The sequence below is a fragment of the Ipomoea nil genome, unplaced genomic scaffold (genome assembly GCF_001879475.1).
Source record: "Ipomoea nil cultivar Tokyo-kokei standard unplaced genomic scaffold, Asagao_1.1 scaffold2480, whole genome shotgun sequence".
NCBI classification, from domain to species: domain Eukaryota; kingdom Viridiplantae; phylum Streptophyta; class Magnoliopsida; order Solanales; family Convolvulaceae; genus Ipomoea; species Ipomoea nil.
The window spans coordinates 2,988,889-3,132,186 of NW_017618908.1; the positions used below are offsets into that span (position 1 = coordinate 2,988,889).

Genomic DNA, 143,298 nt, shown 5'->3' on the forward strand with positions numbered 1-143,298 from the left:
TGTTAAAATGTTGAAGACGATATAATTTTGAATAAAAATGTAACGTATTTCAATTATTATTTACTATAATTTTGATCATAAAAAATATAATGTGTTAAATTTTGAGAGTGGTAAATAAATATAACAAATATAATGATGAGTATTTAAAAATAAAATTTCAAAGTATCTCAAGATTAATGGAACTGAAAGTAAAAAATGATTTTATATAAATAGAAAAAGTGAAATTTGTGGGACCTCTTCCTCGAAAATCTGTTTTCTCTATAATGAAAAAATAAAAGTAATGATAATTAACAAAAGAGTTAATACCTAATTTTTTTTAGAAAAAGTTAATACCTAATTTACTTATCAACTATAATAATTTTTCTCAATTTGATTCTAAATGATTTTTTTTGTTTAATTAGATTCTCGACTTCAATTATATTACCCAGCAATAAAATAACCTTTTAATGGTCAAATGCTTGGTAGGATAATTAAAAAAATAAAATTAAAATTAAAATATACACATGCCATCCTAATTAGCAAAAATTTGTTAATAACCTACTAAAAATCTTAATTACACTTTTTTTTTCAAGTTCATGAAACAATTTAAAGTTTATTCAAGTTCGATGGCTTAATTGTTATCCCCAAATAGTTCAATGATCTATTTGGATCTTTTCCCAACAAAAAATAATAAGATTATAAGTGGTGGTTACCCGACTAGCCGTAGTAGACACCCACATCCGGTGGGGGTGGGGGTGTGTTTTGAAAAAGTCCACCCGATGTGGGTTAGGGGCGGGGGTTGGTGGAGAAAATATAAGGTGGGTCGGGTGATAGGTGTAGCCCTACCCGACCCACCGCCGACCCATTGTCATCCCTAAATGTGAATCAAAATCATAGTTAGTGTTTGGTTAATAGCTTTTTAATGAATTTGATTACTCTTTCAATTAAAGCCCACATTCCCTAATTTAAAAATGTATTATTTCATCTTATTGGTAATATGATTTTTAAGTTTGGATTAGTGCTTTTAAATTTTTGTTTTGATTTTTATTTTTTTGTTAATATTGATACTTTGGATGTCATTATATTATGATCAATTGCTGGTTTTTTTTTTTTTTTTTAATAGTTTTAAAACTTCCGTTATTGGGTCATACATAACCAAACATCAACATTGGTAATCATTCAAATTCTACCCTACCACCAAACATGCAAAATACTTTCACAAAAACTCATACCATTACTAAGTATTTGATTCTCATTCCGATTCTGATTCATATATGCGAACCAAACACACACATTCTGATTCCGATTCAGATAATAACAACATCAACATTAATTATGAACTACAAAATTAAAACACAAAATAAATTTTAATCAATAATATTAATATATCAGGATTGACTCTTAAAAAGATTTCATACGAAATTAAGAGTTAATTCCACCATAGATTCTTTATCTTTGGTGACAATTACAAATTTAGTCCCAAAATTTAGTTTTTACCATTTAACATCCCATACTATTATTTTTTTGGATACTTTTAGTCATTCTCATGATTTTTCTATTTTTAGTAATGACATTTTGATATTTTTCATATTTTTCTTTTGTTATTTTTTCGGTTTTAACCGGTTTAATTGGTTTAAGACTTTAGGTAATATTTGATTGTTTGTAATCATATTTTTCAACTGATATTTAGTCAAGTACTAAACCAATTAAACCGGAAACCGAAAAAATAAGATGTGATTTTAAAGACATTTTGACGAAAGATGAACAATATGACAATCTAGACTGGGGTTTCTCAAATTCACCCTTCGTGACTTTATCACGAGGATTACGTATATATATATATATTAACATGTCTATTAATTTAAACATAATAAATTAATTATAATAAGTATCATATACAAAAATTTAATAAAAATAATATTAAAATATTATCAAATATGACGCATGGAATATCTTAATTTAAATATTAAAAGATTCAATGAAAATTTTAATGATAGTAATAGTTATAGTGTCAATTAATTTATTATGTAGATTTGTAGATCAAACCAACTGCATGAAATATGACGTATGGAATATCTTATAATGATATCGACATAACAACGACAATATAACAATACGGTTAATATTGTTGCTAATCGAACATAAAGTATTCCTATTTAAAAATAAAATTGAAGAATATTTATATTTAAAAATTAATTTGAAGGTATCATAATTTAATGAAAAGAACAAGATTTTTTTTTTTATTTACGAGAAGTTCGTTGTAGCTATTAAAATGCATGTTCTAAGTGAAAACTTATTTTGTAATTTTAGTTGGTAAAAAATATAAGAAGATAATTTAACTTAAGTTATATATAATTAATTAATTAAAATAAAAAATGTGAACTTAAAATATTGTAATTATTCAGTTAATTGTCAAAATAATTTGAAAAAAAAAAAAAAAAAAAAAAAAAAAACTTGGTCATATAGCTGTCGTGGAATGAACATGAATTGATGACATAGTACTATGAGTCGTACGAAGGAAAGCGAAATCAGTTACAGCTGGTGCGTTAGGATTGCTATCATGTGGGCCCACTTTTGGATTCTGCTCGCCAGCCCAAATGAATTGTGACCCGTGATTTCTTTTTCATTTTCTACCCCCCACCCAAAAAAACAAAAAACAAAAAACATTAATGTATTTTTGGGTTTTTTGCAGTACCAAATATAATTATATATGACAATTGTATAATACAATAGCTGGTATAACAAAAAAGTTAATATAAATAATTACTTGGCACTATCGATAGGGATGCCAAACTATGGCTTGACAACAAAAAATAAATAAAAATTTTAACTTTTGGCTGGACAATACCATAAGGAAAATACTTTTCATGCTTATATTTATCATTCTGGAATTAAAAATAATTTTGGAAAGAATGATAAGGAATCGAGTCTCACCAGCGGTAGTGTAGGAGCAACCTCTCAAAGTGAGGGGGTTCCTTGTGCGCAGTAAGCAAAGGTCTTGTCTCTATGATTAATGTTCAGTTGAGTTACCATGATTTACATCCTCCCACATGCTTTGTCGGACTGGGGCCGGGGGAGGGGGCCTTGGGTTGGGATTGAACCTTTTGGAAAGAAAATAATTTATTTTCATGAATTATTGATGAATTGTCTACAAGCCTGTTATATAAAGGGGGGAAAATTTTCCAATCGGACGGAAATTGAGCTGGAAGGATCATTTGTGCTAAAAATAATACGGAGTAATAATAATAATCGTGGATCAAGTTTGCAAGGTCTGAAAATCGTGAACCAATCTTGTTAGTACCATAATACTCGTAGAATCAAAAGTGCAAAAAACTCTAACTCATATCAATTGGTAACAAGCTAAGTGAGTCGCGGTTACGAAAGCTATTCATTAGGGATACTTAACCAACCAAGTTGCTAATTGTGTTTAATTTTCAACAAAGCCTATGATTTATGTTGGGATCATATCTACAATTTTAATAAGAGCCAATAATGTTAGTCCCTTAACTGGAATAAAAAAAATGTCGGTCCTAATTGTTTCTTAAAACGAATGGTTCATATTATTTTAATTTTAGTATTTCTTAATGATTTTCCTTATTTACCCTTTATTATATTATTTTCTTCCCTTAAATAACTTTAAATTCCGTTAGTATAAACTTTCTTAACGGAATATTCAGTTAACTATTTATTATTCTTAACTTACTCATTAATTTCTATAAGAAATTAAAGGTCTTAGGGTTGAACCACATCCCAATTAGAGTTGGCATAATTGTTAAACACATACTACAAATATGTTACAAAGTATTAAAAATATAATATAAAATTTAATATAAACTTTTGTCAAATAATTAGCTCATCTAAATACATAACATTCAATGATTATAAACCAGGAACTTTGAAAATCATTTGATTTTCTTTCATTTAAAAAAAATAAATTTAAGTTAAGTTCTTTTTTTTCCGTTTAATTAATCTTATTTTGATTATTGAGAACAAAACTTAATATTTTAATTATGCTTTTATCAATGCATGAAAACTTCTAAAAAATTGAAATTTATAAGTTAATTTTTACTATATTATTATAACAATATATATTGTAACTTTATATTTTGAATTATTTATTATCATCATCCTCTATTGATAGTAGTTGTCATTGACAAACTCTCCAAACAATTTGTGTCAACAACAAGTGGAAATAAAAAAATCAATGATTTCATTATTGTGGATGAAAAGTATGTAGGCCACTTTATTGCTCTTATTAAATTAAAAAATAAATTAGTAGCTACAACAAAAAATAATACATATGCATTTAATTAATTTAGAATTAGATGTCTATAATGCTTTTATTTAAAATGAATTATTCGTATAAAAAAATTAAAAAGAAATATAATTTCATTACTTATATTATCTTTATTTTATACAATTCAAAGATTCTTTACTTTCAAATTTATTAATTTATTATATTCACTATATTATCTATTTTCTTCTGTTTACATTATCTTGTAATTAAATATCAAGTTATAATACAAAATATGTTATATATATTATATATATATATATATATATATATATATATATATATATATATATATGTATGTATATATATATATATATATATATGTATATGTATGTATGTATGTATGTATGTATATATTTATTTATTTATTTATTTATTTATTTATTTACCAAGTATTTTATACAAATATAATAAATATTAATATTTTGTTCACTGAGCACTCTAAAAACGCGCAATTAAGCCACTGAATACTCTAAATGTATGCAATTTCACCGGATAGCATGTTACCATCAATTTTACAGGTTACCTACTTACGTGACAACTGAGTTGACATTTTAAATAATTTTTATTAATAATTTTTTTAAAAAAATTGAAAAATTTTAAATAAAAAAAAAAATAGACGGGGTAGCCGACGTTCACCCGTCGTTTTTTTTTTTTTTTTTTTGTTTATTTGTTTTAATTTTTTAAAAATTTATTATTAAAGTTTATTAAAAATTATTAAAAATGCCAACTCAGCTGCCACGTAAGCAATTAACCTGCTAAAATTGATGATAACCTGCTATTAGGTGAAATTGCATACATTTGGAGTGTTCGGTGGCCTAATTACACTTTTTTTTTATTTTCGTTCAGTGATCTAATTGTATTTTCAGATTACGTTTAGTGGCCAATTTAAACATTATTCCATTTATTTTTGTGACAGTTACTACGTATATATAATCAATTTCTCATATATTATCTTGCATTTATATACTTTAAATTACTGATTTAAATAAACAAATTCAATATTTATTTACCTATGCATGAACATCTTCTATATAATATTGCATTGATATACTTTGAAATACTTATATTTAAAAAGAATCATTGGGCATTATCCCATTCGCGCAAAGCGCGTAGAAAAACTAGTAAGTTAAATAAGCACCAACCATAGCTAATTCGACCTATCGGTCTATCACATATCGCTTATATAAACAAACAAATAAGTAACAAATTGTATAATGAACTGAACGTGCCCAAATGTTCAAAGTTAAGCAGGCATTCATTTCAACATGTCAAATTTAAGTAGTTAAAGGATTTTTGTTTTGGTTTATACAATAAACACCGGACCCACATCAATCCGATTTTACATACCCAAACCAAGTCTTATTTGATCACACTCGATAGATTAATATACTACAAGTTCATTTTAAATTTTTGGTGCTTAACATATAAAATGTTAAACTGAAGATGACCAAATCGCGAGTAGGTACTACTCGAGTAAAGTAAACGTAGTGAGATCAGACCCTCCACCACTATGCAGATGGCTATGATGATGATGATGGCCGTGATGGTGGTCTGGTTGCAGGCGCAACGCGAGTATGCGAGGGCCTCCATTTGGAAATCCAAGAACAGAATTGTAATCACCTTCATGATCAACCAAGCCATATGGATCTTCCTGCCTTGCCTCCTGACAATTGCCAAAACATTTATTAGCCCTAATGAAATTTGGTTCTCGTCTCTCCATTTGAATAAATTTAGTGACTCAATTGTCCAAAGTGTCATGAATTCGATCCATGTACCTCAAACTCTTGTTAGTAGTCAGGTTTATATCAAGAACAAATCTGGGCACCTATGACCTATGTACTAACAAGACTTGATAATACTATACTATGAAATACTGAATTAACAACACCTTAACTAAATAACTAGAAACTAATAAATTTGTTCAAATTGAGAGATCAAAAGTCTATTATACCCTTAAAAATAACATTTGTGCTCCACTTATGAGATCAATTAGTATGTACTCTAAATAAATTCTAGGAAACTTATCAAAATTCATAGTTAAAGTCTTAAGAGCATGTTTGCTTGAACTTTAGTGTTCTTATATATCACACTGAAATTTAGTGCAGTAGAAATTAAACAGTGACTCACACATTCCAGTAGCAGATTTCTGTGGATTTCTTCCACATTCCTCACCTACAACAATACATCCATCACATTTATCAGCACAATTAGAGTTCCATATTTTGCAAAAAAAAAAAAAAAAAAAAAAAAAAAAAAAAAAGTGTAATGAGAAATTCAATATGTATATATATGGTTAGGTGAGAATTTTTAGCCCGTGAGAACTAATTTCATCCCGTTCATCCAGAATGATAAACAGGATTGAAAATTAAATACAAAAAATGAGTTGGCATCTCCTTAATTATAACCGTGCATTTGAAAACACTTGATAATGTATCTGCAGTTAACGAACTAACAATGCACTTCAAATTTATAATAGTGCACTCACGTGTATGCACTATTAATTATCCGTTTAGGCACTACCAAATTTTTTCAAATACATAATCGTTATTGCATAAATGTTACCATATTTTTTCTCATTTTTGTTTAGTAATTCAGGCACGACTACTAGCTAGTTCTTGTTCAAACGTGATTATATGTATGTATGTATGTATGTAGCACTTAAGATCATACCTTCTTCTTGTGAGTCTCAATCTGATTACCAATCACCTTATACTGTTTCATTTAATATTGAAAAAAAAAAAAAAAAACAAACAAACAAACACAAAAAATAGGTTAGATCAAAAGACCACAAACAAACTCATGAAGAAAATCGATTATCATACAAATTAGTCAGAAACTCATCAAATTATTCACATATATGCATGCACTCTATATGTATATATATGGACAGGTCTTTTTAGTATAACATACGAAACATCTAATTTATCTCATTGTTAGAAGCATAAGAGTTGAAAGTATGATATACTAAGGGTGTGTTTGAAACTAGGAAAATGACTTCTGACAAATATTTTGTGAAAAATGAATCATTTTCTAGAAAACATTTTCATTTCTAGTGTTTGGTTGCATTCCAAAAAACTGTCTTGGTGTACTTGGTTCATTTTCTGAAAAATGAACAAAATTGTATAATTAAACATTTTAATTGTTTTGTTTAGAATATAATAATAATAATAATAATAATAATAATAATAATAATAATAATAATAATAATAATAATAATAATAATAATAATAATAATAATAATAATGGTAATAGTGGTGGTGGTGGTGATGGTAGTAGTGGTGTGGTGTTGTGGAAATTAGTAAATGATGGTATTTTCCGTTGACCAAACACTCATTTCCTTTGACTAATAATTTTCACTCTTTGTCAAACACTAGAAACCCGGAAAATAATTTTCAAAAACCGTATTCCAGTTTCTAAGCACACCCTAAGTAGAAGACACAATACTACACGCAGGTATAGTAGAATTTCAATCTAAGCTTGCCAAAAAAAAAGGAGAATGTGCTCCTTTGTAGCATTTGTTATATATTTTTATTTACCGGAAATTTTGTAGTCGTTACTTGAAGGTGGGTTCTGGGTAAAGTCCACTTTGTAACATTAGTTGATGACAAAGGATTAAAAGAAGATATACAACCTTTTTTTTTTTTTGAATGCTATTGGCTCTATTACAATGTAGTATCTGTTAATATACTTTCTCAACCTACTAAAACACAAAGAACCAATAACACCTCCACTGAGACTCAAACTCACAAGTCACAACCTTTCAAATGGAAGTCCAACCTGGATACCATTAGACCACATATATAGTTGATCAACTTATAAACTATGACGGGAAGTTAACTTGGAATCTTATAGTTACTAAGCTAACTGCCTAACTAACTTGGTTGGTCTATTAATACTGGAATCAGCACTAATCGTATTTTCGTAGTAAATATATGTTGTTTTTTAAGGATTTGAGAGGCCACGAACAACATTAGATGATCAAATCTATACAATTTATAAACACAAAAAGGGATTCTTTTAAACAAAATCATAATTATTGTTTAATTAGCCAAAAAGAAAAAGAAAAAGAAAATTTGTATATAACCCTAGATTTTTTTTGAAACCCTAGATTATTTGCACAGATATATTATAAGCAGCTTAACCTTTCTTTCACGAATGAGCTTGATAGAATTGTCCACGTCTTCTATGAGCTCTGTCAGTTGTTCAAAGCTCAAATCGTTCAGACCCTCACCCATTCTCTGTCTGTCAATCATTTTAGTCATTAAAAAAACAATAAATCTTTTAATTTAAAATAATATATATTTCCTGTCATAAATGAAAAAAAAAAAAAAAAAAAAAAGATAACAATAAATAAGCAGAAGGAAACCCTAGCTAGTAAACCTGATCTCCCTTCGTAGAGCCCTATTAACATCTCTCAGTTTCTTCAGCTGCTCCTGCATTTTCTGCACAAAGTACAATTTTTGCAAAAAGGAAAAAACATAAATATATTTCATATTTTTATTACCAAAAAAATTAAAATAAGAATAGATACATCTAAGTTGTGGATCTACTCATCTACACCTTTACTAATCGTGTAAATGAGTCATTTTTCTAGGGTATCAAGTATCAACCATGTACATTTATTATCGGGTGAAATGAGTTTTTTTTTTTTTTTTAATACAAATTTAAAAAATTGGAGAAATAAAAAACTGAATTCAAACTTGTTTACTAAAACCGTTTTGATTTTCTAGAATTTGAAAAATCCGTTTCACTAATTCTCAAAAATTGAAGAAATGGAGAAAGACCCGATGAACAATAGATCCACACTTCCATTAAATGTAACAATATTTCTAACCTTTTTTTTTTTATCAGGGAAATAAAAACAAAGATATGAAGTAAACGACTATAGCCGATCTAGAATTTTCTTAGTTATATGTAATAAAATGAAGAGATCGAAGGAAAACCTCAAAGTGGGAGTTCCATAGATCGACCCCGACAGTCTTCTGGTACTGATCGAACAACTGCTTTGTTCTACACATGAATATAAAGATGATGAATCTATCTATATATAGACATATATATATATGTAACTACAAACAACAAAAGTGTGAAGAGAGAGAGAGAGAGTACGAGGTAGAGGGGCTGATGTATTCATGGAGTTTGCCAGAAGTGGAGATCATGATGATGGAAACCTTGGCGTCGCAGAGGACAGTGAGCTCATGAGCTTTCTTGAACAGCCCATTTCTTCTCTTGGAGTAGGTGACTTGCCTGTTTGTTTGGTTTTCGATTCTCTTGATCTGGATCTTCCCTCGAGCCATTATTCGATCTATCTTCTTCAATTCACTGCTCTCTCTTTCTCTCTCTTTCTATCTTCTTTATCTCTCTCTAATGGAGATGTATGTATGTGGTGATATATGGTGGTAGGTTTTTGTTAATCGTGTAGGGAAGCTTTAATGCGATGGAGACGTAGACAGATCATCATTTTTTACTATGTTTTGGTGTTGTTTAGGATTGCACGCATAGTTTTTGTTTTCTTAATTTGCCTTGTTCTTTTTGCTTAATAGTATGTGGGATTAGGGCTTTTATGCTAACTTGACTTTGCCTTGGTTCATCGTACTCATAAAAAGATAAATTTGTGTAGATTGAATAACAACTCGTCATGATACTGATGGTTATTGGACCTGTAGTGTACCATATTGTTGGCCAGATTGATTATTTTTCCTTACGAGAGAGAGGGTTAAACTCTCGATCTCTCTTAAGGGATGAGAGTACACGACCACTCACACCAACACAACTGGTTAAGGAGGAAGAGTATTTAGACATAATAATTATCACCAAAAACATGGTTATTAGTATTACTCATTGTGTGGATGAAGTAATACTACATATGGGGCTACCCAGCTAAGTTTAGACGATTAAAATGGTAATTATAAGCTTCCAAATTTGTGGTTCTTTGTCTATTAGGATCACAATACGAACTTTATCCAGAGTGCACATCCAAGTTCATTGTCTTTTGCCTACTAAAGTCACAATGTGGACTTTACCAAAACGCACATTCAAATAGCAACTTGCAGACTTTCCTGTGAATTGAATCAAATTAAAGTAATACTACACATCTAATGCAACACATTATAGTTATGTGGCTCTTCAACAAAAGAAAGATAAAATATAGTTTGACAACCAACTAATAATAATACATCATATCTCGTGATATTTTTACCAGCAACAATAACTCTATGCCTCAAATGACCTACAAACCCTCCTCGATCAAATGCACCAACAATTATAGACCCCTAAATGCCCACCACAACAAGGCTTTTTTTGGTTATTAGTATGACTCAATTGAACCTTGCATTTGTAACTACTAACAAAGCAAAACATATGAAACTATTTTTTATTACTTGATCAAACTATTTTTTGTTAATTGATCGATCAGTTGAGCTGTGACGGACTAACTGCGTAAAAAATAAAATTATAAAAAGCATTGTTCATAAAGAATTGAGTTACATATATATTATTGCATTAAAACTAGAAGAGAAATAATAATGGAGGGGTATGTGCTTAGGACAAGTGGGTTACCATAAATGGAAAGTGTTACCAAATGCGTGAAAGGTGATGCAGAAGTTGATAAAGTTGAAAGAATCACTCTCTTCTAATTCCTCAGTTATCAATCACCATCGCCGGCAACAAAAGACCATTACTATTTATTCGGGCTGGGCCGAGCCCGCCCATTCTCAACCAAGTTTTCAGTCCTTTTGCCCTCTTCCAATGAATATGATGTCTTGTCCATCAGATGATGCTTCACTTCACATAGTATTTTGTTCTGTACATTTGATGCTTTCATAGCTTGGGTTTCACAAGTTTCTCTGCTGCCCACATTTCCTTTTGTTTTATTTTACCCTTTTTATTTGTAAACTGGGCATCCTCAATACTGAGGTTTTGGTATAGTTTTTGAAAAGTTTTTATAAGTGTGATTAAGAAAGAGAAAATGAGGTGTGAACCAAAAAATAAAAAGTAAAAAGTTATAATATAAATTAAAATATTTTTTCCAATTCAAGGTCCAATCCAAATTGGAGCTAGGAGTAGTCAAAGCGTATCTGGTGGTGAGATTCTGACGAAAGAGGTTGAATGGAAATGACCAATGGGTTAAGGGAGATCGTCTTAGGTTGTTAGGTACTACGTTAATTGCTTCTCTCATCTGCGCTATCAATAGGGAACTATTTTCCGGCCTATGGAATAATAATAAGATGGGATTTGGTCAGGAGAACACAAAAGGAACAACAATGTAACTTTGATTTTTCCACTGTGCAAATGAAATTATCAAACTAAGATTTGTCCTTCACTTTTTTTTTTTTTTTTTTTTTTTTTTTTTTATAGGAAAGATTATTTGTCCTTCACTTATTTACCATTTACCCATATATGGTAATGGTCTTATATCATGGTTGAAAAATGAGGATTTATGGACGGAAACGATCTTTCTAATTATTTTTGGAATCTGAAAAAGCATGTGTCGATAATACTGATAGGAATTTTAAGAAAAATGTCCTAGGGTACGGTAGAACAATATAATGTTGATTATTTAGAACCTGTGTTGTGTACGAAATATCATAAAAGAGATTTTCGGAGACCTAGAATACAAAATTACCTGATGATTATTTTTAAAAAAATTTTAGGGGGTCAACCTAGAGTACAAAATTATTTTCCATATTTAGAAAGGTTGTCTTGAGTTTATAAAAGTATTTTTAAATTTTTTTCAGGAGGTCAATTTATTTAGTATTTTTTTTCACGGGGACAATTTAGTATATGAAATTATTTTCAATATTTAGAAAGTTTGTCTAGAGTTTAAATTTTATTTTTGAAATTTTTTCAAGGGGTCAATTTGGTATATGAAATTATTTTCCATATTTAGAAAGTTTATCTGGAGTTTATAATATTATTTTAAAAATTTTTTGGGGGGTCAATTTAGTATATGAAATTATTTTCTATATTTAGAATGGTTGTCTGGAGTTTTTAAAATTATTTTTGAAATTGTTGTAATGGGTCAATTTAGTATATGAAATTATTTTTCATATTAGAAAGGTTATCTAGAGTTTATAAAATTATTTTTAAAATTTTTTAAGGGGGTCAACCTAGAATACAACATTATTTTCCATATTTAGAAAGGTTGTCTTGAGTTTATAAAATTATTTTTAATTTTTTTTTCAGGAGGTCAATTTATTTAGTATATGAAATTTTTTTTTCATATTTAGAAATGTTTTCTAAAGTTTATAAAATTATTTTTAAAATTTTTTAGGGGGTCAATCTAGTATATAAAATTATTTTTCATATTTAGAAAGGTTGTCTAGAGCTTATAAAATTATTTTTAAAATTTTTTACACGGGGTCAATTTAGTATATGAAATTATTTTCCATATTTAGAAAGTTTGTCTAGAGTTTGTAAAATTATTTTTAAATTTTTTACGGGGTCAATTTAGTATATGAAATTATTTTTCATATTTAGAAAGTTTGTCTAGAGTTTAAAAATTTATATTTGAAATTTTTTCAAGGGGTCAATTTAGTATATGAAATTATTTTCCATATTTAGAAAGGTTGTGTGGAGTTTATAAAATTATTTTTAAATTTTTTTTAAGGGGTCAATCTAGTATATAAAATTATTTTTCATATATATAAAGGTTGTCTGAAGTTTATAAAATTATTTTTAAAATTGTTTTCACGAGATCAATTTAGTATATGAAATTATTTTCCATATTTAGAAAGTATGTCTAGAGTTTAAAAATTTATTTTTGAAATTTTTTCAAGGGGTCAATTTGGTATATGATATTATTTTCCATATTTAGAAAGTTTATCTGGAGTTTATAATATTATTTTTAAATTTTTTTATTGGGTCAATTTAGTATATGAAATTATTTTCTATATTTAGAAAGGTTGTCGAAGTTTTTAAAATTATTTTTGAAATTTTTGTAATGGGTCAATTTAGTATATGAAATTATTTTCCATATTTGGAGAGGTTATCTAGAGTTTATAAAATTATTTTTTAAATTTTTTTAGGGGGTCTACCTAGAATACAAAATTATTTTTCATATTTAGAAAGGTTGTCTTGAGTTTATAAAATTATTTTTAATTTTTTTCATTAGGTCAATTTATTTAGTATATGAAATTATTTTCCATATTTAGAAAGGATGTCTAGAGTTTATAAAATTATTTTTAAAATTTTTTAGGGGGTCAGTCTAGTATATTAAATTATTTTCCATATTTAGAAAGGTTGTCTAGAGTTTATAAAATTATTTTAATTTTTTTTTTCAGGGGTCAATTTATTATATGAAATTATTTTTCATATTTAAAAAGGTTGTCTGGAGTTTATAAAATTATTTTTAAAATTTTTTCAAGGGGTCAATTTAGTATATGAAATTATTTTTCATATTTAGTAAGGTTGTCTGAAGTTTATAAAATTATTTTTGAAATTTTTTCAAGGGCCCAATTTAGTATATGAAATTATTTTTCATAATTAGAAAGGTTATTTGGAGTTTATAAAATTATTTTTAAATTTTTTTACGGGGTCAATTTAGTATATAAAATTATTTTTCATATTTAGAAAGGTAGTCTAGAGTTTATAAAATTATTTTTAATTTTTTTTACATGGGGTCAATTTAGTATATGAAATTATTTTAAATATTTAGAAATGTTGTCTGTAGTTTATAAATTATTTTTAAAATTTTTTAGGTGGTCAATCTTGTATATAAAATTATTTTCCATATTTATAAATGTTGTCTAGAGTTTATAAAATTATTTTTAAGTTTTTTTACAGGGGTCAATTTAGTATATGAAATTATTTTCCATATTTAGAAAGGTTGTCTAGAGTTTATAAAATTATTTTTGAAATTTTTTCAACGGGTCAATTTAGTATATGAAATTATTTTTCATATTTAGAAATTTTATCTATAGTTTATAAAATTATTTTTTAATTTTTTTCACGGGGTCAATTTGGTATATGAAATTATTTTTCTTATTTAGAAAGTTTGTCTAGAGTTTAAAAATTTATTTTTGAAAATTTTTCAAGGGGTCAATTTGGTATATGAAATTATTTTCCATTTTTAGAAAGTTTATCTGGAGTTTATGATATTATTTTTAAATTTTTTAGGGGGTCAATTTAGTATATGAAATTATTTTCAATATTTAGAAAGGTTGTCGGAGTTTTTAAAATTATTTTTGAAATTTTTTAATGGGTCAATTTAGTATATGAAATTATTTTTCATAATTAGAAAGGTTATCTAGAGTTTATAAAATTATTTTTTAAATGTTTTTAGGGGGTCTACCTAGAATACAAAATCATTTTCTATATTTAAAAAGGTTGTCTTGAGTTTATAGAATTATTTTTAAATTTTTTTCAGGAGGTCAAGTTATTTAGTATATGAAATTATTTTCCATATTTAGAAAGGTTGTCTAGAGTTTATAAAATTATTTTTAAATTTTTTAGGGGGTCAATCTAGTATATTAAATTATTTTTCATATTTAGAAAGGTTTTCTAGAGTTTATAAAATTATTTTTAATTTTTATTTCAGGGGGTCAATTTACTATATGAAATTATTTTTCATATTTTAAAAGGTTGTCTGGAGTTTATAAAATTATTTTTGAAATTTTTTCAAGAGGTCAAGTTAGTATATGAAATTATTTTCCATAATTTGAATGGTTATCTGGAGTTTATAAAATTATTTTTAAATTTTTTTACGGGGTCAATTTAGTATATAAAATTATTTTTCCATATTTAGAAAGGTTGTGTGGAGTTTATAAAATTAATTTTAAAAGTTATTAGAGGGTCAATCTTGTATATGAAATTATTTTTCATATTTAGATAGGTTGTCTGAGTTTATAAAATTATTTTTAAAATTTTTTACACGAGGTCAATTTAGTATATGAAATTATTTTTTATATTTAGAAAAGTTGTCTATAGTTTATAAAATTATTTTTAAAATTTTTTAGGTGGTCAATCTTGTATATGAAATTATTTTCCATATTTAGAAAGGCTGTCTGGAGTTTATAAAATTATTTTTAAATTTTTTTACACGGGGCCAATTTAGTATATGAAATTATTTTCAATATTTAGAAAGGTTGTCTATAGTTTATAAAATTATTTTTGAAATTTTTTCAAGGGGTCAATTTAGTATATGAAATTATTTTTCATATTTAGAAAGTTTATCTATAGTGTATAAAATTATTTTTAAATTTTTTTCACGGGGTCAGTTTGGTATATGAAATTATTTTCAATATTTAGAAAGATTGTCTGGAGTTTATAAAATTATTTTTAAATTTTTTTAGGTGGTCAATCTAGTATATGAAATTATTTTCCATATGCAGAAAGGTTGTCTAGAGTTTATAAAATTATTTTTTAAATTTTTTTCAGGGGGTCAATTTAGTATATGAAATTATTTTTCATATTTAGAAATGTTGTCTAGAGTTTATAAAATTATTTTTTAAATTTTCTTTAGGGGGTCAATCTTGTTTATGAAATTATTTTCCATATTTAGAAAGGTTATTTGGAGTTTATCAAATTAATTTTTAAATTTTTTAGGGGGTCAATCTTGTATATGAAATTATTTTCCATATTTAGAAATATTGTCTCGAGTTTATAAAATTATTTTTAATTTTTTTTTTCACAGGGTCAATTTAGTATATGAAATTATTTTCTATATTTAGAAAGATTGTCTAGAGTTTATAAAATTATTTCTGAATTTTTTTCATGGGGTCAATTTAGTATATGAAATTATTTTACATATTTAGAAAGTTTATCTGGAGTTTACAAAATTATTTTTTTAATTTTTTTAGGGGTCAATCTAGTATATGAAATTATTTTCATATATAGAATGGTTTTTGGAGTTTATAATATTATTTTTGAAATTTTTTCAAGGGGTCAATTTAGTATATGAAATTATTTTTCATATTTAGAAAGTTTATGTAGAGTTTATAAAATAATTTTTAAATTTTTTTCACGGGGTTAATTTAGTATATGAAATTATTTTCCATATTTAGAAATGTTGTCTAGCGTTTATAAAATTATTTCAGAAATTTTTTCAAGGGGTAAATTTAGTATATGAAATTATTTTACATATTTACAAAGTTTATCTGTAGTTTAATAAATTATTTTTTTAATTTTTTTAGGGGGTCAATTTAGTATATGAAATTTTTTTTCTATATTTAATTGTTTTTTTGCACATATTGGTGCTTTGGAGGTCATTAACTCATTATATTAACATAGCTGAAGCTCTGTCTCTCTCTCTCTCTTTTTTTTTTTTTAAATAATTAATTTTAAAAAATATTTTAAATTTGGGTGACCTATTAGAAACCTGAAAAATCTGCAAATTAGACTAATTGCATGAAATTTGTTAGTTTAAAGATTAAATTGTTATAATTTTAAGTTCGGTGGCCTAATTACATTATCGTGTGTAGTTCTGATGACCTATTTAATCTTTATTTCAAATTTAACTAATGGCACAAACACACACACACACACACACACACACACACACACACACACACACACACACACACACACACACACACACACACACACACACACACACACACACACACATATATATATATATATATATATAATAGAGTTTCAGTGAGAACATGTCATTAGGTAAGAACGTGAGAACACATCATGTGCATCTATTTAATATTTTTTAATGGTCTAGATTAGATTAAGTGTGTGCGAACGTGCATTAAATGTGTGCAAATGCGATTTAGTGTGTTTGCACACATTTAATGCGTGTTCGCACACATATTAGATGGATGCACACGATGTGTTCTCATGTTCTCATCTAAACACATGTCTTAACTCTCCCTCTCTCTCTCTCTCTATATATATATATACTAGTTTTTTTACGCGCATTGCGCGATTGAGATAATGCCCAATATTTTTTTTTATATATAAATAAGTACTATAAAATATATCAATGCAAGATTATATTAGAATTGTTCATGCATAGATAATTAAATGTTAAATTTGCGCATTTAAATAGGTAATTCTAAGTTTACAAATGCAAGATAATATAGTCAAGATTAATTATAATTGGGAGAAGATTAATTATAATTGTCAATAAAATAAATGTATGCGTATGGTTGAAACCAAATACAGGAAATAAGGGAGAGCAAATAAAAATTAGGGCATAAAATATTAAATATATACTAATATTGAAGGGTTAACTGCTGATTGCTAAACAAGGACATTGCGAGATAGTTTTTCACTTCAATTTGTTGTGTGATTTGAATACTCTTTTTATCAATAAATCCCCCAAGTAGTTAATATGATTGGCTTAATTATATATATATATTTTAATTTTTTTAATAAAAATTATTATTATTATTATTATTATTATTATTATTATTATTATTATTATTATTATTATTATTATTATTAGTATATGTATACCTTTAGGTCATTTTACATGTTAATCTAAACGGCTAATTTTTTCAAATATCTTTTTACCAACCGTTGATATAATTCGCTGGTCAAATTCGCTAACGTTAACCGTTAACTGATTATCAAACAAGGACATTGCGATGTAGTTCTCACATCAATTTGTTGTGTGATTTGAATACTCTCTTTGTCAACAAATCTCTCAAATAGTTAATATGATTGGCTTTATTAATTATGTTTTTTTTTTTTAATTTTTAATTTTTTCATGGTATTAATAAAATACTTGGTAAATAAATATATAGCATTATTTTGTATTATAACTTTGATATTTAATTAAAAAATAGTGCACAAAAAAGATAATAGACAATGTAGTGAATATAATTAATTGATTAATTTGACTGTAAAGAATTTTACATTAGAAAAAAAAGACAATATAACTAATTAAATTATTTATCTTATTTAATTTATTGATAATGAATAATTTTTTTTTTTTTGTATGAAGACATAGTACACACATAATTCTAAATTAAAGAATTTGTTGTAGCTACTAAATTATTAATTTTAATTTAATAAGAGTAAAATAGAGTACTAATTTGCCAGCTTTAATTTGATTGGGATGAGGTTCGAACCTGAGACCTTTCTTATTAAAATCAATGAGTAAGTTAACGGTGAACTAACAGAAACTAACGGAAAAGAGAATATTTAACGGAAAAGTTAACGGATAATCATATTCATTAAGGATAAATTAGGAAATCTCAAGGAAAAATTAAAATCTGATCAATCTGAACCATTTATTTGATTAAAAAACTTGACCGCCATTTTTTATACCCATTATAGACCTAACTCTCTTGGGCTCTTATTAGTATATATATATATATATATATATATATATATATATATATATAGTACAGTAGTACTACTGACCCTGTTATAATGTAATATCTATTAATAAAAGAGTTAATACTCTCTTTATTAAGATCCAAACTCATGGTTTTCATTTGAGACGCATCTCATATCACTAGATCACAAGCAAAAATGAATAAACGACGTGGAGAATAGGCGAAATGAGTATTCCATCCTGGAAAGGGGAGCGCGCGATGGATCTAGCGGAGGTGACAGACAACCCGATTCGGATGATCCACTTTTAGCCCGTACTATAAAAGAGTAAAGTTACCGGGTAGATCCGACAGCGTTCACTCATATCTCCGCTTATTTTATCAGAGAGACTCGCTACGGTTTTCCTTGGGTCTTCTTCATATCAAATGCACCGCCCGTCTCAGATCTGACTCCGATTCGATCTCGCCGGCCAGCTAGGGTTTCAGATTTGTGAAGCCGTGGGGAAAGGAAAGGGAGAAGATGCTGACGAAGTTCGAGACGAAGAGTAATCGAGTCAAGGGGCTGAGTTTCCACAGCAAGCGGCCATGGATCCTCGCCAGTCTCCACAGCGGCGTGATCCAGCTCTGGGACTACCGGATGGGCACCCTCATTGATCGCTTCGACGAGCATGATGGCCCCGTCAGGGGCGTCCACTTCCACAAGTCGCAGCCGCTCTTCGTGTCTGGAGGTCTGCTCTTTGCTTGCTTTCTCTCTGTTTCTGTTTGTTAGCTTTCGGTGTTGCGGTGCAGTTAGTTAGACTTCCGTTCAGTGTGGATCTACTGATGTTTTTTATTTTTTAATTTTTATTTTTGAATTATGATTGTTATAGGCGTAATCTGGAAATTGATGTTGTTTGTTAGTTTCGTTCAATTAGTGAAATTTTAACCGTGATTGATGTGTTTATGTGCTGCGGCAGTGCTAGTATATCTGATATGTTAAACAATCTGCTCTTTCGTTTCTACGGATCATATTAGACTACTGTTGTTAATTGTGTGTGTTGTATATCTGTTGCTCATTGCTCAACTAATGGAAGCAAAGTACATTTGAGAATGATTTTTTTTTTTTAATTGAATATTTGAAATGAATTTAGTGATATATTCTTTTTGTGTAAAGGATCAGTCAATAATAGATGAATCAGGTCAGATGCTTCATTATATGTGCTGATCATCGTTGAGTGTTTTCCTTCAGTTTGCATTTGCCATACCTTGAACATTGTTTTTTTTTTTTTTTTTTTTTTTTTTTTTTGTTTTTGTTTTTTTTTTAATATTGTTTTAAAGGTGTATTTGGATTTGTTATATTCCAGGTGATGATTATAAAATTAAGGTATGGAATTACAAGCAGCATAGGTGTCTGTTTACCCTCCTTGGTCATCTTGATTACATTCGGACTGTTCAATTTCATCACGAATACCCCTGGATTGTTAGTTCAAGTGATGACCAGACAATCAGGATATGGAATTGGCAGTCTCGTACATGTATTTCTGTCTTGACTGGTCACAACCATTATGTGATGTGTGCCTCATTTCATCCCAAAGAAGATTTGGTTGTCTCAGCATCTTTGGATCAGACAATTCGGGTTTGGGATATTGGTGCCCTGAGAAAGAAAACAGTTTCCCCTGCTGATGACATCCTGCGGTTAAGTCAGATGAATGCAGATTTCTTTGGTGGGGTTGATGCTGTGGTGAAGTATGTCTTAGAAGGCCATGATAGAGGTGTTAATTGGGCCTCTTTCCATCCAACACTACCCCTAATTGTTTCTGGTGCTGATGATCGCCAAGTGAAAATTTGGCGAATGAATGGTATGCCCTGTGCACAGTTTGTCTTCTGTTTGGTATCAACATTTATGTGTGCATGGCTTTTCCTTACCATTTTCTTTTTAAATTATTTAATTTTTATCAACAGCAGTTTTTTGGTTCCATGCTTTGGAATACTATGTAATTTAAATTTGGTTGCCACTCATGCAACAGTTTCAATTATTCATTAAGCTAGTAGAACTATAGAACTACTCTCCTGCTCATTCATGAAATTTATGATATTGATCAGGAGTTATTTTGGAAAATGATGTGATGTGGAAGTTTAGAATGTGGTTTGGTAAGGGTTTGATGAGCAAAGATGAAAAGAGACAGATCGATTTATGAAAACATTATTAAAAGGTGAAGTAGTGGAGGGGGGCCAAGATGTATAAGTTAAAGTCTATAGAGTTGTAGAGTTTTGTTAAAATAAAAAATGTCTCTTTTTGAGTTTTTTCATAGAAGTTCACATTTGTACAGCTAAGGAAATTTGCTTTGTTTGTGAATATTTTAAATTTATATTTTCTACTACTATTTAGAATTTCAATTTTTTTGTTGGTGTTTTGACTAAATTGTGTATAAGCTATTCTTCTGTTAATTGTTATGAAATGGCTTCCTGTAGGACATGTGGAATTTCTTTTACGTCTTAAATTTTAATTTAGCATGTGTATAGGGGACTGGTTTGTCATTCATACAACTTATTGGAAAACCAACAGATCTTAGTGTTCGTTGTCAACAATTAGAAATTTAGAATTGTTGACGATGTAGTTGTCAATATCCTCTGTTGGCCTTTATTCGAATAGTATTGTACTGCTATATATTTCTAGACTTCAATTGTTTTGTGATTGCAGAATATATTTCTAGACTTCAATTGTTTTGTGATTGCTGTATTCTGCATTCGTAGATACGAAAGCTTGGGAGGTGGACACATTGAGGGGGCACATGAACAATGTTTCATGTGTTTTATTTCATGCAAGACAAGATATTATTGTCTCAAATTCAGAGGATAAGAGCATTCGTGTATGGGATGCTACAAAAAGGACTGGTCTTCAGACTTTTCGTAGGGAGCATGACAGGTATTGGATCCTTGCATCTCATCCAGAGATGAATCTTTTAGCAGCAGGTCACGACAGTGGGATGATAGTCTTCAAGTTGGAGAGAGAACGCCCTGCTTTTTCCGTTAGTGGTGATTCTCTCTTTTATGTCAAAGACCGGTTCCTCCGAGTCTATGAGTATTCAACTCAGAAAGATACACAGCTGGTACCTATTCGTAGGCCTGGTTCAAACGGCTTGAATCAAAGTCCACGAACCCTTTCCTACAGTCCTAGTGAAAATGCTGTCTTAATATGTTCAGATGTGGATGGGGGTTCTTATGAACTGTATATTGTGCCCAAAGATAGCTTTGGGAGGGGTGACACAGTGCAAGATGCTAAAAGAGGAGTTGGAGGATCAGCAATTTTTGTTGCTCGAAATAGGTTTGCAGTTCTTGAGAAAAGCACCAATCAGGTTCTTGTAAAAAATTTGAAAAATGAAATTGTTAAGAAAAGTGTTCTTCCTATGGCCACTGATGCAATATTTTATGCTGGTACTGGAAACTTACTGTGTAGAGCAGAGGACAGGGTGATGATTTTTGATCTTCAACAGAGAATTGTTCTTGGAGATCTTCAAACTCCTTTTATTAGGTACATTGTGTGGTCACAAGACATGGAGAGTGTTGCTTTGCTTAGCAAGCATTCTATTGTCATAGCTGATAAGAAGCTGGTGCAGCGCTGCACCCTTCATGAGACTATTCGTGTCAAGAGTGGAACCTGGGATGACAATGGGGTTTTCATATATGCAACGCTGACCCACATTAAGTATTGCCTTCCCAATGGGGATAATGGAATTATTAAGACCTTAGATGTACCAGTGTATATAACAAAAATTTATGGGAACACAATCTTTTGTTTGGACAGAGATGGAAAGAACCGCCCAATTATCATTGATTCGACTGAGTACATTTTTAAGCTCTCTTTGATGAAGAAGAGATATGACCAAGTTATGAGCATGATAAGGAACTCAGAACTCTGTGGGCAAGCCATGATTGCATATTTGCAGCAGAAGGGATTTCCAGAAGTTGCCCTCCATTTTGTGAAAGATGAGCGAACCCGCTTCAACTTAGCACTTGAAAGTGGGAATATTGAGATTGCACTTGAATCTGCTAAAAAAATAGATGAGAAAGATCACTGGTATAGGTTGGGGGTGGAGGCCCTTCGGCAGGGTAATGCTGGCATTGTTGAATATGCATACCAGAAAACAAAGAACTTTGAGAGGCTGTCATTCCTCTATCTGATAACTGGGAATCTGGAGAAGTTATCTAAGATGATGAAAATTGCTGAGGTGAAAAATGAAGTGATGGGTCAGTTCCACAATGCTTTGTACCTTGGAGACATTCGTGAGCGCATCAAGATTTTGGAGAATGCTGGTCATCTTCCCCTTGCTTACATCACTGCATCAGTCCATGGGCTCAGTGATATTGCTGAGCGTCTTGCATCTGAACTTGGTGATAATGTCCCATCTTTGCCAAAGCAGAAGACAGCTTCTCTTTTGATGCCTGCTAGTCCTATTTCGGGTGGCGGAGATTGGCCTCTGTTAATGGTGTCAAAAGGCATATTTGAAGGTGCACTAAACATTAGAGATAGGGATGCCAGGGAGGACGATGAAGAAGCTGTGGATGGTGATTGGGGTGAGACATTGGATGTTGGTGAAGAGGATAATCTGCAGAATGGTGATGTCAGTATGGTGGTGGAAGATGAGGAAGCTCATGAGGAAGGAGATGAAGGAGGATGGGACCTTGAGGATCTGGAGCTGCCACCTGAAAGTGAAACACCAAAGAATGTTCCTAATGCACGTTCGGTATTTGTCACCCCAACCCCTGGCATGCCTGTGAGCCAGATTTGGGTGCAAAAATCATCTCTTGCTGCTGAGCATGTGGCTGCTGGCAATTTTGACACTGCAATGCGGTTGCTGAACCGACAACTAGGAATTAGGAACTTTACTCCTCTAAGGCAATTGTTTATTGATCTTCATGTTGGCAGCCATACATACTTGCTTGCCCTCTCAACAACACCAGTGATTTCAGTGGCTCTCGAGAGAGGTTGGAGTGAATCTGCAAGCCCTAATGTGCGGCGTCCACCTTCTCTAGTCTTCAATTTTTCACTGTTGGAAGAGAAACTTAAAGCCGGTTACAAATTGACAACGCAAGGGAAATTCGCTGAGGCTCTTCGAACTTTCCAGGGCATCCTCCATACCATTCCCCTGATTGTTGTTGAATCACGACGAGAGGTGGATGAAGTCAAGGAACTGGTAATAATTGTGAAGGAGTATGTTGTGGGTTTGCAAATGGAAATCAAGAGAAAGGAAATGAAGGACAACCCTACTCGTCAGCAGGAATTGGCAGCCTACTTCACCCACTGTAACCTTCAGACTCCCCACTTGAGACTCGCATTGCAAAATGCCATGACTGTGTGCTACAAGGCTGGTAACATGATCACAGCTGCCAACTTTGCTAGGCGACTCTTGGAGACCAACCCAACCGTCGAAAGCCAGGCCAAGTTAGCACGGCAAGTTCTCCAGGCTGCAGAGAAAAATATGCGCGATACTGCACAGCTGAATTATGACTTCAGAAATCCTTTCGTCACTTGTGGCGCAACCTATGTCCCTATCTACCGTGGTCAAAAAGACGTCACTTGCCCTTACTGCTGTACTCATTTTGTTCCATCCCAAGAGGGGCAGCTTTGTACCGTTTGTGACCTTGCAGTGGTCGGAGCAGATGCATCAGGTTTACTTTGTTCTCCAGCCCAGACCAGATAAGTGCAGCTTTTACTCAATTGTATTGCTTATACAAATCATTCAGCTGTTTCCTACTCTACAATTAGAATCTAGGAGAACATGAAAGGATGAGTTTTTTCTTTCTTTTTTCTTTTTCCCCCCGGATTGTATTGCTGGTTTATATTATATCTGTTGTGATTTTTTTTTTTTTTTTTTTTTTTTTTTCAGTCAGTTTTACAAACCTTTAATTCCTCTTAGCTTTTATTTACTACAATTTTCTCTGTAATAAATCATGTAATTTGTCTTTTCAACCAATTTTACAGTGTGTGGGTAGTGCATTAGGGGGAGGAACTCTTGGCGATCTTTAATGTCATCATTTGTGATTTTGGTTGGGTAGCGTATTATCAGACCAAACCCATGAGCCACTTTAATTTTCAAAAGAAATTGGTCAATTAATTTTGTTCGTTTTGTGTTTTAAAGTATAGAACACATGATATACGAGTTCTGAACCAAGTGTTTTTTTTTTTTTTTCCCTAAAAGTAAGAATTAAAACAACTTAGGTTGAATTTGGTTTAAATGTAAATCAAGTTGAATTCGGTTTTATGGGGTGAGAATACCTCTATGAGACTATTATGGGATGACGGCTTTTGGTAAGTTGGAAATAAAAATATGGTACTCTACATTGTGTTTTGGGGGTGCCTTTATCATTTCTCTTTTTTTAGGGTGAGTTCTTCACAATTTTAAGTTATATTTAATCGCTCATTGAAATTTGGTAAAGCAAATACATTAAAGAAAAGTAGTTATATTATAGTAGGAAAACGTCATTTATCCCTCCTAAATTTTTCCTAATCTTTTTCCTCCATGATATGATTTATATTCATTGGGTGTCATCGTGCCATGAATTGACTGACCATACATATTTTTAATTAAATGTTAAATAATCTAATTAAATTGTGTCACATCAGGAATAAAAAATTAAGAGAGAAGTTTTTAGGAAAGATACATAACATTACTCATTATAATATTATACATACATTTTTGCCATTCTTGGGACCAACTATAGGTATTTAAGGGTGGTTTATTATTATTATTATTATTATTATTTTTCTTTCATTTTTGAGAAAGTTTGTAGTCCCTACTTGAAGGGGCGTTTTGGGTGAAATTCATCTTGTAATCATAGTCAGCATAAGACTACAATGAGGTTATAAATTAGACTAAGTTGTCTATTGCTAATCGACTCAAATCAAGAAGGTCAATAGATAGCTCTCATAAGGAGTTACTAAGCTAACTGCCCAACCAATTTAATTGGAGTTGTTTTATAAATATTATAACTTTTAACTTTTAGGACAATGTATTTATGGTGAAGTATCTTGTTACATGGACCACATCAAATAGTGAAAATTTTGGTCTCTGTAATAATATCTTATGAAAAAATGGTACAAATTTATAATTTTACAATAGATGGTTATAGTTTGATATCTAAGAAACAAGTCCCAAATTAAACGCAAAAATGAGTAAACTCGATGTTGAAAAATGCAGGCAGGTGTGCTACCTGTTTCCACCTACCTTAAAACAAGCTAATAAAAGATTGTCGGCGGCAGCAGGAGCAGCACAAGAGATAAACCGATCAACATAACAAAGTTAACTGCACACTGTTTCTAAAAAGTAGAACAAAATTAATTAAGATGCCTCAAAGATAAAACACTAACTACGTGTATCATTACAGCTTACCAGTACGTCAAAAATAATAGCTAATAACGAAGACACAGTTTTATTTTTTTATTTTTATACTTGTATAACAGTATGTCAACGCAATGGTTCGGTAACAGAATAAATAGAGATTATATGTTTTGGTAAAGTAAGGATTAAAATATCTTGTTAGATTGTAAGCTAGAGTCATGATTTCAATCCTTTATTAAGGTTATTTCTACTTTGAATTAATTACCGATTTGGTCCTTCGACTATGAAGATTTCACCAATCTGGTCCCCGACTTTCAAAATTCTTCAATTTAGTCTCTGACTATGTTTTTTTTTTAATACCCGAAATGGTTCGAACCGTTAGACATCCGTTAACTCGGAACTAAATTGGTAATTTCGCTATAGTCAAGGGACCATTTTAGTAATTAACTTTCGGAGAAAATGGTGCATGTGATGACCTAAATAGTCCCTTGACTATAGAAAAATTACCAATTTGGTCCCGAGTTAATAGATGTCTAACGGTTATGATCATTTCGGGTAAAAAAGGCATAGTCGGGGACTAAATTGAGAAAATTTTGAAAGTCAAGGACCAGATTGGAGAAATCCTCATAGTCGAGGGACCAAATCAGTAATTAACTCTTTCTACTTTTTATTAAAGATTTTTTTTTGGGGGTATTTTTTTTTTTTTACAGGTTGTTGGTAGGTGAAATTTATTGGTTATTGATTTAGTGGATGAAATGTCTCATTTAAAACTTGTTTCTAGTAGTATGGTAGAATTCAAATTCCTGTCATGAACATTGAAGATTTGGATTGGACTCTTTGTATGCGAAAGTATACAATTTCGTATTGAGTCTAGAAGTTAAATTGACTCGATTTATCGTCTTATAAATTATGGGACATATTCATAGGATTCATGATATAGTCCAGTAAAACTGATAAATTTTTATTCACTTGGTTCTTTTTGTGGATTGTAAGATGAATTATTACTTTTCGAAAGTAACTGGTAGCGTAATGTAATTGCTTTTTACTATTGTGAAGAAGTCTACTTTTGCCACCAATAAACCCTACAACTTATAGCTAGACGGCTAACATATATACATACACACCCTAAAACCATGCTACTCTACACTATAGTTTCCATTAAAACTAACTCATTTATGCTTCATTTGGTCTTTAATTTGGGTAGATTTGAAACACACTTTATGAGCTATTTGATCTAATCTTTTGGTTTGAAGAAGCTATTTTGGTTTTGCTACCCATTTGAGTTTTTGCTTTGAGTTAAGAGCATCCTATTGGTTTTTTTTTTTTTTTTTTTTTTTTTTTTTTTTTTTTTTTTTTTTGCAGTTTTAGGTTGAGGTGGAGGAAAAAGGAGAGAAGATAGAGGTAGATATGATTATTCTGCAAGGTTTGAATTTTTTCTTAGTGAAACAGAAAGAAGCGTGCAAGTGATTTGCGTGCTTAGCGGGCACATTTGGATGGTGCTCGCGGCCTTGTAATTTGTTTTTCTCCATCTTTCTCTTTGTTGGCTTCACAAAACTAACGAAAAATTCAAATCTTGATCAACGACTCAAATCAATGAAAATTAAAAAAAAAAAAAAGAAAAAGAAAGCATTGTTCAAGATATGCTATTGACCACTCATAAGCAATTCTACTCCCCTTGATCTCTATTATGATTGCTGCAACATGATTGAAAAAGGATAATGGTTGCATGTGTTTTGGGATTGCAAAAAAAAAAAAAAAAAAGTGTATCCTCAATTAAAGAAACAAACTGTAAAAAATGGTGCACCTTAAGAATGAAAACAACGCATCTTAAGAAAGAAAGTCACGCACCTAAAGCTTTAGATCTACGCACCTTAAGAAGGAAAACCACGCACCTAAAGCTCAAGGCGGATGCACCTTAAGTTTCAACAACTGACACACCTTAAAAAGGAAAATCACGCACCTAAAGCTTTAGACCGACATACTTAAGTTTCAACAACTGACGCACCTTAAGCACACAACACAGAAATCACGCACCTTAAGCACAAAAACCACGCATCTTAAATTTGACCTAGATGGAAAAAAGATTAAATTGTCACCGCGTTTTTTATAATCCTGGTTAATTATAGACGTTAATTTTGACAAGATCAATGACTCTCATCTCACCCCACGTTTGCACTTGAGCACACCATCTGCATTTGATCCGTATTATATATATATATATATATATATATATATATATATATCACGTTATGGATTTGGATTGAATTAGTTCTTATTTTTAAAATTCGAGAATCTTATTTGGAACACTTAAAAAAATATTTTATGATAGAGTAGATACATGCATACACTTGTATGTAGCATGAACAAAATGTTGCATACATGCAAAAAATATCACTTAACTACATATATAGTATTTCTCACCTCATCATCAAATCAGTGTATAATAATGTAATCCACAGTACATTTTTTTTTTTTAATTTGAAATATAATCCACAGTACATGTTTGCGATAAATTATTATAAACACGTGGGGCCCCTTTCCGGGCCCACCATGTGATGACTAGGATAGGGTGGGGGCCACCTGTTCTTCCTCATCTCAGCTAGACCCAAACTAGTTGCGAACAAGTAAACAGAAGTTGTGATGGAGACTTGTGAATGGGATGGGTTTTAATTTCCTTATGGAGATAACAATTGAAAATCCCATATTAAACACACAACCTATGTGAAACCCTAGACTTTCCTAGTGCTGCCCACATTAAAGACTACAAATGTTTCATCGTGCAAAATTATCCTTTCTTTTAAATTCATAGGATTATATATATGGTTTGCACTCATCACTTTTCTAATTTACATTATCATAAACTCCCCCCACCATCTTCCACCCTCAACTTGAGCTGGATTCTTTGTCTCTCTTCAAGTTGAAGCTACCATTCTTTTAATCAGATGACGAGATAATTGGATAATTGTCTAGCTAGGTTTCGAGTCTAACTCGAAACTTTATGTAATGGGTAGAAAGAGTCAGAATAAACAAACAATGACAATAGTCAGAGCCGGGAGTTAATCCAAGCATTATTTATTAGTACGAGAGTGTTGCATTTAATGTGGGAGTCACTACATTTAATGTAGAACACATTTTGTTTGTAGTTAATCCAAGCAGTGGGAACACCCTAAATTTGTACGGAATATTACCATCAATACAATCATCTAAATTCACTATCAATTCTCTTCGTAACTTTCCAGTGTTGAAACCATTAACGTTGTCATAAATTTTTAAAAATGAAAAATAAAAAATTTATGTAAGCACTATGCACATATCAGTACATCAAAAGTTATATATAACTTATAGGGAATGTGCAAATTTATTTTCTTATACTTGCTTTGCGAACAATTACATGAATATCGTAGTTACGTATCAATTAAAGCTTTACTACTTCTTTTCCTTTTTGGGTGACGATGGATACCAGTAGCCAACCAGCCACTACCCGAGAGTATGCACTGAGAAAAATCTCGTATTGTGACTCTAACCGACAAAGGACTAAAAGGAGGTGAATCAGTCTAAGTTGCTCATAGCTGACCGACTCAAACTAAGAAGATCAATAGACCGTTCCCACTGGACCAAGAGTCAAACTTGGAACCTATTTAAAGCTTTACTTCTTTCATTTTTTTTTATTGATATAATAAACAAATACAACGATACATACTATTTAAATTGATAACAGATTGCTGGGACAACCCTAGCCAAATTGATCGATCATGTTGTTCACTTGGTAATCTAAATGTTATAAGTTCGACTTACAACGAGAGCGACTTATTAGATTTCTTGGGTTCAACTGCGGGTTAGATTCCCTTGCATCATTACATTTTCTACCAGGATAAGTTTAGGGGAATGATTAATTAGACTGTTTCAACCCCAATAATTCATTTAAAAGCATACTTATTCAATATCAACTAACCAGAAGACAAATAGTGACAGGTGTTTGGCAATAGTTATTAATAGTAGCATAGTGAATGGTAACAATCACTAGTAGCCTAACAAAACATGCTATCATTAATAAGTAGCAACTAAAAGTTTCAAAAGCCCTTAAAGCTAAAGTTATGCTATTTGCAGTATGTAGTATATATTGATTGTAGCTAGCATTCTATGAACAGACAGTTTATTCAATTCAATGCCCTCATCTGATCTGATCTCCCATTAATGCAAACCAAATAAAAGTTGTTTTTGAGCTGCCTGCAGCCAACACAAATTAATTAACTTATGCACTGTCATTAAATACCATAAGTTAATAATACTCCCCAAATTCACAGGGTTGGTTTGGTTAGTTGGGGATGGATTTGAGTATATCTTATGCCACTATGCCAGACTCACTAATGGGAGCAAACTCTGCTCTGGGTGAAATTTGTTTTGCGATTTTAGCCAACAAGGACCTTATGTTTTCATAACTGATTGGCTCAAACTGAGATGGTTAATAAGCAAACTCCCACCCAGTATTGAACTTGAAACTTTGTAATTATCAAGCTAAATGCCAAACCAAATCAGTTGTATATACAAGAACTTCTCATGCAACTATAGACAAAAAGATGAAGGATCATGCTCGAATAGGTAAAATATGACCCGACTTAACATTACTCTACAATCTAGGATATATATACTTATCACGCTATTACATATTAGAGTAAAATTTATCCAGTACATCGGACTCTTGAAGTTAATTCCGTCTTCATTTGAACCATTCGGTTTGATCAATATGTAATACTGTAATATTAACAAATAAAGTGATGATGAAATAGAAATATGTAACAAAATACCCAACCAAATTAAACATTTATGGGGTGTTTGGTTGGTTGTAATAATTGAAATGCAATTACAAAACAATTCTTTGAGACTCAAATTACAGTGTTGGGTTGTAATTCCATCCATTTGTTGAATTGGAATTCATGTCTCCTCGCATATGAATTTCAATTCAACATAGCATAGAGAGAAAAAAGATATGAAAACAACATTTTTTTCTTTTATTATTATTATTATTATTATTATTATTATTATTATTATTATTTTGGTGTACTCAGGATTTTCACCGTCGAACACACTGACTAATCTCATCGCTGAATTGTAGACACTTCTTTTCGGTGAGATGATTATTATTATTATTACAAGATGAAATTTTAATTTATATATCACATATACTCTTTACATCCTTAATAATTTAATTTCTCCTTACCAAACAATATAATTTAAATTTTTACATTATTCTCACATTATTTTTTTCTAATAAATTATACTAAGTAATTTTTTTCTTCTCTAATTTTATCTTCCCAACCAAACACTCTCTTAACCCTATTAAGTGATGATGAAATTAATGATAATTTTGGTGGGATAAAGAAGAGACATGGCCAACAACAGCAACACATTCATTCCATCTGACGGAATAAAAGTGCGAGAGGGAGAGAGAGTCAACGGATGGGAGATGAGAGAGGAATGGCACATGGCTCGAGACATATAGATATATATATATGACACAATTATATATACATATTATTGGGACTCTCAAAAAACATCCTATTCATTCACTTCTCTCTTTTATGTACTGTTTTCAATTTCCCATTATTTACTTCAGAATTTTTTAAAAACTTTTTGGGTTGTCTCTCTCACTTTATTTCCTCTCAGCATACTTTAAGGCCCTCCACATATTTTACTTTCCTCAATTATCTTCTTAGGGTATCTTATCTTTGCAATTCACTATCATTTTTAGAAGAGACTCTAATGTTATAGCGCAAATTATGCTGTGCAACCGAATGCACCATGCGCATGGTGCATTCGATGTAAAACGACGTCGTTTTGGTTAAAAAACGCACGTTCCACTTAAAGAAGAAATCATGTTTGATTTTCGATAATAACATTTTTATATATTCATAAATTCATAACTATATATCCACAGTGAATGAATGAAGTAAAAATCCATAATGAATGAACCAAATATCCACAATGAATGAACTAAATATTCACAATGATTGAACTAAATATCCACAATGAATGAACTAAATATCCATAAATTCATAACTATATATCCATAAATTCATAACTATATATCTACAGTGAATGAATGAAGTAAATATCTACAATGAATGAACTAAATATCCACAATGAATGAACTAAATATCCAGAAATTCATAACTATATATCCAGAAATTCATAACTATATATCCACAATGACGTAGTTTTGCATCGTATGCACCATGTGCATGGTGCATTCGGTTGCACAACATAACTATTGATGTTATAGAGTTGTTATACCGGATCAGGGTTCACCTGTAAAGTGGATTCTGGCTCTAAACGATGTATAAATTGTATATTTTTAGTATTGGAATTATGAACTTCTAGAATATAAATTGTGTTTTTAAGTTAAAACACAAGAAATTAGTGAATACAATACATGGTCATCAAATCTTAATATTTTAATATTGTGTGACTGCAGTATTTGAAAGGAACTCATGAATACAAAACAAGATAATCAATTACATGTATGTTAACATTGTATATTTGTGTGTTCGTGGTATACGAATTGTGAAATTTTAAAAGTTAAATTGTGAACAATTGGACATGGGTCCACCTTGCAATGTGGACCTGAGTCCACAGAATAATTTGTCATTGTTATATTAACATATTTGAAATCAGTCTCAAATGGAGTAATTAAGTGGGTGAAAAATAATTGTTGTTCTAGAATGTCACAAATTCTATTCTTGCCAATGCTCTCTTGGTTGAGTTCGTTGCACATAGTTTTCCTAGTACGATTTATTTATCATGTGTGGTTTATAGGTTCCCCATATGAGAAGTTGTAAGTTCGAGACTCAGACACTAGTTGCTCTCGCTCTCTCATATTGGAGGTTTCCTATATGGTAGGTTGTGGATTTGAGTCTTAGTGAATGCGATATTTACTCTTTGTGCTTCAATATGTTGAGAAGGTTTAGCACCCTTGGGTTTATTTCTTTAATTGAGTACTTATTATGTTTATTTGAGTATTTAATCGTATCATCTCTAGACTGAAAATCCAACGATGAATAATTGATATTATAAATACTATTCTTATTATATTTGAAATTAATGAGAATTTAATTAAAAACTCCAATCAAATATGTAGAGAGTATATCTCTTAACAAGACTAAAACTCCATTTAATTAGTTCAAGAACTATCAAAGTCCAAGTCCATAAACAAATAGAGGCTTGGGTTGGCATAGGATGCCAAATCTTTCCATAACTCTATTTGTAAATCTCATTTGGTTTATGTATATTGGTCTAGCTAACTAGTCTAAAACTAATTATTCTTAAATAAATCAATATAATTGCCATCACAGCTCTCTCAGTTGAGCTCATGGTACATTACATCTTTTAATACGGTTACATTTCTTGTGTGGTTTGCATATTATTATACTGAAACAAAATTTATCCAATGCACACTCTTTAATACTAACAACAAATTTATGTCGTTATCAGTGTTGCAAAAATCTCGTCTAGGCACCGATTAATCGGCGACTAGGCACTAGACGCTGGCCAACCGCCTAGCATATCACCATAATCGGTGGTCTATGAGGCAAATTAGACGCCTAAGCGCCGCCTAGGCCTACTAGGCATTGATTGGTCTAGGGCGCCTAGACACTGACTAGGTCACGGGCGATTAGTTATTGTTCCCTTCTTTTTTAAATGTGTTATTTCACTCAAAATGCACCTAGACACTGACTAGGTCACGAGCGATTAGTTATTGTTCCCTTATTTTTTAAATGTGTTATTTCACTCAAAATGACATCGTTTTGAGTGAAAATAACCCTAAATTGTTCAAACTCTATTTTTAGGTAAATATTTAATATTTTAATAATATTATTAAATTATTAAATAGTTTATAATTATCAAATCATAAAAAAATTTTAAAATTTAAACAAAATTTTTAAAAATAAAAAATACACTACAGATGCCTAAGTGCCGATTAATCACCGCCTAGACGTTCCAAACGCCTGAAGAGCGCCTAACGATTTTTTCAACCATGGTCGTTATTAAAAAATAAGTAAATATAAAAGAATAATTAATTAAGGATTGTGAAATTCAGCAACTCAAACCTTACCTACCCTTGAAGAAATGAGAGTAGATTTAGGTCGGATATGATCATGGTTTTGAGTTTTGAGAAAGTAGTAAAGGTAAATTTGGCTTTTAGCAGATTTCATGGAGAAATGGACATCAAACAATTGGTGATGGAATATAAATTTTTATCAGACATTTTGTCGAACAGAACATGTGCATATGCACAAAAAGTATATATATAAAAAATATGGAAATGCAATCTTAATTGGGATGAAGGTCTCAAGGTAGGAGAAAAGGGGTCAAATACTAATAAATACATCCTCGGGCCCCTAAAAACCAAATTTTGAAAACTATTTTTTAATTCCCATCAGGTTATTGCCTTTCATGTTTGGGCACTAATTAGCCGCACATGTATGAATTATGATTAATATATATATAATAATTCATATGAATAATTCTTCCAGCATTTGTTGGATGGAGGTTTGAAAAGTTAAATCTGACATTTTATTATAAAAATACGACACTGACTCGTATACGATTATAAGAAAATAGAGATGTTCATTTCCCATTAATTATAACTTTGGACGTAACGAAAGTCGTTGATCTTGATAATAATTAGTAACAAAGCAAGTCACATGTTGAAAGTGACAGGTGCTAGGAAAGATTATTATGTAGAAGATTGGAGGACTAAGTTTAACATTCTGTTGTCGGATCGGAATGTCACGTGATACTGGCTACTACTAGTTATAACTTTTAGCGTAGTGGTAAGTGTTATGCAAGGACATGGATAATCGGGTCTAACATCTTGCCGTCGAAATGCGGTGCTAACTGCTACCCAAATATGAGAAAATAAGTTTCAATTGTTTTCAATATCAAGTATAAATTTTGATTTAGTAGTAAAATTTTGATCATGACAATTGATATTATAGCATGTCACGAATTTAAATCCTATTGTTAAGGACATGTATATTTTGATAATTGAAAATAGTGGAATTAAAGTCTTTCCAAAATTGGGCATTAGAAAATTATATATGAGTTATAACTTATAATCGGATATTTTAAAAAGACCAAAATAATGATTAATGAGATAAATAATAAAATTGATTAATTGTACTATGTTGACTACAATTTTTTAGTATAATGTGGACGGTTCGAGTTTGAACCTTAATGATGTTTTTAATAATGGTTGAAACTATTTTGTGGAAAAAGAGGTACAATGATTTGTATTAAATGACTAAATAATTACTGATTTTTTATTATCATAATTCCAGTAATTATGATTAATTATGGCCACTAATTAGAGTACATCAGGTGATTCGATTAAGTTGATTTTCTAATAATAGATGAAACCACGCCAAATAGGTGTATAAAATTTCATAAAAATAATTATTTATAGAAGATTTTATAAGTTTCTCATAATAAATACTCCTTTAAGCTAAGAAATACTAGCACTATCTCATTGAAAGCACCAGAAAGAGTTTAATTGAACTTCTATTGGGTGGAGGCCGGCCTGGTGTGGTCAACACTTAGGGATTATTCTTCAAAAAGGCTGAACCCCAACCCTAAGGGCTCCCCACACCCCGGCCCGACAGAGCATTTGGGAGGATGTAAATCATTGTGACTCAACTGAACATGAACCATAGAAGCTAGATCGGTGCTTACTACGCACAAGGAGCCCCCTCACTTTGAGAGGTTGAACCATAGAAGCTAGACCGGTGCTCACTGCGCACAAGGAGCCCCCCTCACTTTGAAAGGTTGCTCCCACACTGCCGCTGGTGAGACTCGATCCCTGGTCATTCTTCTAAAGTTTCACCTCTATGACGAGTTGAGCTACCTATGCGGGCCTAAATTATCGATTATGGTGATACGCTAAGCTGTCGATAAGCGCCAATTAATCAGTGTCAAGGTGCAATTTTTACAACAATGGTTATATATATATATATATATATATATATATATATATATATATATATATATATATATATATATATATATATATATATATACACACACGTACAAAGTGTTAAATATTTAAATAGTTTAGTTGATTTTTTTCAATTCCTAGCCTATTCTATATGAGACGTTTGTGTTACCATCTCCTGTAGGTATCTTTTATTGTAACAGCTTGTGATTATTGAATTCAGTTTTGATCGACTAACTCTCATCGATTTGAACTCTAAACTTGACATAAAATATCGCGTGTCACCTTTAATCTAGCTTATCTCCTTTCATAAATATTTTTTTTATAGTATTTTAAAATGTTAGTCTATCATAAATATTGTATGGTAATTTATAATGCAATTTGTATTTAAATCTTATTATGGGTGTTTGGTATTTTGTCATTGACATTTCTAAAGTCATTTGAAATTCACCCCACTCAAATAATTTTCTAGATCTGTCCCTGACTGTAATCAATAATTTTACCCACTAGAATATAATTTTAAACACATTTAAATATATATACAAGAACATTACCCTATAGTATCATATAAATTATTAGCACAATTGTGACTATAACATGCATATGGTATGATGACAAATTAAAGTTGTTTAGACCACAATTCCTAATAGAAAGATATTTGGAGTTTGGATGGATGTGGTTGAGTTAATGTCTTATCAAAGAGCTCCTTACCCTACATTGTTCTTATACTGTTCTACTAAAACATCAATTGATTTTGACCAAAAGGTATGATTACTAGTATTTGTTTGAACAATTATTGATCACTATCACTCTTAATAGATGGTACTTTATGTTCCATAATAATAATAATAATAATAATAATAATAATAATAATAATAATTGTAAATATGACTTTAATTGTTCAATATTTTCTTTGTTTTATTTTATGTGTATAATTCATTGAGTGTTAATTCAGTTATTTATCAAATTTTTTAATAATGCTAATGAATAAAAATTGTATATTTGAAATTAAATTAAAATCTATCAAATAAAAAAAGAGAATATAGAAAATAAGTAATAGAAATTAATTTGATTATTAAATAATAAATATCAATATGATCGATAAAATGGGACAGGTAGAATCTAAACCTAAACACTAAACTCTCTTGTTATTTACTTTTGAGTCAAGCTTAGCTTCTCCATAATATGAATCCAACTCCGCAAGCACGTCTTAAATTGATTCAAAATTATATTTACAATGGTAAGAATATATCGAATATTATCTTAACTATAATAAAGTTATAAGGTTTGGGAAGTAATTAATGTTACAATTAATGCCACAACATTATTTATTATAATAAAAAAAAAGTACAACATTTGAAAAATAAATAGCTATATATTATATAATCATAGAAAAAATATACTTTTGAAAAATAAAATAGCTATATATTATATAATCATATAAAAAATGTGTTCAATTAGAGTTTAAATTTACTCATACAAAATTTGAAATTTGCTTTCCAAATGTAATTATCTTAGTTATTATTCGTATTGTGAAAATTATAATATAGATGAAATACAATTAAGAATAAATAAATGTAATTATGTAAATTCTCTCTATAAGTTTATTTGAATATGCACATAATTAGAGATTATATTAACCATTACAAAATTTTAATTTTAATTTTAATTTTAATTTTAATTGTAATTTTGTATTCTATAAAAATAATAAATACTTGACCAATGGAAGCTCAAAAATATTATTATATTAAATAATTTAAAATATTTTAGTTTTTTTATTTTTTATTTATATTTATAATAACATAATTTTTTTTCGTGTATCGTGCGGGTGAATTACTAGTAGGTAAAATACCAAAATATTGATATTTGTCTTCAATACTATATTGTCAAGGTAAATGTATAGTAACTCAGTAAATTAATGAAAAAGTAAACTAATCATTTGGCTAGCATCCCTTCACCGGCCAAGCCTTCATAATTAACAACAGTTCAAGAATCTTTGACTTAATTATTTAAGAAATTAAACTCTATAGTGTTTTTTTTCTTTTTTGATAAATCTGGTTTTTAGGTTTTGTTGAACTATATATTGTAATTTTTTGTGTACAAGGAGTTCATCGATCAACTCCAATTTCATACTAAATTGGTGGAGCACACCTCGATATTGTTTGTGGACGCTGGTATAGTTTGAACATAATTATTTTGAGTGCAACTGCTCATTCACTAAACTATTGTTCTGGGGACAAGTTCTATGTAGTCAATTGCCTCGATCTATTATTGATCATACTGAGTATTATTATTAAGAGTGATATTAATACTCTGTAATATTCAGTACAATAAAATATATCATATATAATTATGTTAAATATAATTGACATTGCCAATCACTAGTCTAGTGATACGAAGTTGCTCGATCTCTCGTGGAAGTGATATTGACTCTTTGTGTTTTAGTAAGTTGAGATTACTACAATTGTAACCGAGTTGTACTAAAAAATGGTAGTAGTATTTTGGTAATTAAATAGAATAATATTGAGTCTATTTATAATACTAGGCACCATATCTTTTTGTTATTGTAGAAAATTTCTTAAATAAACGTTGGGAAATGCTTGAAGATTTAAGTCCAGCATCTTATCATATAACTTTGGAATTGATTGCTACACATGTATAAGCAAATAAAGTTATGTTTTCACTAGTAGTTATATTTTTAATTTTGACGTAATGATAAACACTTAATCTTGACAATTGATAGGCGTTGGTGGCTATGCAAATATACAAAAATAAAATAATTATTATTTTAGAGCATTCACACTGCACCAACTAAAAATTAAAGTGAGATTTTTGTGCAACCCAAAGCTATATATGTAAGCAGAAAGAATAATAAATAAATAACAAAAAAGTGTGAGCGGTCACCAATTGGTGATCACTCACACACCCCTAGAAGGCACATGAAGATCACACTGCACGCAAACTCGGCTCATAAGAGCATGCAAAACACTCTTCTTCTTCTTTTTTTTTTCTCCAGTCCAAAAATCTCATCAGCATAGAAACTCTAGTACTCGCTCTCTTTTATATAAACTAAAAACTCCAAAAAAGTCTTCATCGAGATTTCTTTTACTAATTGCAACTAACTTTTAATATCGTTATAGATGCTTGATTTTGGTAATAAATAATAAATATTAAGTAATAATGGGTGAAGGCATGCTATGAAATTTATTCATATATGGTTGCATTTTCATATTCCATATGATGTTGAGTGCCTATGACTATAACATAGCAATTATTATATAATTTTATTGCTAACAACAACAACAACAACAACCAGGGACGGAGGGAGAGAGGGGGGGGGGCAGTGGGGGCGGCCGCCCCCTCTCACCCCACCCCACCCCGTATATAGTATTTATATGTATATATGTATATATAGTACATGTTTTAGTATTAGTATAAAAAAACTATAAAATATTAATAAGAAGTGAGTTAGAGTAGGTGGTAGTGCACAACTTTGGTAATAATGAAGTTAAGGGTTCTAATCTTAGCATCAACATAGTTTGTGTAATTTATAATGTGTTTTCTATTCAAATTATTTTATTAATTATGTGTCATATTTTGTTATGAATATTTTTATAAAGTTTCGATGTGTTTTATTTTTCGTCCATATCCAACAATATTTACAATTATATTTCTTAGGTAGTTTATTTATTTATTTTTAAATTATCTCTTTTGTTTTAATGTTTCGCCCTTTCTAGAAAAATTTTCTGAATCCGTCTGTACTGTTTCGCCCCCCCTCAACCGAATTTCTGGCTCCGTCCCTGACAACAACAACAACAACAACAACAACAACAACAACAACAACAATAATAATAATAATAATAATAATAATAATAATAATAATAATAATAATAATAATAATAATAATAATAATAATAATAATAATAATAATAATAATTTATCTTGTTACCCCTCAGACCTTTTTTGTGCATGTCCCATTCACCTTAGACAACTGACAGACCGTTCTTATACTCGTAGGTAGCTAAGGATATATTAATTGATGATGAATAACGTATAAGGTTTTGATTGCCTAATGCATTATACTTTATTGTATGCACATGTATATAGATATAATAATTAATTGATGATCCCCCCCCCCCCCCCACTACCCCTGTCTGTCTTCCCATGGTCGTTACATCACTCCTGTTGCTATCGGAGGGGTTGACCTATATCTGCCATCTATTGTGTGTGTATATAACTATATATACACATATATTATACATTCATATATGAATAAATTTATGGTCTTGACTAGTACTGCTGTCTATTGCATTCGAAATTGTAATGTATATATTGATATATGATTTTATCGGGTACAACTAGAAATCGTTACTAGTATAATACTATAATCTGGTACAATGTATATGTACATAGTATCGAGTGCAAAAGACTATTCTTGTATGTGTATATCATGTTAAGTATAGTTTTACATAAATGTTCTGTTTGGTAACATAGTTAGCTTATTAGTTAATTTTGATTTATTTGATCATTATTAGCTGTTTAACTATTTGATTTGGTTAAACAATCAATGTGAGTGTTTGATTAATTAACTTTTTGTAACAACTTATTGTTTTAAAATGGTAAAATTCAAAAGGATGTTTAAAATAGTTTTTCCGATCAGCTTTTTGATAAAGTCATTTTGCATGTAATCAGCTATCAGCTAATTTAGCAAACATTTTTTTTTTACAATAAGCTAATGATATCAACTATTAAAATCCACTAACCCAAATCAGCTAATTTTTTTTGGGTATACCCAGGATTTCCACCGTCGGACACAGTGACTAATCACCTCGTTGGATTGTAGGCACCTCTTTTAGGTGGGACAGCTAGCCTGGAGATTTAAGGCTGCTCAATTCCCAAAGCCAAGGATCGAACCTTTAACAGAAATCAGCTAATAACTATTATTTACCAAACACTCCCAAAGTATTCCTCTCAGTAAACTCGAACTCTATTATCCCAAATTAATTATACTATGTGATAGTAATCTACCTTGTGGTCCAATGGCACCAAATTATAACTCCCTTAAGTGGGAAATTGTGGGATCGCCTCTCAGGCTTTTTTTGCTTCAATTGATTGAGATAGTACGTAGTTATGCAGCGGAGGCGCTATTAGCTCTTTGTGCTTGAATTGATTGTGAACTAAAAGTTAAATATAATTGGGGATAAAATAATAAGTGGATTTCGCTAGATTACAAGATCTCCAAGGAATCCCATCAATTAGTGTTTCCTAATTTGATATATGCATCACATATTGGCTTCATTAAACAAGAAAGGGAAGGGAAAATAGAGATGAGGAGAATAATAATGTTTGGGGAGTTTGCCATTAATTATAGGAGCGTGTTTTACGGTGCAAGGACGGATACGCAAAAGCAGATTAAGTGCAAGCCACGTGGACAGTTCTGAGCCGTCCGTTCCATCATGCAAGGGCCAAGATTCACCCATCCTTTTAAATTTTTATTTTTTTTTGGTTGCAGCAGACTGCCACAGAAACTGCACCACCGTAGAAGAATGGCAACATCCCACTGTCTGCTCAAAAAACCACAGTCCTCTGTTTGCAGCCCAAAACTATTGCATATATAGAGAGAGAAAACCCCCCAAAACATTACTCCTAAATCCTACCCCCCATAGGTTTAGATACAGAGATACATAGATATAGAGAGAGAAAGGGAGAGAGAGAGAGATAGTGTCCTAATTGAGCTTCTTTGCCAGTGATCATGGCGGCGTTTGCAGGGCAGTGAATTCAATGCCCTCATAAACTTCAATATACCCTAAAATTTCCTCACCCTTTTCCCATCATTTCTCGCTCAAGAATCAACTGAGTTACCCGTAAAATTTCTTGAAGCCGTTCTTGAACCCACCCAGATTTTTATTTTTTTTGGGTGTCAGAATCTTGATGGTTTTAGACTTTTAGTGGTGAGTACTGAGGAACAGCTGGCTGCTAGGATTCAAAGTTTTCTTTTGTCAAACCCTATATGTTGAGATTAGCTTTTTGGGGGTGAAAATAATCAAAATATGATGGGTAATGGTAGGAGTAGAGTATTAGGGTAGGTTATGGATATGGTGACAAAATTGAGGGTAGAGAGAATAGGTGATTGTAGGAGTAGAAAATGTCCGGTTTTTTCAGCTTAGGTGGCGGAGGCTGCGGCGGAGGAGGCGGCGGAGGGGGAGGGGGAGGGGGGTCTGGGAAAGATCAAGATCATCACCACCCAGAATTGGGAGGTGGCAATAGTAATAGTAATTTGTTTTTGTTCAAGAATGAGGAGATCTACAACAAGGGTTTTGAGCTATGGCAGCAGTACTATCATATGCATCATCATCATCAACAGCGTGGGGTGCAGCAGCACCAGCTGGTGGATTTCTCCGTAGGAGTGGGGCCCAGCAGAAACGCCGGGCACGGCGGAGGAGGAGGCGGAGGGAGCAGTAGCAGTAGCGGTGGGAATTTGGTGGGGAGTGATGACCAGAATCCGGGGCCGAGTTTTAGGGTTCTGAGGCAGGGAGGAGGAGGAGGTGGTGGTGGGGGGAGTAGTAGCGGCGGAGTGAATTGCCAGGACTGTGGGAACCAGGCCAAGAAAGACTGCACTCATCTCCGGTGCCGGACTTGCTGTAAGAGCAGAGGGTTTCAGTGCCAGACGCACGTGAAGAGCACCTGGGTCTCCGCCGCCAAACGCCGTGAACGGCAGCAGCAGCAGCAGCTCTTCTCCCTCCAGCAACACCAAACTCAGCCGCTTAGCTTCCGTGCCGAAAACCCCAAACGCCAACGTGACAGCTCTTCCCCCCTCGCCTGCACTCGCATCACCACCACTTCTTCTGGTAATAATTTTCTTCAATTCTTTGTATCTTTTTACAAGAAAATCTGCAATCACTACTCGAGAGTATATGATCTGATGGGCAAAGGTCCCTAAAGAACCAAGCCTAACACTCAGAAAGATTGTTGGGCAGAGACCGGTTTGACACAAAATTGTGATGACTAATTCTGAAAATAAAATTGTGTCTTCGTTACTAATTATAACTTAGGTAACAAAGAATCACAAGAAATTAAGTCAGTTAGTCTGTTCAAACCAAAAAAGTTAATAGATGGCTTTTATGAAAAATTGAACTTAAAATCTTGTAGTTATTGTTATCCAGTTATTTTCTAGGATTCAAAGAAATGGTTTAGAAAACATGTTACAATTTTTTGTTTTGAATTATTCTTCTTCCATAATTATGAAATGTTTGGACGTGCAATCTTGACTAGGGTTAGAAGTGGGCGGCCACTTCCCGGCGGAGGTGAATTCTCCGGCGGTTTTTCGGTGCGTGAAGGTGAGCGCCATGGACGACGAAGTGGACCAGTACGCATACCAGACAGCGGTCAGCATCGGCGGCCATGTTTTCAAGGGAATTCTCTACGATCAGGGCGCGGAAACCCGGTACCCTTCCGCCGGCGGCGGCCATGAGGGCTCCTCAGGCAGCGGCGCAGCCCAGCAACCGCTAAATCTCATTTCCGGCGCCGCCACTAGCCACCAGCAAGCGGCGGCAGTTGCCACCATGATTGACCCTTCACTGTACCCAACTCCGCTCAGTGCATTCATGGCTGGTACGCAATTCTTTCCACCACCACGACCTTAAACACTGCAAAAGATGAGAGTTTTGTTGTGTCTGTAGAGAAAGAAAGAAAGAAGGCCAAATGGCTTCTGAGAATGACAAAAAGAGCTTAATTAGCTTAAACCTCCCAATTAATTGTTAATCACCTTTACTAATCACCTTATCCATTGACATCCTTTGAGCAAAACAATGACAAGGACGAGGAAACAATGTTTGTTTGTCAACACTTTAGTTGTTTCTGTTGGGAGGTTCAAGTATGATTTTGCTATGGTCATATTATTATTAGCTTAATTACTTGATTAATTGGTAATAATAATGTATGATGATTCATCTTATGGATAACATAACTCCATATTTATTGTACTTTTATGGGACATCTTCAATCCTGTCTTCTCGGAATTCAAATCAATTCTGGTTTACCTTATCGTGGTTTCTGTTGACTAGAATCATAAGGCGGGCTTTACATAGAATCTCCACACCTTCAGATAGTATTGAGGGTTTTCCGGAAATCAAAGAATTTAAATGAACTGTTAAAATATACTTGACAATTTGACATTCATCATCTATCTGTCTCATGAAATAATACTGTGGATTAAAACATAGAATATTAACTTATATTGTCTCATCATCAACTATAATACTTTAATTTAACTTTGATTGGATTAATATTACTGTTTTTTTTTTTTTCCTCTGAGGATTCCTGCATTATAGTGAAATGCATACATGTATACAAGTTGTGTTTGCAGAGCCCCGGACCTTATGTTGTATCTCTCGTTTTGGTAGAACATGAGAGAGGATATATATAGACTAATGTTCAAGTGCATCCACCTGTTCCCGTGAAACCCTTCATAAATGCACAAAAGCTAGTACACGAATGCATACAGTATAGCTTGTGTGCATTCATGCGGGGCGAATTGCATACAATCTAGTCTGTATACATTCGTGTAGTCACTTTTGTGCATTTATGAAGGGTATCATGGGACTCACGGAAAAAACTAGTCTCATTTGATTATTACTTTATATATATGCATGCCATGTATATGTTGTATGTATATATAGGTATTTGAGAGTGTTTTATGGTTCCTTGTTCATGCTTTGCTTTCTAGGTTTTACATCTTAATACTCTTAAGTGTGATTTCCAGTTGGTTTTATGGTCGGTTTTAAATATAGGATGCCAGCTGCCCATTGCACCTTATCTGTTGTTTGTCGGATGAAAACTCAATTGATGTTTCTCATGTGTTAATTGGTTGGAAATCAAGGTTATAATAATGTTATTTAGTGGTATGTTTTTTATTTATAACATCATTTTACGTGAAACATGTAATGTTGTACAAAGAGTCAATATCGTTTTTATTGGAGCTCTTTTTATTTGAGAGAATCACTTCATGTCACTTGATCACAAGATCATTGACGTCGTATGTATTTAATTATTGTTAATAATTTGAATTTTGGAAGAAATGAAGAAAAAGAATTGAAGTTCACATTTGCGGTCCAGGTCTGCATGTGTTCCATGCAAATGGCAGATGTCAATTAAGCATTGCTGTCCTAAAAATTGTACAATCTAAGCCATGAAATCTCCTCTCCCCAGCCCCCACTCTATCTAAAACCCTAAATAAAGTATCCCATGCCTCTACACTTTGGGACACAGGGAGAGAGAGAGAGCACTTTCTCCCCTACATGCAGGCATGTTATGGTCTAGTTTTTGTTTTTTTTTTTTTTTTTTTGTTTTTTTTTGTTTTTTTAAATGAATTTTTGTCAATCAAATTCTACTAATTATGTTGTTTTACATCTTGCTTTTGTGAAATGATATTCTATCTTCCTTTTATACTTTTCATAAAGTAATCGTACAACATCACTAACAGATCAGAAGACGTGATATCTTTAAATAATATAATTATTTTTTATGTGTTTACATATACAAATTATCGATAGAGGTTCATTTCTTTATGGGAGCTAGGACCCGACCTTCTAATACTCATATATATACACACACATGAAAATTCTTCGATGTTTGATTTATTACTCCAGCATCTCCTTTTTAAGGTGTTATTTGACATCTTAGCTTATTTTAAGATATTCTATTATTTTCTTATGTCTTTAATAAAGTAATTGTACAACAAAACTAACAAGAGATGATATCAAGTAATGTAAACTCTTTCATATGTGTACATATTAAACTTATTATCAAAAGGTTGATTTAGTTAAAAGAATTAAGACTACTCATAATAAGACAAATAAAGTTTGAATCTTTATTTGAAGGCCCCTACTAATAAAACCCCTAAAATTATCTCAATGATTAGCCTTCTTAACCCTATATGTACTAACAAAAAAGTTGATCTCTCTTATTCCGATGTCTCCTCCCTAAACCAGAAATATGAGGGTTATGTTAGTCGTATCAATTAAGTACTTAAAAAAAAAAAAAAGCAATGGTTTCTTCCAAATTTATCCCCTAATTAATTCCCTTCTTTTAACATGGAAGCATTGGATAGAAGACAAGTTTGATTCTCAATCGGCCTCTTCGATTTGAGATGATCAGCAATGAAAAACCTAAATTAATTTATCTGTTTGTGATTATTTTCCAGTCAGACTGTATTGCATCTTCGAATAGTGCCAGTTGTGAGACTTTTCGTAAACCAAAGCATTGATAAAAGACACAAAAATCTTTCCCTAAATCCACTTCACATTGGTGTATGTGTTTAGTTGGTTTATCTATGATAGTGAGATGGATGAATTTGGGGGATTTAAATTTTGGAATAAATTAAAAATATGCATGTGATGATGGTAGGTTATCAAAAGAGATATAAATCTAAAGAGTAGATGTGGCTAAGGTACATACTGCTACTGTACTATAGGAAATGGCATGTTGAAAGCTGCTATGTATGTAGATAATAGGCTTCTTGATTTGGTACATTATGGAGAAACAGAAGAAAAGCAATGGGTTTTCCTTAGATTTGAAAATTTCTTCTCCCCCATAACCTTGAGTACTATATATATTTTAGTGATAGAATAAAATCTTCACTCATTGTCCAATAGTGTGCACTAGATAAATTCAGAGGCTCGACTGAGAGGGTAGTATTGACAGAAATCAATAGGAAGACGTACTCTATGCAACAGGCTCGACTGAGAGGGAATTGACAGGAATAACTAGTAAGACTCTATGCAACGAGCTCGACTGAAAGGGTATTGGCAAGAATCGGACTTGTGATCTTTTGCTACAATAATTATGTTTCATCTACTTGACACCCTTTTATCTGAGTGACAAAAAAAATCTGTAACGACTATCTAAGGGTGTGCACTGAATAAACCATTTTGGGGTTTTATATATATATATTGAATATAATTTAATTAACCTATTAGGACAGACCAGTCTACCAAAGGATACACATACTTTAGTCTGCTCTTATGATCTTTTAAAGATAGGCCCTTTTTTGTCCTATGTTTTTACGTTTACTCACAAGGTTTTTAACTGTGCTGTTGCCTGCTGCAATGAGTCAATGACAACCAGTTCAGCTGCAGACTAGCTAGGTTGCTGACTTTTTTTTTTTTTTTTTTTTTTTTTTTTAATGTGATTTACCTAATTTCCGATGCATAAAATGTTGCCACAATGTGAGTTGCGAACTACAGACAAAAAAGATTCTGGGATATAGTCCTAGGTAGAATGAGATTATGATGACCACTTACACAAAGGTTCACAGACCATACTTCATTTATATTTATATCAATAATATCATAACAATAGCAATATAATACATTATATATTCATTGTTAAACAATTAATTTAAAAAAAAAAAAAAAAAAAAAAAAAAAAAAAAAAAAGAGCTTACATGCTGTTTACCTGTAGATTCCAAAGGATAGCCCATGCCAGCTTTATGGCTTTTCCTTTCTTTCCGGATTTTCCTAATTAAAGGAATACTTTAGGCCCTTTTCATCAGCACATGAATTAAAAAAAAAAAAAAAAAAAAAAAAAAAAAAAAAAAACTAATTGTATTTAATATATTTTTTTCGATGATGGGAGAAACTTAGAATTATCATGCAAAGGTATGTATTCGGTAAACAACTCTACGTCTCTACCACACATGAAAGTTAATAACATAAAAACTACATAGGAGATGTAAACTGCATTAAGAAGATTATGTGCAACGAGCTTTGTCAAAAAATGTGTTGACAATAATTAAATTTATAACTTTTAGTTTATTAAGTACAAGAGTCATGAACAGATACTACATTTTAATAGAACCAGTAACATTCAAAAAAAAAAAGGTACAAGAGTCATGCTCCACGCATCTACCTACTTATTCAGTTTTGTTTTTTTGTTTTTTTGTTTTTTTTTTGGGTTATAAACGACACATTTATCAATTTCTTTGTAATTGAAAGATTTCATTTTCTTATTTTATAAAACTTGAATTTTAGTCAATTTATTTTCTGAGTATTTTATAAGTAAAAAGTTGTAAATCTGGGATTCTATATCATAAAAAGAAGAAAAATTATGATATGACTTCCTGGTATTTTGGATTCAGCCTGAGAAAGGGGAACTGGTCCGGTCAAGAGTCAAGACCGGCCTACCTATTTCAAATAATACTGAATCCCTATCATACTTTAATAACCTAGCTAGCCTTTGTTGTTCAATACTTATTAGGTAGAGTCGGGTCTAAAATACACAATTTATATATTAAATAATATTTATAATTTATATATTTAATGTTCACAATTTACATATTAGATATTCATAATTTATCTTTTATAGAATTGTAAACATTCAATATATATGTAAATTGTGTATTTTAAACTCAAATTCACAGAATAATTTGCCTTTGTTGTTGGTTTTACTTTTTAATATATATCTTTTAAAATACTTTTGAATATGGATAATTTTTTGACCAAATATTAAAACAATCATGTTAGGTTTTTCATGGGAAGTCCATAATAATAATTTTATAACTTCATGTGGCTTTTGATTCAAAGAATAAAAAGATATAGAATAAAATAGAATTTTGACTGGAATATAATAGGAATACTAGTATATTGTTTGGTTTATAAAATGAATAAATATAGAATTTTATGAGGAATTATATTCTTGTACTTGGTTCAATCATTTAAATCATTAAATATATATAAAAGGGATATCATTTAAATAATCAAAACGTCCCTATTCAAAATAAATATAAAAAAAAAAACATACAAATGTTAAATGTATATATACAAGTAATAAACAAAAAAAAAAAGTGATAAAGAAACAATATATTGTACACGAAGTGGGTTTTCGTCCGTGTATAGTATATGTGTATATAATGTGAAACTATAAAATAAAAATAAAAAAGCATGACTTACTGATGGTGGAAGTCGATAAAATAAACGTAGGAGTTTAAAGGAAACTTGAGAATATATGTATTTATAAGGTTTTATAGTGATATTTTTGGATTAATAATAAAATTTAAAAAAAAAAAAAAAAAAAAAAAAAAAACAAATCCTAATGGACTGAAGTCTGGGAATAGTCAATACCAAATTACCAATGGAGGCCTTGAAAATTGCTTCCCATAGCAAAAGAAATAACCCATTATGCAGAATTATATTTCTTGCTGAAAAAACCTAACCAAATTACCAAATAGCGAAATAAATCTATTATATGGAATGACATTATAGGTCAGAGTGGATCTTTTTAGAAAAATTAATGAGTTACAAGCAACATTTTTTTATTTATTGAAAATGTGACATTGTTAGTCTTCCAACTAAAAATTGAAAATACAATAATTCCATTTCAACAGTTTGTTAATTTATTTATTGAAAATGTGACGACATTGTTACTCTTCCAACTAAAAATAGAAAAATGTAATAATTTCATAACATTTTTTGGTGATGAGGAAAACATGTATTATTATAATCCAATTGTCTATACTAGGTAAATCATGTTTTAGTATAACATAACAAGAATCAAACTCATTACTTTCTCGCACGAGAATTATATTCTACCCATCCAACCATCTTCTTTTGTTGGATAATGTTGTAGAGTTCAATAACGTCATTGATTAAACTGTCTTTGAATGAAATTGGATTAAATTTTGTCTGAATTATTCTAATTTTTTAAAGATGAGGATATTATTATAATATTTTTAAAATTTGGGACACGATGGTGATATTATGCCTCATCTTTGATTACATGCCTTATTAGTTATTCACATCTTTGTAATTTTCTCTAACTTTCAAAATGTCATATTACTGAATTAATATTACATTTTCCCTTATAGGTAACAAACACTTAACCATGAAAAAGCTTGGGTGATGATGTTAACCAGCGTCTAACCCTCCATGTCAGCATACCCTGAGGCATCTAACAAGAGGAGAGTCATCATACCATTCTGGAGTTATTCTTACACCGAAATACTTCCAACAGCTCGTCTGGCCCAAAACTAGCAAAGAAATCATCTGATATCAAGTATCAAGAACTTATCACTATGTCAAAATTTATAGCGGGTAGTGAAGAAGAAACAACTTTATTATTATTTTTTTTTTGAATGCTACTTACTCTATTACATTGTAGTATCTGTTCAAACATACTTTCTCAACCTAATGAAGCACAAAGAGTCCACAACACTTCCAGTGAGGCTCGATCTAATGACCTCCCACATGGAAGAGGTCACTTTAATTTATTTCCTTATATACCGTCACATTTTCGAGAGGTAAAGGTGTTGGACTTGGCCCTTGGCCTTCACCCAACAATCATCGTCTCGGCCACAGTTTTTAGAGGCAAAATACTGAATTTAACCCTTCAAACATCTGTCCAAAAATCCTCTAGTCACCCGAACATGACCTTTCACCACCATCCTCCCAACAAGTATCACTTAAACCGAACACAAATTAGTATTCAATAAACAATGTGTGTATGTGTTGTACATGCTATCATGCATGTATACAACATCTAATATATGTTGGTATCATATGATTTACAAGCAGACATTGAAGTGCAGAGGGGTACACTCAATAATTAAAATTTGATTAGGATTATATAATACATACATATAGTGTAACGTACGCACGCTTTAATTCAGATCAGTTCCTGCGGGCGCTGTGACTCTCTGATCTGCAAACCTAACCTACGTGGTCCATACTACGTTGGACTTAGCTTCAAATATTGTTCTGTTCGTTTCTTTAAACTCTGCATGTCGTCGTCATCATCGTCAGTTAAAGGCCGCCCAGTACATGTCCGGACGGCTGTTCATTTTTCAACATCATCGATCATCGTTTTTGTTGAGGTTTAACCACTCCATTTAGACCACAACAGGGAATGTTGTAGACCAAAATTTAAGGAACCAACGGCAACAGCGTTTGTGCCCGGGAATATATATATTTTCTTTTTCATTTACCCATTAGGGACGTGAGATATGCATGATATATAGATGCCCCGCCTATCTGTCCATTCTTGTCTTGGCATATGTGGGTGTGTATATATATATATTGTAATTATATATGTTTCTATTTGATTGAAGACTATTTTGTATTTAATTTAGCATTTCAATTATGATTAGGAAAATGCTATTTCCCTCTTGAATTATGATGTGACTAATAATCATTATTGGTGCTCATGAATTTGGTGACTCGACTATTATTAGTTAAAATTAATGTTACTTTATTCTCCAATTAGGAAATGCTATGTAATGAGGAAAAAATTGTGAAGGGGTAGATAGGTAACTACGCTTGACTTGGAGTACAGTTGACTAGCCAAGATTTTTTTTTTTTGGATGAGGATAGATATGAATAAAGAAAGATTTATGTCTTGAATGACTAGATAGGGATGAAAAATGGGGTGAGGTTTTGAGGACGAGGAGTATACCTTTGCCCTACCCTACCATATCCTACTGTTATCCTCAGATTTAACATTAATTCATCAAGATATGTTGGCTCAAATATAAAGGGCATCTTTGTGTAGTATAAGGTTGAGAGGTCGATCGTACTCAGTTATACGATGATGTAGTTGAGGGCTAGTACGGTGTTGACTATTGAGAGGAGAATTTGAGCAAAGATCTAAAGAATCAAATTCAGTAACACGAAAAAGTATAAATATATATATATATATATATATATATATATATATATTTTGATCTTCACCACTAACTATAATTTTTAAGAAAAATATTTCATCAAATCATCACAAAATGAAGTGAAGCACAAAATGTTTGCAATTAATTGGCTTGCAAGGTTGCTATAGTGCCTTTATTTTGCATTTATTTATGGCCCGACGAGAAAAATGATAAAAATAATAAAATGATGAGACTAATATATAACATGTTATGTATCACTCCTAATAACGGTTCCTCTGTGACAGGCGCAACAAGATTAACTATAAAAAAGGATATTAATAAGAAATAAATTTGAGAAAGTATTTTAAAGAATCATGCGTATATTAAAAATAAATAAATAAATAAACTTGTGTCCTTCAAATATGACGATTATGCTCTACTCATATCACTCAATTACATCTTTTGTTGGATTACTGTGCTTTTGAGGCAAATCATGTGATTTGTTTTGTATTATGTGTTGGAAGAAATCAAAGAGTTATATATGGAGGGTCCTAGGGTTTGATAAATTTTTAGGAGTTTTTGCAAGTATGACTAGGAAATAAATGATGGGAGAGAAGGAAAAAAAGAAAAAGAAAAAGAAAAAAAAAACAAAGAAAACAAATTTGTCAGTAAAAATAAAAAAAATAATAGAAGTAGTTACTCGCTTAGAAGGCGCGTTCAGTACACACGCTTTCTGGGCGCGCTTGTGAGCTCAACATGAAAGAAAATCAAAGTTTTATAGCTTTTCTCTCTCCACTCCTAAGGCCCACAAAAAATCAATTCTCATGCAAATATAATTTCTTATCTCTCCTCTCTCCTCCAAATCATATTCTCTTATTCCAAGTCATGAAAAAAAATTATTGATCTGATATAGTTGCTCACAATTTACATACTCAATGTTCACAAATTGTGTACATACAACATATAAATTGTGAATTTTGACCCGGTCTACCTTGCAAGGTGGACTCGGGTCAATGGTATAACTATTGAATGCAAATGCTTGTTCAATCGTTATATCGTGTACCAGGTGCACAATGCCACTTGTGTACCCTTGCCCAAAACGACGACGTTTTTATAAGTTGGTGGGGAGTTGACGCGACAGACACCTTTACGTCCAATCCCGTTACAGTTTTTTTTAACACTTGTGTTTATGTGTATTATGTTTAGAGTTTATGTGTATTATGTTAAGAGTATATGTGTATTTTTAACACTTGTGTTTATGTATATTATGTATTATGTTAGGAGTTTATGTGTATTCTACTATACAATCCTGTACATACGAAATAGAGAATTTTTAGAAACAGAATTTCTAAAAAGAACCGTTCAGGATGTACAATGCATTGTGCACCGCAAATTATGTCCTGGAAACGTGTTCACCATGAATGGTGAACACGGGTCGAAATAGTGTCGTTTTTACGGGATTTTTTTTTTATAGTTAATGTGCTGTTAACGACGCACGTTTGTTCAGATTATAAATTTTCTGTTATGAGATTATGAATGTACTGTAAATTCATAATCTCATAACAGAAAATTCATAATCGCATAAAAGAAAACTCATAATCTCATAAAAGAAAATTCATAATTTCATAACTGCACATTCATAAATCCATGCCTGCGCATTCATAATTTATGAATGTTGAAGAAACTTGCGCGAAATATGAAAATAAAGAAGAAAAATTGTGCGATTAATTAAAAAAAAAATGATAACGGTACACCGTTACCGTTGGGACCGTGTTCACCATCCATGGCGAACACGGCAATTTATATCCTACACCACGGCGGGCGTTGCACTGTACGCCCAGATGCAAAACGATGTCGTTTTAATTTATTTATTTTTTTTGAAATTTCTCGCCCCAGTGAATGGCAGTAATTTTTTCTTTAAAAAAAACTCGCTGTTCAAAATGTACATAATGTTATACTAGAATACACATAATTGTATACATGAATGTACATAATTATATAACAAAATATACATACTCTTTTTAAAAGATAATACACATAATCTAACATAATACATAATAAACATAAACTTTTAACATAATACACATCAACTCTTAACATAATACACATAAATTTTCTGATTCGGATGTACATAATTGTATAAAAAGAATGTACATAACTGTATGAACAAATACACATAATTGTGTGAACAAATACACATAATTGTGTGAACAAATACACATAATCACAACAACTTCCTACCGCGCCTCCCAAAACGACGTCGTTTTGGGAGACGCGCGGCGCATAGTGCTACGCGCGCCGTGGTGTAAGATATAACGATTGGGTGAACACGGTTCCATGGCATAACGATTGATTGTGCGCCTGCACGATGTAATTTGCCATGCTTGTTCCCTTTTAAGTTTTAGTGGCTTGTAGGCCCAATGAGTATTCTCTTCTAGGGCTTCAAATAATAGAAATGCAATGTGGTTGGACAATTCATTTGGATAAGAAGTAAAGGAGTAGTTATGCCGAGCAATCGTGGTGCACACGGTTATAAAAACGATGTCGTTTTAACGTTCAATTTTTTAAAAAAAATTTAGTTTCAATTGCCGTTAACGGCGTTATGTTGTGCATAATTTGAACTATACATCCATAACTTCATAATTATACATTCAAAATTGCATAACTACACATCCATAACTTCATAACTATACATTCAGAATTGTATAACTACACATCAATTAACTTCATAACTATACATTCAGAATTACATAACTACACATCCATAACTTCATAACTATACATTCAGAATTCCATTCATAACTACACATCCATAACTTCATAACTATATATTCATAATGTGAAATTATAAAATTATGAATATATATTTAGATAACTAATCGCAATCAAAAATGATTTTTTTTTTAAGTAACATAATTTGCCGAAGTAAAGAGTGCATGATTTGAATTTTGGCGTTGACAAAAATAATGAGAAAATGATTACAACATTCTCACATTGAGGACCGATTAGCAATTAAATCACTTGCTTCCAAAGAATCTACTGAAACGGGTTGTTGCTAGGGCTGAAAACACAATTATAGTGTTTAATTGCATTTCAGAAAATTGTTTTAATGTGTTTGGTTTATTTTTTTGAAAAATGAGCAGGAAAGAAAATAATCAAATACTTTAAACTTTATTTTGTCAACTCCAAAAATAAAATCAGCGATCGACGCCAGTTGCATTCAACCAGAAAGTGAACACAACCGGTTGGTCGCCTTCCCATCTCAGAGAAGGCGACCACTCCATCGAAGAAGATGACAAACTGCTCACCCTCTCCAATGGAAGATGACCAGTTGGTCACTAATGAGATAGATTGGAAAAGATGACTGAGGAAGAATGTTGGAAAGGTGAAGAAAAGAGACTTGGAAAATGACTTTTCTTTATAAAAAAAAATAAAAAGTTATTTTCTAGAATTTTCTTTTAGAAAAATAAGGTAATTTTTTCCTTTGATCGGAATTGATTTTCCATGATTTTTAATTTTCTAAACTTTACAAAACACTGGAAACCCAAAAAATAATTTCAAAAATTATTTTATGTGTTTCTAAACACACCCTTAGTTGGGCTGGACTTCTTCTTCTTCTTCTCTTTTTTTTTTTTTTTTTTTTTTTTTTTTGAAAATAGTTGGGCTGGACTTTGGGTAAATATACATAGGTAAACAGTTGGGCTGGAATTTGGGTAAATATACTTAGGTATGATATGTGAGATTAAAGTTTGAAATAAAAAAGAATAATGGTCAAATAGGTCACTCAACTGTACGTCAAAGTGTATTGTATTCATAATTTCATAATTATACATTCATACTTCCGTAACTGTAAATTCATAATTTTCGAAGCTCTATGTTCACAATTTTAGAGCTCTATGTTTATAATTTTATCACTATATTTTCATAATAGTAAGTTCATAATGTCAGAGCTCTGTGTTCATAATTCCATAACTGTACATTCATAATTTTGTAACTGTACATTCATAATTTCGTAACTGTACATTCATAATTCAATAATTGTAAATTCATAATTTTCAAAGCTCTATGTTCACGATTTTATCACTATATGTTCATAATTGTAAGTTCATAATGTCAGAACTCTGTGTTCATAATTCCATAATTCTATAACTGTACATTCATAATTCTACAAACGAATAACGCCGTTAATGGCGAGACAAAATCAATTTTTTTAAAAAAAACTGGAATGCCAGGAAAAACGACGTCGCTTTGGACTCGTATCCATAATGCATTGTGGGCACGAGTCCACAGCATAATTTGCGCCAAAGTGCAATTAGATCATTGAACTAAAAAAAATACAATTGAGCCATTGAATAATACAAAAACATGTAATTTAACATAAAATAACCTGTTTATCTGATGTAGCAAGTTACCGATTTTAAAGTTAATTTTTTAAAATAATTTTAAATAAATAATTAATTAAAATATTATTTAAAAAAAAAAAAACAGAAACTGCCTGTTGGATACGATGCCGGCTTCTCCATGGCCGTAGACGAACCTCCACCTCCATGGCCCGGAGACGAACCTCCCCCTCCAGCCATGGAGACGAAGGACCGTCCCTTCGTCTCCGGCCAGCAGTTCCTCTTTTTTTTTTTTTATTATTTATTTTATTTTATTAATTATTAATTATTTAAAATTATTTAAAAAAATTAATTTTAAAATCGGTAACTTGCTACATCAGGTAAACATGTCATTTTGAGCTAAATTGCATATTTTTGTGTTGTTCAATGGTTTAATTGCATTTTTTTTTTTTTTTTTTAGTTCAATGGCTCAAATAGATTTTTTTTTTTTAGTTTAATGGTCTAATTGCACTTTGGTGTGCAGTTGAATGGTCTATTTGATCTTTATTTCAAATTAAAAACAACTAATACATCACCTGCCAGACACCTTGTGCTCAGATGACATGAGTAACATTTTCTATTTAGGAGGTCATGAGAAAGTGTCAGTGAAGGTCTAATAACTTAGAAACTACAATCTAATAGATATACCATTAAAAAAAAAAAAAAAAAAAAAACACCACCACCACCTCACCCATTTTTACAAGGGTGGTATTTTATTCTTCGTAAAGATGGGCAAAGTCGCCGGCGTCATCAAAGGTCGCCGCTGGACCCTCAGGTTCGATCCGTTGCCGCTGGAACCTTTCCCGCTACTTCATCTACCTACAGCTCGAGCCTGCTCGCTGGAATCTCAAATCTCTATGGCGGCGGCGGCGACGGCGACACCACCAAGCGCCGACTCAGAAAGACTTGCCTCCCCCTCCCTCTGCCTCGGTCTCCTCTTCCTCACTGTAAACTTTTGACCTCTCTTGTTATATCCAAGTTCTAGTGTATGCCAATAATAATGCTTCTTCAGTTGATTGATGAAATTGCCAAGAAATTTTGAAATCTTTCATTTGTGATGATCATGACTGTTTTCAGGGCTTTATTTCAATTAAATGGTGGGATTTTGTTGCTTCATTTTTTGTTGTGATTGAAGCTGGTATTCTTATGCTATGATCATTGGAAATTTCCATTGTTGGGGAGTTTTTATGCTAAAAGAAGGAAATAAATTGTTAAGGATAAGAAAAAGCACTAACATAGTTCTAATAGCAAGAAAGGTGGTTTTTTCAAAGTGTGTTACCACTAAGTGAATGGTCAAGGTGATTGCTTTGATAAAAAGTGGAATTTTTTTTCCTTCCCAGTAGAAAAATGCGAGGCTTTAAAGGATTTAACCAATCTGAAAAGATGGTTAACCCATGGCTAGCATCTTTAGCCCCTGATAATATGCTTTTTAGACAATGAAGAGTGCTGTCTGTTCTCATAATATGTGGATTACATCAGATTCTGTACGCTAAAGAAAGAACTCATAAATGTCTGGGAGCAATTAACATGTCACTTTGTTTTTTATTTTCTAACGAAACTACTACATATTGCTAACTGTGCTGTGTATTCTAGGCATTCCACTGATCGTGAGGTTGCTATTATGATTTGTATGGCTTATTTATCATATATGCTCTCTGAAGTAAGTGTTCCTAAACATTCTCAGCTCTGTTAAATTTAGTTTCTTACTATTTGTCATGGAGTAATTAGGAGTGTAATTATTCTTGCACTGACAATTAATATTTTGCAGTTATTTTCTTTAAGTGCCATCCTCACTGTCTTCTTCTGTGGGATTGTGATGTCACATTACACCTGGCACAATGTCACTGATTGTGATGTCGAATTGAAGTGCTGGAGAAACTTGCTTGTTTAGTGGTGAATTGCTGAGGATTTTATAAAAGGAGTTGGGGAAATGGGAGTTGACGCTGGGACACTATTGTCGAAGATGAATCTGTTAACAGCCTCCGATCATGGCTCAGTGGTGAACCTATTTGTGGCTCTTATCTGTGCGTGTATTGTTATTGGCCATCTCTTGGAAGAAAGCCATTGGATGAATGAATCCATTACTGCTCTCTCAATTGTGAGTTGGAATGTTTAGTGTTTGTGTGTGCGTGCCAGTTTCCATTGATTGCTTGATTGCTGTTGAGAATAAGTTAAGTTCTGTTTTTCTTCCATGTATTTTGGTTTTCTGGCTGTCAGGGAATATGTACTGGCGTTGTTATTCTAGTTACCTCCAGAGGAACAAGCTCGCATATTTTAGTTTTCACCCTTTGGCTATGGAGTATTATAGAAAATGTGAAAATGACCAAATATCTAAAGTTGAAAATCTTGTTTAATTTAAGATAATCTCAAGAGGTCTGTTTTTGAGCAAGAACTTAGGTGGTTAGAAATTATGTTGTATCTGATAATAGTTTCTTTTATCTTCATTTTGCAAACTTTACATTACATTTTGAGTTAGTTTGCACACTTTTTCTCAATGAAGCCTTATTTTATCAATCACAGAAATTTTCTCTTTGAAGCAGTATTATCTAATATATTTTGTTTTAACTGGCTGCTACTATTACTTAAATTGCATCAATCACTCATTTTCATTTTAACCCTTTGCAATGTTGACAGGTTTCAGGTGAAAAAGAAGCAATGTTTTTTGTAATATCTCAACTATTATGCTTTTTGGAGCACTTGGTACCTTGATATCCTTCATCATCATATCATTGGGTAAGCTACTGTGTCTACATGTATTCCTTGTAATTTTTGTTAAGTATGCTAAAACTTCTGAATCATCGCCATTAACATTCACAGTCTCTTTCTCTATATGTGTCGATAAAATTTTGGCTTAGTGTGCAATATAATATGTTGTAGTGTTGATAGTTATGTGTTGAGAAAGTTTGGAGTACAGTGTTGATAGAATAAAATTTTGACAGTGTTGATGAGTTGATTATATTGGTTGGATTGTAGTCACTGTACAGGAGAAAATTGTATTATTAACAAATTAATATTTTTTTTGAAAATTAACAATAGGCGTATGTTCCTGGATAGGAACAAACACTTTTTTTTTTGGTTAAATAATCACAAAGATTGAATAAGGTAGCGTCGAAATTAAGCTTAGTCGTAGGTTGTATTTGAGCTGGCCTATTTTACCTCCTAGATGTTGAGAATCCAAATGTCGGATTTGGGTGCTTAGTAGATTCTGGTCTTAAATCTTTCCAAAACGGGTTTTATGGTCAATTTCAGTCTTTCAACATCTCCATCGTCAAGATTTTGTGCCAATGTGTAAAATTTTCTCAGAGTCAAATTAAGGTGGAAATTGTGCTCCATTCTAGTGAATTGTTCATTGGAATAATTGAAGTGATTTTTATCCTATTCATCATTTAGTTAAAGTGTTGTCGTTGATTTGGTATTTCACAGGAAAGGTTGCCATGGAAGGGAGAATTGAACATAAGTTTGACATGAAGCCTCACATTAGGAATATGGAGGAATACAGGAAATTCGTGAAAGAACAAATAAGTTGATGATTAAGAACAGACAGATACAGGTAGAGTAGATTATAGATCGTTCTACTGTTTGTAACTTGGCAGCTCCCACCATCATGGTTTAAAAAGGCGCGCCTCAGTACGCCTCAAGGCGAGGCGGTAGGGTATAGCCTTGAGGCGTCCGCCTCTCAGGCAATGTTAGAGGCGGACGCCTCAGGCCATAGAGGCGTACGCCTCAGACACGCCTAAGGCGTGTCTGAGGCAAGGCGTGTCTGAGGCGTTAAGTGAGGCTGTTTAGGCCTTTTAGATGTTAGAAAGTCCAACTATTATTTGTTTAAGCCCAATACAAAAAAACCCAACCCAATGACCCAATAACCCTAGACTAGAATTAGAAGTCAGTGTAAGTAATTCAAAGAAACGGGAAGTGCGATTGTGCGAAGAGCCGAAGACTGCGAACTCACTGTGCGAGAGTGAAGTCTGCGACGCGACCTCCCCCCTCCGGCGACCTCCCCCTCTGGCGACCTCCCCCCTCCGACGACCTCCAAGTTCCGGCGACCTCCAACCCTCCAACTTTAGATTGTTATGCATTTGTTTGCTTTAGACTTATATTATGTTTGATGTTTTGTGGTGTGTTTCTTTGAGACCAATGAAACTTTTAGCTAATGAATATTAATCTTATATTTTGGTAAATTTTATGAATAATGTTTACAGGCTTACAGCTTACTAATATATTCTGAGGCTAAAAATTGAGGCTTACGCCTCAATACGCCTCGCCTCAAAATAGAAAACGCCTCAAGGCACGCCTCCGCCTTTTTAAACCTTGCCCACCATTGCCTTATCGTCTTATACGTTTGATTCATTGTCAACTAGATAATAGATAATGATCGTGGTGTGCACATGAGGTCGATGCCTGGGATGTTGGGTTTGATTGCATCTGGCTCTAAGGTACTTAATTTCCATCCTCTGGGTTCACTGAATTACATTGGATGGGTTTTAACTTTTCAGTCGTATATTGTACTCGATTGGAATACAGGAGACTTGCTTATAGATGCTGTGTTTGACTATGATTTCAATTTGAAAAAACGTTTTTGAATAATTGCTTTGTCCTGCTTGAATTTTCATCTCATTTTGATGTTTGAACCTCGTATCAATCTTGTTAGCTAACCATAGCCATAGGGTGTCTGAAACATTCTTGGCAAGTATGTATGATTGCCTTTATTTCCATTACTGTACTCAAGGTTCAACTTTCTATTTTTGGTTTCTGTGCTTACGGTCCCTTCATGTGATTGGAATAATAACAGCCACTTTCTATTTCTGGTCTCTGTGCAGGAGAAGAAGCAAGCAGCTCCAGTTAAGGGACCTGAAGTCAAAAGAACTAGAAGGGACCATGGAGAGCTGGAGGATATCATGTTTAAGCTTTTTGAAAGACAACCTAATTGGACCTGAAGCAGCTAGTCCAAGAAACAGATCAACTCGCAGTACCTGCACGGGCTTAGCTCAATGGTTTAGTGGGTAGTATTTGGGGTATGAGACCAAGGTTCGAACCTCGGCGGCGGCAGTGTGGGAATTATGTCCAAAGTGGGCAGATTCTTTGTGCGCACCGGCATTTGGCCCTGCCTACTAACCCATTGAGTGACCGTGATTTACATCCTCCCACATGCTCTATCGGGTCGGAGTGTGGGGGGCCCTTAAGGTTGGGGATTAAGCCTTTTGGGGTAAGATCAACTCGCAGTATGTTGTTTGATAATTGCATCCTAATTTATTCTTGCTTCGTACCTTTGATTTTATGATCGTATTCATATTAAATTAACCTACATAATTCGCTAAAAGAGTTAATCATAATCATAATAATTGATTTGACAATAATACCCTTAGATTTAACACCCATTTAACATAAATTTTAACGGAAGACTATTTATGGTAAAAAATGAAAGTCAAGTACATGTTTTGGTCGAGTTGAAATTGGGCTAAATTGAGTACTAGCCTAATAGTTAGTTGACCATTTGTGGTATTAACTCTTTATATTAAATTAAATATATTAAATATATTAAATATTTGTATATATATACTTCCTTACTCAATATTCCATATTAATATAAAGATAGATATTATTATAATTTTTAATTTTCAACCATTAGATCTACTAGATCAACTCACCTGATTATGGTATATATATATGGATTGGCAAGTAGGCCCCGTTTGGATAGATTGTCTTCATAATGAATTTTGTCATCTTCTTTCCCTGTATCTAATATTTAATCTCCAGTTGATTGCATGTGGTATCCATGGTATCTGTTTGATTGACCATAAGTACTAGACTACTAGATACTGATTAATGATTTATTAATAATATATCCTAAAACACTTCCCCAAGCTACTCGTAACTCTTGTTATCCTAAATTAGTTTCGATGGACTGGCATTGTTTAAATGACTTATTGTTATTCCTTTAATTTGCCGTAAAACAAAGCTAAGCTTCTTCTATCTGCTACAGTTCTACAGATCGATCATCTGATCTACTGGCCAGAGGGCATGTTCCAATTCTGGGTGGTGGGTCGGAGAGCGAATCCACAGCTTGTCATTCGGACTTAGTAGATATAACTTTTTGCATAGTGGTAAGACTTGATTTGACTATAAGAAATAAGGAATCTAGTATCCGGATTCGTATCTACTGAAACACACATTATCCTTTAGTGTTTGAACAATCCATAGAGAATGAATCTACTATGTGTGTATATAAGTGGCAACCTTAGAACACAATCATCAGAGCAATTCATATATTATAGTCACCGGCTTGAATACGTAACTAGGAAAGGTGAAGAAACATGTCTATGGTTCTTGTTGTTTACGATGGTTCCATGTGTCCTCGCCTCTTAAGCCTCATCAACTCAAAGTTTCAAGGTACGCATGCATGCATACGCATCGAATGAAACCCACCCTAGCTACGTACCCTAGTTTACTCAAGTTTCGGGTTTTTGTCAATCCTCTTAGCTAATTAAGCTTCTACAAATGCCTAGCTTCTTGTATTTATGAAATGCCGATTAACATTTCTTTATTGGCGCATATATGCAGTTGAAGTGAGGAACCCTTCCGAAGCTTTGGAAATCTTGCGAATGAGCAGGGGAGGAGCGCGAGGCTTTGATCTTGTTATTGCATATGCACACAAGTGTCAACCGAATGTCACTAAATTAAAAAACTTCATTAAAAGCGAATTTGATCAGCAGCTTCCAATAGTTTGTGAGCTAAATCATTTAATAGATTAATTTTAATTGGTTATATATATGCAATGTATGTATAGTAGTATGTACCTGGCTTTTTTCACTAATATATCTTATACTTTTTGTATATGTATAGGTTTCAAATGCATAGCAGTGGAGGGTTTTGATGAGCTAAACGGCATGCCAGCGTGTCATTTGATAGATAAATGGAAGTCAGATACAAAGCGCAAAGAATGCCAGTTGAAATGGACCGAACAACTCAATTTCATCTTCTTTTTGGCAGTGGATAGTCTTAGTTTACGTGGCGACGGTAAGAATTGAAGATCTATTCATTGTCACCCGCGGCCTCTTAGTTTTATTTATTATTGCAATAGTTATGCTGTGCAACCGTGTGCACCATGCATGGTGCACACGGTTGCAAAACGACGTCGTTTTGACTAAAAACGCGCGTCCCATTAAAAAAAAAATTCAGTTTCGATTCCCCTCAACAGCATTATGTTGTTCACTTATTGTGAATATTTAGTTCATTGATTGTGGATATTTAGTTAATTCATTGTGGATATTTAGTTCATTCATTGTGGATATTTAGTTCATTCATTTTGAATTTTGTGTTATTCATTCACTGTGGATATATAGTTATAAATTTGTGGATATATAGTTATGAATTTGTGGATATAAAATTCAAATTATGCACAAAAAAATGCTATTGCCGGGAATCGAACCTGATTTTTTTTTTTTTTAAGTGAGACGCGCGTTTTTAATCAAAACAACGTTGTTTTTGCAACCGTGTGCACCATACATGGTGCAAACGGTTGCACAGCATAATTTGAGCTATTATTTATCCACTCCAATTTCATGGCCGGGAGGCCACAAGTTGGTCCAAAACCTAATGGGTTGGCCCAATTGACATCCCTACCGGGAGCCGCCGTCATTCATCTAGACGGCATGCATGCATTACATTGAAAGTCAAAATGAATTTGTCTTTTTTCTTTTATTTTTAATATATATTTCAAAATTTCCTACACGCAGAAGTTACGGCAGGTCGGGTTTTGATGTGCATGAAAGATATTCAGCAGGGATTGCAATTGACGGAACGACAAGTCAACAGCCATCTGCAGGTATATTTACTTTTAATAGTGAATGAATTTTTAATACCTTCGTATGATGGAGTATATTAGATTATTATGAATAAATAATAATATATATAATTTGGGGTAATAATACGTACTCATCCTGCATTTTATTATTATGTTTTCATTATAACATATGCACAAACTTTTACCTATCTACCTAGCTTCAAAACATTATGGTCCTGTTTGGTAAAATAGTTAGTTTATTCGTCAATTTTGACTTGATTGATCACTATTAGTTGTTTGACATGATTAAATAACCAATATAAGTATTTGATTAATAGGTTTTTGTAACAGCTTATTGTTCCAAAACACTAAAATTCAAAAAGCTACTCAAAGCAGCTTTTTGAGAAAGTTAGTTTGTATGTAATAGTGAAACAACAATTTAACATTTGATTTGAAAATTTTCAGAAACATCGAAATTTCTTATCGAAATCGCAAAGGAAAAACAAACTTGCCAGAGATGTAGAGAAATTCCGGAAGCTTCAGAATGAAAACTTGGCAGACATGGGTCAAGCAATTACAGCCCAGATGCAGTTTACGACTGATATTGGAAGTAATGCTTATTATGCTAGTCAAAATCCGAACATGCCCATGTTTGATGGACAAGATTATTTCACTGGTGATCCTAACCAGGTATCTCTATCGTTCTGAATTAATGAATTGAGTGGGTTGTATAAATGACGAGTTTAAGCTCTAGCCCCCGACAAAACTAATATTTTGAATTTTGCAAACATTAACATTGTTGCAAGAAACTACAACCAAACAATGCTTCTTTTGCTAATCAAGAATTATTGATTGAAAATATGCAGCAGCAGGGGGTTAACGGATTAAGCTGTCCGATGAGTCAGAGTCATAATCTTCCTTTCAGAGTGATTGGAGGTAACAACTCATCATACCCTCCATATCCAACACAAAGCAATGAACAACAACAATTCCAAGCTTCATTGGTGTCTAATGGTGGCATGCAACATAATTCAAGTGCCAATTATTACCTGGTTAATGTTACTAATACTGTTGTTGACAATCAACTTAATATTGATCATTGCCCTCTCACTCAGGTATTATTAACCTTATCGATCAATCCATAAATTGAATTATATATCATGAATGGTATCCCATATTTTATTCTTCTTACAATTTCTTATTTTAAAATTGTCAATTAAATAATATATCATGTGAGTATTTAATTTTTGCAGCAAATTTCCAATGGATTTGCAATGGATAATAATTACAATGGAAGTGTTCACACTCAGCCATTGCAAGACTATTCTCTGTGCGGTGGTCCGTATGCCCAAGTCAGTCTATAATGTTTATTTGTTTAATATACTTCCCTTATTTAAAAAAAAAAATTGGTGAATATTAGTAGTAAATTAATGAGACTTATTTCTTTTGCTTTTACTATATATAATATAATATAATATAATATAATGGTGAATTTTAATAAAATTTCAACCCAACTGTCTTTAACCATTACAATCTTAATTAGATTATTAATTATGAAATTTAGCTAGCTAGCTATATAATGCACAGCCCCATAAGTGGCACGATAGGTAATTCACAATTCTTACTCGAGGATAGTTCTCATTTGTGTCAACATTGCTGTTTTATGAAAACAACGTAACATTAACCAAGAAATTGGTGTCTATATGCAGGATATGGCGTCAATAGCGCCATGGCAGCAGATAAACAGTAACAGTGAGTTGCATGATGTTGTTGGGACATCTCAACAACAAAGTCTCAACCAGCATTACTCACCTCAGGCATAGCCAATCTCCTAATTATCTTTCATGTTTTTTTTTTTTGGATGAAACTAACAAAGCTCAAATTTTATTGTAATATTATTTTGGTTTTGATTTTGTTGTAGCTTGACTGGCGATTCTAACGTGGATTGGATTTATCTGGATGAGCTGAAAATGATGATTGATAAATGACTACCTAAATTTTAATTTCACATGTCTCCATCTGTTACAAGTGAACTTCAATTCGTTGCAGACTCTTCTTTATCTTGTTTTGTTAATGTAATTTATCTTTATTTGTTAGTTTAAAAGCTTTTTAATTACTGATCAAACTTAATTTTATATTATATAATCCATTTTTCCGCCAATAGTTTATGTGTGGCTAATAACAATAATGTTGGTTTTTGGGCCTAGGGAGGTCCCACACAACCGTGGTTGGTGGATTCACCGTTTACAATGCGGCTTATAGAAAAATGAGTAGAAAAAATATAACTCAATGCTTTTGTACTTGGAAACCGAAAGGTGAAAACCACAGGCTTTTTGGGGCACTGCCAAGCCAATACTTTCACTATTCTTGTAGCTATTGGTACATAGTATATGGTTATTTTGTGTATGTAACATTGTGTAGAGATAGAGCTACTATACTTTGTATATAGAGAGGGAGTATTCTTCATGCGTGGGAGAGTGGTAGAGTCCTCTCATATGGAGTCTTCTTCATGTGGTCTTCTTGCTTAGATGAGTGGAGAGTGGTTGTGGAAGAGTGCATTCTCTTTGGGAGAGTGATGAAGTCTTCTTGGGGATGAAAGAATAGTGAGTGGTAGGATAGTACTTGAGAGAGTCTTCCCACATGTAGATGCATGAGTGACCCCCTTCCTTGTGCTCTTCTTCTCCTTCTTATAGCTAGCCAACCACATAGTGTCCGTTAGACCATTTAGTATGGTATTGATGGGTAGTAAATGGGGTAACAAATGGTAGGTTATGATGAGGTAAGTAAATATGTGTTTTAATAGGACTTTAAGGGTAGATAATTAGGGGGGTTAGGAATTGAGGGGTAATAATTAGGAGTTTAATATGGGCTAACGGCTAGTTTAGGCCGATCTTCTACCCGTGTCGATTCCACACTCGCGCCGACTTCCGAGTCTAGCCGACTCCTCGGTTTGGCTCATATCTCTTTTAGACTTTTCCTCACCTGGACCTGGCCCTTTCTCCTCCTGGACCTCTCTTCCTCTGGGCTTGATCCCCTTTTTTTTCTTGGGCGGCGGGCCCACGGGATTCACACCCCATCAACTAGTCCCTCACTTTTCAATATTGAGCCCTCTCTAGCTCGAATGTTGGAAAGTATCCGTCTTCTTAATGCAAATTGCTTAAGTCACTCCTCAATCTCCTCTTTTTAATGATCGGATTACAGCCGAATCCTCTGTGATCTCCTTGATTTCATCCTCATGACTCCTCTTTGCTATATAACTGACTGCTTCAGTAGAGGGGACCCTCTGACTTCGAGCCCCTTTTTCTTCATCCGTCGAATTGACTCTCAGCTGTCACTTTTCTTTCCTTGATAAACTTCTAAGGGTTTGGACCCTCGATTCTTTTTTTATTCACCGAGTCCCTCAGTCGATGTGACTTTCGGTGATAGCTTCTTTTTTCTCTAAGAAATGCCTAGGGTCGGAACCCTGGTTTCTTTTCTCTTTTTCTCTAAGAAACGTCTAAGGGTCGGAACCCTTGTTTCTTTTCTCTTTTCTTGCTGAGTCCCTCAGTCGAGGCAACCCTTTAGGCTTTTTCTATTTCAGAAACAGTTTAGCGTCAGTGCCCTGTCGTTTCGCTCTTTTCTTGCTGAGTCCCTCAGTCGAGGCAACCCTTTAGGCTTTTTCTATCTCAGAAACAGTTTAGGGTCAGTGCCCCGTCGTTTCTCTCTTTTCTTACCGAGTCCCTCAGTCGAGGCAACCCCTGTAGGCTTTTTCTATGAAACGGCTAAAGGACAGTGCCCTTTGTTTCTTTCTTTTCTTGCCGAGTCCCTCAGTCGATGCGATCCTTTAGGCTTTTTCTATCTCAGAAACAGTTTAGGGTCAATGCCCCGTAGTTTCTCTCTTTTCTTGCCGAGTCCCTGCTCGAGGCGACTCTTTTGGCTTTTTCTAAGGGTCCTAACCCTTGTTTCTTTTTTTTTTTTTCTCGCCGAGTCCCTGCTCGAGGCGACTCCTGTCTACGATTCTTATTCTCTGAGTAAACTTCTTGGACTCTTGGTTCTTTTACTAACTCGAGTGACTCTCAGTTGTAGCTTGACTATTCAATATATAAAAGAGTAATTAAGGCATAGATCAACTCGCACAATTGAATGTTAACTCTATTGGTTACAAATGAGTGTTTGTACGAAAGATAAACAAAAACAATGAGGTAGTGTGATATAAAGCGAGTTCTGTAGCCAAGGGTTCACGTAGAGACCTATAATTGATTTTGGTAAAATAGATGACATTAAGTTCCGCTACATAATATGATTGGCAGAATAACAAATTTAGATATGCAACTAATATTTATTTCGAAAAGTCTATGAAGGATTTAATGTTCTCAAAAATGAGAAAAATAAAAATTACAACATGTATAATATTAAAGAGTAAATACCCAAAATGGTCCCTCGACTATAGCTAAATTCACAAATTGATCGACTTTCAATTTCAACCAATTAAGTCCTTAACTTTGTAATTTTAACACAATTTCAATTTCAACCAATTTCAAATCGTGTCAAAATTACAAAGTTAAGGACTTAATTGGTTGAAATTGAAAGTTGAGGACCAATTTGTGAATTTAGCTATAGTCGAGGGACCATTTTAGATATTTACTCAATATTAAATTACAAAGGTCTTTATATAACCTGAAGAGTTAATAATTGATTAAGTGTTTTTCTTCCTAAAGAAAGAATATATAGATAATATGTGTCGTTATGTGCTCATTAAGGAGTTCCTGATGGAGCTATTTATCTATAATTTTAGGGGCCAATTTGAAAATTGCCCATATTTACCTAAATGGACTTTATTTTAAGCTCAAAAATGATTTTTTTTTTCTTTTATTACAAAGATGGACTAAGGTAGCGTCAAAATTAAGGCGAGTCGTAGGTTGCATTTGAGCTCGGCGATGTTGAGAATCCAACAAATGTCGGATTTAGCTGCTTGGTAAATTCTGGTCTTAAATCTTTCCAAAACGGGTCTTAATGGTCCATTTCAGTCTTTCAACATCGAAACAAAGCAAAGAATTGGAAAAGAAAAATCGAACGATCAGACAACACAGTTGAAGAAGAAGAAGAAATGGAAGAAGACGATGGTAGCGTCAGCGACACCGCCGCCGCCGCCGTGGACACCGGCAAGGCTGATGAAGTGTCCTCTAGTCGTCTCCAAGTCGTGGCAGTCTCAGGCGGCGGCGTCCTCCTCCGCAGATACCTAAAGGCTACTGGTTGAATATGTTCAAAGATTTTGTGCATCTCAGAGTCAAATCAAGGTGAAAAAATCCCGCCCATTTGATAGGGCACCGTTTGGTTAAATTACTGTCTTGGGGTTTTAATTACTGTCTTTTCAACCTAGAGCCACTCAAAATTTTGAAAATGGTTTGTTTATACCATTTTCCAATGCACGTCACGTGGTTTGTGTATAAAATTTTTCAATGCCAGTCATCCATTTAACTTCCCAAGATTTTTGAATTATTTTTTGTTATACAATTTATCATCTATAAATATTTAATGTTTCATAGAGAAACCCCACTCCAAAACGTGCTCCTTTAAAATATTTATAACTGATTATACAGTGATTCTCATTTCTGTTGAGGAAAGAAGAATTGGGAGAGGCAAATCCTATACAACAAAAACAAAAATGTTAGAATTTTTTTTTTTTAAGAGAGTATGTTAGAATTTCTTTTTTTAAGAGAGAAACTTCCTCCTTTTAAATATTTGTACACCGATAGTGATTCTCATTTGTTTTGAAAAATGGAGAACTGGGGGAGGCAATACCCCTTTTCTTTTAAGGGAATCAACAACACACCAAGGACTCTCAAGAGGTAACTCAGTACTTCTTCCATTAATTATTTTGATTATCCAATACAAATTTTAATTGTTTAAGATATATGCATTATAAATTAACCTGCATGTTTATTATTTGTAATTATCTGTTGTATTCTATAAATGTATGCAATATGCAATAGTAAAAAATTTTCTGTTTATATATATATATATGCATTTGAATCACACTATCTACATACATTTTACAGCTTCAACAAACTTAAAGTAATATGAAGAAGATCACTACTTCAACCGTTATTAGAAGAAAAAGAAAACAATATTTTGACAATAAAGGTTGGTTCATCTTGCTATTATTTTCTGTATGTTCTAATTTTTTTTATTTTTTAGTATGTCTTTATGAGGAACTCACGGAAATTGTATAAAATGAGGCAATGAGCTTACTCCAGATCTACCATTTGGACTATACATATATATCATATATTCTAACAGTCTTAAGAATCTTAGAACATTTTCCATAAGCGGCAATATGGCATACCTGCTTAGCAATTGTAACATTTGCGGCACTATCCAAGACTATTTTTATGTCTGACCTTTATCTTAATTTTAACTATAACTAAAACATACAAGTCCTGTTTGGTAAAATGGCTGTTAACTGATAACAACTAATGTGTTAATTAGATGGTATAAATAGTTGATAACATTAGCTGAGGGTAGAAAAGTGTTTGGTAAATTAGCTGTTAGCTGATAGCGGTTTGGTATAATTTCTTTTTTCTCAAAAAGCTAATTGAAAAAGTTGCTTGGAGTAGCTTTTTAAATTTTAGCATTTTAGAGTTGCAAAAAGCTAACTAACCAAACATTTATATTGATATTTTAACTAAATCAAACAATTAATAGTGATCAAATAAGCCAAAATTGGTCTATAAATCAATTTTTTACCAAACAGGGCCAGTCTTTGAAAAATCTGCGTAGGAAAATGTTGATAAAATAATATAACTTAAAATCTGCGTAGGAAAATGTTGATAAAATAATATAACTTTTACTCTTTCAACAATAGTATCAAACTCAAGACAGTTTGCAACTTCCAACAGAATTGCAGCTCCTATTGTCATGCATGCTCCAGATTTACAATTACCATATCTTGTGAATACAGATAGATGTACTTGTGAGTGGAGTGGCCGAGTGGGGTTGTCGGGGCAATTTATATGGTGCACCAGGGCGCGCATTGCATTGTGCGTTCCGATGCAAAACGACGTTGTTTCAATTCTTTTTTGTGTTTTTTTTTGAAATTTCACTACCCTGTGTTGGCGGTTAATTTTTTTTAAAAAAAATCTCATGTTAAAAAACGTACATAATTTTATACTAGAATACACATAATTGTATACATAAATGTATATAATTGTATAACAAAATATACATTTTTTTAAAAGATAATACACATAATCTAACATAATACATAATATACATAAACTTTTAATATAATACACATAAACTCTTAACATAATACACATAAATTTTCCTATTTCGGATGTATATAAAAAATGTACATAATTGTATAAACAAATACGCATAATTATGTAAACAAATACACATAATCACGGCAACTTCCTATATAACTTCACAAAACGACGTCATTTTGGGAGGCGCAAGACATATAATGCTATGTGCGCCATAGTGCAGGGTATAATGATTGGGTTGTCGGTGTGTGTTGTTGTAGTTATACGGGTGGGCCGGGTCACACAATTTTGTACTCAGCATTTATGAATGAAATATGGGCCTTAATATTTCAGTGTGTTGGATTCATGGTTTGCTCCACAAAACTGAGCCCAATATAGTTAGATGCAATGTGGATCGTATTTTGTTATAGTGTATATTTAGAACAAAAATAATGTACTTTTAGTATATTAAAAATGTATTTTGTATTCAGGAAATATTTGAATATAAAAAGTATATTATTTTTAATAATGTACATCCAGTACAAAAATAATATACTTTTAGTATATTAAAAATGTACTTTCTTTTATGGTTCATACAACACAATATGGACCATGGTCCACACAATAATTTTCCAGTTAGATGTATATGTCCGTACATATACATATATAGTTTATTAATTTATGATATATATATATATATATATATATATATATATATATATATATATATATATATATATATATATATATATTATGCTTTTTATATTTATTATGCTTTACCATCTATTATATTATTTTCTTCCCTTAAATAACTTAAATTCCGTTAGTATAAACTTTAGTAATGTAATATTCCATTAATTATTTATTATTCTTAACTTAATCATTAATTACTATAAGAATAGTCTTAAGTTCAAACCCATCCCAATAAATATGTTAAAATGTATTAAATTAAAAAATATATATAATATAAAATTTAACATAAACTTTGGTCAAATAATTAGTCCGACTAAATACATAGTATTCAAACATTATGAATCATGAACATTAAAAATCATTTGATTTTTATGTATTTTTTTTTAAATTTGTTAAGTTTTTTTTTCTTCGTTTAATTAATCTTATTTTGATTATTTAGAATAAAATTTAATATTTCAATTATATTTTTGCATTATTGGAATGATTTAGGTTGTTATGGTATTAATATTTATTGTATGTATTTTTTTTATAATGGTACAATTGTATATTACTTTATAAATATTATACTATTATTTTTTTTATCGGACAAAATTGTTCTTACATTATTGTCAGACCTGCGCGACCTAATTATAAAGTTGTTGATCATAAATACAATTACACATGAACTCTAAAATGATAGGATCATTTTCCAAAAAATTGACAATATTGACATCACACTGGCTCCAATTGAACAAGTTTACACATCAGAATTTTATCAATGCATGAAAATTTCTAAAGATATTTGTAAGTTAATTTTTACTATATCATTATAACAATAACTATTGTAACTATATTTTTTAAATTATTTATTATCATCCTCTATTGACAAAAATTGTAACAATTGTCATTGACAAACTCTCAAAACAATTTGTCCCAACAACGAATGGAAATTTTTTTTTTAAAAAATCATTGATTTCAGTATTGTTGATGAAAAGTATGTATGCCACTTTATTATTCTTATTAAATTAAATAAATTAGTAGCTACACCAAAAAATAATACATATGCATTTAATTAATTTAGAATTAGATGTCTATAATGTCTTTATTTTTTTAAAAAAAAATTATTCATTATAAAAAAATTTAAAAAGAGATATAATTTCACTAGTTATATTATCTTTATTTTCTACAATTCAAAGACTCACTACTTTCAAATTTATTAATTTATTATATTCAGTACATTGTCCATTGTCTTCTTTTTACATTATCTTGTAATTAAATATCAAAGTTATACACTACTGAAAATTATGGAATTTACGACCACCTGAAATTAATCTTAAATCAATTCAAAAGCAAAAAGTGGTCGGGTATAGCAACAATGGTTTTTCCAGATACCAAAAGTGATCGGAAGAAGGCTTTTGACTTGATTTAAAATCACTTTCAAGTGGTCGAAAATTTCATAATTTCCAGTAGTGATAATACAAAATATGTTATATATATTTATTTATCAAATATTTTATACAAATATAATAAATATTAATATTTTGTTCAATACTTTCACATGATAACCCACGACACACATCTCACAATGCATGAAACATGTATGGGAAAAATTACCACTACCAAATATCAATAGGTGATTGTAAGATAAAGAGTTCATAGTACAACTAAAGATCTCATCATATACACAATAAGGTAAATCTAAAGCTTCCTACATCATAATCTCATTGCACAATGAATCCCTCTATGCTACCACCAGTAACCCAATTGTACATGTTTTTTCCTTGTTCAGATGGGAAATTTTTCTCAGAACATGCACGGGTTTTCAGTAAAAAATGAAATGGATTCCGATATACACACTACCAATTAAAAAAAAAAGATAAAAAAAAGGACATGTACTGAAGATTAAAGCAATGACAATGCTACCCAAAATAGAATTAAGAAGAATTAGAGAAATTTAAACCAAAAATAGTATTTATTTAAACTATCATTTTTAGACTAAGTATTTAGACACCAAGACTATGTGGTCTAATGGTACCCGGGTTGGACTTCCATTTGGAAGGTTGTGAGTTTGAGCCTTAGTAGAGGCGTTATTGGTTCTTTGTGTTTCAGTAGGTTGAGAAAGTATATGAACAGATACTACAATGTAATAGAGCTAAAGTTGCAAACATTTATTTTAGTGACAATTATAATCAATCTCTCATATATTATATTGCATTTATATACTTTAAATTACCGATTTAAATAAACAAATTCAACATTTATGTACCTATGCATGAACATCTTCTATATAATATTGCATTGATATACTTTGAAATACTTATTTAAAAATTATAATTGGGTATTATCTCATTCACGCAAATCGCGTAAAAAATTAGTACTAATATAAAATGGAGCTGACTTCTCCAAATAGTACACCAATCTTTCCTTGTATGAAAGTTTCCTTGTAGCGTATTCTGAATAATTTCTTGTAGCACCTTCCAGAATATATAATATTTCAATTTGTCTTGTTTTGGAAACTTCAAATCCTACATTATAAAGATGTGAATTTATAATGTAGAATTTTTCTTTTGACCCCTAGATTCATGGCACACTAAGAGCATCCACACTAAGGGGAGAATGTGGAGATAATGTCAGATGCTTTCTTTTGGATGGGGTGAATAACTAGTGTGGAGAAGAAAGAATGGGGAGAAGAATGGGTATGCATGTATGGGGAGCATGAAAAAAAAAAAAAAAAAAAAAAGGGATCACATGCTGTGCGCGTTTGGCGCACGGCATGACCACAGTCGTGCGCGTGCAGTGCACGCGCGTCAGGTGTGCCGAACGGCGCTCCAATACTTTTTAAATTTTTTTTTTTTTTTGGTTTTGGTTTTGGTTTTTTCTTTTTTCCTCCCCTTCCCACATTCTCTTTCTTAATCACTCTTACATTCTCTCCCAAATCTCCACAACTGATGCGGATGCTCTAAGTGGCAAGAACATCCTCAATAATAGTAGGATTTTGATGAGATTTTGCAGGTGTGATTAGAAAAGAGAAATGAGTGAAAAAGAAAAAAAAAAAGAAGGAAGAATAAAAAATAAAATCAAAAACTAAAAAACTCTAAAAAATCTTTCAGAATCTCTTAAAATTCTGACAAAATCCCTCAAATAACCTAAAAAATCCCAACCCTCTCTCTCCTCTCTCTGCTCTCTTCCAACACATCAAAACTTTTTTCTTTTTTTAAAAAAATATGTACAAAATCTCCCTAATTAATTCACCCACATACACATACTACTTATTTTCCACTATTTCATATTTCCTTAATTAACTCATCCCTTATTTTCCACTACTTCATATTTTTCCTTAATTAACTCACCCACTTTACACACGTACAGTCGTACACATGCTACTACTTTCACACTACTACATGCAATTAAGGAAGGCTAGACATGCAATTAACTCACGCACTTTGCACTTCAATTCAGACACGTACACATGCTACTGCTTTCATTTCGTGACACATTCCTTAAATCTCTCACATAAACACATGCACTAACCCACGTTCTTTCTTTGTATATCACACACATTCACCACTTTAATTTTCTTCTTCTAAAAGGGAGGCTAGACATTTGCTCATTGCGCACAAGAAATCTCCATCACTTTGAGAGGTAGCTCCCACACTGTCGTTGGTGAGACTCTATTCCTGATCATTCTTCCAAAATTTCAATTCTGTGACTAGTTGAGCTGCCCATGCGAGTACTTTAATTTTCTTAATCACACAACTTGCCAATTTAAAAAGTACATTAATATTTTTATATTAATTAATAATTAATTTTGTACTAAGTGAATTGTTCATTGGTATATATAAATGTATAATTGAAGTGATTATTATCTTATTCCTCATTTGATTTGGTATTTTACAGAAAGGTTGCGATGGAAGGGAGAATCGAACATCGATTTGACATGAAGCCTCACACTAGGAATATGGAGGAATACAGGAAAATGTGTGGTGAAAGAACAAATAAGTCGATGATTAAGAACAGACAGATACAGGTAGAGTAGATTATATATCGTTCTGTTTTCGTCCCACCATTGCCTTATTATCTTCTACGTTTGATTCGTTGTCATCTCACTTTGATGTTTGAACCTCGTATCAATCTTGTTAGGAATGTTAGCTAGCCATAGCCTGGCAAGTATGTATGATTGCCTTTATTTCCATTAATGTACTCAAGGTTCAACTTTCTATTTTTGGTTTCTGTGCTTCCCTTCATGTGATTGGAATAATAACAGTCACTTTCTATTTCTGGTCTCTGTGCAGGAGAAGAAGCATGCAGCTCCAGGTAAGGGACCTGAAGTCAAAAGAACTAGAAGGGACCATGGAGAGCTGGAGGATATCATTTTTAAGCTTTTCGAAAGACAACCTAATTGGACCTGAAGCAGCTAGTCCAAGAAACAGATCAACTCACAGTACCCGCACGGGCTTAGCTCAATAGTTTAGTGGGTAGTATTTGAGGTAAGAGACCAAGGTTCGAATTTCAGCGACGACAGTGTGAAAATTATGTCCAAAGTGGGCAGATTCCTTGTGCGCTGTCGGGTTGGGGATTCAGCCTTTTGAGGTAAGATCAACTCGTAGTATGTTGTTTGATAATTGCATCCTAATTTATTCTTGCTTCGTAACTTTGATTTTATGATCATATTCATATTAAATTAACTAAAAGAGTTAATCATAATCATAATAATTAATTTGACAATAATACCTTTAGATTTAACACTCATTTAACATAAATTTAACGAAAAACTATTTATGACAAAAAATAAAAGTCATGTGTTTTGGTTGAATTGAAAGTGGACTAAATTAAGTACTAACTTAATACCGGAACTATGTGGTCTAATGGTATCCGGGTTGGACTTCCATTTGGAAGGTTGTGAGTTTGAGTCTCAGTGGAGGTGTTATTGGTTCTTTGTGTTTCAGTAGGTTGAGAAAGTATATGAACAGAAAATACTACAATGTAATAGAGCCAGTAGCATTCAACAAAAGAAAATTAGAAAACCATTTGTTGTATTAACTCTTTACATTAAATATTTCTATATATATACTTCCTTACTCAATATTCCATATTATATTAATATAAAGATAGACATTATTATAACTTTTAATTTTACAGTGACGGAATGCGGGGATATTCAAGAGAAAAAATAATAATAATATAATAATAATAATAAACAAACAAATAAAAGGTAAAGTAGGAAAAGTCGTAATAAAATATTAAAACAAAAATAATACGAACCATTTATTCAAACAAACAATTATACCAACACTTTTTTGTTAGAGGCTTAACTATATTGACACTTATTATATTTAGTGTGTGTATATATATATATATATATATATATATATATATATATAGAGAGAGAGAGAGAGAATCCTAATCATATGAGAACCACACCCCGTGTTAGAACTTGTGGACAAATCCAAATCATTGATCTGCAAGATCGATGGATGGGAAATCAAGTAAAAATTTAGTGGAGTCATTTCCATAAATATTTTAAATTTTTGAAATGAGCGGGGTTTTTTTTTTTTCCATAAATATTACAATCTACAAAAATACACCACACATAATGGTGTATTTACGAACACTGTGTGGTGCATTTTTACATACTTAATGGTGTATGCCGCACTGACCGCACAGGAAGGCCTGACCTCACAGGAACCTGACCCTATATATATATATATATATATATATATATATATATATATATATATATATATATATATATATATATATATATATATATATACAGGGGCGGACCCAGTGTGGGGGCAGCTGCCCCCACTCACCCCAACCCCACCTCATATATAACCCTTGTATGTATATATGTATGTATATATAGTACAAGATTTAGTATAAGTAAAATAAAATAGCTAATATTAACATAATTAAATTTAGTGTAGTTGGCAGAGCAGGCTTGTTTCTTTGTGGAAGGACGGGGGTTCAATTCTCTCTAATCACAACACCGTACGGTTATTTTATGTGGCGTCAAAAGTAAGAGTGCTATTTGAATAACAGTGGGCATTCGAAAATATGTGTATACTTTTATAAAGTGTTTTCTATTAATAATAAGATGTATAATTTATAATGTGTTCTCTTTTTTTTTTTGAATGTTACTGGCCCTATTACATTGTAGTATCTGTTCATATACTTTCTCAACCTACTGAAACACAAAGAACCAATAACGCCTTCACTGAGGCTCAAACTCGTAACCTTCCAAATGGAAGTCCAACTCGGGTACCATTAGACCACATAGTCTTGGTTTATAATGTGTTCTCTATTATAATTATTTTATTAAATTAATTATGTTTTATATTTTGTTATAAATATATTTTTTTGGAGCTCATATTTAACAATATTTATGGCAAACTTCATATCTGTAATTTATAATGTATTTTCTAGTCATAATAAGATGTGTAATTTATAATGTGTTTTTATTAGAATTATTTTATCAAATTAATTATATATTTCATATTTTGTTATAAATATTTTTTTTTTATTTTGTGCTCATATCGAATAATGTTTATGGCTAACTTCTTAACTATTTCATCTTTCTTAAGTTATTCTTTTTGTTTTAATATTTTGCCCCCACTGAACAAATTTTCTGGATCCGCCATTATATATATATATATATATATATATATATATATATATATATATATATATATATATATGGATTGGCGAGTAGGCCCGTTTGGATATATTGGCCATGTTTGATAAATGACTGTTAGCTGATTGTGTTACTTAGAAGGTATAACTAGTTGATAACATTAGTTGTTGTAGAAAAGTGTTTGGTAAATGAGCTGTTAGTTGATAGCTGTTTGGTATAATTTCTTTTCTGAAAAAGTTGTTTGGTGTAGCTTTTTGAATTTTAGCATTTTGGAGTTGCAAAAAGCTAATTAACCAAGTACTTATTAATATTTTAACTAAATCAAACAATTAATAGTGGTCAAATAAGTCAAAATTGACCTGTTGGCCAATGTCTTCATAATGAATTTTGTCATCTTCTTTCACTGTATTTAATATTGGGAAAATAACACTTTTTCTCCCTAAGTTATATACTTATAGCACTTTTCCCCCTGAATTATTTAAGTGGCTCTTTTTCCCCCTGAAATGTTAAATGGACATATTTACCCTTAAAATAAATATTTAAAATAAATACTTCATTTATTTTTCTTCTTTAACAAATTATTACTATAATTTGGTTCAAAACAAAGAGATACTATAGCAACCAAACCAAAATATTCCAATTACAATTTAGAATCAAAACGCGATATTTAGATTTTATTAAAATCGCGAACCGGAATGACCAGTTCATGTTCCGAACTGAAAAAATAAAATATATTTTTGTTGAATTTAGACTATTTTAAAATAAAGACAGGTTCAAAATCGCGAACAGGATCCGGAACATCCGGTTCACGGTTCAGGGTCCAGTTTTTCTAATTCATAAATTTAATAAATAGAAATCCAAATATTGGGTTTTAGATCTGAGTCATAACCGAAAACTTTTAATTCGATTACTATAGTGTCCGGTTCAGTTCGAACCAAACCGTGGTCATCGCTACATATACACAATAATTTGTTGGAGAAGTAAAATAAATAAAATGTTTACTTTAAGGGTAGAAATGTCAATTTAATATATCAGGGGGAAAAACCATCACTTTTAAAATAATTGAGGGGGCTAATGTGCTTAGGGCTGTTAACGAACCGAACATAAACGAACGGAGGTTGTTCGTGTTCGTTTGTTAAGGAATTTGGAGTGTTTGTGTTCGTGTTCGTTTGTTAAGGTTTTTGAAAATCTTGTTCGTGTTCGTTTGTTAAGCGTTTGTTAGTGTTCATTAACGTTCGCGAACACGTTCACGAACGTGTTCGTTAACATTAACGAACATGTTCACGAACGTGTTTGTTAACGTTCGTAAACACATTTGCAAACATGTTCGTTAACGTTAACAAACACGTTCACAAACATGCATGTTCATTAACAAGCACGTTCACGGACATATATTTATTTATGTTCACGAACACTTAATAAACAAACACATGCACATGTTCATGATCACAATTCATTCGTGAACAATAAATAATCTACGTTCACGAACAATAATCAAACAAACAACACAACTACATAACTAATATAATATAATATAATATAATATATATGTTTGTGAACATGTTCGCGAACATTATTAAACGAACACAAACGAGTTTGTTCACGAACATTATTAAACGAACATAAACGAGCTTGTTCACGATCTTTTAGCAAACGAGCTTACAACTGTTCAAGCTCTGTTCGTTTATTAACCGAGTTCTAAATTTTGTTTGTTAATATTCGTTTACCTAACAAACGAACATAAACGAACACTTACCGAACACAAACACAAGTAGTTTGCCGAAAGCTCTGTTCGCTAACACCCCTAAATGTGCTTACATAAATAATTGAGGGGAAAAAAGTGCTATAAATATATAACTTAGAGGGAAAACTCTATTTGTGACCTTTTCTCGTATGTGGGAGTCTCTATCTTCAAAAGTTCCCTTTTCTCGATGTGGGACTCTCTATCTTCAAAAGTTCCCTTTTCCCTTTAATATTTAATCTCCATCAGTTGATTGCATGTGGTATACATGGTGTACGTCTATTTGATTGGCCGCCATAAGTACTACACTACAAGATACTAATTAGTGATTTATTTATTAATAATGGGCATACTTCAATTCTGGTGGTGGCCTGGGTGGGATAGGGAGTCTAACAGCTTGCCATGTCGACTTGATATAATTTTTTTGCATAGTAGTAAAACTTGATTTGACTATAAAAATTAAGGAATCTAGTATCGGGATTCATGTCTACTGAAACACACATTATCTTTAGTGTTGGAACACTCCATAGAGAAGCTAAGGAATCTACTATGTGTGTATATAAGTGGATGGAAACCTTACAACACAATCATCAGATCAATTCATATATTATAGTCACTGGCTTGGATAGTTGATTAAGTAGGAAAGGTGAAAAAACATGTCTAAGGTTCTTGTTGTTAACGATGGGTCCATGTGTGCACGCCTCTTAAGCCTCATCAACTCTAAGTTTCAAGGTACGCTTGCATGCATACGCATCGAATGAAACTAACCCACCCTAGCTACGTACACTGCTGGAAATTATAAAATTTCCGACCACCTGAAAGTAATCTTAAATCAAGTTGAAAGTTTTGTTCCGACCACTTTTGGTATCGGGAAAAACCTTTGTTGTTATTTCCGACCACTTTTTGCTTTCGACTTGATTTAAGATCACTCTCAGGTGTTCGGAAATTCCATAATTTCCAATAGTGATACCCTATTAGTTTACTCACGTTTCGGGTTTTTGTCAATCCCCTTAGCTAATTAAGCTTCTACAAATGCCTTAGCTTCTTGTATTTATGAAATGCCGATTAACATTTCTTTATTGGCGCATAGGTGCAGTTGTTGAAGTGAGGAACCCTTCCCAAGCTTTGGAATTCTTGATGAAGGGAGGGGAGCCAGGCTTTGATCTTGTTATTGCATATGCACACAAGTGTCAACCGGATGACACTAAATTAAAAACATTTATTAAAAGCGAATTTGATCAGCAGCTTCCCATAGTTTGTGAGCTAAATCATTTAATAGATTAATTTGAATTGGTTATATATATATGCAATGTATGTATAGTAGTATGTACCTGCCTTTTCTCACCTAAGCAGGGGTTCTGAGATGATCTTAAATATATATATTTTTTGTATATGTATAGGTTTCAAATGCATAGCAGTGGAGGGTTTTGATGAGCTAAACGGCATGTCAGCTTGTGATTTGAGAGATAAATGGAAGAAAGATACAGAGAGCAAAGGATGCAAGATGAAATGGACCCGAGAACTCAATTTCAACTTCTTTAGTGTGGTGGAAAGATTAGGCGACGGTAAGAATTGAAGATCTATTTATTGTCACCTGCGGCCTCTTAGTTCAATTTCATGGCTGGGAGGCTCATAATTTATACCGTACGATAATTTAAGGGGGTGTTTGGAAACCTGGAAAATGAGTTCTAGAAATCATTTTTCAAGTTTCCATTGTTTGGATGTGTCTGAAAAATCAAGTCAACGGAAATTATTTTCCGTTGATTTAGGAAAATAGGCTTGTTTTGGAGGAAAATGATTTCTCATTTTTTTGAGGCGAAGTCATTTTCCAACTTTTACACCAACATCACACAACCACCAACATCATCAACAATTCAACACCATACCACCACCACCATCACCACCACTATTGCTGCCGCCACCACCACTATACCACCGCAACCACTGCCACCACACTACCACTACCATTACCACCACCACCACCACCATACCACCGCAACCACCACCACCACCACCACCACCACCGTAACCACCACCGCCACCACACCACCACCATCACATCATCACCACCACCATCGCCGCTGCCGCCACCACCACAATACCATTGCAACCACCGTCGCCGCCACCACCATACCACCACAACCACCGCCACCACCATACCACCACAACCACCGCCACCGCCGCAGCCACCACCACCACCACTACCACCACCAACACCATACCACCACAACCACTGATGTCACCATACCACCGCAACCATCGTCGTCGCCGTCACCACCACCACCATACTACCCCAACCACCACCGCCACCACACAACCACCACTACCACCACCGCCCCCGTCGCCGCCACCACGACCATACCACCGCAACCACCGCCGCCATGACCATACAACCGCAACCTTCGTCGCCACCACTACCACCATACCACCGCAACCACCACCACCACCACCACAGTTATTATTATTATTATTATTATTATTATTATTATTATTATTATTATTATTATTATTATTATATAACAAATAACACCACTACCACTACACCACCACCATAACACCATAATATTTTGATATATTATTAGTTATTTTTTTATTATATTTTAAATTATTATTATATATTATTATACATGTTGTAATATTCTAAATAAAATAATTAAAAGGTTTAATTATACTTTTTTTTTTTTGAATGCTACTAGCTCTATTACATTGTAGTATCTGTTCATATACTTTCACAACCTACTGAAACACAAAGAGCTAATAACACCTCCACTGAGGCTTGAACTCACAACCTTCCTAATGGAAGTCCAACCCGGGTACCATTGGACCACATAGTCCTGGTAGGTTTAATTATACAATTCTACTCATTTTTCAGAAAATGAACCAAACACACCAAAACAGTTTTCCAGAATGCAACCAAACACCGGAAAATGACTCATTTTCCGGAAAACATTTTCCTGAAATCATTTTCCTGCTTTCCAAACGAACCCTAAATACAGTAGATCCATAATTTCTATACAGTAGATTTATAATTGCTATACTGCAGATTAATAATATATTGTTGAAAAAATAGCATTAAAATGGCATAAAATGACATGTTAAGTGGCTATTTTGTGGTACAATTATCAGTGGGATCCAACTAGAAACGAGATCGAAAAGGCTTGATTCAAGCCCGAGCTCGTGGACAAGTCTCGACTCTCGTGTGCATCCCGAAAGTGGCTGCCTTGGCCGAAAGTAACCGGGCTGAAACAGCGCGAACCATTCGTTTGTTTTGGACTGTTACATAATTAATCTTGTATTAATTTCAGTTTTGAATTTTTGAGTTAAATCTCAAATAATGGTGGTTGTTTCAGGTATTAAAAATCGTGCATTAAATGTCAAAATTGAATGCTATTGATTCTTCACCTCTTATATAAGGAGTGTAGCAGCAGTGTTTCTACACAGAGAGAACAACACACACAACACAGGAAATTCTGTTTTCCAGCTCCAAAATCCCTGCTCCTACTCCATTCTTGAAGCTGTGTTTTGCCCGTACTCTTGTTCGCCGGGTTCGTTCGTTTGGGTGCTCAAACGTCGAATCGTTGTACGTTTTATCCTGGGAAACCTAGGCCACAACGCTCCTAGCACTTTTGGGAGGTGGCAAATAAGGTTTTAAGGAAAGAAAGGCACCTCGCCTAACTCGTATATTTCTTTCTTCCTTCTCCTTCTTTCGGTTTTGGATTATGCTTTTAAGCAAAAATTCGTTCTCCCTCTTTTGATATATTTGTTGGATTGGACTTATAATCTAAGGATTATTTGTTCTAATTTTGGTTGATATATATTGGTAATTTGATATATCTTTTTCGTAGATATACATGTTTATATAACTTTTGGGTTCGTTGTATATATATTTGTGTGTATATATATATTTCGGATAAATATCCAATAATATTTATATATACAATAATATTTTATATACTTGTGTGTGTATATATAAATATTATTTTTGAGATATTAAATTGATTTTGGTTCATTATCACCAACATATATGTACTGTAGATTCATAATTTTTAAATTGTATAATTATCAAATTATGAACATATAGTTCTGTGATTTGTGAATACAGAGTTCAACAATTTAAAACATGAACATCGAAAATTATGAACATAGAGTTCTGTAATTGTGAATATAGAGTTCAATAATTATGAATTTATCGTATAGAAATTATGAATTCAATTTCGACAAATTATGTTGTGTAGCCAACAAATTATGTTGCAGGAGCTATGCATGGTACATACGGATACACAACATAATTTGCCGACTCCTGCAAGTTAGTCCAAATCCAAACGGGTTGGCCCAATTGACATCCTGACCCGGGGCCATCAATCATCTAGACGGCATGCATTACATTGAAAGTCGAAGTGAATTTATCTGTTTTTCTTTTATTTTTTTAATGTGTATTTCAAACTTTCCCTACACACAGATGTTACGCCAGCTGCGGTTTTGAAAGGCATGTTAGAGAATGAACCGGGATTACAGTTAACGAGTGAGCAAGTTAAAAGCCATCTGCAGGTATATTTACTTTCTTTCTTTTTTTTCGAGTATATTTTCTTTTAATAATAATGAATGGATTTTTTTTTTTAATTTATTAAGATTTATTAACAGTTTTTTAAGAAAGTTAGTGACACCAATTTAACATTTGATTTGAAAATTAACAGAAATATCGAAATTTCAAAAGAAAGTCGCAAAGGGAAAACAATCTTGCCAGACACATAAAGGAATACCTGAACCTTAAGAATCAAAACTATGATAAGAGCAGCATGGATCAAGCAATTGCAGCCCAGATGCATTTTGCGACTAATAGTGGAATTAATGGTTATTATCCTAGTCAAAATTTGAACATGCCCATGTACCAGGTATTTCTATCGTTACGTTCTGAATTAATGAATTGAGTGGGTTGTATAAGGAAGGGAAGGGATTAGGTGCATTTGAGGCTTCCCGTGCGGTTGTGCGGGTGGACGCATGTTAAGCATTAATTCGAAACACTTAAAGAGTTAAAGTACACAACACACGCACATTAAGCACACAAACAAAACACCTTCAGAACACAACCTCACGCATAAGTACAAGTCTCACGCATGTTAAGCACAAAAACACACGCACCTTAAGTTTTAAAAACAACTCATATTAAGTAGTTAAGTACACACTCACGCACATTAAGTACAAACCTCACGCACCTTAATTAAGCACACGACTCACGCACATTAAGGATAAAACTCATGCACTTTAAAGTTTCAACAACTCACACAATAACTCACATTAAGTACACACTCACTCACATTAAGCACAAAACTCACGCACATTAATCACCCGCACAACTGCACGGGAAAACCTTAAATGCACCTGAACCTATATATATATATCATTTATGTGAATTTCGTTGTTTTTGAAAACAACGTAACATTAACAAAGAAATTGAAATGCAGGTTATGCCGTCAATAGCTCCGGCGCCGTCGCAGCAGTTAAACAGTAACAATCAGTTGCATGATATTGTTGGAACATCTCAACAAAGTCTCAACGAGCAGCACTCCTCATCTCAGGCATAGCCAATCTCCTAATTACCTTTCATGCCTTTTTTGGATGAAACTAACAAAGCTCAAATTTCATAGTAATATTATTTTGGTTTTGATTTTTTTGTAGCCTGAGGATTGGAGTGATTGGTTTAATGATCTCGATCTGGATTTGGAGTTGCTGAAAATGATGACTGATAAATAGTTAAATGCCTACCTGAATTTTAATTTCACATGTCTCCCTACAAGTAAACTTCAATTCGTTGCAGACTCTTCTTTATCCTGTTTTGTTAATGTAATTTATCTTTTTATTTCAAATTGGAGGGGGTAACCCCAAAAATAAGAGATCAACAGTCTGTATTTAGTCACCACATAGGAACCTGGTTCAGATCATCTAAGAGTAGACAGTTACCATGGTTTGGAGGATTTTCTAAAATATAAAGACCTCTAAGGATACGACGAGTCCAAGCTGCAAGTGCGTTGACCGGGCGATTACATTCACGAGCAACCCATAGAATCTGCCATTCGACAAAGCTTTCGAGCTCCTGCTTGCAAGCCAAAAGTATGTTGAAAGCTTAAGTATCTTTATTTGTTATTTTAAAAGCTTTTTAATTACTGATCCAACTTAATTTTATATATATAATCAATTTTTCCGCCTATAGTTTATATGTTTGGCTAATAACAATAATACATACCTACTGCGGGCATGTATTATTTTGTGGATTGCAGCTAAAGCTAAAATACATAAATCCAATATAGTGAGTTGTTATTCGATGAGCAAGTAGTGACCTAGACTCCTTAGTATTATCATTTTACATGTTATTCGCTAACAACACGTTTGGTTCATGGAATGAATTTTGAGGTAATAGGAATGTTATTCCATAAGGAATGGAATAGGCAAGGAATAGAATAGGAATTGTATTCTATTGTTTGGTTCGCGGAAGGAATAAATTTTAGGATTATATTACAGTGTTTGGTTGATTTAAGGAATAGAAATGAAATATATTTTAAAAGACATAAATACCCTTATAAAAATATGTGAGGTGGCTATGGTGGCGGTGGCAGTGGCAGTGGTGATGGTGGTGGCGGTGGCCATGGTGGTGATGGTGGTGGTGGCAGTGGTGGTGGTGGTGCTGGGGTGGTAGTGGTGGTGGTGGCAGTGGTGGGGGCGACGGTGGTGGTGGTGACGGTGACGGTTGTGGCAGTGGTGGTGGGGGCGGCGACGGTTGTGGCGGTGGTGGTTCTGGTAGCGGTGGTGGTGCTGGGGTGGCAGTGATGGGGGCGGCGATGGTGGTGGTGGCGGCGGTATTGATGGTGGTGGTGGCGACGACGGTGGTGAAATAAGATAAATTTATATATAGGGTTAAAAAATTAGGTTAAAGAAAGGGGTAAAAAAGAAAATAGATTCTAAAATCTATTCCTGAGGGTTCAGTAATAGGCTAATATCAGGGGGGGGCCTAGTAATAGCTATTACCTTATTTGAGGTAATAGGCTATTACTAGGAATATTATTCCCGGTAATAGAAATGGTTACCAAACAAAGGAATAGACCTATTACTAGGAATGCTATGCCATTCCCGGCCTATTCCGTGAACCAAACGGGCCATAATAGTGTTGAAACATGTCAAACAAAAAACTACAAAATCTATTAAATTATTATAAATGTTAAAACGATGTCGCTTTTTTTATCTAAGGTCTACAATGCTATGTAGACCTGATTCATGATATAAATTGTCTATTTTTTTAATACTACTGACTCTATTAGCATGTAGAGGTCCACAATGCTATGTAGACCTGGTTCATGATATAAATTGCCCATTTTTTTGAATACTATCGACTTTATTACAATGTAGTATTGTTCATAACTACTTTCTCAACCAAATGAAACACAAAGAGTCAATATCGCCTCCACTGAGGCGAGAACTCACAACCTCTCTTTATGAGACAACAATTTTGTGTCATTTGATCATAAATTCTTTGACAAATTGCCCCTATTTGTTAGGATAAACTACAAATTGTTTATTCTTTTTTTGGTACTAAAAATTGTTTCTTCTTTTTTGGTTACAAAGATTGAATAAGGGAGCCGAGTCGTAGGTTGTATTTGAGCTCGGAGATGTTGAGAATCCAAATGTCGGATTTAGCTGCTTGGTAGATTCTGGTCTTAAATCTTTCCAAAACGGGTCTTATGGTCCATTTCAGTCTTTCAATTTCAACATCTCCATCGTCAAAATTGGAACAAAGCAAAGAATTGGAAAAGAAAAAATCAAACGATCAGACAACACAGTTGAAGAAGAAGAAATGGAAGAAGACGATGGCAGCGTCAGCGACACCGCCGCCGCCGTGGACACCGGCAAGGCTGATGAAGTGTCCTCTAGTCGTCTCCAAGTCGTGGCAGTCTCAGGCGGCGGCCTCCTCCTCCGCAGATACTCCTCTAGTGGGTAAAGTCGTCGTTTCTCTCGACCCTCTTAAGCCCGAAGAATCTCTCCAAGTAACACTCATTTCCTCTCTTTATCACTGCATAACATTAATTACAGCTACATAAATGTGATATGTTTGGAAATTTACTCTTTCTTTGTCATTTGAGTGTTCCTTCATCGGATTCAGCTGGGGAAAGTTTTATATGTGTGAATTAATTTGGTGAAATCATGTGCTCCATCTTAACTAAAAGTCTAAGTTAATAGTTGGATTGCACATTTATATTATATGCTCAATATGTCCATTCACGCGTGCGGGCCGATTATTTTTTGCTGGTATTGTGTGTTTGTTATCAGTTTTCAATGGAAATGGCTGGAAATGAAGCTCGAAACATTCCTAAAGGCTACTCGTTGAATATGTTCAAAGATTTTGTGCCAATGTGTATTTTCTCAGAGTCAAATCAAGGTGGGAATTGTGCTCCATTCCACTGAATTGTTCATTGGAATAATTGAAGTGATTTTTATCTTATTCATCATTTAGTTTAAGTGTTGTCATTGATTTGGTATTTCACAGCAAAGGTTGCCATGGAAGGGAGAATCGAACATAAATTTGACATGAAGCCTCACACTAGGAATATGGAGGAATACAGAAAAATGTGTCGTGAAAGAACGAATAAGTCGATGGTTAAGAATAGACAGATACAGGTAGTATGTTAAGGATATATGTGGCTGACATATTTCATCAATAAACACATGGTACTTACTCTCATTTGTGTACTATTTATAATAGCTGTTTTACATCAATAAACACATAGTTCATTCCCTCACATGGTATCAGAGCGACATGGCAGTAGAGTAGATTATATACCATTCTGTTTTTGTAACTTGGCAGTTCCCACCATTGCCTTATCGTCTTCTACGTTTGATTCGTTATCATCAACTAGATAATTGATAATGATCGTGGTGTGCACATGAGATCGATGCCTGGAATGTTGGGCTTGATTGCATCTTCCTCTAAGGTACTTAATTACTTTTCAGTCATATATTGTACTCGATTGATGTTTGAACCTCGTATTGATCTTGTTAGCTAACCATAACCACAGGGTGTCTGAAACATTCTTGGAAAGTATGTATGATTTCCTCTATTTCAACTAATGTACTCGATTCTGGTCTCTGTGCAGGAGAAGAAGAAAGCAGCTCCAGTTAAGGGACCCGAAGTCAAAAGAACTAGACGGGACCGTGGAGAGTTGGAGGATATCATGTTTAAGCTTTTCGAAAGACAACCTAATTGGACCCTGAAGCAGCTAGTCCAAGAAACAGATCAGCCCGCAGTATGTTGTTCGATAATCGCATCCTAATTTGTTCTTGCTTCATTGTAACTTTCATCCTAATTTTTTCGAAATTTTGTACAGCAATTTTTGAAGGAGATACTAAACGAGCTGTGTGTATACAACAAGCGGGGAGCGAACCAAGGCACTTACGAGCTGAAACCCGAGTATAAGACATCCGCAGAGGATACGGGTGCTGACTAGTTTTCTTCTTTCTCATATTGTATACTAGGTTGTACTAAATAGAACTTAACTTTAATTTGGGAATTCATAGAATTAGTGGTATGCTTTTGTATGTTACAACTCAAACATGATATTCTGCTGTTAATCTTGGAAAGTACAGTTATGTATCACTCTCATCAGTTATGGTGGAAAATGAGTTCTGTAATTAATGATTTGATTCTCATAAGGATAACAAAAGTAGATAAACAAACATAACAATGAGTATCAAAACTCATAATAGGATGCAAAAGTCCCCAACCGTTTGACACCCTGAATTTGTCAAACTAATTCCTAAACTCCATGTATCCACCTTCAAGTTTCATGAGAAGGTAAATCAAGCCGTCGAGAGAGCATTGGGATGGTTTAAGTAATACACTCTTCATTTTATTTTATATTTTTATGTGTCTGTTCGGTTAATGACATTTGACTAAAGTTATTTATAATTTTTATAATATTTTTATGACTATTAGTATATAAAATTTATATATTTAAAAAATATAATAATAATAATAATAATAATAATAATAATAATAATAATAATAATAATAATAATTAAAGAAGATAGAGTTGATTTAACTAATAAATACTAACATCATATATAAAATGAGACAAAAGAAGGATAACATAACTCAATAATGCATACATTGAAATGCTATATCTTTTTTCTTGAAAATGTGAAATTCCTTCCGGTAATATAAAATTCTTGAAAATATTCGAAAATCATATTTTGCCATATCTATAGAAATCTCATTTTATCTAAAATTTTAAATGAGGAATACTATATAGATATTGTTATTCTTGATTTTACAGTTTAATTTCAATTTCTAATGTGACATTCAAATCCTTTATATTTTATTAAGAGTAAATACCTAAAATGGTCCTCGACTATAGCTAAATTCACAAATTGGTCTCTGACTTTCAATTTCAACCAATTAAGTCCTTAACTTTATAATTTTGACACGATTTGGTCCTCCATTTATTTGACCGTTTGTTGACCGTGATCGACGATCTCCAGAAGAACCTTCATCTCTCGTCGGAGCACGTGGAAGCTTCCAGGATGACGTTGCACTGGTTCGGAAACACGTCGTCTTCTTCCCTCTGGTACGAACTCAACAACATTGAATCCAAAGGGAGGATGAAGAAAGGCGACCGGATTTGGTAGATTGCTTTCGGCAGTATATTCAAATGTAACAGTGCGGTCTGGAAATGCAACCAGAACCTTAAAAAAACGACGATGGACCATGAAATTGCATATATATACTCAAAAATCACAGTCAACAAATGGTCAAATAGACAGAGGACCAAATTGTTTTAAAATTACAAAGTTAAGGATTTAATTGGTTGAAATTGAAAGTCGAGGACCAATTTGTGAATTTAGCTATAACCGAGGGACCATTTTGAGTATTTACTCTTTTATTAACTACCCGTAAATTGGTCAATCCGTTACGAGTTAAAAAATAAATTTACTTATTAATCAAATAAAAAAATTAAACGAGCCAATCAAGTATCAAGCATTAGAAGGTGAATATTAAAAGATAAAATCATAAAAGGAATATAGCGTTACTCTATTACATATATTTATCTCATTTTTTTTTATTCTCTGCTTATATTCTTCCAAAAGGCTGAACCCCAATCCTAAGGGTACCCCACACCCCGGCCCGACAGAGCATTTGAGAAGATGTAAATCATGGTGACTTAACTGAATATGAACCACAGAGGCTAGACCGGTGTTCACTGCGCACAAGAAGCCCCCTTCACTTTGAGAGGTTGCTCCCACACTGCCGCTGGTGAGACTCGATTCCTGGTCATTCTTCCAAAGTTTCACCTCTATCATTTCTGTTTATAATAATTAAAGAAAAAAATAAATACTTAAAATATGTGAACTAATGATTTCAAAATGAAATTAATATACAATTACAAATAAATATAGCATGATTAGATTTACTTTAATTAGTTTTAATTTTTTTAATGAAATGACTTTTATTTATCAGTTTTTGATGGGAGACTAAGGGAGTGTTTGTGTTGCCGGAAAATATTTTAAAAATAAAAATATTTACTAATAATAAATAATTTTAAAATATTTTTTAATCCCTAATAACATGTGTAAATCTTATATATTTTTTAAAAATACAAATTGATCAATATCATAAATTAATTAGTACAATATCATTTCTGTTTATAATAATTAAAGAAAAAATAAATAATTCAAATATGTGAAGCAATGATTTCAAAATGAAATTAATCCATCTATACTATTAATTAAATAATAGTAAATAATAATTTACACCAATCTATATCTATACTATTAATAAAAGTAAAATCTTCCATTAAAATGTCTCTTACCCCTTTTGATACGAGATTGTCCTTCAAGTTCTAGCATAAACAATTCCTGTTGATGCTCGCATATACCATGACTGTCAACAAAAGTCAGGGCCAAACACTAACTGACGTTGGGTTATTACTTAAAAAACCAGTCTTTAATCACGATCAATTGTACGTGACTTTTTCCCGAGTCACCCATCGTGGTGGCCTGAAGGTTTTAACTCTACACGAGGATGGATAAAATTCTGTTACTACTACCAATGTCATCTACAAAGAGATTTTCAATAATGTGTAATTCAAGCCAGTGATATTATAAGGAAATAATAATTTACATCAATCTATATCTATACTATAATTTCGGTGTAATTTTATAAGGAAATAATAATTTATTAATTATTATTTACACCACTCTATATCTATACTATTAATAAAAGTAAAATCTTCCACAAATAATGTTTAATAATTGAAAAATTCTATTAGACAATAAAAATTACTATTATAAAATCTTTTGTACTATGGACACATGTTTTTAATTATTTCAGTTTAATAATATTATATCTTATTTATAAAAATTCAAAGTAATACTTTTAGTACTATTGAATATTGATTGACTAAAAATTATCTTAATTATTATTAAGGCAATTAATATGTATTTAGCTTTAACAAGTCTTCAAATATATGAATTATACATAGTAGCATTGAATCAATTAGTAGGACAATTATATTAGGTAATCTAATTAATAATTTACTTTTTAAATTATATCTCATTTTCAATAATGAATATTTTCTTAAAGCATATACACAAACTATGCTTATCAATATAGAATTAAAAATGTGCGTGTTTGTGTGTGTGTGTGTATATATATATATATATATATATATATATATATATATATATATATATATATACTTAATGTATAATATGTATTCAGAATAATTTTAAAATATTATTTAACTCCTAAACATGAGAAAATTTTGTATTTAAAAAAAAAAAGATACAATTTGATAAATATCATAAATTAATTATTGCAATATCATTTATGTTTACAACGAGAATAACTTTAAAAAATAAATAATTAAAATATGTGAATCAATGATTTCAAAATAAAATTAATATACATTACAAATAAATATAGCATGATTAGATTTAATTTAATTAGTTTTAATTTGTTTAATAAAATGATTTTTCTTTATCAATTTTTTATGGGAGATTAATGCAGTGTTTGGGTTGCTGGAAAATATTTTTAAAATAAAAATAATTTAAAATTTTTTCAACCCATAAACATGTGAAAATTTTATATTTTAAAAAAGATACAATTTGATAAATATCATAAATTAATTATTGCAATATCAGTTATGTTTACCATGCGAATAATTAATGAAAAAATAAATAATTCAAATATACTATTAATAAAAGTAAAATCCTCATTTTTAACATTCCCGCCAAAATTAATATGAATATTAATTAAATAGTAAAAAATTAATAAAGCTTAATTGATAACAATAATATTTTTAATTGAGTAATTGACTAATTAACTACAATGCAAAAAGAAATTGTCATGATCATTGTATTTTAATTAAAAAAAAAAAAGGAACAAAAATTAAAAATTAGACGAAAATATTTCAATAATATTCTACATCATCAATAGGAAATGCATATTTTAAAGTTTAAACAATATAAAGGTAAATTAAAAATATTACGAAAATATTTCAATAAAAATATTATACATCATTTAAAAATGGAACAGAAATTAGGTAAAAATATCATTGCATCTAATAGTCTAATTGACTGAAAATATAAAAAAAAATTGACTAAAAATAAATCTGATATTACTAATTAACTGAAAATATAAAAGGATAACTAATTAAGTGATATTCTACCATTATATATTTTCACCCAGGTAACCCGTCTTGATGGATTGAAAGTGTTAGCTCTAGACGAAGATGAACAAGATTGTGTTGTCACTACCAATGTCGTCTACAAAGAGGTTTCAATAATGTGTAAATATAATCGGTGATATTAAGTTTTTTTTTTTTAAATGAAAAAAAATGCTATATATCTTGACAAAAAAAATATATCTTCCATACAAGTGAATAAGGATAGCAATTCATTTTTATAACTGAGTTGTTAGATAACGAGCACATTTACCTAATTTATGAAAATACTAAACAATGATAAATAAAATCTTCAAAATATAGCACCGCATGCGTACATCTAAATATAGCTATTAATTTGAGCAATTATTTGCACAAATTCAAGCAATGATAACATCAAAATATATAAACGATTCAAATCATATCTTTAATTGTACTGTAATATATTTGATATTCTAATTTAAAAAATTATATATTGATTCATATATTATTAATATATTACAACAAATCCATTCCGTGCATCGCACGGGTGCAAATACTAGTTAATCAAATAAAAAAATTAAACGAGCCAATCAAGTATCAAGCATTAGAAGGTGAATATTAAAAGATAAAATCATAAAAGGAATATAGCGTTACTCTATTACATATACTAGTATTTGCGCCCGTGCGATGCACGGAATGAATTTGTTGTAATATATTAAAAATATATGAATCGATATATAATTATTTAAATTAGAACATCAAATATTATATAATGCAATTAAAGATATGATTTGAATTGTTTATATATTTTGATGTTATCATTGCTTGAATTTGTGCAAATAATTGCTCAAATTAATAGCTAATGTCTAGATGTACGCATGCGGTCCTATAATTTTAAAGATTTTATTTATCATTGTTTATTATTTTCATAAATTAGGCAAATGTGCTTGTTCTCTAACAACTCAGTTATAGAAATGAATTGCTATCCTTATTCATTTGTATGGAAGTAAGATATATATTTTTGTCTAGATATATAACAATATTTTCATTTAAAAAAAATTAATATCACCGATTATATTTACACATTATTGAAACCTCTTTATAGACGACATTGGTATTGACAACACAATCTTGTTCATCTTCGTCTAGAGCTAACATCTTCTCCATCAGGACTGGTTACTTGGGTGAAAATATATAATGGTAGAATATCACTCAATTAGTTATCCTTTTATATTTTCAGTCAATTCGTAATATCATATTCATTTTCAGCCAATTATTCTTTTTTATTTTCAGTCAATTAGAATATCAAATGCAGTGATATTTTTACCTAACTTTCGTTCTATTTTTAATTGTTGATGTTGATATTATTATTGAAATATTTCCGTTCCATTTTTAATTTACCTTTACTACTGTTTAAAATATGCATTTACTATTGATAATGTAGAATATTATTATTAGAATATTTTCCTCCAATTTTTATTTTTCATTCCATTTTTAATTAAAATGCAATGATCTGACCATTTTTTAGTCAATTATAGACAATATTGCAAAACACGGTAGGCGCTCCCTAGGCGGCAAGGGGGCGCCTAGCGCCTAGGGCGCCGCCGATTTTTTTATTCTTTTTTTTTAATTAAAAATAAAATTTAAATTTAATTTTTTTAAAATTTAGTAAAAAAACATAAGGTTTTCATAGTTATTTCTTAGAAACTATTTACGAAAGTAGTTGTAAAAGTGTTCAAAAGATTGTTTAAACCATCTAAATACATAAAAAAAAAAACTAAAATTAAGAGCTAAAGAAGCATTTTTTTGAGAAATTAGTGGACCAAACCGCCAAAGGCGGTTTGCGGTGGATAGGTCTCGAAAAAATACGCAATTTGGAAAAAAAAATTGTCCAAAACGGACAACCGAGTCAAAAGTTATGCCTTCCCGAACTTTTCACAATTTAAAACGCAAAAAAAAAATATATAAAAATATAAACGCCGGTTCAGCCGACTAGGCGGCCGCCTAGACCGCCTAGCCGCCCGGCCGCGGAAGAGGCCGATTCCGGCATTCTTCGCGGCGGCGGCCGGGCGCCTAGCGCCTAGGCGCGATTTTTGCAACCATGATTATAGATCATTTTTTATTTACACTCAATTATTAATAGTAATATTAGATTCATTTTCAGTTAATTATTCTTTTTTATTTCTAATCAATTAGTTAATTAGAATATAGATGCAGTGATATTTTTACATAATTTTCGTTCCATTTTAATTTGATGATGTAGAATATTATTAATGAAATATTTTCGTTCCATTTTAAATTTATCTTTACTATTTTTTAAAATATGTCTTTACTATTTGATTATGTAAAATATTATTTTTGAAAATTTCCTTTCCATTTCTAATTTTCCTTTACTTCTAACCACAAAAAAAAAAAAAAAAAAAAAAAAAAAAAAAAAAAAAGACTTTGGACTTGTCAATACTTGTCCACATTGATTTTTTTTTTTTTTTTGGTAAATCCAAGATTTTCACCGTCAGACACAGTGACTAATCCCCTCGCTGAATTGTAAGCACCTCTTTTGTGTGGGACAGCTGGCTTAGAGATTTAAGGTTACTCCGTTCCCAAATTCAAGGATCGAACCCTTGACCTTTTGGTTAAGGATGGATGAATCCCTTACACTCAACCACACTCTCCATGATGGGCAAGCAATTATGTTTGTAAGGGGAGCATTGCTCCTCTTATATAGAGGAGCTCAAGAGCTCCTCTTTCCAAACATTTTCAACGTGAGATTAAAATGATCCCACATCATTTACAAAGGGAGCCCGTGACTCCCTTTTGTCTTCTTCTTATTTTTTTTAAATTTTAATTTTATTTTGCATATTGTTTTGTTTTGATTATTATTATTATTATTATTATTATTATTATTATTATTATTATTATTATTATTATTATTATTATTATTATTATTATTATTATTATTGACAAATTTATCATTTTAACAATTTATCTTTAATCAAAATACCAAAAATATTATTTAGTAACTAAGTAATTTGCTCCAAACTGCTAAAAACTAAAACAACACATACATTTTGGGTTAATCTTTCCTAACGCCCTCTAATAAATAATAAATAAATAAAATTAAAATAAGAAGACAAAACTAAGGTTTCTTAAATAAGAACCTTTTGACTTCTCAATACTCGTCACATCGATGGGCAAACAATTATGTTTGTACCTCTTAAATAGAGGGATGAAAATAAACCCACATTATTTATAAAGGGAGCTTGTGGCTCCCCTTTGTCTCTTTCTTTTTTTTTTTTTTTTTTTTGTTGTTGTTAATTTTAATTTCATTATGTACATAGTTTTGTTTGGATTATTATTATTATTATTATTATTATTATTATTATTATTATTATTATTATTATTATTATTATTATTATTGTTGTTGTTGTTGTTGTTGTTGTTGTTGTTGTTATTATTATTTTGTTGTAATTTGATTATTTGACAAATTCACCAAAATTTTAAGAAATTCGTCTGTTTAATATTTTATATTTAATCAAAAAAATAAAAATATTATTTAATAATTTAGCAATTTGTTCCAAACTGCTAAAAACTAAAACAACACATACATTTTGAGTTAATCTTTCTAGACCCCCCCTAATAATAAATAAATAAATAATAAATAATAAATAATAAATAAATTAATAAAAACTAAAATAAGAAGACAACGCTAAAACTTCTTAAATAAGAACTTTTTGACTTCTCAATACTTGCCCACATTGATGGGCAAGTAATTATGTTTGTAAGAGGAGTTTTGCTCCTCTTATATAGATAAGTTCTATCTTTTCAAACATTTTCATCGTGTGATCAAAATGATCCCACATCATTTACAAAAGGAGTTTGTGACTCCTCTTTATTTTTATTTTATTTTATTTTGTATATAGTTTTGTTTGGATTATTATTATTATTATTATTATTATTATTATTATTATTATTATTATTATTATTATTATTATTATTATTATTATTGTTGTTGTTGTTGTTGTTGTTGTTGTTGTTATTGTAATTTGATTATTTGGAGAATTTTTCAAAATTTTAAAAAAATTCGCATGTTTAACATTTTATATTTAATCAAAAAATTAAAAAAATTATTTAATAACTTAGCAATTTTGCTCACTGCTAACAACTAAAACAACACATATACATTTTGGGTTAATCTTAGCCAAACCACCTAATCAATTTTTTTTTTTTTTTTTAAAAAAAAACTAAAATAAGAAGCCATTAAAATAAGGTTTCTTTAATAAGAGCTTTTTGAAACGTTGGGCTTCAATAGGTTGAAAAAGTTTATATGAACAGATACTACATGTAACACGGTGAATCGAATAGTTATGATGTGGAACCGTGTCGACTTTGCAAGGTGGACATAGTTCTATATTCATAATTACTGACCTATATGTTCATAATTATAAAGTTAAATATTCATAATCTTTGAACTTCATATTCATAATTATTGAACTCTATATTCACAACTACAAAACTCTATGTTCATAATTACTGAACTATATGTTCATAATTATAAAGCTATATATTCATAATTTTTAAACTTCATATTCACAATTATTGAATCTCTATATTCATAATTACATAACTATTATTATTATTATTATTATTATTATTATTATTATTATTATTATTATTATTATTATTATTATTATTATTATTATTTAAGAATTAATAGATTTTATTTAATTTTGATTCGAGATTTACTTACCAAATAAGCTTTATTACAAAAGTTTGGACGGAAAAATAATATAGGATGATTTTTATTATATATATATATATATATATATATATATATATATATATATATATATATATATATATATATATATAATAAGTTTAAATTCAGAATTATAAATTAGATATTAGGGTAATAATTAATATATATATATATATATATATATATATATATATATATTAATTGTATATAATATCTATTTATAAATGAGAGATGATATTACAGAAATGTCCCTAAATTTTGGGGTGAAAATTTGGGTAGGATGATTTTACTTTTAAGTATATATATATAGATAGATTGATTCTATTTCATTTTTTAAGCAAAATCTTCCTTACAGATTAATGTTAAAATAAGGCAAAATTATTAATAACCAATTCTATTCTATTTTTTATGCAAAATCTTTCGTAAAAGATTAATAGTAAATATCTTAATGATTCTTTTTCTTATACTGCTTATTGATTCTTTTTCATTTTTCAGAGTGTAGAAAAAATTCACATGACTAACATTTCCTTCCATTCATTTTCATTTTTCCATATAAAATTAAAGTTTTTATTACAATTGAACAATAATATTATCAATTATTATTTGAAAATTTTGTAAAATAATAAGTAAAATTGTATTACGGATAGGAAAATATATGTACTTTAATATTAATTTAAATGATTAATAATTAATTCTATTTTATTTTTTTTTAACAAAATCTTCCTTAAAGATTAATAGTAAAATAATGTTAAATTATTAATAACCGATTCTAATATAATTTTTTACGCATAACTTTTCTTAAAGATTAATATAGTTAAAATAAAACTAAATTATTAATAACTGATTCTATTACATTTTTTACTGTGAATTTTTCTTAAAGATTAATAGTAAAATAATGCTAAATTATTAATAACCAAATCTATTCTATTTTTTACGCAAAATCTTCCGTAAAAGATTAACAGTAAAATATCTTAATGATTCTTTTTCTTATATTACTTATTGATTCTTTTCAATTTTTCAGAGTGTAGAAAACATTCACATGACTAATATTCCTTCCATTATTTTCCATATTTCCATATTATTATTAATTTTCTTTCCAATATTATTATTAATTGTTTGGGCGTACCGCTTCCTTCCATTCTTTTTCATTTTTTCATATTATTATTAATTGTTTAGGCGAGAACTTGTAAACGAAGATTTGTTTTTATTAATTAATATAGAATAAATATAGATTAATATATAATATAGATTACCAATTAAAATTATATTTTTTTAATATTATATTTGAACAATAATATTACCACTTATTATTATTATTATTATTACTACTACTACTACGGAGTAATTATGGTGATCCCATAATTACACCAAAAAAGAAATACACTTTTGACATATACAATGAGGAATTGAGCATGAACTTCATAACTGTCAAAATCGGCACCATGAGAATAAAACAACTTAACAAATCAGAACTTCAGAACTCCAATTATTTCAATAATCAACGCAAAGAACTAAGAAGAATATAATAATAGTCAATTGGTGTATTAAAAGTGATTCCTGCTATATCTTGTCGTGTATATTACAATAGAAACTTAACCACTCCCCATTCTCCAATCACCCGTGAGTCACACATTTTATTGTGTGGCACTTTAAATTCTTGACCAATGACAGTATAGCAAAAAAATAAGAGAGATATTAGAGGAGTCAGCACTCAGCATCCCTTTAAATTAATCGGGCAAGAATAGGCACCACTTAAAGCGAGATTCACATGAGGATGCCTTTCATCAATGATAATGAAACTTCAATAGAAGCAAAAAATCAATATCTGAAAATGGACTTGGAATAACCGTAGAAATATTCAGAATAAATCATAATCTAGGCATATGATATGAATAGCTTTTCGCTGAAAAAAGTATTAAATTTAGACAATACAATCATGAAAAACGTATTGTATCCAATCCAATCAAACTACTTGGATGCTAAACCTACCGTTAATTTCGAAACGCAACTAAACTGGATGATCAAAGTTGAAGACCTAGTGGGAAAAAAGGGATGCAATATAAAATGAAGACTTATAAATTTTGTAGTCATCACCTCATTGTATTTATAGGTGAAAAATATGAGAATTATAAATTTGTAAAATTTTTCAAAAAGAAAGTGTATTTTTTTATTTAAGGTATTGCCCTAATCAATTCATTATATTGATATTCCTAATCAATTCATTATATTAATATTCCTAATTAATCTTATTCCTAATTAATTCATAATATTGATATTACTAAATTTCCATTTTTCATTTGCTTACCAAATAAGCTTTATTAAGTATTTGACCAATAAAATATAAAATATATTTAATTAATTTGACTACAAAGTTTGGGCGGGAAAATGAAATAGGAGGATTTTACTTTTATATATATATATATAGATTTATCTCATTTTTTTTTTATTCTCTGCTTATATTCTTCCAAAAGGCTGAACCCCAATCCTAAGGGTACCCCACACCCCGGCCCGACAGAGCATTTGGGAAGATGTAAATCATGGTGACTTAACTGAATATGAACCATAGAGGCTAGACCGGTGTTCACTGCGCACAAGAAGCCCCTCTCACTTTGAGAGGTTGCTCCCACACTGCCGCTGGTGAGACTCGATTCCTGATCATTCTTCCAAAGTTTCACCTCTATGACCAGTTGAACTACCCATGCGGGCTATTCTCTGCTTATATGACACAATGTTTGAGGGGGAATCACACGCCAAATTGTCGTTGCAAGTACATCTTATTGGTGGGTTTTTTTTTTTTTTAAATATTTATTTATTTATTTATTTATTTTACCATGTGGCGCCAAATGAAAAACTAGTGCTAGCTGTATCTATGGGTGTCCCCGTTCCTATTGATTCAAAAATTAAGGTTGTGTCCCTTTGGAGACATCCGATAAAATTGGAACGATACAGAGAAAATTAAGGTTGTACGTTGTGGGTCTAGATAATGTATACCATAGCTATGCGCGTGTCCATCCATCCATGCATCACTTTCACTAGCTATAAGTGCCAACTGCCAAGATACTCAATATCTTTTTAAGTTATGGGCATGAATGCAATATAAACTGATCATATTATAATTAATTAATATTTAAAGAAAGGATTATTTTCACAATTGAATTATAAAGAAATAATCTTTTCTATTTCTTTTGATTGCCTAAAGGTATCCATCTATCCGATAGTCAGAAGATTAATCTTCCATTCCTACTGTCAGCACACTAAGTGGTAGGGGACATGCCAAATAGTTTGCTCCATTCACATAGGTGGAGATAATCTTTTCTATTTCGTTACAGTTTTTGGAGGTGTTTGATAAATGGTTGATAACTGTTAGCTGATTGGGTTAGTGAATTTGATTAGTTGATAGCATTAGCTGATTGTAGAAAATTGTTTGGTAAATTGATTGTTAGTTGAGTATATACAAATAGATTAACTAGTTGATAGCATTAGCTGATTGTAAAAAAGTGTTTTGGTAAATTAGTTGTTAGTTGTTAGCTGATTACATACAAAATGACTTTCTTAAAAAGCTGATCGAAAAAGCTACTTTGAGCAGCTTTTTGAATTTTAGCATTTTGGAGCAATTAGTTGTTACAAAAAGCTAATTAATCAAACACTCATATTGATTGTTTAACCAAGTTAAACAACTAATAGTCAAATAAGACAAAATTGACTAATAGGCTAACTATTTTACCAAACATGACCTATATCTTTTATGTGAGGGTCATTACGCATGAATAAGATTTACTTATGACCCGTTTGGTACACTGTAATTTGGTTGTAAAGGAATTGAAATTCAATGAACATGGTGAATTACATTGTTTGGTTGGAGGGGATTGCAATTACGTCAAATTGCAATTCTCTCCTTTTGTTGAATTGCAATTCATGAGGTACCCCCCATGAATTGCAATTCAATGGATGTGAGAAATGAAAAATTGATGAAATGGACACTATTACCATTGATTATTATTACTATTATTATTATACAATGATATTTTAGTCTTTATACCACTTCTTTCCTTCTTAATTCCAATAATTCTATTTCTTGGTACCAAACAACATAATTTGAATTCATATTATTTTTCCACCTTATTTTTTTCTCACGAATTACAATTTTTTTTTTCTCATAATTTCTTCCTTCCAACCAAACGACATGTTAATATATATCTTCACATAATAATTGTAGGTCTTTTTCATCGTTACAAAAAAATCTTAAAGTGGGCAAACGTGATTCACCAACTAAGGTCAAGAATTAATTTCTTGAAAGTGCAAAACAAGAGAAGATATCATTGTGCGCTTGAGCTAGATTGAATTGTACGAGGATTTGTTTGGTTTTTATTGGACAAAGCTATTCAATTGTGGTTTGGTGAAGTAAGTAGAGTATGATTTTTATATCAGAAAGTTACGAACTGAATTCAATTTTTATCAGTAAAATTCAATGTACATGATCTTTTTAATGTGATTTACTTTATTTATGTAATTTTTATACTATTACACATTAACAAAATGTATTGAATGCTGATAATAATTACAGATTTTTCTTGCCACTTAAAAAAATTCAATTATGCTTCACATGTCGAAAAAATAGTAACCTTTAAATGATTGATTTATAACGTACCAACTACCAAGTAGGATATATACGATGTCCATGATTACAGAGAAATGGAACCCCATCCCACATGTGCTCTAAGATCGAGATGATAAGGAGATATCCAAAACTAGTGTAAGAATTTTACTTCTATTGATTCAATTGATTGAGATAAAATGCAAATGTCAAAGTAAATAATATATTTAGAATTTAAATTTTACTTGCCAATATTTGATTTCATATATATTATAATTAGAAGTGACGATAGATCAAGTGATTTGATGATCATTCAAGGTCGTCATTGTTATTTTCTAAATTGATGCAATGTTCGCCTTTAATGGTAAACTATTAACGGTAAAGTGAAGAGACAATATGTTTAAAAAAAAAAATCAAAACCAAACACTTTATGTTAAAAATCAGAAATCAAGCACAATGAGCATAAATAAAACGGGGAACATAGTAAAAAAAACTCAATAATGTCATCCCCTCAAAGCGTAAAGCATGTCTAGCTAAAGAGTGAGCAATCATATTACGACTATGAGGCACAAAACGGAGAACTGCAAAAGGCATAAGGTGTAGCAGGGTGCAGTTCTCTTCAACAATGAAGAGACAAATATGTTAACATCATTATTTCAAAGTGTACATCTAATTACATTCTCACATCACCTCTACAAGAGAGGTAGACAATAATACAATCTAACATCGATCAATTCCACAAGAAAATTGTGAAGTTTTACTTAAACTTTGTAAACTTATAAATGTAGCTTTATATTTTTTTTTTAAGGTGGTGATGATTTAAATTCTAAGTGTACAAGTTAAAACCAAAAAAAAAAAAAAAAAAAAAAAAAAAAAAAAAAAAACCATCAAATATCTCTAACATTAGGTATCCATTGTTCTAAAAAATAATTATGTCACAATAATATTATGATCAAATGGATGTTCTAAAAAAGAAAGACTAAAAGTGAACTGTTACCTAGGATAAAAAAATAAAAATCAAGTCATACTTTTTTTTTCTCCCCATAATGAGTTTCAACAAAGCCTTTTTAATTCTGTATGAGCTGAATACATTATGAAATTGGTTAGTTTAGGGATGAACATAATTATGAGCTTAATATAAATCTTTTTCCCGCGTGCGTAAATAAATCATTTTGGAAGTCGTGGTTACGTGGGTACATGTCGGACCACAAGAAATTAAAGGACTCCGTAATTTATTGGTCGATAATAAATGATGGGTGTAGCTCTAGTTAGCCTGATTCACGTGTTAAAGAGCTAGTGGCTTCAACATGTTGAATGATTGATTTTTTTTTCTTTGAAAAAAAAAGAAGAAAATGATACTTTTTTTCTCCTATGTTATGTTGTTTGTTTATAGCATATTTTTTTTGCTGTGTTGTATATTTAACCACTTTATTCCCTCAATTATTTTTAAAGTGATTATTTCTTCTCATCTCTGTTAAATAAATGTTTGAACGGTCAAAATTAAAAGTAAAAATGACATTTCACTTATTATTATTTTTTTGAATACACTTATTATTATTATTATTATTATTATTATTATTATTATAGAAGGAGAGGTCGTTCATATTTGCCGTACGTGAACGTGAACATATTATTGAAGAAGAAGTGAAATGTCATTTTTACCCCTAATTTTGATATCCCAAACATTTATTTAGCAGAGAGGGAGAGAAATAACCACTTTAAAAACAATTGAGGGGATAAAGTGGTTACATAAACAACACAAGAGAAAAATGTGCTATAAATAAACAACAAATGAAAGAAAAAGTGTCATTTTCCCTATAAAAAAAATTATATAAAAATTATATAACACAAATTTTTTTTTTTGAAAATAATATAACCCAATTTTTAATTTCCAATTTTGACGGACTATATTATGAATCTTAAACCCGTTTCAAAACTCGTCGTGAAGGAATTAAATTCTCAAGTTTTCAAAATGATACTAAGTTCCTCGCCGCATGTACACTTTTGAACACGAAGTTTTTACCACGACTAATTCATCAAAATTCCTCAATGATACATACGTTCTTAGTGGGGAAGTAGAATTAAACGTTTATTAGTCTATCACTTGAACTATCTCGCAAGATAATTGTTCTTTTTCCATTTTGTTGACAAGGGAAACTCACCTTATTGACATGCTCAACTAAGGGTGTGTTTGGTCCGCACATGGAAATTGAAATCGGAATGGTATTAAATACTTGTTAATGGTAATGAGTTTTAGTTAAAGTATTTTGCATGTTTGTAGTAGGGTAGAATGAGAATGATTATCAATAATACTATTTGGTTATGTATGATCCTATAATTGGAATAAAGATGTTAAAAATACAAAGACACAAAATCAAGACAATTGATTATAATATAAAGACATCCAAAACACCAATATGAACAAAAAAATAAAAGAAAAATCTAAAAGCACTAATCAAAGGGGATGAGAAGGAATAAGAGAATGAAAGGGGATGATACCCTATTTTATTTAGGTATGAATTTTTCAATTAATGGGTATTTGAAACCCAAAGTAGTGTTCTAAAAACAGATCAACCAAACAATACCAATCACTTTGATACCCATTCTTTAGAGCTAATCCTACCAACCAAACACACCCTAAAAAAGTTTTGACAATAATTAAATTCGTTATCTTTTGGTATAAGAATTATATATACTTCACTTAATTATCTCTTTTTGGCTAAATGAATGATTTGTACCATCTTAGTTAGGAAAATGTGTAATTTATAAAACACAACTCTCTTTGGGTGTTCAATTTTTATTGGGTGAAAAAAAAAAAGAATTAATAAAATTTAAATTTTATCTCATTTTTGATGATTTATGAAAAAGTTCACAACTGCTATAAAAAAAAAAAAGTATAGTTTAAAAGTTTATTTATTTTTCTAAATCAATTAAAGCATTACTGGTCAATAAGAAAGAAAAAAAAAAAGTCTATATAATATTACTTTTTTGGGAGTTCATCAAAACTCCATCTTGTATAGAAAAGTCAATATGATCATTACTTTGTTTCTTAATTGGGTCGAGTGGGTGTGAACATAAATTAGTCTAAATATGGTATAAGTTTAAAGAGGCAAATTATACCGTGCATCAGGGCGCACAATGCATTGTGCGTCCTGACCCAAAGCGACGTCGTTTTGTACCTTTTCTCGTGTTTGTTGTTAACTCCTTAAAAAATCATATTTCGAATGTACAGAATTGTATGATAGAAAACACAGAATTTTATACCTGAAAACAGATAATTTTATAACTGAATACAAATAATCTATTTTGAAAGGATAATACACATAATCTAACATAATACATAATATACATAAACTCTTAACATAATACACATAAACTCTTAACTCTTTTAAAAAATCCATGTTTAAAATGTACGGAATTATATAATAGAATGCACAGAATTATATAATAGAATGTACAGAATTATATAATAGAATGCACAGAATTTTATACTTGAAAACACATAATTTTATACCTGGAAACACAAGGAGAAGGTAAGATTCGTAGCACTGATCAATAAGAACAAATTCTTATGAGAGAAATAAGAACCAATATCAGTCTTACATCTAGAAAAATTATACGGATCAGATCAATTTTTTTAAAAAAAATAAAACATTGTGGTATTTTCGTAATTATCAATATTTTTACTATGCAAATTTGAACACTAACAAGGCGTTTGGTTGGAGGGATTTTAAATTCCCTTCCCACTTAATTCCCACCTAATTCCAAAGGCCATTAAATTCCGTAGTTTGGTTGGAGGGAATTACAATTCCATAGAATTGCAATTCCCCCATTTTCATGGAATTAAAATCCCATGTCCCCCCTGGTATTTTAATTCCTGGGAAAAAAAGATAGTGATGAGTCAAAATTACCCCTTCCATTTTTAACCTAAAATTAATGTCTAACAACAATAATTGACATTTTTGACTTTATACTACTTATTCCCTTTCAATTCCCATGTATACCAAACAGTGGAATTGAAATTTCCAGTAATTCTATTCCTATCAACCAAACACTGGAATTTAAATTCCCACTTTATTCCTAGTAATTCAACTCCCATGGAATTACAATTCCTTTCCCACATAATTCCCCCCCTCCAACCAAACGCCCTGTAAAATGTGCAATTCTCATACTTTTCTAGGTTTTCATATTTAGCATTAACATTTTGTACATTTAATATTAACATTTTGCATATTTAGTATTAAAATGTTGTACTTGCAAAAATTCAAAAATGCATTGCACTTAGGGTTTCGATTTTAGAATTTATAACTAAACATTTTTTATTTTATTTGATTTAATAGTTTACATTTTACGACTTAAGCTCTAACATTTACGATTTAGTCCTCGACTATAGTGGTTTTTCTCAATTTCGTCCTAAACGACTTTGGTGACCTAATATCGTCCCAGACTTTTGTGTTTTGCTCAATTTAGTCCTCCATTTATTATTTCGTCAAATTGGTGTTAAATAAAGGGACAATTCAATAATGTCAATATTGATCCCTCTTTACTTTCAACTTGTGAAGTGCGAAATTCCTCTTTCTTGTACGAATTACACCCAGAATTACTCCCGGACCTGCAAATTAAATTTTATATTCGCAGTTATAGGAGTAATTCTGGGAGTAATTCGTAAAAAAAAAAAAGGATTTCGCACTTCACATGTCTATGAGTAAAGAGATGCCAATATTAAAATTACTGAATTGTCTATTTATTTAACACCAAATGGACAGAATAACAAATGAGGGACTAAATTGAGCAAAAACACAAAAGTCTGGGACTAAATTGAGCGAAACACAAAAGTCTGGGACGATATTAGGTCACCAAAGTCGTTTAGGATGAAATTGAGAAAAACCACTATAGTCGAGGACGATTTTGGGTATTAACTCATTTAAAATTTAACATTTTCTTTGATTATATATATATATATATATATATATATATATATATATATATATATATATATATATATATATATATATATATATATATATATATATATTTATGCATGATTGATTGATTTGAGAATATGGCCCATAGGGAGATACTTTTACCATACAAAATACATCCAAAGACACAATGCGACAAAGATTCATAATTCAATGACATTAACCGGAGATTAATACTCAACCTTCAATTTTCTTTATCTTTAACACGCAAGAAGTATGATTAACCAGAACTCTTCCTTCATGCTCGCGCTATAAATATCGCGCTCGTCCAACTCCCTCCCAAGCTCAATCCTTTAAGTTTCAGCAACCTTCAGGTACGAATTCAGTTTCTTCCTTATCCTTCTAACGCAAAACATTCAATACTAAAATCTTGGAATTCTATTTTCTGGGAGGTTAAGGTTGGAGCAGAAGAATGAGGTTGGTGGTGGTGGGATTGTGGTGCTTGATCTTGGGGTTGATCTTGAATCCAACCCAGTTTTGCGATGCCGGAGTGACCAGTAGCTATGTGAGGAAGAGTCTATCGGCTTTCCCCAATGCTCAGGATGTTGATATGCCATGGGATAGCGATGTCTTTGCAATCCCCTCTGGTTACAATGCCGCCCAACAGGTTCCTCTTTGAAACCCCATTTTCTTTAAGGATTTTCTATGATGCTTTCTTGTTATTCTGCATTTCTTAGTAATATTCATCTCTGCAACAATTATTGAGCTTGAACTGAATGTTTGGTTGTCTTAGTGATGATAAAGTTGTAATCTTTAACTTAGTTTTGACAAAGATACTGTAATTTCCCCAAGGATCTTGGAGGATGTAATGTTTTAAGATATTTGTTATGCAAGTATTGATTTGGCTGCGTTTACTTCAATTCTTGGATTTTCGTTTCTTGAGGATGTAGTGTTCACTGCTGGAAATTCTGGAAATTCTGACCACCTGAAAGTGATATTAAATCAAGTTGAAAGCAAAAAGTGGTCGGAAATAGCAATAAAGGTTTTTTCGGATACCAAAAGTGGTCGGAACAAGGCTTTCGACTTGATTTAAGATCACTTTCAGGTGGTCGGAAATTCCATAATTTCCACAGTGGTTTAAGATATTTGTTATGTAAGTATTGATCAAGGTTGTGTTAACTTCAATTCTTGGATTTTTGTTTCTTGAGGATGTAATGTTTAGGATATTTGTTATGTAAGTATTGATTTGGCTGTGTTTACTTCAAGTCTTCCATTTTCAGTTCTTCAGTTCTCGTTTTCTCCAGTTTTCCAATCTCCATTCTCTGTGTCCAAATCGAAGTAATGCACAAGAATTTTATGTTTTCTTGTTTTTGGCAATGCCTTTGTGTGCTGAAATGGATTTGGGTTTTGAAGGTTCATATTACTCAAGGAGATTATGAAGGGAGGGGTGTGATAATCTCTTGGACCACACCTTATGATAAAACTGGGGCGAATACAGTGTATTATTGGACTGAGAATACCAAAGCTCAACAGAAGCGCGCTATGGGCAAGGTTGTGAGATACAAGTACTACAACTACACCTCGGCTTTTATTCATCATTGCACCATCAAGGATTTGGAGGTGCGTACGTGTAGTGGTTTTTACTTCGAGTTTTGAGTAGGATCGAAATCCCTTTTCAATTTTGTGTATAAATGGCAAGATCAGTAATGTGACAGTCCCGTTTTCTTGAAACTGCAGTATGATACGAAATACTATTACAGAGTAGGATTTGGGGACGCGAAACGCCAGTTCTGGTTTGTTACTCCTCCCAAACCTGGACCTGATGTGCCATATACATTTGGTCTGATAGGTATATATTATGTTCTTTCTGTAACATTTGCCTTATTTTGAGGGTCATATGGGCCAAACCACACTAAAAGATTGAATCTAACCAGTTGTTAGTCTAACCCATGGCCTTATAAAGTCATATGTTCTCTCTTATTTTATCAATGTGGACTCTTAACAATGTCATTGACAGGGGATATTGGTCAGACTCATGATTCCAACACCACATTGACACATTATGAGCAGAACCCGGCAAAAGGACAGGCAGTGTTGTTCGTTGGAGACCTCTCGTATGCAGATAGGTGGCCGAATCATGACAACAACCGGTGGGATACGTGGGGAAGGTTTTCAGAGCGAAGCGCTGCGTATCAGCCTTGGATTTGGACTGCAGGAAATCACGAGATTGATTATGCTCCTGAAATTGTACACTCTTCGTTCCACTTGCCTCATTGTGCAAATCACTTAGCTAGACTTGTAACAAATTTTTTGTTCTTTTTTGTGTTTTTTTGGGTTTCAGGGTGAGTACCAACCATTCATACCTTTTACAAAACGGTATCCTACACCACACGAAGCATCGGGGAGCGGTGATCCACTTTGGTACTCCATAAAACGAGCTTCTGCACATATCATTGTCCTGTCTTCTTACTCGGGCTTCGGTGAGAATCTATAGCTTCGAAATAGTACCGAGTTTCACTCATGCTGTAGAATTGTAAAATAGTACTAAGGTTTGGCTGTCTTTGTGTTTTTTTTTTTTTTTGGTAGCTAAATACTCTCCACAGTATAAATGGTTTACGAGTGAACTACAAAAAGTTAACAGGAGCGAGACGCCTTGGCTCATTGTGCTGGTGCACGCTCCATTATACAATAGCTATGAAGCTCACTACTTGGAAGGGGAAGGCATGCGTGCGATATTTGAGCCCTATTTCGTCTATTACAAAGTGGATGTCGTGTTTTCTGGACATGTTCACTCCTACGAACGATCTGTAAGTATATTCATCACAAAGCTTATTTAGTTAAATCATAGTAAACTGTCATATGTTGTTCAATTTTCAGAGCCCGAGCTAGAAATGGAAGCAGATGAATTGAAGCATGTGTTCCATCTCAACTAAAAGTCTGAGCTGATAGTTAGATTGCACATTTATATTTATATATATTATATGCTCATCGAGATTGCTTCACAGGAACGCGTATCGAATGTTGCATACAACATTGTGAATGCAAAGTGCACGCCTGTGAGGGATGAATCAGCCCCGGTTTACATTACCATAGGCGACGGGGGAAATTCAGAAGGATTAGCCTCGGAGTATGTTAACATATATATACAGAAATGTGTGTTAGAATGCATAAACTGACAGCAGGCCTTAGTTCTCGGGTTTTTCTCGTGTGTGCAGGATGACACAGCCACAGCCAAGCTACTCTGCGTTTCGCGAGGCGAGCTTTGGGCATGGCATATTCGACATAAAGAACAGAACCCATGCCTATTTCTCGTGGCATCGCAACCAAGATGGGGCCTCGGTTGAGGCTGATTCCGTGTGGCTTCTTAACCGGTACTGGGCGTCCAAGGATGCATCATCTGTGTCTGCAATGTGAAACCATTCATGAACTTTGATGTTGTTTGTGTTGGTTAATGTATGTATGGTTCTTGTTGGTTGGTTGGTTGTATTGATCTTCTTCTGTAGCTCTGTGGAGAAGCTTTGTGTTCCATTAGAGAATAAAGGGATCTTAGCAACTGCTGTAGAATCTGTAGTTCCTATTAATAAACTTGCAATTATGTATTATTACACAATTTGTAACTAACAACAATAACTATCATGTCTTGGGGTGATCTGGGTGGAGTATGATTCTCATACCAAAAAGGGAAAAAGTCATGAGTACAATTCTTACCAAAACCTTATTAATCGAGTCCGTCTTGAATTGCGGGCTATTACACGTGGAGTTTACTAGTGCACACTTTGAGTTTAATTCTTGTCAACACATTTTCAGTCGAAAAGTTTACTATTATACATTCTCAGATAATGATTGTGGATTTTTTCGTCATCTAAAAAGAAACAATAAGGGGGTGTTTGGTTGGAAGTAAGGAATTAGGGGAGGGGGGGGGGAATGAATTGTAAATCGGTGGGGAAAAGAATTAGGTGAAAATAAAGTAAGAATTCAAATTACAGTGTTTAATATGCAGGTGGGAATAAAGTATGAATTCAAATTACAGTGTTTGGTATGCACTAATAAGGCATGGAATTGAAAGAGAATAAGTGATAAAATGACTGAAATGCCCTTATGTAATAATAATAATAATAATAATAATAATAATAATAATAATAATAATAATAATAATAATAATAATAATAATAATAATAATAATAAGAAGAAGAAGAGAAGATCCTTTCAAAAAAAATAATAAGAGACGAATTGTAATTAGAGGGCAAGAAGGAAGAAGGAAGGAGGGTAATAAGACAAAATTTTGTCTTATTAGGAGGGTAAAATGGTCATTAAACAATCTTTTCTTCTCCCTTCAAATCGCCGAATTGTAATTCTTGAGAGGGAGAGGGGAGGGGGTCTGAATTAGAATTCAGCATTTGGAGGGAATTGCAATTCCACCGAATTGCAATTCCCTCTAACCAAACAGCGTAATTGGACCTTCCACATAATTGCAATTCAATTATACCCAAATTACATCCAACCAAACACCTCCTAATTACCATGCACATTTGATTAGTTTTAATGGAATCTGATGCCAAATTAAGTTTGAGATTAAGTTCTATAGTGTCTAGTTTGTGAACATTAAGCTTTGAGTTTTTAGAAACAAAGTCTACGATATTTTTTGCAATAAATTCTAGAAACATAATTGATCAAATATAAAACTGATAGATTATATACAAAAATATTGTTTACAAAAAATTAATTCCCAAAAATTGGAAGCCTTGTGCATGCTATCGTCCTGTGTTAAATAATAATTGTGATTTCTTTTCTAGCCAATCCACGCAAGTCACATTCATTAGCCAAGAATAAAAGTACAATAAAATAAAAATATTAATTTTCAAATTAAAAATATTAAAAAAATATATGCCATGTGAACAAGATACACATAACACTATAGCACATTAATCAAGATCGCGCGCGTAACATATTTTAATTCAGAAATCGTATCATTTTCTATGGATACAATCATACAAAGTACTCCCAGGAATAAACTAATAATTCTCGTTTCGCATGAGCTAAAATAATAATTATAAATTTTTATTGATTTTTGAGAAAATATGTATGGACAGATGCTACATGAGTCAGTAGAACTCAAAAAAAATTATTATATAATTAAATTTGTGCATGCATGTATTGTAATTATTTTTTTAGAGGTGGATAAAATAATACTCTTTCCGTCTCATTTTATTAGTCTGTTTCGGTTAACAAGTTTGACTAGACTAATTCTAAACTCCCATAACTCTTGCCTAAAAATATCTAGAGAAGGTAAATTGCAATCACATCGTCACTCATGTATGTTGTTGTAAAAAAATTTTAACGTGATCAATTAAACTAATTGTGTTAGCCTCAAAGATAAATTTTGAGATATGATAACAAAATATGAAATATAATCGGACAACTTTAGCCAAATTGGTGAGATAGTTGGTGCAATTTGAGCTGACTTATCTCAAGAAGTGGGAGCTAAGCATCAAAGCTCATGCTATAAATTTCAGGCAAGGGTGTAGTTTCTTTCTGTCTTGTTCATCCTAAAACCTTAGAAATTTTCTTGTACCACCATCGTGTTTGGTCTTCTGGGACGTTAACGTTGGAGCCTCGTTGCAACCCAGAATAATACTACAACGCACATGATGCTTGGACTGGTGTGCTTAATCTTGGGTTTGATCTTGAACACATCTCAGCTGTGCAATGGTGGATTGACCAGTAGCTATGTGAGGAACAGTCTATCGGCTGCGCCCAATCCTGAAGATGTTGATATGCCTTTGGATAGTGATGTGTTTAGGGTCCCCCATGGTTCCAATGCCCCCCAACAGGTCGTGTTTTGTTTCCCCCATTTTCTTCTCTTTAAAGATTTGATTTTTAGGTATTATTTGGCTAATATCCATGGAGATTTTGATGTTTCTTGGCTGAAATATATTATAGCATGATGGCTCACTAGTTTAATGTTCCAATGTTCATCTCTGTGACAATTATTGAGTTCTTGAACTGTGTAATGGCTTTCACATAATAGGTTGGAGACTCAAACTGAACTAGCTTTGCTTTAGTGTTTATCATTGGTACTAGCTTTTATGGTAGAGTTAGGACGTTAACTTTAGTGCCTATTATTGGTGCTTTTATGGAATAGTTTAGAGCCATCCAAAGGAGAGAAGGCTACTTGGGGCCAAGATGAGTCCAAGTCAAGGGGTGAGTAGTTATACGAACCTATGGACTTTTTGATTTACAGGAAAGTCCGATCCACAGCTACTACTCTAAGGTGCGCTTATGAAGCTTACCTTGTGATCTTATCCGGCAAAGAACTACAATAAGGTAAACCAGTTTAGGTTACTCATAGTTGATCGGCTTAAACTAAGAAGGCTAATAAGCAGCTCCCATAAAGAGTCAAACACTTGGAACCTTATGGTTACCATGTCAACTGTTCAAACCTATGGACTTTTTGATTTACAGGAAAGTCCACAGCTACTATTCTAAGGTGCCCTCTGGATGAAGCTTACGTTGTGACCTTATCTGAAAAATGACCACAAGGAGGTAAACCAATTTAGGTTACTCATAGTTGATTGGCTCAAACCAAGAAGGCTAATAGATAGCTCCCATAAAGAATCAAACACTTAGAACCTTATGGTTACCATGCTAACTGTCCGACCAACTCTATTGGGGTTGCCCAATCCATGGACTTTTTAGGAATGAGAGAATCATACTTAAGTACTTGACTTGAGTGCCTATCACTGTACCTATTGAGCTTATTAGTTATCTGCTTATATCAAACTGTTATGTGATTGGTTTCTTTTAGCATCAATTGCATAGAAGATACTTGTATATATATTGCCCATCAAAGAAACTGGTTTGAGCATTAGAAAAGAGGATTCTTGGAGAAGATAGTGTTCAATATATTTGTTACATCTGTGCCCTTTTGTGCTGAAATGGATTTTGGTGGTCTGCTAGGTTCATATAACACAAGGGGATTATGAAGGGAAGGGTGTGATTATCTCTTGGACCACACCATATAAACCTGGCTCGAACGCAGTGCTTTACTGGGCTGAGAATAGCAGAGCTAAGAGAATCGCAGTTGGCGATGTTGTAACCTACAAGTATTACAACTACACCTCGGGTTATATTCATCACTGCACCATCAAGGATTTAGAGGTTTTCACTTCAAATATTGCATAGGATTTCTTATGACTGGTGTGTATAATAGATTAATATCACTAAACTATCGCTATTCTCTTATAACTGCAGCATGATACAAAATACTATTACGAATTAGGGTCGGGGAATGCAAACCGGGTGTTTTGGTTTGTTACTCCTCCCAAACCGGGGCCTGATGTTCCATATACATTTGGTTTGATAGGTATGTTTAAGTGTATCTTGCTGAAGCATCATATGACAGAGATGTTTGCCTAAGTTTATATTGAAAACGAGGTATATGTTTAATGTTCCTAACAGGGGATATTGGTCAGACTTATGATTCCAACACCACATTGACACATTATGAACAGAACCCGGCAAAAGGACAGGCAGTGTTGTTTGTTGGTGACCTCTCGTATGCAGATAGGTACCCGAATCATGACAACAACCGGTGGGATACGTGGGGGAGGTTTTCAGAGCGAAGCGTTGCTTATCAGCCTTGGATTTGGACTGCGGGGAATCACGAGATTGATTATGCTCCTGATATTGTACACTCTTGGTTCTTCCACTACCTACTTGCCTAATTATGCAAATCACTTAGCTAGACTTGAAACAAAGTTTTTGCCTTTTTTCTTTTCGGGTTTCAGGGTGAATATCAACCTTTCATACCTTTTACAAACCGATATCCTACTCCATTTGAAGCATCGGGGAGCGGTGATCCACTTTGGTACGCCATAAAACGAGCTTCTGCACATATCATTGTCCTGTCTTCTTACTCAGGCTTCGGTGAGAATCTATAGCTTTGAAATAGTACCGAGTTTCACTGTAGAATTGTAAAATAGTACTAAGGTTTGGTTGTCTTTTGTGTGTTTTTTTTTTGGTAGCTAAATACTCTCCACAGTATAAATGGTTTACGAGTGAACTAAAAAAAGTTAACAGGAGCGAGACGCCTTGGCTCATTGTGATGGTGCACGCTCCATTATACAATAGCTATGAAGCTCACTACTTGGAAGGGGAAGGCATGCGTGTGATATTTGAGCCATATTTTGTCCAGTACAAAGTGGATGTCGTGTTTTCTGGACATGTTCACTCCTACGAACGATCTGTAAGTATTCATCACAATTGAAACATGTGCTCCATCTCAACTAAAAGTCTAAGCTGATAGTTGGATTGCTATATGCTCAACAATCACAACGCTGATTTAGCTCATCATGGTAAACTGTCTTGTGCTGTTTAGTACTAATCAGACAAATCTTGTTTGGTTCACAGGAACGCATATCGAACGTTGCATACAACATTGTAAATGCAGAGTGCACGCCTGTAAGCGACGAATCGGCTCCTGTTTACATTACCATAGGCGACGGGGGAAACTCAGAAGGATTAGCCACCGAGTATGTTAAGATATACATACAGCAATAATAATGTGTTTATAATAAAATGCAGAAATTGAGAGTAGGCCTTACTTGTGAGCATTTTCGGTTTTATTTGTGTGTGCAGGATGACACAGCCACAGCCAAGCTACTCTGCATTTCGCGAGGCGAGCTTTGGGCATGGAATATTCGACATAAAGAACAGAACTCATGCCTATTTCTCGTGGCATTGCAACCAAGATGGGGCCTCGGTTGAGGCTGATTCCCTGTGGTTTCTTAACAGGTACTGGGCTTCCAAGAATGCATCATCTGTGTCTTCTGCAAGGTGAAATCATTCATGAAGTAAATAAGGTTGCTGTTTGTTTTGGTTGGTTTAAGATTGTTGTTTGGCTGTTTGGTTCTCCTAGAGATATTCATTCCCAATAATGCTTCTTCTGTAACATACCTCTGAGGAGAAGCCTGATGCCTATACTGGTTTATGTAACTCCTTATCCTATATTAGAAAAACAAATAAATTCATCGTCAGCATTATTGAGAATGCCGGTGTGCATAAGGAATCTGTCCACTTTAGACATAATGAGGTTCTTTAACTCTAGGCTTGCTCCAATCACTCTATGCATCAATTCTTTATCTTGGGATAGCTTAAAAACACTATCTAAAGTATTAAAACCATCCAAAATAAACATTAGACTATCAAACTTATCAAATGTAACGATTTAATCCAATTTAACAACAACATAAAATTATATAGGGCATGTCAAAAATACTATTAATTAAATAATGTCACAGTTTATGTATCAAACAATAACGGGTGTGCGCCTAGTGTAATTTTCTTCCGTGGTTGTCCATGTATAATTAGTTTCAGAAAATGTCGTTGGTTCAATCTCCAACAATCTTTTGCCCTCAAAATTCTTTGTCTCGTATGAAGTTGTGCCAAATTTAACCTTTTCTAGTTCTGATACCACTTCTTTCATGGTCGATCTCTTTTTCCCATTCAAGTCCAAGCATCTCTTACCAAGGTCCATGAGATCTTCCTTTTTGCCTTGTTCCAACACTTGTTTGTCAAGAATCTTGAAGAGTCGATTCCCTTCCATAGCCGAAAGGAATCGTGTGACAAGACTTCTGTCTTCTTCATTTGTCGCAAAAGAAATTGCCTTGTTTCCCGTCATAAGTTCAACCAATATGACTCCGAAACTATAGACATAACTCTTTTCAGTGAACTGACTGAAATGAAAATACTCAAGATCCAAGTAGCCAAATGTTCCTTTCACTTGAGTAGTGACATGAGTTTGATCAATGGCAATGGACTTCAAAGTTCCAAAATCCGACACTTTAGCTCGGTACTTCTCGTCAAGAAGGATATTGCTAGACTTGATGTCGCAATGTAAGATTGGAATGGAAGACGACGAATGCAGATAAGCCAAAGCATCGCTACCTCTGTTGGATTTTTAGCCGCATCTCCCACGAGAAGGGAAACTCATCGTTAAGGTTGTCGCTATGAATCAAGCTGAAAAGTGTACCGTTGGTTATAAATTCATAAACCAGGAGCGGAACTTCTGTCTCGAGACAACACCCTAGCAGTTTCACCACAGTCCTATGATTAACCCTTAAAAGAATGACAACTTCATTGATGAATTCTTCGATTTTGCTTTCATCAACCCGGGCAGATTTCTTAACAGCAACAATCGTGACATCTACTAACATGCCCTTATACACTGTTCCTTGACCTCCTCGACCTAGGATCAGTGGCCTTTCCAGTTCCAATTTGTGGCATGAGTCTTTCTAGTGCGGTTTATCTTTTGTGATCTATGAAGTTTATCCAATGCAGGGGTGAAAAATTAAAGTATTTTAGCTTATGTTAAACTAAACCTAAACTCTCATAACTCTGGCTTAAAAACATTTAGAGGAGGTAAATCTCAAACCACTCTGTCACTCCTGCATGTTACTGGAGCAAAATTTTAAACTAATCAGTCATACTAATTGAGTTAGCCTTAGGGACAAATTTTGAGATATGATGACAAAATTTTAATGACAAAATATGAAACATAACGGGACAACTTTAGCCAAACAGGTTATATAGCTAGTGCAATTTAAGTTGACTTATCTCCAGAAGTGGGAGCTAAGCATCAAAGCTCATGCTATAAATTCCATTTCGTCCAACCCGTCGTACATTCAATATCTTGGGTTAAAGACAGAAATAGGAATAATTTTGAAATAAATGATAAAAATGAGAAGGTTTTAAAAAGTGAACAATTTCTGAAAAATTTTATTTGAGATATGCATTTCTTGTCAGAAACGCAAGTCCCAAATGAGTTTCTTGAAATTTTAGAAAACATTTTTTTTATGGTTGGTCAACGTGAAATTTCTTTTCACAAATGGATGACCAGCTTTTAGATGCCACATGCCACTTCCCCATTAAATAATACTATTTGTATTCTCATTTTTTACTCTCAATTTTTACTTTCACACACAAAATTTTATATAGACATATGTATTAGAACTCAGGAACGAAGCCAGAAATTTGGTTGAGGAGGGAAGCAGTAGGCCGGGACAAGTGTAAGCCATGCATGATTTGCAAGCTATGCTGGCGCTTTCTAATGTAGACATGCACACACACACAGAGATCACTTACGCTTCAATTTCATCCTAAAACCTTGAAATTTTCTTATACCAACATCGTGTTTGGTCTTCTGGGACGTTAACGTTGGAGCCTCGTTGCAACCCAGAAGAATACTACAACGCACATGATGCTTGGACTGGTGTGCTTAATCTTGGGTTTGATCTTGAACACAACTCAGCTGTGCGATGGTGGAGTGACCAGTAGCTATGTGAGGAACAGTCTATCGGCTTCGCCCAATCCTGAAGATGTTGATATGCCTTTGGATAGTGATGTGTTTAGGGTCCCCCATGGTTCCAATGCACCCCAACAGGTTGTGTTCTGTTTCCCCCATTTTCTTCTCTTTAAAGATTTGATTTTTAGGTATTGTTTGGTTAATATCATGGAGATTTTGATGTTTCTTGGCTGAAATATATTATAGCTAGCATGATTTGGGCTCACTAGTTTAATGTTCCAATGTTCATCTCTGTGACAATTATTGAGTTCTTGAACTGTGTAATGGCTTTCACATAGTAGGTTGGAGACTCGAACTTAACTAGCTTTGCTTTAGTGTGTATCATTGGTACTAACTTTTATGGTGGAGTTAGTACCTTAACTTTAGTGCCATCCAAAGGAGAAAAGGCTACTTGGTGCCAAGATGAGTCCAGGTCAAGGGGTGAGTAGTGATACGAACCTATGGACTTTTTGATTTACAAGAAAGTCCACAACTACTACTCTAAGGTGCGCGCACCTTGTGATCTTATCCGATAAAGGACTACAATGAGGTAAACCAATTTAGGTTACTCATAGTTGATCGGCTTAAACTAAGAAGGCTAATAAGCAGCTCCCATAAAGAGTCAAACACTTGGAACCTTATGGTTGGCACTTATGGTTACCATGCCAACTGTTCGAACCTATGGACTTTTTGATGTACAGGAAAGTTCACAGCTACTACTCTAAGGTGCGCTTATGAATCTTACCTTGTGACCTTATCCGACAAAGGAACAAGGAGGTACACCAGTTTAGGTTACTCATAGTTGATCGGTTCAACCAAGAAGGCTAATAGGCAGCTCCCATAAAGAGTCAAACACTTGGAACCTTATGGTTACCATGTCAACTATTCGACCAACTCTGTTGGGGTCGCCCAACCCATGGAGTACTTGACTTGAGTGCCTATCACTGTACCTACTGAGCTTATAGTTATTTGCTTATATCAAACTGTTATGTGATTGGTTTCTTTTAGTATCAATTGCATAGAAGATACTTGTAGATATATTGCCCATCCAAGAAACTGGTTTGAGCATTAGAAAAGAGGATTCTTGGAGAAGATAGTGTTGAAGATATTTGTTACATATGTGCCCTTTTGTGCTAAAATGGATTTTGGTGGTCTGCTAGGTTCATATAACGCAAGGGGATTATGAAGGGAAGGGTGTGATTATCTCTTGGACCACACATAAACATGGCTCAAAAGCAGTGCATTACTGGGCTGAGAATAGCAGAGCTAAGAGATTCTCGGTTGGCGCTGTTGTAACCTACAAGTATTACAACTACACCTCGGATTATATTCATCACTGCACCATCAAGGATTTAGAGGTTTTCACTTCAAATATTGCATAGGATTTCTTATGACTGGTGTGTATAGTATAGATATATGGAATGACAATATCTGCCATTCTCTTATAACTGCAGCATGATACAAAATACTATTACAAATTAGGGTCAGGGCATGCAAAACGGGTGTTTTGGTTTGTTACTCCTCCCAAACCGGGGCCTGATGTTCCATATACATTTGGTTTGATAGGTATGTTTAACTCAATGCTGAAAATTATTGAATTTCCGACCACTTGAAAGTGATCTTAAATCAAATCGAAAGCAAAAAGTGGTCAGGAATAGCAACAAAGGTTTTTCCGGATACCAAAAGTGGTCGGAACAAGACTTTTGACTTGATTTAAGATCAATTTCAGGTGGTCGGAAATTCCATAATTTCCAGTAATGACTGTATCTTGCTGAACATCATATGACAGAGATGTTTGCCTAAGTTTATATTGAACTCGAGCCCTCGAGGTATATGCTTAATGTTCCTTACAGGGGATCTTGGTCAGACTTATGATTCCAACACCACATTGACACATTATGAACAGAACCCAGCAAAAGGACAGGCAGTGTTGTTTGTTGGTGACCTCTCGTATGCAGATAGGTACCCGAATCATGACAACAACCGGTGGGATACGTGGGGGAGGTTTTCAGAGCGAAGCGTTGCTTATCAGCCTTGGATTTGGATTGCAGGAAATCACGAGATTGATTATGCTCCTCAAATTGTACAGTCTTGGTTCCACTTGCCTAATTGTTCAAATCACTTAGCTAGACTTGAAACAAATTAAAGTTTTTGCCTTTTTCTTTTTGGGGTTTCAGGGTGAATATCAACCTTTCGTACCTTTTACAAACCGATATCCTACTCCATTTGAAGCATCGGGGAGCGGTGATCCACTTTGGTACTCCATAAAACGAGCTTCTGCACATATCATTGTCCTGTCTTCTTACTCAGGCTTCTGTGAGAATCGAATCTATAGCTTTGCACTAGTACCGAGTTTCACTGCTGCTGTAAAATTGTGAAATAGTACTAAGGTTTGGTTGTCTTTGTGTTTTTTTGTTTTTTTTTTTTTTTTTTGGTAGCTAAATACACTCCACAGTATAGATGGTTTACGAGTGAACTAAAAAAAGTTAAAAGGAACGAGACGCCTTGGCTCATTGTGCTGGTGCACGCTCCATTGTATAACAGTTACGAAGCTCACTACTTGGAAGGGGAAGGCATGCGTGTGATATTTGAGCCATATTTTGTCCAGTACAAAGTGGATGTCGTGTTTTCTGGACATGTTCACTCCTACGAACGATCTGTAAGTATTCATCTCAATTGAAACATGTGCTCCATCTCAACTAAAAGTCTAAGCTGATAGTTAGATTGCTATATGCTTAACAATCACAACGCTTATTTAGCTCATCATGGTAAACTGTCTTGTGCTGTTTAGTACTAATCAGACAAATCTGAGCTAGAAGTGAAAGTAGGTGAAGGGTTTATTTGTTTCATGGCATCATATCACTTGTTTGGTTCACAGGAACGCATATCGAACGTTGCATACAACATTGTGAATGCACAGTGCACGCCTGTAAGCGACGAATCAGCTCCTGTTTACATTACCATAGGCGACGGGGGAAACTCAGAAGGATTAGCCACCGAGTATGTTAAGATATACATACAGCAATAATGTGTTTATAATAAAATGCAGAAACTGAGCATTTTCGGTTTTATTTGTGTGTGCAGGATGACACAGCCACAGCCAAGCTACTCTGCATTTCGCGAGGCGAGCTTTGGGCATGGCATATTCGACATAAAGAACAGAACCCATGCTTATTTTGGCTGGCATCGCAACCAAGATGGAGTCGCGGTTGAAGCTGATTCCTTGTGGCTTCTTAACAGACACTGGGCTTAATTCCAAGAATGCATCATCTAAGTAAGGTTGTTGTTTGTTTTGGTTGATTTAAGATTGTTGTTGGCTGTTTGGTTCTCCTAGAGATCTTCATTCCCAATAATGCTTCTTCTGTAACATACCTCTGAGGAGAAGCCTGATACCTATATTAGAAAATTAAATAAATTCATCGTCAGCATTAGTAGTGGGAATGCCGGTGTGCATAAGGGATCTGTCCACTTTGGGCGTAGCGAATTATGTTCTTCAACTCTAGGCTTGCTCCAATCACTCAATGCATCAATTCTTTATCTTGGGATATCTTAAAAACACTATCTAATGTATTAAAAACCATCCAAAACAAACATTAGAATATCAAACTTATCAAATGTAACGATTTAATCCAATCTTATCTTAATTATAATATAGCCATATGGTTTGGTGAGCAATTATTGTTACAAGGAATAAGGTTCAAATTGGCCACTGAACGTAATCTGAAAATGCAATTAGGCCACTGAACGAAAAAAAAAAGTGCAATTAGGCCACTGAACACTCCAAAAACGTGCAATTAGGCCACTGAACTCTTCAAACGTATGCAATTTCACCGGATAGCAGGTTACCATCAATTTTAGCAGGTTACCTGCTTACGTGGCAGCTGAGTTGACATTTTTAATAAATTTTAAACAATTTTTAATAATTAATTTTAATAATAAATTTTATAAAAAATTGAAAAAAAATAAATAAAAAATAAAATAAAGTCGTTTTTATTTTTTTAAACAAATTTTAAATTAAAATTTATTATTAAAATTTATTAAAAAATATTTAAAATTTATTAAAAATGACAACTCAGTTGCCACGTAAGCAGATAACCTGCTAAAATTGAGGGTAACCTGTTGTCAGGTGAAATTGCACATTTTTGGAGTGTTCAGTGGCCTAATTGCACTTTTTTTTTCGTTCAGTGGCCTAATTGCATTTTCAGATTACGTTTAGTGGCCAATTTGAACCTTATTCCTTGTTACAATTATTATTTTGGTGAGCAATTATTGTTACAATTATTATCTCTATCCTTATTATTATTATAAAATAAAATAGTCCAAAAAAAAAAGCCAATAACAAATAGAAAATGGTGATGATGCTTAATAGTTAATTTTATTATAAATAATTGTTTGGTCTTTAAAAGTCAATTGTATGTTGCTACATCTAGAGTTAGAAATCTCAAAGGTTTAAAAATTTTGATCCGTAGTGACTCTGAAAATTGTAATTCAATTACTATTGTAGTTTACATACAAGTGTTATTGTATTCTTTAACTTTTTGGATCTTCTATATTATTATTAGAAGAAAATGGTGATGATGATTAATAGTCATTTATATTTATAAATAATTGTTTGGTCTTTAAAGGTCAATTGTATGTTACTACATCTAGAGTTAGAAATTTCAAAAGTCTAAAAATTTTGATTCGTGGTGACTCTGAAAATTGTAATTCAATTATTATTGTAGTTTACTGAGTTCTTAAAAATTTGTAATATTAAATATTATGTACTAAATTTTTAATATAGTTTAAGATTTGTAGTAATCACCCACTTTAAATATCAATTCTTATTTTAATTGTAAATATATTTATGTTCATAATTTTTTTTTTTGAAAATTTATGTTCATAATTTTATCATAGCAATTCACACATAATTATTAAATAACAAAATTTGTATATATGAATAAACCTCATATAAGGTATATTTTTATAACATATTTCTCGTGCATCGCACGGGACAAATACTAGTTTAACAACAACAACATAAAGTTATATAATGCATGTCAAAAATACTATTAATTAAACAATGTCACAGTTTATGTATCAAACAATAACGGGTGTGCGTCTAGTGATGTAGTACTGCAATTTTCCTCTGTGGTTGTCCATGTATAATTAGTTTCAGAAAATATCGTTGGTTCAATCTCCAATAATCTTTTGCCCTCAAAATTCTTTGTCTCGGATGAAGTTGTGCCAGATTTAACCTTTTCTAGTTCTGATACCACTTCTTTCATGGTCGGCCTCTTTTTCCCATTCAAGTCCAAGCATCTCCTACTAAGGTTTGCAACTACCATGAGATCTTCCTTTTTGCCTTGTTCCAACACTTGTTTGTCAAAAATCTTGAAGAGTCGATTCCCCTCCATAGCCGAAAGGAATCGTGTGGCAAGACTTCTGTCTTCTTCATTTGTCGCAAAAGAAATTGCCTTGTTTCCTGTCATAAGTTCAACCAATACGACTCCGAAACTATAGACGTCACTCTTTTCAGTAAATTGACTGGATTGAAAATACTCAGGATCCAAGTAGCCAAACGTTCCTTTCACTTGAGTAGTGACGTGAGTCTGATCAATGGCAATGGTCTTCGAAGTTCCAAAATCTGACACTTTAGCTCGGTACTTCTCGTCCAGAAGGATATTGCTGGACTTGATGTCGCGATGTAAGATGGGAATGGAGGACGACGAATGCAGATAAGCCAAAGCATCAGCTACCTCTGTCGCAATTTTTAGCCGCATCTCCCACGAAAAGGGAAACTCACCGTCACTATGAATCAAGCTAAAAAGTGTACCGTTTGTTATAAATTCATAAACCAGGAGTGGAACTTCTGTCTCAAGACAACACCCCAACAGCTTCACCACGTTCCTATGATTAACCCTCGAAAGAATGACAACTTCATTGATGAATTCCTCGATTTTGCTTTCATCTACCCGGACAGATTTCTTAACTGCAACGATCCTGCCATCTGCTAACATGCCCTTATACACTGTTCCTTGACCTCCTCGACCTAGGATCCGGTTTTCGTTGAAGCGATCAGTGGCCTTTTCCAGTTCCTTTGCAGTAAAAAGCTTTGTTCTTTCAATAACGTCGACGTCTTCATTGGATGATGATAGTTGTTGCTGCAATAACAAGCCACCATTTTGTTTGAAAAACTTTGCTCTAATTCTCTTTGCCCTTCTCTTCTTCAGCACTTTGTACAAGAAAAAGATACATAATACAAAGACTAGTATGCCTGCACTTATTATTATGCCTGTCACAAATTTTAGTATTAGTCACACAACATCATTTCCTCTTGTAGAAACAATCACCTTGTTTGATGGTAAATCGAAACTGGAATCAAAATAAATAAATAAGTACGAGTCAGGGACGGAGTCAGAAATTCTGTTGAGGAGGGGCGAAACAGTACAGACGGATTCAGAAATTTTTTTTCAGAAAAAGCGAAACATTAAAACAAAAGAGATAATTTAAAAATAAATAAATAAATTACCTAAGAAATATAATTGTAAATATTGTTTGATATAGACGAAAAATAAAACACATCGAAACTTTATAAAAATATTCATAACAAAATATGAAACATAATTAATAAAATAATTTGAATAGAAAACACATTATAAATTACACATCTTATTATAGAGTGTGTGTGTAACATTAAAAAAGAATTGTAAACTATGTTGATGCTAAGATTGGAACCCTTAACCTCACTATTACCAAAAATGTGTTTTACCACCTAATCCAACTTACTTCTTATTAACATTTTATAGTTTTTTTATACTAATACTAAAACATGTACTATATATACATATATACATACAAATACTATATATGGGGTGGGGGTGGGGTGAGGGGGGGCGGCCCCCTCTCCCTCCGTCCCTGGTACAAGTACAACATTTGAAAATATTTTATTAAAAAAAAAAATGACGAAGAAACTCACAATCACTATGCTAGAGAGGTTGAAAATATGTTTTATAACTTTGATGATTAGTAATAATGAGAGAGGAACAATTTCTTACTTCCGAATATGGATATCTTCCGGGAGGTAATAGGGTCGGGTCCGCAACCGGCACACGCTGATCATTTAGAAATGGTATTAGCTACAATTTAATGATATGTCTATATATTAAAAATCAATCAAAGTAAAATAAACTACCAAAAAAAAAAATCCATTTTTATTAGTGATATAAACGAAAGTTAAACACTAAAAACATTAATATGTGGGTTTACGAAAAAAACATTAATGTGTCACTAAAGCTATTAGGCATTTTAGTCACAATACTAGCAATTATGATACTTGTGATCAGTGTTGCAAAAATCGCGCCTAGGCGCCAATTAGGCGGTCGGCCACCTAGGCGCCGATTAATCGCTCTAGACACTCTAGGCGGTCCCCAGGCGTCTAGCGATTTTTTCAACCTTGCTTGTGATAATTATTTACTCTCTCTCTCTCGGAGTGAGTGAGTGATGATCAAAATACATTTTAATTTTACTTTATAGTGACAGCATTATTGTCACAATAATTTGAGGTATTTCTAATGAAATTTGATGACTCAAAAAATATTAATTAGTGACAATCAAACTCAAAACATACTGTCATTGTGTTAATTAATACTATCATCACAATAATTTTACTTACATGTGACAAAATTTAACGATTCCAAAATTATTATTTAGTGATTAATTATTTTTGTTGGTGAAGATTATTTAGTGATTAATAAAACAACAATATGTCAATTTTATTGTGACACTATAGTGACAGCATCTTTATCAAAAAAATAATTAACAACTTTGTACCACTAAGATAATTGATTTTAATATTATGACTTTTTTTTTATAGGGGAATATTATGACTAAAATAATTGAAATAAGAATTATATATTATTATGTGTTAAGTTTTAGTATACCTTGGCATCCATGAGCAATGTATGGGTTTCCCTCCTCCCCTGTTGGGCAGTCACATCGGAAGTTAGATACAGACGTGCCGTCGGCCAGCTGAACGGCAGCATTATCGGAGGTGCGGCAGTTGGTGACCGCCGGAAAGTCCTGAGCTCGAACCGTCCAAATCCATACAACGGGGGCATATTCCAAAAACAATGAGGTACTCTGTTTAGGAATCCATCTCTGATCAATCAAAAAAGCGGAATTACATCTCTTGAGATTATCGTTGCTGCCGTCGCTCTGGATTCCCGAATTCGTGAAATTGGCGGTGTAGGAGGTGAGATCGAAGGGGACGGGAGTTTCGCAACAGTCGATGCCGTAGCATCCGGCGAATCCGGAGCTGATGTTGGCGCCGCAAATGGCGGTGCAGCCGGCGACGACGGTGGAGTTCTGAGTGAACAGGGAGTTGCCGCATCCGGCGAACAGGAATTTGTTGCGCGATTTGGAGTAGTAGAAAGGGGAGCCGGAGAGATCTGTGCCGTTGGTGATGGCGTTCCGACCCGCGGAATCGTCGCAGAAATTCACAACGGATTTTAGAGTCGTGATGGTTTGATTTTCCAGCGAAACCGCCACCACTTCTCCTTGGAGCTCGATTTGGACGAATGAGTTTAGGTATGCTTTGGGAGGCGCGCTGCTGTTATCGCAGTTTACTAAGAACCATGGATTGAGAGCGCAGCCCTCGCCGATTCCGAAAGGAAACGGAATTGAGACGTTTCCGCACCGCTGTTCGCAGCGCGGCTTTGCGAGTGACGGCGCCGCTGCTGCCGACGGGAACAGCGGCGGCACGTGAAAGAAGAGGAAAGCGAAAAGCAGCAGGCGGCGGAAGATCATTTCCGGCGAGTTAGTTCTTCGTTAATGAAGCTTGACTTGATCAATGATCAGTTTCATCGCCTGAGTGAATATAATAAATTCAGTGGGAATTGAAGAAATCAAAGTCTACATATGCATGTCATGGGACGGCTGTTTGACTAGGACATCTTATTCTTATCAATAATAATTAATTAGAGGCTAGTGATCCAAACTTTGTCCACGTTACTGTTTTTTGAAATACAAGTTTATGTTTCAAATTTTCTAACTAATAGCTAGATTTATAAATCTATCCATGTCAATTAGGGGTTAGCGAAGAGAGCTTTCGACAAACTACTCGTAAGCATTCGTTTATGTTCGTTTGGTAAGGTAAACGAACCATTAACAAACAAAAATTAGTACTTGGTTAATAAACGAACAGAGCTTGAACATTTATATGTTCGTTTGCTAAGAGATCGTGAACAAGCTCGTTTGTGTTCGTTTAATAATGTTTGTGAACAAGCCCGTATGTGTTCGTTTAATAATGTTCGTGAACAAGTTCGTTTGTGTTCGTTTAATAATGTCCATGAACAAGCTCGTTTAGTATTTGTTTAATAATGTTCGCGAACATGAACGTAGATTATTTATTGTTCACGAACAAATTGTGATCATGAGCATGTGGTGTTTGGTTATTAAAGGTTCACGAACGTGCTCATGAACGTAAACCAACATGTTCGTGAACGTATTTGTTAACGAACATGTTTGTGAACATGTTTTTTAACGTTAACACAAACGAACATGAATACAAACACCACAAAATTCTTAACAAACGTACACGAACAACATGTGTTCGTTTATGTTCGGTTCATTAAGAGCCCTAATGTCAATCATTTATATATAAACCAATTATAAAATTACTTTTTTCTTTTCCATACGTGAAAAAATACGAAAATGTTGGAGCATCTTTATTTGTTTGATTTTTACATTTTATTCATTTCTCAAAAAAATATTTTAAAGTCTGGTGTTTGGCAGAAAGATTAAAAAAAAAATCATTTTTTCTTTTTGATTTATTTTCCTTACAATGAACATATTATTTGGTATTTAAAAAATATATTATTATTATCATCATTATCATTAGTGGTGGTGGTGATAATAATGGAGGTGGTGAGGGCGGTGGTAATAATAATCAGGAAACTAACTTGAAGAGAGATGAGAGAAACTAGAAATAAACAATCTAGAAAATATATTCTCACTAAAAATCTAAGAAGACATTTTTCACCAAATTAAAAAATATCTTTCAACTAAAAATCAAGGAAAACACTTTCTTTGACCATTAATATTTTCCTTTAAATCTTATTTTCTATGAACACCCAACAAATAAAAAATAAAAAATAATAAAAAAACTGAAAAATAACTTCTAAAAATAAATTTTTCGAATTTCTAAACAGACTCTAAATAGAAGAAATAGACATTACCTAAAGAGTTCAACTACATGTATTTCTAAATTTTACTTTTTCACTTTTAGCAACTAAAGATATGATATTTTCATTGGAAAATATTATATGTACTCTTATTTTATACTCCCAACTTTTACTCCCACATACAAAATTTTGATGTAGACATTTGTATTGGGACCCATCTAAAAAAAGTAGTTTATCCGTGTCCGCCACATCAAGGAGTAAAATTTAGGAAGTATAATTTGAGAATACATGTAGACATGTAGTAGAACTCATTTTCATTATGTGGGCCCCATAAAAATAGTTTACATCAAAATTCCCGAGAAAAATAGAAACTGAAAGTAAAAAGTGGAAGTTCATATAGTACTTTTCTTATCTAAATATCTTGTAAACCCATAAATATTCTTAATACTATTCCGCTTGAACTAATGTGTTGGTCAATGACCATGTTAAGTACCGCCATTTTTTTAGATGACGAGAAAATTTTCACAATATTTTTAAGTGTGAGTAAATTTTGTCTTGTAATTTAAGTCCTTCGAAGATTTTTTTTTTAAAAAAAAAAAGTAAATAATTTTAAATTATATATAATTAATTTACTCAAATTAAGAAAATAAAGATTTTAACTAAACTTTGTAGTTACAAATTTGAATCCCTTGTCATCTTGGGCAGGGAGTACTGCCCATGTGCCCATTAACCCCATTTTCAATCCAGAAGCTGGGAGCTGCCCAGACTGAGATTCCACTTTCCCTTTCTTGAACAATACCTATAAGAAATCCTCAAGTACACTCTACCTATTTGACCAAACTTTCAGGGTGGAATATTCCTTGCACCTTGCCCAAATCCTGTACTCTAATATTATAAATTTCTTATAAAAGTTGGTTTCTTTTTCTGGGAGATTTGAGATTGGAACTTCATCCCAATCTAAAAGAATGGGCTACTTGAAGCTCGGATTTTTATGCTTGGGATTGGGCTTGATCTTGAGTTTTTCTCTGTTGTGTGATGCTGGGGTGACCAGTAGCTATGCGAGGAAGAATGGGTTGAGCTCAGAATCCTCAGATATTGATGATATGCCTTTGGATAGTGATGTCTTCACAGCCCCTCCTGGTTACAATGCCCCCCAGCAGGTTCTCTCCTGCTTCCCTAATTGCTGTTGCTTTTTTTTTTTTCTTTCAAGATTTTGTTTTTGTTGTGATTTTATCTGGATTTCAGCATTTCTTCATAGTTATCTGCTTTAATCTCCTTTGCTGTTGGTTTCTTTAACTTGAACTTCAATCTGGCAAAAGATGTTTGTGGTTTTGCATAAGAAATTGGTTGGCTTGAGGTTTTTTTTTTTTTTGTTTGAGTGATGAGAAACCCGCAGTCACTATCCGAGGGTGTGAGGGTAAACCCGCCTTGTGATCCTAGCCGGTCGGTCTGAGGGTGTGTACCGGGTAAAATCCGGTCTTTTGACCCTACCCAGCAAAGGACTAGTTGGCTTGAGGGTTTGAGCATTAGAGAAGAGGATTTCTTGAAGTAAATAGTGTTTAAGATCTTTCTGATATATCTTAGGAATGTCTTTCTGTCAAAATATTGGTTTTAGTTGAAATGAATTTGGTTTTGAAGGTCCATATAACACAAGGGGATTATGAAGGGAAAGGTGTGATTATCTCTTGGGTTACACCCGAAGAGCCTGGCTCGAAAACGGTGGTTTATTGGGCCGAGAATAGCAGTGTCAAGAGGCGTGCAGATGGCGTTGTCGTGACCTACAAGTTTTATAATTACACATCCGGCTATATTCATCACTGCACCATCAAGGGTTTAGAGGTGTGTAGCGGTTTCTCCTTAAATGATTGCTCAATATATACCCGAATTGAAAAGATTTACAAGTGTGTAAAGTGTGTCATTTCCTCTTGTTTCTGCAGTACGATACAAAATACTATTATGAACTAGGGGTCGGGGATGCAAAACGACAGTTTTGGTTTGTTACTCCTCCCAAACCTGGACCGGATGTTCCCTATACATTTGGTTTAATAGGTATTATCTTTTTCTGTATCTTGATGTCTCTGCTTATGAAAGTGGCATTTGCCTCGGTTAACTCTGAACCGCTATATTGATGTTATATGAGCAGGGGATCTCGGTCAGACTTATGATTCCAACGCCACATTGACACATTACGAATTGAACCCTGTAAAAGGACAATCGTTGTTGTTTGTTGGTGACCTTTCGTATGCAGATAGGTACCCGAATCACGATAACAACAGATGGGATACGTGGGGAAGGTTTGTGGAGAGAAGTACTGCATATCAACCGTGGATTTGGACTGCTGGAAATCACGAAATTGATTTTGTTCCCGATATTGTAAGGATCGAAACTTTTTCTCTCAGTCATCATGTAACACGCTTAGAATTGTAACTATTTTGTTTCTATTTTAGGGTGAAACCGTGCCGTTCAAACCTTTCACGCATCGGTATTTTATGCCATTTGAATCGTCGGGGAGTACTTCTCCTCTTTGGTACTCGATAAAAAGAGCTTCAGCGCATATCATTGTCATGTCTTCTTACTCGGCTTATGGTAAGAATTGATAGCATTAACGGCTAATAAGTATCATCATAATGTTTATTGGATAGTACTATCGTTGAGGATATCTTGTAAGTTTGAATGTCTCGTTTTGTAGGTACATACACTCCTCAGTGGAAATGGTTGCAAGGCGAACTACCTAAAGTTAACAGAAGCGAGACGCCATGGCTAATCGTGCTCATGCATAGCCCGATGTATAGTAGCTATGTGCATCACTATATGGAAGGGGAAACCATGCGAGTGCTATATGAACCCTGGTTCGTGCAGTACAAAGTCGATGTTGTTTTTGCTGGTCACGTTCACGCATACGAACGATCTGTAAGTATAGCTCGCCAACTTATCATTTAAGTAATCTATAGTTTCGTTACTGGTTTACGGTTAAAACTGAAAGAACATTGTCACCTATTAGACAAATCCAAGTGAGAAATAAAGGAAAAATAGACGAGACTTTGGTTGATGCCATCTTATGTTTGCTTAACAGGAACGTGTATCAAATATCGCCTACAACATTGTAAACGGGTTGTGCAGTCCAAAGAATGACAACTCTGCCCCCGTTTATATCACCATAGGAGACGGGGGGAATTCAGAAGGATTAGTCACCGAGTATGTTGTGATATATCAATATATATATTCTTAAACTCTAATCATTTGTAAGTCTTAGCTCTTAGCGTGCGGTTTTGAAATGTAGGATGACACAGCCACAACCAAGTTACTCTGCTTACCGAGAAGCCAGCTTTGGCCATGGCATCTTCGATATCAAGAACAGGACTCACGCGCATTTTGGTTGGCATCGCAATCAAGATGGGTTGGCGGTTGAAGGTGACTCGCTTTGGTTTATTAACCGGTATTGGATGTCGAAGGAAGAGGCATCTGTATCTGCAGTGTGAAAATCTGCAGTTGAACTAAGTTGTTTGTTATGTAGATTATGAACTTTCTTTACCAAATGCATAATAATGTTCTGTTTCTGTAGCTTTCTCTGGTGAAACCATTTGTTCCACTACAATGAAGGTGCATAATGTAATTTACCAAAAGTTATACACAATATAGGTCACAACTGGGGTAACCCAAGCCAAGATGGCTTGTAATCACTAGGTCACGAGTTCGAATCCTTACTCCCTTAGTTTGAGCCGATCAGCTATGGATAATTTAGGTTGATTCACTTCCTTGTGGTCCTTTACCAGCTAGGGTCACAAGGCGGGATTTACCTACACCTGAAAGGGTTGTGGGGTTTCCCTCGCCACATAGATACATACATCACATACACACCATGAATTGTAGATAAGATCCACTCATCACATTGCAATACACACCATGAATTGTAGCAAAGGATTGTGAATGACATTAGAGGAATGAATAGATTCTTTGGCTAAAGGTAAAAAACATGCTTAGTACTGAGAGCAGAGAAGAATAGACCTAAAATTGGCAACAATATTTCAAGTAAAGCTAAGTATATCACAACTAACCAAAGCTCGATATGCACCAAAAGCGTGGCAACAGTTCTTTGAAGTTAGCAAAGGAGCAAAGCGGGCTGAAGTTCACGATTCCAGTAAGGCTATGAACTCGAAACGTTTGGTATGGCTAGCTCTTGAGGAAGTCCTTCAATGAAAAGGGCAGATTGCCCTCCTACAAATTGGCAAAACACAATTACCACTTCTTAGATATCTATGCTAAAGTAAATTTTGAAGGAAATATTACCCTTAAACTTCAGATATGGATCAGTCAATTGTACGCCAAATCGAAACTTTACAAATTAGTTATCAAACAAGATTCACAGCTTCTCTTAGTTCTTCTCTCTAAAGATTAGTTCACAGAAATACAAATTTCCGGGCAGTTATTCATTATATAGGGTTTACGATGGTATATGAGCATCTCCCTCGTGTCATCATTTACCTAAATAAGTTGTCACCGTTCCATTTATTCATTTTCTTAATTAGCAAATGATAGCATGCCACATCGTGAGGGCTCACGAAGCAAGCATGGTTTTCATGATATAAACCTCACTTCCACAGGCCGTGTAATGACAAAGTCTAAACTTCCATATAATAATCAGCGAGAATAGATGATATGAAAGGTTAAGGATCAAACCTTGCCAGGTTCTTGGCTTAAGGATTGTCGTACTACTGTTATCTGCTGAATTAACCTTTCCACTGCTGAATAGCTGGGGAGGTTCGCGTGTGCTGCAATCACCATGACATGACAAGAAAAGAGCACATGAATAGCATTCTTTAGGGGAAAGAGGCAAAATGAACGGGAAAAATGACAAAGAAAGAGGAAACCGAACCAAGGATTGCCCTATTCAAACTGTCTGCAACCTTCTGTCGATATTCCAAGCTGAGTAGGTGAAACATGGGCGACTTTTCTGGTTCCTCATAGGCCAACAGAGCCATGAAGTCCTGCAGCAACAGATGCGTTGTCTTAAAAATATTTAAGGAACAAGTGGAGGAGCTTAAAATAATCTCTAGAGAATATACATACTTCAAGCTTTTCAACGTAACTCTGGACCTTCCCGAAAGGAGCTAGCTTTGTCTGAGCAAATTCAAGTGCTTCTGTGCTGCAAAGAAAGATATAATCAGTCTAAAGAAGTAAATCCACCTATCTGGGAAAGAGCAGTCATCCCGCTCACCATTTTCTCGTGCATACTAGTTCAACAAAATGAAGGCTCAATAGATCAAAATGCAGATCCTTGTTTTTCTCCAGTAAGTCCGGTGCAAGTTGTTCTGTTTGTTCAATGGCCTTCAGAACATTACCCTCTAATGTAAAATTGAATATTCCTGAAAACAAATTTTTGATAAAAATGACAAATCAAGCATCTGTAGCAGGACAAAGTAAGATGTGCATAAACATCATCATCATGTGGCATAGAAGACCTAAACGAGTATTTACGGGAATTGAATCATAGCGAATGCGCGACTTTATTTCCTTAAATACCGCCACATTTTCGAGAGGCAGGGTGCTGGACTGGCACTTCAGGCCTCCGCCCAACAATCCCCCTAGCCACCAAGTGCTAGACTTGGCCCTTCAATGGCCTCCGCCCAACAAATATCTATCTCACTTTTCACTAATGGCGATTCTCAGAACAAATTCCGTGCAAATATAGTTTTTACTGTCATGACTTAGACATAATAACTAGGAAACCTTATCCCTCAACTTTGGTGATGAACAATAATCAAAGATTCAAAGTTCTCTATGTCTCATTTCAGCCAGTGCCATATAACTAGCATCATCTAAGGAGTTATCATTCCACATATGGGTGTAAGTGAATGCGACCATTCTGTGTTAAATACTACAAACATTAGTTAGTATAGGGCAGCAGCCAGCAAGTCGTTTTAAGTTGCATAATGCAGAAAAAATACAATGAGCCAATGTGGAATATATATTGTAGTTTCTCCCACAAAAGGGAAGCACAACACGAGACTAGATTCGTTGATGAGACTAACACTGTGAAACTCTAATGCAGATAAAAAAAACGACAGACATCATTCGAGGTTCAAGAAATAAAGCAATTATTGTATCAAAAAGATATATGACCTACTTTTTCTTTTCTCCATATCCTCAAGACAATAATCAGGCTGCTTCATGCCCGTGCTGGCAATAAATGATTCCACGGTGTCTTTGAAGCAATTGTGCACAAGATACGACAGAACAATGTTGTGGACATCACTGTCACTGACATCCTACAGAAGTAGTACAACAGATAAAAATAGTACCGGTGAAATTCAAGCTAAATCCAGAAACATTATGCTAAAAAGCACTTCAAAACTCGGGACCACCATAAAAAAGTTTAGCACTCCACATAATCCACCGATATCAGATCCCTTGATCTCTTGCTAAATGTAATGGCAAATGAACCTTTGATCATATACTTAACTCCTTACCTATCAAGGCACAAGTATCCCGTCACCAATCAGTCCTTAGTAGGAACTAGGAAGTACTAAGTTAATAAAAACAATTCTCTCTAACAATATAACATAGTGAACAATTCTATAAGCTAATTAAACCTTAATCTGAGCAGTAAAGATTAATCCATTATCTGTGTCTAGAAAGACAGAGGCCCTGTTTGGTAAAATAGTTAGCCTATCAAGCCAATTTTGGTTTATTTGACCACTATTAGTTGTTTGACTTGGTTAAACAATCAATATGAGTGTTTGATTAATTAGTTTTCTGTAACAACTTATTTTTCCAAAATGCTAAAATTCAAAAAGCTACTCAAAGTAGTTTTTTCCATCGGCCCTTTGAGAAAGTCATTTTCCATATAATCAACTACCAGCTAACAACTAATTTACCAAACGTATTTCTACAATCAGCTAATGCTATACTAGTCAAACCACTAACCCAATTAGCTAACGGCCATTTCCCAAACACCCCCAAAAACTATGCTTCTATAAACATCTAAAACTGTCTGGTGATCTAGCAATACACCAAATCATTGCCTTAAACAACCACTTTAACTTCCATCATCATCAAAAAAACAAACAAAATCCACTCAATTTCTGTTGCACTAAAAGCTCCATGCTAAACTTCCACAATAAAAAGAATTGAACACAAACAACGCCATAGCTACAGACACAATACCTCATCCCAAAAACGGTCCATTCAAAATCCCAATTCCAATTGAAATCAGAACTAGAAACCCAGCAAACACAACACTAAAACGCATAAACTTTGCAAGGAAAATCCAAACAAAAATTCGCAACCAGTCGATTAAAGCTAAGCTGGAGAGACCTATCCTGATCAGAAAATACATACAATGGTTTCGTACTGTCGGGGATCCACATCCATCATCAACCGACAAAGTGTTTGTTTGTTTGTTTGCCCTGAAAATTCCTCTCCTCCGCCGAAGATTCGGTCGGGTCGCGGCGAGAATATTCGAGGGAGAAGATGATTGTGAAGGCGTAACGATTGAAGAGTGATTGTGAGACTGCTTTCTACTGTTTTGGAGAGTGATGGCAATCAGTGTTTCGGAAGGTACACACCTGATTGTGGGTTAATGACTGAAATATGAAGAAATGATAATAAATAATAATAAAAAAAAAAATGAAGGTTTTAAAATAAAAAATGAATTATATAAGAAAAAATAATAATTTTGGATATGAATTTCTTCTTCTTCTTCTTTTTTCACTTTTTAAAACCTTTTTATTTTTAATATCTTTTTATTTTAGTCTTTGACCTCCTATACTACAATGTAATAGAGTCAGTAGTACACAAAAAAATATTTAAACAAATTAGTACAATTTATCTTTTATATGTATACTAGTTTTTCTACGCGCTTTGCGCGAATAGGATAATGCCCAATACTTATTTTTAAATAAGTATTTCAAAGTATATTAATGAAATATTATATAGAAGATGTTCATGCATAAGTAAATAAATGTTGATTTTGTTTATTTAAATCGGTAATTTAAAGTATATAAATGCAAGATAATATATGAGATGTTGATTATATATAACTGTCACAAAAATAAATGTTTGCAACTTTATAATAACGCTAATCTAAGTACTAAGTCTAAAAGCGATAGTCTAAATAAATACTCTTTTTGGTTTAAATTTTTCTAATTCTCTTTTGGGTAGCATTGTTATTGTTTTCATCTTCAGTACATGTCTTTATTTTATTTATTTATTTATTTTGTTATTGGTAGTGTGTCATGTGCAATTGGGTTATTGGTGGTATCATAGAAGGATTCATCATGCAATGAGATTATGGAGTATGAAGTTTTAGATTTGTTTTGTTGTGTATATGACGAGATCTTAGTTGTGCTATGAACAATTTATCTCACAAACACATGTTGATATGTGTTGTGAGACATCTAATTCTAAATTAATTAAATGCGTATGTATTTTTTTTTTGTTGTAGTTACTAATTTATTTTTTAATTTAAGTAATAAGAGCAATAAAGTGGGCAAATTATGTTGTGGAACCGTGTCCACCTTGCAAGGTGGACACGGTTCTAAAATTGTCCATAATTATAAACATATAGTTCTATAATTATGAACATAGAGTTGTGAACATAATTATGAACATATAGTTTTGTAATTATGAATATAGAGATTCAATACTTGTGAATATGAAGTTAAAAAATTATGAATATATACCTTTATAATTATGAACATATAGTTCAGTAATTATGAACATAGAGTTCTGTAATTGTGAATATAGAGTTCAATAATTATGAATATGAAGTTCAGTAATTATGAACATAGAGTTCAGTACATTTTTTTTTTTTATTGGTAGTGTGTCATGTGCAATTAGGTCACTGGTAGAAGCATAGATGGATTCATCATGCAATGAGATTAGGGTGTATGAAGTTTTAGATTTGTCTTGCTGTGTATATGACTGAGATTTTAGTTGTAATATGAACTCTTTAACGTACAAACACCTATTGATATTTAGTAGTAATAGTTTTTTCCCTACATGTTTCATGTGTTGTGAGATTTGTGTCGTAGGTAATCATGTGAAAGTATTGAACAAAATATTAATATTTATTATATTTGTATAAAATACTTGATAAATAAATAAATAAATAACATATTTATTTATCAAGTATTTTATACAAATATAATATTCATAATTCATAATATATGTTTAATTAACAATTATGCCAACTCTACTTGGGATGGGGTTCGAACCTCAAACCTTATATAAATTAAGAGTATGTTAAGAATAATAAATAGTTAACGGAATATTCCGTTACTAAAGTTTAAACTAACGGAATTTAGGGTTATTTAAGGAAAAAAAATATAATAGAGGGTAAATAAGGAAAATCATTAAAAGATACTAAAATCAAAATAATATGAACCATTCATTTTAAGAAACAATTAGTACCGACATTTTTTTTGTTCCAGTTAAGGGCCTAACATTATTCGCTCTTATTAAATTTGTAGATACATATTCAAATTTCTATATGAGTTTCTCTCATCGGAAACAAATGAAGAAAATCATATTACATTTATTTTAACTTTTGGGAACGATTCACAATTGAGCTATCACCACTCCAACCATGTGATTTTTTTTTGCGAGTAATGCAATATTTGTTCATAACTACTTATCAACCTACTTTATCGATACTGGATACTTTTTCAATCTATTAAAACATAAAGAATCAATATTGTTTCATTGAAGTTCAAATGTGAATAATCACTTAATACCACTAGATCACAAAGTAATTAACATAGGTGACCATTTATGAATATTTATTGTTTTCTTTGTACTGGTGGGAGTGATGTGATAGGATTCAATGAGTTAGTTGGATTAAATATTATTTCAAAGGTTTCAAAAATAATTTAACATAGGCACTGGGGTTATCCCCAGTCCTTTGGATCCAAACAAAAAAAATATTTTAAAAATAATTTATTAAAATAGTGTATAAATTATTCTCTTTTTCATATTTTATATGTCTGATTCAGTTAATAACACTTGACGGGAATTATTTTTAATCTATTAATATACAAAATTTATGTATTTAGAAACTATACTAAATGTATTATTAAATACACAAAATTAAATTTAAAAAAAAATACTAATAAATAAAATAAATAAGACAAAAAAGAGTTGGTTTGATCAATGAATAATAAATAAGACACATAAAATAGGACAGAGTGATACTATTTCTCAATTTTATAATTTGAACGAAACACATACTATTTTTTTTTATATTATTTTTTTTAACTCATCCAAATTAATCATGTTTAGTGGCACTCAAATTCACAAACTTCTATTTAAGTTTAAGAAAATTTGCATTATTTCATCCACATTATAATGTGTCAATTCACTATTATATTTTATTTATACCATTACAAAGCTAATCCGTTCTTAGTAGTATTCATAAAGTAAGATTCAAAAATTTTTAACATGAAATTCTATTTACCATAATCAAACCTTCAACGCTGCAATGACATGCCATTATTATATTTAATTTTTGTATACATCAAAGAGTTTCAAAGTGAAATTAGTAAGGTGTGAAAAAAAAAGAAGGTGAAATTAGTAAAAAGGAAGATTTCTAAACTTGAAAATATCAATTTACGAAAATGAAAAATAAAAATTGTCAAAGAAAATCCAAATCCTTGTGGGATTAATTGATTGCCAAAATTTCTTATTTAGAGTGTGTTTGGTAAATAACTATTAGCTGATTAAGTTAGTAAATTTAACTAATTGATAATATTAGTTGACTGTAATAAATTGTTTCGTAAATTAACTGTTAGCTGATTAAATGTAAAATTATTTTATATAAAAGTTAATTGATAAAGTTGTTTTGAGCAGTTTTTTAAATTTTAGTATTTTGAAACAATAAACTATTTGAATGTTGCTCAAAAAAAAAAAACTATTTGAACGTTCCTACTTCAGTGGAGGTGTTATTAACATGACGTTTGGTTCACTGTAATTTAGCTGTAGTTGAATTGTAATTCAGTAGATGTCTCAATTACATTGTTTGGTTTGAGGAAATTGCAATTCCACATAATTGGAATTCCCTCCCCATGAATTGCAATTCAATGAATTTGAGAAAGGAAAAACATATGAAATGACATTACTACCCTTGATTGTTATTACTATTATTATTACACAAGAGTATTTTAGTCTTTATACCACTTAATTCCTTCTCAGTTCTAATAATTCTATTTCTCCCTATCAAACAACGTAATTTGAATTCATACTTTATTCTTTTCCCACCGAATTACAATTTATTTTCCCGCTAATTCCTTCTTTCTAATCAAACGTCCCGTTAATTCTCTGTGCTAAATAATTAATAATAGTCGAATAAATCAAAATTAGTTGAAAAGTTAACTATTATTATTGCCTAATCTTTTTGATATCTTCTTCAATTCCTCTGGAGTCACTGTCAATCTACTGAATTCCTCTAAGACATTTGGTCCCAATAAGCACAGCACATGTTTCTCATCTTCCTTGGCTCGCCACACTCTTAGGAAACTCAGTTTTTACACCACAAAGAGAGAACAAAAAAAACACACAAACGTTCCTCACTTTCTCTCTCTCTTTGGGGGTTTCCATTTTTGTCTCCCAGGAATGGGTTGGGTGTGGCAGTTTCTGTTGATTGGGTTACTGTTTCAGACACCCTTTGGCACATCCTCGTCAATCTCCGACCTGTTTGACGATTGGTGCCGGCAGCATGGGAGAGCGTACTCCTCGGATCAAGAAAGGCAGCACAGGCTGGGTGTGTTCGAGGATAACTATGTTTATGTCGTGAAGCACAACGGCGCCGGGAATTCCAGCTATACCCTTGCCCTCAATGCCTTCGCGGATCTCACCCACGATGAGTTCAAGGCGGCTTACCTGGGGCTCTCGGCTTCTGGGAAGGATGGGTTGATCAGATTGAACCGAGGGTCGGATTCTGGGTCCAATGTTGTCGGAGATTCTGATGTTCCTGCTTCCTTGGATTGGAGGGCTAAAGGAGCTGTGACAGAGGTGAAAGATCAAGGCAGTTGTGGTATGTTGGTATTTTTCACATGAATCTATAAAGCAAATTTCTTTTTTTGTTCACTGCGTCCACACTGTTTGAGCATATAACCATTAATGTGCAATCCAACTATCAGCTTAGACTTTTAGTTGAATTGGAGCCCATGCTTTAATTTGGTATAATCTCTACGATTGGGGTTGTCCCAATAAATGAGTGTTGAGCAGTTTGCATTTGCTGAAAAAGATTAGAGCTTTATGTAGTGTGTTTTGAGATTTTCATATCTGCTGAAAAGATTTGGACATTATTTTGGGCATAAAACATGATGTGTTGCCTTTTGAGAATTGCTTTTGTTGATTGAGAATTAGATTAGAGTGTGCCAAAAATGGAAAATGTTAATTAGATATCTCGGTTGTGGTTCTGTTACTGAGAGTATACTTTAGACACCTCTGCTCGCAATAGCTGTCAATTACATACATTTAAGGTGATATATGATTGGAATGGTAACGAATGATTCTGCAGCGGTGCAGAATGCAGCATTTAAGATAAGTTTAGACGATGCAAGTAGTAATGCAGATATGGAATATGGTTATATAAAGCCCCAAAGGCACCAAGCAAGAATTGTTTGCTCCAAATGTTGATTTGAACTCCGAAGATCTGTGTTTAGCGCACTAGCGCTTAGGGCATAAGATTTTCTGCATTGCGGAATCAATGTTTGGTGGATTTGAAGGTTTTTTGGTTTCGTTATTTTTAGTTTTCCTAATTGTCATCTTTAAGTTTTTGTCTGTAATAAGTACCGACTTAGTGCTCAAAAAACTGTTATTAATGTCTATACTTGAGCTGCACTGCTGTTGTTCAAGCTGACTCGATGTTTTTTTTATTTTTTTTATTTTTAATCTCTAGGTGCATGTTGGTCATTCTCGGCCACGGGTGCAATAGAGGGTATTAACCAAATTGTGACGGGATCTCTTATTAGCCTGTCTGAACAAGAGTTAATTGACTGTGACAAAACGTATAATAGTGGCTGCAATGGTGGGTTGATGGACTATGCATATGAATTCGTGGTTAAAAATAAAGGTATCGACACTGAAGATGATTACTCCTATAAGGGTAAAGATAATAAGTGCAACAACGATAAGGTACATGGTTCTTTTCTTGATATCTTTCCTTTTTTTTCTGATCCATTTTTGTTCATATTATTTCCGTCAGTTTCATGTTTTTAATGTTATGCAGAGATAAGAATAACCTGAATTCAATATAAAGCATTTGGTGAAACATATTCATCCTCTCTAATCTTCAGTGAGCTTACGTTGCAGTTGAAAAAACATGTTGTGACCATTGATGGATATACGGATGTACCCACAGGCAATGAGAAGAAACTACTACAAGCGGTCGCCTCTCAGCCTGTGAGCGTTGGTATATGTGGCAGCGAGAAAGCGTTTCAGTTGTATTCTGGGGTTGGTTCCCGTAAAAAAGTTCTGTTGTCCGTTTTCATTGAAAATTTTTGTTAAGCAAATTCCGTAATGCCATGTGGTTTATTTTCAGGGGATATTCACCGGGCCATGTTCAACAGATTTAGATCATGCCGTATTGATTGTGGGGTACGACTCTAAGGATGGCGTTGATTATTGGATTGTAAAAAACTCGTGGGGAACGAGTTGGGGAATCAAGGGTTACATGTACATGCAACGTAACACTGGCACTCCGGAAGGGATGTGTGGGATCAACACGCTCGCTTCGTACCCAATTAAGACGAGCCCTAATCCTCCTAGCCCCGGCCCTGGTCCTACTAAATGCAGCATCTTCACCTTCTGCGACAGCGGTGAAACCTGCTGCTGCGCTTGGAGAGTTTTAGGCGTATGCTTTTCGTGGAAATGTTGTGCATCCAATTCGGGTGTTTGCTGCTCCGATGGTAGACATTGTTGCCCCAGCGACTACCCTATCTGCGATACAACTAGGAATCTC

The 143,298-nt window shown here is 32.7% G+C and overlaps 13 protein-coding genes and 2 long non-coding RNA genes across 31 annotated transcripts in view; 9 read left to right on the forward strand and 6 right to left on the reverse strand.

Moving 5' to 3' along the window:
• Positions 1-5,510: 5,510 nt before the first annotated feature.
• Positions 5,511-9,677, reverse strand: LOC109152667 (floral homeotic protein PMADS 1-like). Its single transcript, XM_019300315.1, has 7 exons — positions 9,386-9,677; positions 9,220-9,286; positions 8,657-8,718; positions 8,419-8,518; positions 6,947-6,988; positions 6,404-6,448; positions 5,511-5,939 (listed from the first exon to the last, which is right to left on the reverse strand). Exons 1-7 carry the CDS (start codon positions 9,571-9,573, stop codon positions 5,742-5,744), a joined length of 702 nt encoding a protein of 233 aa, XP_019155860.1. The 5' UTR covers positions 9,574-9,677; the 3' UTR covers positions 5,511-5,741.
• A 9,166-nt stretch (positions 9,678-18,843) lies between these two features.
• LOC109153064 (coatomer subunit alpha-1-like) lies at positions 18,844-24,457 on the forward strand. Its single transcript, XM_019300815.1, has 3 exons — positions 18,844-19,235; positions 19,851-20,345; positions 21,241-24,457. Exons 1-3 carry the CDS (start codon positions 19,028-19,030, stop codon positions 24,186-24,188), a joined length of 3,651 nt encoding a protein of 1,216 aa, XP_019156360.1. The 5' UTR covers positions 18,844-19,027; the 3' UTR covers positions 24,189-24,457.
• LOC109153065 lies at positions 24,293-24,805 on the reverse strand. The gene is made up of 2 exons (XR_002049458.1): positions 24,557-24,805; positions 24,293-24,508 (listed from the first exon to the last, which is right to left on the reverse strand). It is a non-coding gene; the product is annotated as an uncharacterized LOC109153065 (long non-coding RNA).
• Positions 24,806-27,625: 2,820 nt separating this feature from the next.
• LOC109152924 lies at positions 27,626-27,839 on the reverse strand. Its single transcript, XR_002049435.1, has 3 exons — positions 27,824-27,839; positions 27,741-27,755; positions 27,626-27,696 (listed from the first exon to the last, which is right to left on the reverse strand). It is a non-coding gene; the product is annotated as an uncharacterized LOC109152924 (long non-coding RNA).
• A 14,189-nt stretch (positions 27,840-42,028) lies between these two features.
• On the forward strand, positions 42,029-43,963 carry LOC109152742 (protein SHI RELATED SEQUENCE 1-like; the record flags this gene model as incomplete). The annotated part of the gene is made up of 2 exons (XM_019300391.1): positions 42,029-42,662; positions 43,087-43,963. Coding segments are annotated over 2 exons (1,005 nt in total), but the record flags the coding sequence as incomplete, so codon positions are not given.
• Positions 43,964-56,524: 12,561 nt separating this feature from the next.
• Positions 56,525-65,736, forward strand: LOC109153289. 7 transcript variants are annotated; one of them, XM_019301167.1, is made up of 15 exons: positions 56,525-56,771; positions 57,418-57,484; positions 57,593-57,922; positions 58,459-58,557; positions 59,248-59,374; positions 60,183-60,257; positions 60,642-60,790; positions 62,383-62,547; positions 62,665-62,838; positions 63,558-63,646; positions 64,070-64,294; positions 64,471-64,719; positions 64,858-64,956; positions 65,314-65,421; positions 65,526-65,736. In XM_019301167.1, exons 7-15 carry the CDS (start codon positions 60,700-60,702, stop codon positions 65,541-65,543), a joined length of 1,218 nt encoding a protein of 405 aa, XP_019156712.1. In that variant the 5' UTR covers positions 56,525-56,771; positions 57,418-57,484; positions 57,593-57,922; positions 58,459-58,557; positions 59,248-59,374; positions 60,183-60,257; positions 60,642-60,699; the 3' UTR covers positions 65,544-65,736. The 7 variants fall into 7 exon arrangements, 6 of the variants coding, with proteins under 6 accessions (XP_019156712.1, XP_019156714.1, XP_019156713.1 ...); XR_002049489.1 differs by lacking the exon at positions 56,525-56,771 and having other exon boundaries at positions 57,236-57,484; positions 64,858-64,942; XM_019301169.1 differs by lacking the exon at positions 56,525-56,771 and having other exon boundaries at positions 57,236-57,484; positions 64,474-64,719.
• Positions 65,737-68,558: 2,822 nt separating this feature from the next.
• Positions 68,559-89,512, forward strand: LOC109153290 (transcription initiation factor IIF subunit beta-like). Of its 5 annotated transcripts, XM_019301174.1 has the most exons (8): positions 68,573-68,761; positions 70,143-70,149; positions 87,775-87,907; positions 88,191-88,299; positions 88,408-88,538; positions 88,778-88,852; positions 89,015-89,164; positions 89,246-89,512. In XM_019301174.1, exons 1-8 carry the CDS (start codon positions 68,704-68,706, stop codon positions 89,363-89,365), a joined length of 783 nt encoding a protein of 260 aa, XP_019156719.1. In that variant the 5' UTR covers positions 68,573-68,703; the 3' UTR covers positions 89,366-89,512. The 5 variants fall into 5 exon arrangements, with proteins under 5 accessions (XP_019156722.1, XP_019156723.1, XP_019156719.1 ...); XM_019301177.1 differs by lacking the exon at positions 70,143-70,149 and having other exon boundaries at positions 68,559-68,802; positions 87,821-87,907; XM_019301178.1 differs by lacking the exon at positions 70,143-70,149 and having other exon boundaries at positions 68,559-68,799; positions 87,821-87,907.
• Positions 75,801-83,408, forward strand: LOC109153291. The gene is made up of 4 exons (XM_019301179.1): positions 75,801-75,940; positions 80,971-81,132; positions 81,275-81,439; positions 83,225-83,408. Exons 1-4 carry the CDS (start codon positions 75,802-75,804, stop codon positions 83,266-83,268), a joined length of 510 nt encoding a protein of 169 aa, XP_019156724.1. The 5' UTR covers position 75,801; the 3' UTR covers positions 83,269-83,408.
• An 18,580-nt stretch (positions 89,513-108,092) lies between the features above and the next one.
• LOC109152884 (purple acid phosphatase 1) lies at positions 108,093-111,444 on the forward strand. Its single transcript, XM_019300558.1, has 9 exons — positions 108,093-108,208; positions 108,287-108,501; positions 109,248-109,454; positions 109,572-109,683; positions 109,852-110,081; positions 110,176-110,314; positions 110,421-110,641; positions 110,840-110,961; positions 111,050-111,444. The coding sequence occupies exons 2-9, from the start codon at positions 108,307-108,309 to the stop codon at positions 111,246-111,248; spliced, it is 1,425 nt and encodes a 474-aa protein (XP_019156103.1). The 5' UTR covers positions 108,093-108,208; positions 108,287-108,306; the 3' UTR covers positions 111,249-111,444.
• Positions 111,445-113,464: 2,020 nt separating this feature from the next.
• On the forward strand, positions 113,465-116,882 carry LOC109152886 (purple acid phosphatase 1-like). The gene is made up of 8 exons (XM_019300563.1): positions 113,465-113,665; positions 114,792-114,992; positions 115,086-115,197; positions 115,293-115,522; positions 115,622-115,760; positions 115,859-116,079; positions 116,244-116,365; positions 116,472-116,882. The coding sequence occupies exons 1-8, from the start codon at positions 113,480-113,482 to the stop codon at positions 116,671-116,673; spliced, it is 1,413 nt and encodes a 470-aa protein (XP_019156108.1). The 5' UTR covers positions 113,465-113,479; the 3' UTR covers positions 116,674-116,882.
• Positions 116,883-117,000: 118 nt separating this feature from the next.
• LOC109152882 (wall-associated receptor kinase-like 8) lies at positions 117,001-128,092 on the reverse strand. Of its 2 annotated transcripts, XM_019300555.1 has the most exons (5): positions 127,098-128,092; positions 126,213-126,269; positions 124,225-125,449; positions 120,126-120,133; positions 117,001-117,110 (listed from the first exon to the last, which is right to left on the reverse strand). In XM_019300555.1, the coding sequence occupies exons 1-3, from the start codon at positions 127,960-127,962 to the stop codon at positions 124,248-124,250; spliced, it is 2,124 nt and encodes a 707-aa protein (XP_019156100.1). In that variant the 5' UTR covers positions 127,963-128,092; the 3' UTR covers positions 117,001-117,110; positions 120,126-120,133; positions 124,225-124,247. The 2 variants fall into 2 exon arrangements, with proteins under 2 accessions (XP_019156100.1, XP_019156099.1); XM_019300554.1 differs by lacking the exons at positions 117,001-117,110; positions 120,126-120,133 and having other exon boundaries at positions 124,180-125,449.
• LOC109152744 (wall-associated receptor kinase-like 1) lies at positions 117,142-118,048 on the reverse strand. The gene is made up of 2 exons (XM_019300392.1): positions 117,780-118,048; positions 117,142-117,709 (listed from the first exon to the last, which is right to left on the reverse strand). The coding sequence occupies exons 1-2, from the start codon at positions 118,046-118,048 to the stop codon at positions 117,142-117,144; spliced, it is 837 nt and encodes a 278-aa protein (XP_019155937.1).
• Positions 119,005-133,038, forward strand: LOC109152885 (purple acid phosphatase 1-like). 4 transcript variants are annotated; one of them, XM_019300560.1, is made up of 9 exons: positions 130,056-130,139; positions 130,267-130,498; positions 130,977-131,177; positions 131,276-131,387; positions 131,482-131,711; positions 131,786-131,924; positions 132,028-132,248; positions 132,412-132,533; positions 132,619-132,899. In XM_019300560.1, exons 2-9 carry the CDS (start codon positions 130,304-130,306, stop codon positions 132,815-132,817), a joined length of 1,419 nt encoding a protein of 472 aa, XP_019156105.1. In that variant the 5' UTR covers positions 130,056-130,139; positions 130,267-130,303; the 3' UTR covers positions 132,818-132,899. The 4 variants fall into 4 exon arrangements, with proteins under 4 accessions (XP_019156107.1, XP_019156106.1, XP_019156105.1 ...); XM_019300562.1 differs by lacking the exons at positions 130,056-130,139; positions 130,267-130,498; positions 130,977-131,177; ... (4 more) ...; positions 132,412-132,533; positions 132,619-132,899 and adding exons at positions 119,005-119,274; positions 120,336-120,533; positions 120,630-120,741; ... (3 more) ...; positions 122,054-122,175; positions 122,260-122,616; XM_019300561.1 differs by lacking the exons at positions 130,056-130,139; positions 130,267-130,498; positions 130,977-131,177; ... (3 more) ...; positions 132,028-132,248; positions 132,412-132,533 and adding exons at positions 119,006-119,274; positions 120,336-120,533; positions 120,630-120,741; ... (2 more) ...; positions 121,614-121,834; positions 122,054-122,175 and having other exon boundaries at positions 132,619-133,038.
• Positions 133,039-133,202: 164 nt separating this feature from the next.
• On the reverse strand, positions 133,203-136,912 carry LOC109152889 (glucose-induced degradation protein 8 homolog). 2 transcript variants are annotated; one of them, XM_019300567.1, is made up of 8 exons: positions 136,677-136,912; positions 135,701-135,805; positions 135,463-135,604; positions 134,554-134,701; positions 134,406-134,481; positions 134,212-134,323; positions 134,016-134,107; positions 133,203-133,553 (listed from the first exon to the last, which is right to left on the reverse strand). In XM_019300567.1, the coding sequence occupies exons 2-8, from the start codon at positions 135,701-135,703 to the stop codon at positions 133,509-133,511; spliced, it is 618 nt and encodes a 205-aa protein (XP_019156112.1). In that variant the 5' UTR covers positions 135,704-135,805; positions 136,677-136,912; the 3' UTR covers positions 133,203-133,508. The 2 variants fall into 2 exon arrangements, with proteins under 2 accessions (XP_019156112.1, XP_019156111.1); XM_019300566.1 differs by lacking the exon at positions 135,701-135,805 and having other exon boundaries at positions 136,677-136,911.
• Positions 136,913-140,729: 3,817 nt separating this feature from the next.
• The window catches only part of LOC109152887 (zingipain-2-like), a 3,092-nt gene continuing 523 nt past the window's right edge, over positions 140,730-143,298 (forward strand). For both annotated transcript variants that reach the window (XM_019300564.1, XM_019300565.1), the window contains exons 1-4: positions 140,730-141,366; positions 142,237-142,472; positions 142,650-142,790; positions 142,879-143,298. The exon at positions 142,879-143,298 is cut by the window's right edge and continues 9 nt beyond it. In XM_019300564.1, the coding sequence (XP_019156109.1) occupies positions 140,946-141,366; positions 142,237-142,472; positions 142,650-142,790; positions 142,879-143,298 (1,218 nt within the window). In that variant the 5' untranslated portion in view covers positions 140,730-140,945. The remainder of the gene's footprint in view (positions 141,367-142,236; positions 142,473-142,649; positions 142,791-142,878) is intronic.

Bases quoted from the DNA above. Each gene is read 5' to 3' on its own strand.
- LOC109152885 (XM_019300560.1), top strand. From the start codon at position 130,304: ATGGGCTACTTGAAGCTCGGATTTTTATGCTTGGGATTGGGCTTGATC. The intron at 131,388-131,481 runs GTATTATCTTTT...TTATATGAGCAG, and splicing joins CTATACATTTGGTTTAATAG to GGGATCTCGGTCAGACTTAT. The intron at 131,712-131,785 runs GTAAGGATCGAA...TTTCTATTTTAG, and splicing joins TTGATTTTGTTCCCGATATT to GGTGAAACCGTGCCGTTCAA.
- LOC109152884 (XM_019300558.1), top strand. From the start codon at position 108,307: ATGAGGTTGGTGGTGGTGGGATTGTGGTGCTTGATCTTGGGGTTGATC. The intron at 110,315-110,420 runs GTGAGAATCTAT...TTTTTTTGGTAG, and splicing joins GTCTTCTTACTCGGGCTTCG to CTAAATACTCTCCACAGTAT. The intron at 110,962-111,049 runs GTATGTTAACAT...TCGTGTGTGCAG, and splicing joins TCAGAAGGATTAGCCTCGGA to GATGACACAGCCACAGCCAA.
- LOC109152882 (XM_019300555.1), bottom strand. From the start codon at position 127,962: ATGATCTTCCGCCGCCTGCTGCTTTTCGCTTTCCTCTTCTTTCACGTG. The intron at 126,270-127,097 runs GTATACTAAAAC...CTAAATGATCAG, and splicing joins CATTGCTCATGGATGCCAAG to CGTGTGCCGGTTGCGGACCC. The intron at 125,450-126,212 runs GTAAGAAATTGT...AATTTGTGACAG, and splicing joins GAAGATATCCATATTCGGAA to GCATAATAATAAGTGCAGGC.
- LOC109152886 (XM_019300563.1), top strand. From the start codon at position 113,480: ATGATGCTTGGACTGGTGTGCTTAATCTTGGGTTTGATCTTGAACACA. The intron at 113,666-114,791 runs GTCGTGTTTTGT...GTGGTCTGCTAG, and splicing joins GTTCCAATGCCCCCCAACAG to GTTCATATAACACAAGGGGA. The intron at 115,761-115,858 runs GTGAGAATCTAT...TTTTTTTGGTAG, and splicing joins GTCTTCTTACTCAGGCTTCG to CTAAATACTCTCCACAGTAT.
- LOC109153289 (XM_019301167.1), top strand. From the start codon at position 60,700: ATGGAGAGCTGGAGGATATCATGTTTAAGCTTTTTGAAAGACAACCTA. The intron at 62,548-62,664 runs GTGAGCTAAATC...GTATATGTATAG, and splicing joins TCAGCAGCTTCCAATAGTTT to GTTTCAAATGCATAGCAGTG. The intron at 64,720-64,857 runs GTATTATTAACC...TAATTTTTGCAG, and splicing joins ATCATTGCCCTCTCACTCAG to CAAATTTCCAATGGATTTGC.
- LOC109153064 (XM_019300815.1), top strand. From the start codon at position 19,028: ATGCTGACGAAGTTCGAGACGAAGAGTAATCGAGTCAAGGGGCTGAGT. The intron at 19,236-19,850 runs GTCTGCTCTTTG...GTTATATTCCAG, and splicing joins GCCGCTCTTCGTGTCTGGAG to GTGATGATTATAAAATTAAG. The intron at 20,346-21,240 runs GTATGCCCTGTG...CTGCATTCGTAG, and splicing joins GAAAATTTGGCGAATGAATG to ATACGAAAGCTTGGGAGGTG.
- LOC109152889 (XM_019300566.1), bottom strand. From the start codon at position 136,712: ATGATGGATGTGGATCCCCGACAGTACGAAACCATT. The intron at 134,702-135,462 runs GTAGGTCATATA...ATTTGTTTTCAG, and splicing joins GGATATGGAGAAAAGAAAAA to GAATATTCAATTTTACATTA. The intron at 134,324-134,405 runs GTATGTATATTC...CTGTTGCTGCAG, and splicing joins GTTACGTTGAAAAGCTTGAA to GACTTCATGGCTCTGTTGGC.
- LOC109153291 (XM_019301179.1), top strand. From the start codon at position 75,802: ATGCAGCTCCAGGTAAGGGACCTGAAGTCAAAAGAACTAGAAGGGACC. The intron at 81,133-81,274 runs GTGAGCTAAATC...GTATATGTATAG, and splicing joins TCAGCAGCTTCCCATAGTTT to GTTTCAAATGCATAGCAGTG. The intron at 81,440-83,224 runs GTAAGAATTGAA...TGGTTGTTTCAG, and splicing joins GGTGGAAAGATTAGGCGACG to GTATTAAAAATCGTGCATTA.
- LOC109152744 (XM_019300392.1), bottom strand. From the start codon at position 118,048: ATGTTAGTAGATGTCACGATTGTTGCTGTTAAGAAATCTGCCCGGGTT. The intron at 117,710-117,779 runs GTAGCGATGCTT...CATCAAGTCTAG, and splicing joins CGGCTAAAAATCCAACAGAG to CAATATCCTTCTTGACGAGA.
- LOC109152667 (XM_019300315.1), bottom strand. From the start codon at position 9,573: ATGGCTCGAGGGAAGATCCAGATCAAGAGAATCGAAAACCAAACAAAC. The intron at 6,989-8,418 runs GTTAAGCTGCTT...TAAATGAAACAG, and splicing joins AGCTCATTCGTGAAAGAAAG to TATAAGGTGATTGGTAATCA. The intron at 6,449-6,946 runs GTATGATCTTAA...GTATTGTTGTAG, and splicing joins TTGAGACTCACAAGAAGAAG to GTGAGGAATGTGGAAGAAAT.
- LOC109153290 (XM_019301173.1), top strand. From the start codon at position 87,605: ATGGTCCATTTCAGTCTTTCAATTTCAACATCTCCATCGTCAAAATTG. The intron at 88,300-88,407 runs GTGGGAATTGTG...GGTATTTCACAG, and splicing joins TTTCTCAGAGTCAAATCAAG to CAAAGGTTGCCATGGAAGGG. The intron at 88,539-88,777 runs GTAGTATGTTAA...ATCATCAACTAG, and splicing joins TTAAGAATAGACAGATACAG to ATAATTGATAATGATCGTGG.